A 144,179-nucleotide genomic window follows, 5' to 3' on the forward strand; every position below is an offset into this window, starting at 1 on the left:
AGCCAACGCCGTGAACCTCGATAGTTGCGATAAAATACAACGTCGCCTGGAGCAAAAGCAGGAGTCTGCCGCTGCACAGGAACCTGATGCGGCGGATGCAGCAAAGACATCAAGGTGCGATGAGGACGACCGTGGAGCAACTCCGCCGGCGAGCGACCATCTCGGGGCTGAGAGCGATACGAAGACAAAAAGAGCAACAATGCGTCCTCCCGAGAATGCGACTCTTTCAACTTCAACATCTGTGACTTAAAAGTCCGGACCAATCGTTCAGCGGCACCGTTTGACTGAGGCGAAAACGGCGCGGATGTCAGATGTTGAATACCATTGGCCTGGCAGAATGACTGAAATTCTGCGGACACGAATTGTGGGCCATTGTCGGAAACAATAGTCTGCGGAAGGCCTTCAATGCAAAAGATAGCAGACAACGCTTGGATGGTGGCGGAGGACGTCGTGGAAGACATCCGGACAACAAAAGGAAAATTACTGAAGGCGTCGACCAGAACCAACCATCGAGCATTCCAGAATGGACCAGCAAAATCAATGTGCAAGCGTTGCCAAGGGGAAGTGGCTTTTGGCCATGCAAAGACTTTCCGCGGCGGTGCGGATTGTTGTTCGGCACACGCCATGCAAGAAGAACACATAGTCGTAATTGCAGCATCGATTCCGAACCAAGTACAGTGCTGACGAGCAAGTTGTTTCGTTCGCACTATACCCCAATGTCCTTGGTGAAGAAGCCGTAAAACAGAGGACTGTAACGACCGTGGGACCACGACTCTGGACTGATCATTATCAGAACGCAACAACAAAACACCACGTCGAACAAAAAGTCTCTCCTTGTGAGCAAAAAATCGGCGAACCAACGGATCATCGATCCGAGACTTTGACAAAGGCCATTGCGTAGCAACAAAACGCAAAACGGTAGCAAGGACAGGGTCAGCAGCTGTGGCTGTAGCTACCCGACGAAAATCAATCGGAAACGATTCGACCACTTCATCCGTTTCCGAATCAATGAACATGCAAGCAAGTTCGGAAGAATCGAATGCTTTATCCTCAGCCACAGGCAAACGGGACAACGCATCGGCGTTTCCGTGCTTAGCAGTGGACCGATACAAGATATCGTAGCGGTACTGCGAGAGAAAAATAGACCAGCGAATGAATTTCTGCGCTGTATGCGGAGGTACAGGCTTGTTCGGATGAAAAAGCGATGTCAAAGGTTTGTGGTCTGTGATGATAGTAAAGTGACGACCATACAAGAAATCATGGAACTTAGTAACACCAAACACGAGAGCCAAAGCTTCTTTCTCTATCTGGAAATAATGTCTTTGCGCAGATGAGAGCAATTTGGACGCAAAGGCAATAGGGCGATCATGCGAGCCAACTTTGTGCGCAAGCACAGCACCGATCCCGAAATCCGATGCATCTACCATCAACAAAAGGGGTTCTGGGGATCGATAGGCGTGAGGCAAGTATTAGAAAGCAACGCCGATTTCAACTGGCGAACAGCGCGTTCGCATTCCGTCGTCCAGAGAAACGGAACACCGGTACGGCGTAAGCGATGAAGCGGAGCTGAAATCGAAAAGGCATTGCGCACATTCACTCACACCTCGCGATTCTAAATCGTGCAATGTTCGTGCGACCTCATCACGCAATGCGTGAGGAACATTGCGCGCTCTGAAAACTTTCGGTTGCGCGTTTACTTTCAGTTCCAAATGTGCTTCATAGTTTTTAGCGCAACCTAAGCCCGGTGCAATAATGTCTGCAAATTCGTCACACAGACGAGAAACACTGTCTGAAGGCACAGTCTGATTCACTGATAGGACCTGATTTACAATAGACATATTAAACAACTGAAATAAATCCAAACCAAACAAGTTCACTGCAGAAGAAGAACGAAGAACGTAAAACGACACAAGTTTTGATTGTCCCTTATATGTTGCAAGAAGAGTGCACTGTCCTAACACAGGAATTGTCTGTCCGGAATATGTAGTTAGCTTAACATTTGTGGCACGCAACGGAGGTGCGCCCAGTTGTTTGTACGTGTCGTGATTGAGCAATGAAACTGCAGCTCCGGTATCGAGCTGGAATGGTATGACCTTTCCATTAAAGTCCAAATCTACAAAAAGTTTATTGTCCTGCTGACGACAAGAGCGACTGTTTTGTGCAATTTGAATAGACACTGGTACAGAATCACTTGCTAATTGACGTGATTTCCGGCGACGTCGACGCACAGTTTTTGTGGGACGAACACAGTCACTGTTAGAGAAAGTGGCACTGGACGAATCGGAATTAACGACATGAATGTCCATGGGCGAAGGTCCACGATCCTGAGTGTCCTTGGTTCGATTCCGGCGCGAAGCAAAGGGCCTGGAATGATTGTGATTGTCTGATCGGAGCTTTTTCTGGCAAACACTTTGAACATGTCCTTTCCTATTACAGAAAAAGCAAATAGCTTGGCGTGACGGGCAATGTTCACGCGAATGTCTAGTAGCACACCGCGGGCATGATTTCACTGCATTTGTTGGCTGGCGCGGCACACCTGGTGTAGAGCGCGGCGGCAGCTGTGTCGAAGTGCGCGAGGCCCGGTTACCGGGCCGCGCAGCGCGTCCAGCGGGCCGGTTAATGTTACACACGGCTGGCGAAGTTTCAAAAGATTCCTGAGCACAGTCAAGTGTGTCTTGTCTATCCAATATGTCTATCACTTGTTGAAGGGAGGGATTAACTAGTTTCAAAATTTGCTCCCGTATGCGAACATCAGAAACGTTCTGTGCAATTGCATCACGCACCATTGTATCTGAATAAGAAAGGCCACAGTCACTGTCAAAGGCACAGTCCCTAGTAAGTCCTTGCAATTTTGCTACCCACTCCCTATTAGTTTGACCGGCCGTACGTTTTGTACGAAAAAACGTATACCGTTTTGCAACCACATTAACTGTTTCTTTGAAATAGGCATCTAAAGCAGACAAAATTTCCTCGTAGGACAGAGTTGCTACGTCGCGTCGGGGAAACAATTTCACTATCACACGGTAGGTGGACACACCGACACAAGAAAGCAAAAACGGCTGCCGCTCATTACCTTGAATTCTGTAGGCGGCGAGATGGAAGGCAAACTGGCGGGACCACTCGGTCCACGACTCGTGCTCCGGGTCGTAGTTCCTAAAAGGCGGTGCAACTGCGAGTTGTGGCTGCGGTAGCGGTGAAGCGGCGGCCGCCGCATCGGTTTGAATGGCACGTTGACCCTGGACGAGCTGTCCAAGGGCATCCAATAACGCCTGCGTCTGCTGATTCTGCAAGCGATAAAATTCGGACAGTACATCTGGAGAATGTGGCGAAGCCATGACACAAATAAATGTAAGCAATCAGAAAGAATCCCATCCTCGTCGCCAATCTGTAGTGACGTAACAAGACTGTTACGCCACTTGAAGTAGCCGGAAGAAAGGCACGCGTACACACACGCCGACGGGCGTCAAGTCTGGAACAGGATAACTATTGAATGGTAGCAAGAAAAGTACGTAGCTGCTTTATACTTAACTTTAAAATCTGAGACTTGTGATACATCTCTCTTGACTATGCAAATGCGACTCGTAAGATACATGCACTGTTACAATTGGCGCCTTGCTAGGTCGTAGCCATGGACTTAGCAGAAGGCTATTCTAACTGTCTCTCGGCAAATGAGAGGAAGGCTTCGTCCGTATTGTCGCTAGCAATGTCGTCGTACAACTGGGGCGAGTGCTCGTTCGTATCTCGAGACCTGCCTTGTGGTGGCGCTAGGTCTGCGATCACACAGTGGCGACACGTGGGTCCGACATGCACTAAATGGACCGCGGCCGATTTAAGCTACCACCTGGCGGTGACACCACACTTCTCTTGAAACGTGGTTTCGCCATCAGTAGTTTGCCATTTTTTTGTTTTTAGGTTTAGTCCAATGTTGTACGTGCTGCCTCCTCATCCAGCTTATATCTTACCAACACGTTAGTTATAGATAAGACACGTTGCAGTCCAACAAATGGAGTCGTTGTCCCTGACCTGGCTAGACTAGTAATACCTAAGGGACTAGCGACCCACAGCATGTTTACTCTGTTGCTTTCGCATAGCCTCACAAGGCTTTCATAGTATTCTCCAACGATCCTAGATCTCGTTGCAGGGGTTCACACAAGATTTCAGAGCTGCTTTGGTGTATTAACGAATGCAGATGCTACGATCCTTGTAACATCTACGTAAATTCTCCTTTCGCGCAGTCTCTCATAGCGAATATCTCTGGCTGGAATACAGTAGCCAGCGTTTCTAGAGACACTGCGCTCCCTGGTCTATGTTGTACCACGTATACCCCATCCCCAGTATCTTGCTCTGTTTTCGACCGCTCAGTAAACCAGTCTATGTCACATCATAGGAATCGTGAATCTTTCTTCCACTGCTTCCTACCTCACATTGTCACATAGAAAGGTACCGTAGCAAGCTGCAGCATTATTCGCTACAGCATCACTCAGGCACACATTTATCGCAACAAGGATGTAGTGCTCGGGAACCCGAACGAATCTACAGAGAAAAGTTTTGCATAGGGCTTCATCCTAATTGGAACAAATTTATCTCCGTCGATAGAAGACAAATTGAAGCGGTGAAGTCTCGGAGAGGCCAAGGGTTTCGGTAAGGTTTTGATCGCACGGTAGAACTTAAGGAGAGGGTGTTGAATCAACTTGCAGTTCATCTATTCGTGAAACTTCCTGGCCGATTACTCTTAAAGCTGTGTGCCGGGTCACAACTTGACCCCCGACCTTTGGCTTTCGCGGGCAAGGGCAATATCCCTTCTTCCAGAAGTGCTAGTCCCTCAAGTTACGCGGAAGAACTTCTATGAAGTTTGGAAGTTAGGAGACGAGATACTGGGGGAAGTAAAGCTGTAAGGTGGTAACGTGAGTAGTGCTCCAGTAGCTCAGATAGTAGAGCACTTGCCTGCGAAATACAAAGGTGCTGGGTTCGTGTCCCATTCCGGCACACAGTCTTAATGAGCCAGAAAATTACACATCAACGCTCACTCCATTGCAGAGTGAAAATTCATTGTGTTATCTATACATATTACTAAGTTAAAGTCCCCCGTCGCGTTTTTCTTTCGGTATGTGAAAGCTAATATCAGGAACTGCTGTGGCGAATTTGATACGGTTTTCACTGACAGACAGGCTGATTCATAAGGAAGGTTTCTGTATACGATTTATTAACATTACACCAGACAAATAGTCGTAGATAGTGCTAGGTCTATCCGTGTGGGACAGGACGCTAGTTCATCACTGAGCACTTCAAAGAACGCTATACGAAGACTGCTATTGGAGCAGCAATTACAATCGTTCAGAAATGATGTGGGCAAGCAATGGAGCTAAACGATTTCTTGCACCCGATGTGATGTTTACCACTGAATCCGTCCTCAGCGATTTTCTTAGAACGCATTTTCCGCGAAACAGCTGAAATGCGCCGTTTTCGAGAAAAAACTACGTGTGTGGTTAATCTGGGATTCCTGGATACTTCTAAAGAACTGTAATTGGAGTCTGAAATAAAAGTGAAGGAAAAAGTTGTACAACAGCGTTCACAGGTCATATGAAGGAAGGTTAGAGTTTTACGTTCTCCCGACAACTAGGTCATCACAGATGAAACATTACCTAGATTGAACAAAGACACGGAAGGGAACTGGGCATGGCCGTATCAATGAAAGCAGCCTAAAGTGACTTAAGAAAAGACTGGGAAATTTAAATCACTATGGCCGGGCAGGATTAGAAACTTGTTTCTGTCGAACACGAAGGCTATATCTCAGCAGTTGCGTCACCCCTATCGTTAGACAGATCGGGCTAAAAGCGCTCTTGGCGTGACGCTTACACGCAATCTCCCTTATGGGCGACGTGTAGGGTGTACTTTTTCCATTTTAAGCTTTACAGTTCGTTAGTAAGCATAATTTCTGTGGCCATGGGAGTGTGTAAGGCAGATAACTGCCCTTTAAAATCAGTTTTATTCCTTACGTGTACTTTGTTGGGCAGATTAGCCATGTTCGCAAAGGCGAACTGCCGAGAGCCAAGCATTTATAGAAAGGCTCCGAGCCTACCGTAGGTATAAATGTAGTTCGTAATATGTACATTCTTCGTACGTGTGATTTCTTGTGTAGTCTCCTAGTATATGACGGTTCTTATTAGCGCAAATATCCGCAGCAGTGTCAGGTTCTCTTATAGACAAAAGCAATTAGTCTTAGGCATCATAAAGTACAAGAGGATATAATTGATGGAATATAACGTCTTCATTAAACGATGTTAGTGAGCGTATCATTAATACTGTGGAAAACAGCCATAGTTTCGTAGGTTGTAAAAATCCTGTAAGGTTAACTTCCAGCTTCCTACCAAGTCTTTAACGCGAATTTCGGTACCCACACAGTCTTAAAACGTTTCCAGCACAGACTGTATTACCAACGAAGCTATCCAGCTGTAATAACCCCGACGTTGACTTGACGTTAAACTCTAACATTCGTTCGTTTCTTTTGATGGGCCATATTTCAACTTTTGTCAACAAAAATTTTGTAAAATTACTCGAAAACCGAAACAGTGCACGTAGGATCCGTCACACCAGATTCGTGGCTGTTCAGCCTCTAATGACACCGTTATCGGCAATATGTTACGCCCTGCTCTCCTCTCCTTTTTTCCCCCCATCAAACTCGATTTTTATTTAGGCTTCCTGCCGTCGGTTCGAGTATTGCAGAGGCTGGCGCGCAGGCTGGGGTGTCTTGCTACTTGTCTCAAATGCTCGATACGAAATCAAAGAAACACGAAAGCCACTGAACACGGAGCACACATAACATTCGCAGGAGACGTACAATGCTCCCTCCTCCAATTCCGTCCCTCATCAGCACGATCAATAAACATGATTTTACGGTGCTCTCTTTGAAGAGCATTCAGTCACAAAAATCACCGCCCAGACTATGACGAGTAAACCAGCGCACCTACACGAATACGAAAGACTAAAACGCCCCGAGAAAAAATTAAATTACTTTATTTCACTGAGAAATCAACAAATAACTTCATCAGTATTTGGATAACGGAACACTGCACCGAGTGCAAATTTTGTTTTACAATGTCCCCGTTTCAGTACGCGTATCACGAAAATACAACGGAGCGTCTGCAAAGAAACAACTGTAACTTCCTGCTAATGTTTTTCGGAAATTTTAGCACTCTTGCATGTGTTCGTAGTATCTTTCATCACGAGCGGTGTTTCGTGGGCTGTTGGTGTAAATTCTTGTCTGTCCCGTATTTCGTAGGAGTTCCTTACCATCTCCTCCTCGACCTTGCTCTTTATTGCAGTTTTCTTGATTTTGAATTTAGCTGTTATCTGTCCATCGTAACATAATCTCTTCTTGTCACATGTACCAGTTTCGTCTACTACCTATCGGTTGCCGGCCGGAGTGGCCATGCGGTTCTAGGCGCTACAGTCTGGAACCGCGCGTCCACTACGGTCGCAGGTTCGAATCCTGCCTCGGGCATGGATGTGTGTGACGTCCTTAGGTTAGTTAGGTTTAAGTAGTTCTAAGTTCTAGGGGACTGATGACCTAAGAAGTTAAGTCCCATATTGCTCAGAGCCATTTGAACCATTTGAACCTATCATTTTAACTAAGACACTTTTTGAACTAGTCTGGTACCATCTCACGTGATCTTGGTGACATTACGGATCATCTTACCTCTCTTTTTTTCAAGGTGGAATATTAATTCAGCAGTTACTTGTTATTCAAAACGTAACACGAAGAAAAGAAGTCCAAAATTTGAGCTAGCTAGACGTAATTCCCTATAAAAGACTATTACATACTCACGGTATGAGGTAATGATTCGAACTGTATGTATTAGTGGAAGCAACAGTGTTCAAGCATAGCTAGGAATCTTTAGGCATACAAGTACTTTCTTGGATTTTAGCTCTTATAACTACTTACAATATATTACCCAAGCAGTATGTAACGGAGAAAAGATTGTGTAACTTCTTGCGGCAGATTACTTATGTGTTCTCAAACAGAGAGAGTTGTCTACCTTTGGTACCCTTCTGTCAGAGATAACCGAGCCATAGCTTAAAAAACGGACACCCACGATGAGTTAAGGAAATCAAATCGTCAGAGTAACGCTATGCTAATAACGAATGGCAAGCTGAATCGTCCTGTGATATCGATGTAACAAATGTTTGCAGCTGCTTTCTGGGTGCCTTCCTCTCGCATGAGTGTTCAGTCAGAAAACCGTGTTGCTTCGAGAAGGTCTGAAACACGCACCTGAATTAAAACTGATAGATCAGAAGCTAAATGTTCATTCTCTTGTTGCTTCTCCTGTTATTTCGTTCTATTTTGCCACTAGGCAAGTTGCTTGCGTTATCGTCTTCCACGCAACCTGTTATAGACATCGTATTATCAACAGATGCGAAAGTTAGTCTCTCCCGAGATCAAAGCTGTAGTTTGCCAATTGCTTAAATGTACTTAATTGTACATAAATACTACGTAATGCAGCGTCGTACGTGAGGATATTCTTACACCAGCGTGTGGGAGAAATCACAGAGGAGACAACTGTGAGTCTGGTCTCATTTAGTCAACTTGTGAAGGAAGTCATCATTTTGACAGCGAAACGTGTTTGGTCGAAAAAATATTTATTGCTGTTGCAAACGATGTCATAACCGCTATCCTATTCATTAAACTGATCCTACTCGTGTATGCATTGCCCTGCACTATCTGTCTGGGAATCATGTACTCTGTATTGTGTGTGCTTTAGTACTGTAAGCGTGAAACCACTGGGTATTCGAGGGAGATTGCGAAGCCAAGTCGTCAACATAAATACTGTGGAAAACCATCTGACTACCACAACGAGAATGGCTAGTGACTTACACCAACAGTAAACTAGGTTAAAGAAGAGTGCTTATTTGGTCCTTGCATCTCTTCATTTGCTACAGAGAATTAAGCATCGACCAAATGACTGAGACTTTCGTGGCCACTTGTTGACGTACTGCTTTCGACCGACGTTTGTTTAATGATTTTTCTGATGTTTCGTCAGCAAGACTGGATGACATTAACAGTGAGAAAACACTTCGTAACAAATAAATAAACAATAAGTGAAATATGAGCTGCCCGCCATATGCTACAGTCTTTTCAATATAGACACTATGATTAAGCGGCTGTTACACGTGTAAATATTCATAGCGTCCTTCCAGCATCACTGCCTCTCCTTTGGATCTGCCACTAATACCATTTACACTACAGGCCATTAAAATTGCTACACCGAGAACAAATGCAGATGATAAACGGGAATTCATTGGACAAATATATTATACTAGAACTGACATGCGATTACATTTTCAGGCAGTTTGGGTGCATAGATCCTGAGAAATCAGTACCCAGAATAACCTCCTCTGGCCGTAATGATGGCTTTGATACGCCTGGGCATTGAGTCAAACGGAGCTTGGATGTCGTGTACAGGTACTGCTGCCCATGCAGCTTCAACACGATACCACAGTTCATTAAGAGTAGTGACTGGCGTATTGTGACGAACCAGTTGCTCGGCCACCATTGGCCAGACGTCTTCAATTTGCGAGACATCTGGAGAATGTGCTGGCCTGGGCAGCAGTCGAACATTTTCTGTATCCGTAAAGGCCCGTACAGGACCTGCAACATGCGGTCGTGCATTATCCTCCTGAAATGTAGGGTTTTGCAGGGATCGAATTAAAGGTAGAGCCAAGGGTCGTAACACATCTGAAATGTAACGTCCAGCTGTTCAAAGCGCCGTCAGTGCGAGACCAATGGCACCCCATACCATCACGCCGGGTGATACGCCAGTAGGGCGATGACGAATACACGCTTCCATTGTGCGTTCACCGTGATGTCGCCAAACACGGATGCGACCATCATGATGCTGTAAACAGAACCTGGATTCACCCGAAAAAATGACGTTTTGCCATTCGTGCACCCAGGTTCGTCGTTGAGTACAACATCGCAGGCGCTCCTGTCTGTGATGCAGCGTCGAGGGTAACCGCAGCCACGGTCTCCTAGCTGATAGTCCATGCTGCTGCAAACGTCGTCGAACTGTTCGTGCAGATGGTTGTTGTCTTGCAAACGTCCCCATCTGTTGACTCAGGGATCGAGACGTCGCTGCACGATGTTACAGCCATGCGGATAAGATAACTGTCGTCTTGACTGCTAGTGATACGAGGCCGTTGGGATCCAGCACGGCGTTCCGTATTACCCTCCTGAACCCACCGATTCAATATTCTGCTAACAGTCATTGGATCTCGACTAGCGCGAGCAGCAATGTCGCGATACGATAAACCGCAATCGCGATAGGCTACAATCCGACCTTTATCAAAGTCGGAAACGTGATGGTACGCATTTCTCCTCCTTACACGAGGCATCACAACAACGTTTCACCAGGCAACGCCGGTCAACTGCTGTTTGTGTGTGAGAAATCGGTTGGAAACGTTCCTCATGTCAGCACGTTGTAGGTGTCGCCACCGGCGTCAACCTTGTGTGAATACTCTGAAAAGGTAATCATTTGCATATCACAGCATATTCTTCCTGTCGGTTAAATTTCGCGTCTGTAGCACATCATCTTCGTGGTGTAGCAATTTTAATGGCCAGTAGTGTACATTGCTCTTCTTCTTGCTACACTCCTCTAAACTAATTTTTTTCTTCATTGTCTGTAACTTATTGTAAGTTTTCCCTCATTTCCTTTTCTGCCTATGTAGTCGACCCATAATTAATTGGTATTAATATTTAGATCATATGGAAAAAACCTATTAAATCTTACACTGTAAATTTTGGAACTGAAGGAACTAAACTGCATTGCCAAACTGTTTATCCAGTTTCTTCGTGTTTCGAACTATTTGCGTCCAAAAGCTTTATTTAGGTTGTAACTGTTACTTTCCCCTACAATAAATGAAAATGCTTTCAAAACTGTTTGTTTTGCCCAAAACTCGTGGTCGTTGCATGTAGCAAAGCACACCTTTTCGATGTCCGACCATAGATGTTTTTCCTTTACGTACTACGGACATACTAAACAGGCACTGGCGATTTATACACTTTTTCCCAACAAATAAAGCATTTATATGTTAAGTCATTCGCTGTGCTGTGACCTTCCACTTTGTACAGCAGGAACTCCGACGGTACTGCCGACAAGGCAGTACTCAGCTGTGCTGGTTGTGAAGGTCTCGTGCCGCAGTTGTCTTGGTACAACCACTGTGCCTCCACGTCCTCCCCCCTCGCGACTCGCAGCAGACGACGATTGGCAGTTTAACAGTAGAGAAACAGTGATCGCTTGCTTTGTTTATTAACTGACTTAGCAAATAGTTAAGTAGAGAGTGGAGTGTGATGTAGTGGTCGAACTTTGGTTTGGATCGCGGGTCTAAATCTGTACGTCCTGTGCTTGTTAGAAATATTTTTCATTTGCCACACACAGATTACTTTTATCTATTAGCTTCGAACAATTATCCTGTGGGCGAAGGTGATTTCGTCACCCGTCTTATCATTGTGTTAAAAGTAAATATTTGTACAGTCATTTGAAATTACAGAGGGATCATTGGTTTAATGTGAAAACGCTTTCTCACTGTGACATGACGTACTTTCATTAGTCTATCCTGCGAATGTTACAAAATCTTACAATGTATGACGGAGGAAGTCCATGACAGGAAATCAGTGTAGGAAAATATGAGCTGGAATGGCAAATGTAGACAAGAAATTGAAATTTTCGGTAGATACATTTTTCACCCTAAAGAAGTTTTTAATCGAGATGATCCTTGCGTGAATGCAGTTGAAGAGGTAAATTAGGATAAGCCTTGGGTATGTGAAGGTGTACCTTCAACGCCACAGTGGATGTTGTGTGCCAGCTCACTAATGAGTGCGAATGTTCCGTCTCTGTTTAGCAACTGCACATCTCATACTCAAATTAGAAATTATTTAGCTGATTCAGATCCCGCAGATTACGCCGACAAAGTAGTTGATTATGTTAGGACAACCTTAGTCAAAAGACGATTATTACGATACCTCAGTGCCTCCGTTGTTCAGAAGTATGATGCAACGTGGTAGGTATCGTTATCTGTTCAATGACCTGCGTGTAGATGTCTCAAAGTCATCTCCTGCAATGTATGATCCAGCTGCGGGCAGATTGTGGAAGTTCCAAAGGTATTGACTGTACTTAGGGTTCTACACAATAGCACTCTGACGATCGCTGAAATAGTTCCAAAAATCCGTGAGACCTATGATACCACCTCCAAACGAATAGTGAAGCACGTGACCTCTGATCCACGTGACGGCGTAGTGTTTCGTCTTTGGGTAATGAACAGCGTCCCGTAGTGAAGAGTGCGTTAATTGACAGAAGCGGGCGACACCTGTAAAAAGAGAGCCAAAATTTGACGCACAAAATACCAGATCTCTTCCGCCGGCCTACAATGTAGCCGGTATTCGTGTGTATCCTGAACGTTGCAGTTCACGTATAAAGGCGAATCGGCAAGTGAAGCCTATGGAGTGTAAATCTACATCGTACTCAGCAAGCCACCTTGTGGTGTATGGCGGAGGATACTTTTGTACTACTAACTGAGCACTGCAACCGTGTTCCACTCGCGAACAGCGCGTGGGAATAATGATTGTCAGCAAGCCTCTGTACTGGCTCTAATTTCTTGAATTTTCTCCTCGTGGTCATTACGCGAGACGTATGTGGGGGAAGTAGTATGTTGTTCGGCTGTTGACGGAAAGCGTTCTCTTGAAATTTCAATAGTAAAATCTCCCCTGTCTTGTAACGTCTGCCGATGGAGTTTGTTGAGCATTTGTGCAACGCTCTCGCTCCGGTTAAACAATCCCGTGACGAAACCCGCCGCTCTTTGTTGGATCTTCTTTATCTCTTCTATCAGTCCTACCTGGTAGGGATCCCAGACGGATAAACAATGCTCAAGAATCGTTAGAACAAATGCCTTATAAGCCACTTCCTTCGTGGATGAGTTACATTTCCTTAAGGTTCTTCCTATGAGTCTGAGTCTAGCATCTGCTTTCTCCACTATCACTTTTATGTGGTCATTTCTCTTAACGTCGCTCTGGATAGTTACTCCGAAATATTTTACGGTAGATACTATTTCCAGCGGTTTGTTGCCAACAGTGTAACTGTACAGCAGATTTGTTTTCACCTGTACGCGAGATATGCTAAATTTATTTACTTTCAGGGTCAACTGCCAGAGCCTGCACCATTCATCTTACTATCTTCTAGCGTTGCTGTTTTGTTGTAGAAAACCACATTATCTGCGAACAGCCTTAAAGAGCATCCGACGCTTTTTAGTAGATCATTTATATATATATATTGTAAACAATAACGGTCCTCCCACACTTCCTTGGGGTGCTTCGGAAATCACCTTTACATCTGTCGATTTTGTTCCGTTAAAAACGACGTATTGAGTTCTATGTGCAAGGAAGTGTTGAATCCAGTCGCACATCTGCTCCGATACTCGGTAAGCTGGTATTATTTTCACTATACGGTGGGACGGTGTCAAATGCCCTCCTGAAGTCAAGGAACAGGGCATCGACCTGAGCCCCGTTGTCTACAGCGCTGTGGATCTCATAGAGGAACACAGCTATCTCAGTTTCGCAGGATCTCTGTTTGCGGAATCCGTGTTGATTTTTATAGAGGAGATCTGATTTCTCCAAAAACGTCATAATTCTTCAGCATAGAACATATTCCATGATTCTACAACAGATTGACGTCAACGATATAGATCTACAACCGTCTGCATCTGTGCTACGGCTCTTCTTAAAAACAGGAATGACCTGCGCTTTCTTTCAGTCGCTAGATACCCTTCGTTGCTCAAGAGATCTACTATAAATTACTGCTAGAAGGGAAGAAAATTCTTTCACATAATCTTTGTAGAATCTTATCCGGTCACGGCACCTTTCCGCTACTCTCTCGTGAGTAATGTTTTTCGTTCACCGTCACGTACCAGGTCGAACATACGTCTGAATCGAGCGTTACCCCGTTGACAGTACGCCAAACTACCTTCCAGTGCATGTTAGGATACGTCAGTTCGATGAAATTTGGCACCCGGCGGCGAAGTAGGGTGCGACAGATGTCACTGACCGTTGGGAAGGGACAAAACGTTCTGTAGGCACCGATGATCCCGATAAAACCTCCAAAAATAATTAAATGGCACCGGTATGTCGGTAAGCACCATTGAAGAGTCAAGGGAAGACGGTGCCAGAGCCTCCAACAGTAAGCCCGTGAGACTGATCGGTTGCTGCCGCCAAAGTTTGATGGGCATACGAATGTATAGAGACACCGCTCGATCACGAAGGCCTAGTCCGCCGCGTACCTTAGTAAGAGAGAAGGAGTCGTGTCATACCTTAAATATCATCCCAGCGCTGACAAATGTACCGAATGCCGCCATGAGGCTACTGGCTGTGAGTTTAGGTATTAATAGCGTCTGCGCTACACGCAGACTTCGTGATGCCTAATAAACATTAATAAATTCTGTCCTTTGATGAAGATCCAAAGCACGGAGACGATGATCCAGAAATCCAGCACGGATAAGTTGCAAGGGGCTCCGATGATTAACGGACGTCGTGCGTGAGATGTTGTCCATAAAGTCGATACCAGGACAGTAGATTGTATCGCCCAGTCTGAGTGGGACGAGGCTTAGAAGTGCCAATTAAGTACCATTATTCGAGGCCCCTAATTTATGTACACTTTATGTACACTCCCCGAAGCTTCACCATAAGTGGCTATCCATCCGTGGCTCTACGAACATCATGTTTGCCACGAAGAGTTAACATCAGATCATCTGTATACGCGGGTGCGCCTGAAAACAATGCCACCGAGAGACAATCCTGTGAGGTGATGTCGCAGACCGCACAACTACGGTTCCAATGCTAAGGCGTACAGTATTGTCGATTAGGGGCACCCTCATCTAACGGAGCGCTAAATCTACAGGGTGTTCGACGGTCTGGTGTTCACAAGCACTTTTTTTTTTTTTAGATATTGCGCCACATACGAGACAGAGAACCACTTACAGGAAAGCGCCCGGGTAGCGCATATTCTGAAGGACAACGGTTAAGTACGTACGACTAACGTGATTAAATGCTTGACAAAAGTCTATTACCGCCAGCGTTCCCGGTACGTGACGCACCATAGCGAGGGCAGACCGTCCCCGTAGCGACGCAGGGTGGCGCGGATGTTATCGTCCCACCCATCGTCTCCTGAATCATTGATAGCACAGGAGACACCTTACCCCGAATTCGAGCTGCCAATAGGCTTGTGAAAATTTTCTTATCACAGTTCAACAAGATTAGCGGTCGGTAGTCTATAATACGAGATCCTCCGCGACGCGAGGTTTACGGATTGGAATAATGACACCTTCCGCAAAGGCAGTCGGAAGTTGCATCTATGGCATCGTGAGCTCCTGACATATAATCATCCAATATGGTACCAATAGCCTCTGGAACTGCCCATAAAATTCGAGAGTAACGCATTTGATCCCGGTGGCTTATTGGATGCCCATTTTCCTATGGCATCCAACACTTCTTCAGTATCCGGTTTTAGCAGTTCCTGCTGGAGTTCCGTAGTAATCCTGGCGCGCGGCAAATCAGCGACAGCAGCAATGAAATCTGGATCGATCTTCTCTACGCGTACAGCTGAGAGTAGTGAGTAAAATATGTACCGCTTATGTGTGTTTGCGTGGCGAGGCGTACATTATCTTCAGCCGTGACCTCACGGATCGATGTCCTGTGCCTACGCCTTCGATCTATTTTTATATGGTTCATAGAAAGCCGTTCGTTGGAGATTCCAACCGTTTGACGAGTACGAATGATCGTCCCTTCCAAGCGTTGACACGTCAACGCCACAGTCTTCGCTTTCGCTCTGTTGATCACATGGCGGTCCGGATCGTTGCTTGAGGATGGCGCAGTAGAGCTCGGTACAGCTTCGGAGCTTCCCTGCTAAACGTCTTCGAAGGCTCGGCACGGCACAGCCCAGTCACCACTGTGTAGCTGACGTATACACCCTCGTCGTTGTAGGCACAGTCTCAGAGCGTCGCCCACCGACACCTCACGTACCTGTGAAGCCTGCTGAGCGGTTTTAACCCTTTCGGTCACGAATTATTTTTTTGTGAAAAGAAACTTGGCCTTGCTATCCAGTTCTTTTAATTAAATTATGATTTTTCAGATGTATAAAATATTCCGCGGTACCCCCCAAGGGGGGATACAAAGTGTCGCCAAATTAGGCCATTGTGTTCAAGTGTGTGCAGTATAAGTCAAGTCAGAGTATTTTATTTCAATTTTATTTCACTAACATACATAAATTACACAAAGCTTACTTAATGATTATATACATAAACTATGGTTTCACACTTGCGAAGAATGATAATCAAAGAAACATTTTTTTTTCTATACAGACGTAAGTGAATGTTACATTTTACATAATAAAGTTTGGTTTTGCCTGTGCAACCCGGTATCCTGCAACTGTCAAATGATTTTTCGTCACTGGCCACTGGAAGATGCTCAGCGTTGTCCAAACGAACTTCAGCTTCTGAACGAACTTCCATATTGGCTCGTTTTGAAGTACTTGGACTCTCACTAGTGGGACGCCCCCTTTTCTGGCAGCTGGCTCATCTATTTTTGTCAAAACTTTGGCCACACTTGCCCTAAAGTGAAGCAAATCAAGGGTCTTATTTTTAGGAGCACTTAATTCTGATGCGTTTTTCTAGTACTCAATCCACGCATTTACACATGAAATATCAATTGCATGAGGGAACATGCGTCCACTTTCTGATTACACAACCGGCTATAAACCGTCGAAAATGGCTGTCGAAAATCGTGTTCGGTTTCAAAACCAGCTAACTGCATGTTGTCTTCGGGTGCAAAGCCTGATAAATGCCCAATAGGCGTGGCTGTCACCCTGCCGTGTCCAGATACAAAGCACGTGAACAGACTTCAGACTTGCCAATCTGGACATTCAAAGATACCTTTCAGTCTGTTACGATTATAATGGATATTTTTTCTTATTCAGCTTTAGGTTAGCTGCGTTGTAACAAATTCTTACGCAACAATAACATTCTTGCTGTCAATGCATTGTCGTTTGGATGGGACGAGTGTTTCGTGATTATCTCAGTGTCACATATCATGCAGTTAGCGGGCTCAGCGTCTAGGCTACTCAGCTTACAACATACCGTATAATATAAAACGTCTAACATTACCTCCATCATTGTCCTCTTCCAGAATGAGATTTTCACTCTGCAGTGGAGTATGCGCTGATATGAAACTTCCTGGCGGATTAAAACTGTGTGTCGGATCGAGACTCGAACTTAGGACCTTTGCCTTTTGCGTGGAAGTGCTCTACCATCTGAGCTACCCGAGCACGATTCATGACTCGTCCTCACAGCTTCAATCCTGCCAGTACCTCGTCTCCTACCTTCCAAACTTCACAGGAGCTTTTCTGCAAACCGCACTAGAACAATACTTTACAATTGATAGCGCAGTTGATGTACGTAAAATGCTTCGAACTCCATCTGTCTAAATCTCCATCATGCTTAAAACCCACCCTTTTCTTGTTATTCTTAACCCTCTGCTATTACATCACAACACTTTCAAATCTACACCAATAAGGGGTGCTAACTTCCTTGACATGTGTGCGTCTGAATTTGTGCACTTAGATGGGTGCGGTAAGCTCCATTCATTCACGACACGTGGAATGTCAGCTGCAGATTAAATCGGTAACGGTGATGCAGGGCGGGTTGGTCAAAGACAGTGATAGGGGATCTTTCTGTCTCTAACTTTATTCTAAGAATGCCCTCTGACTACTATCCGCATAGAGAAAGATCGTAAATTACACGCTATGCTCAAGGCGCTAGAAATACGTAGATTGCTGTCTGGTATATTTTGATTTGTATATGTTCGAGAATTAACAATGAATGGACATACTGCCCAGTCATCTATCTGCATTTGCAATGGTACTCGCAATGTAGAGGAGAGGCGGTTTAGCGATGACACTGAAATTGGGAAGCATGCTGTCGCATCATTGCTCGGTGTTGAAATTACTGTAAAATTGCTAAAATTGTTCGCACTGTCAAATGTGGTGCTTATTATTACAGCACATTGATGGGTCTTTTCCATCCCATCCATTGTGGTACGCTTTTGATTACCATATAATAAATGACTGACATCACTTGTTTGAGATGGAGAAAGTGTCTTGGTGGAGGGGCAACACCTTCTGGGGATGGCTAGCACCGAAACAGTGATCGTGTACATGACTGCAATATGAGGAATCAATCGAAATGGAACACTGAGCAATGAGCTAATTCTGTCACTGTAACAGATGAGTTTAAGTGTAGTTTAAGTATCAATAACCTTCGGACAGCAGTTTGGAAACGCTTCTCAATGCCACAAAACTCTTTCAGTTTTCTTATGTTGTGACTGTCTTTTATTTAAAGTCATCCAGTGTGTGTGTGTGTGTGTGTGTGTGTGTGTGTGTGTGTGTGTGTGTGTGTTATGGTAGCAGCAGCAACAACATGATTTATACCGTGCGACGTCTAGTTTTCTGTGAGAGTGCCAGAAATATGATTCGCTAGTGGCTGTAATTATTAAAAGACTTCTCCATAGGATCCAACGTAGGTATGTGGTTGAATGGAAAGACTTGATTCCAAATCGCAGACAGCATTTCTGCCAGAAAGCGTAGCACTAGAGATCTGAAAAGCTAGTTTATATTTCTTACGACCTCAATCAGCACACCGTCTACTGTATGTCATCATTCTCAGTCAGCTATCACGTATAACCTAGTGGATATATCGCAGAACCTCTGGCGTGTCATCGAGACAGAATGCGTTACAAGTATTGGAGAAATATCAAGCAGCGGTATGAGGGAGTTGCAAATACCAGCTTCATACCACGTTCCTTAGCCGAATCACTTTCTAAATTTGGTGATTTCATGGCGAGCTTACAGCGCGCCAACGTGTAACCGCATCGTTGGTCTGTTAATACACACTCCGGCGATCACCATCTAGATTCACTGTCGCAGTATTTGTCTGGAAAAACCACTTCATTCGGAGATGGCGCCATACCTCCATTGACATGGATATCATTAGCAATACTTGTGAGCATCTGTAGAACCAAGACCGTTTGTGACAATAATACAGTCATTTCGATCGTGTTTTTAATATCTGGCAGCTTATAAGACGGTTACATTTCTCTTTCTAAGACACTGTGGTACCACTTGCAAGAAAAACTTATGAGACATGTCCATCCATTGCTGATTTTCGGTCAGTATTGTTTCGTATCGCCAGCAATCAGTTATTGGCAAAGTATTATACTTAGTAGTAGGGGATGCACGATAGGTTCGCCTTGAGCATCAGGCTCATAAATTATGTGTGTGTATGTTCTGACATGTGCAAAGAAAATGACTATCTTCAGTCGTAAGGAATGTATGGATTTGACATGGAATACTGCGTTAGCAAAGGGAATGGAAGATTTTTTTTTTTTTACTTGGAAAAGTATGTTCAGTCATAAGAATGGTACAGATATTTCTATTTCTGCCGTGAGCAGGGGGTATTTCCTATACCTTGTTCATTGTCGAATGTCGTCCAATTGAGATCGCAATCGTAATATTTAACTGTAAGTACTGTGATAAAATATACATGTAGCCGGTTTCCTAGGATGATTCTGTCTGAAAGTGTGTGGCGCGCGGTGGTGATGGCCTGTAGCGAGAATGACTCATGTTTCCGGCTAACGGCAGAAGCTGTCCAAATAGAATGTAGTCGACTTAACTGTGTCGCCATCTACACGGATGAATAGTGAACTAATACTCAAAAAAATGGTTCAAATGGCTCTGAGCACTATGGGACTTAACATCTTAGGTCATCAGTCCCCTAGAACTTAGAACTACTTAAACCTAACTAACCTAAGGACATCACACACATCCATGCCCGAGGCAGGATTCGAACCTGCGACCGTAGCAGTCCCGCGGTTCCGGACTGCAGCGCCTAGAACCGCAAAACCACAGTATGTGTTGGACAGCCTTCGTGATCGCGTGTGTTCTCTGTGGAAACTTGAGAAGATTCAATATGGATGTGTGTTTGCGCTGGGCCATTATTCCCTCCTATGCAAATTGTCTGGTTGACTGCTTCTGCACATTTCCCGCCTTCATTTGGTTGAGAGAACATCGATTGTTGTGTGTGCATCTAGCAGGTGAAAGATGGGTGGAAGACACATTTGCTGGTTCACTAGACATGAGAAGCACCTTAACTGACTTTGTAAATTGTAGGGATGATTTAGAATCATTTATATCACCAACATCGGTATTCGTGAGTGGAAACATCGGTTTCCTCTATTTTTTTCGAGTTTTCATGTAAAGATCTTCGCAGAAAGGATAAATTTCTAATTACTCTGTGGTTTACAGCACGCTACACTTCGCTAAAGTTTTGGGTTTCTAGAGAAATAATTTCCAGTCTGTATCTTCGGAATAATACTTGCAAGCGATCGGTAGCATACTGCTATGTGCTTGAAATCGAGAAGTACCTCTTAAATGGTATGATATTCTGACAAACTATGTGAAAATATGTATGTTCTTGTAATCCCAGAGTCTGGAGATGGGTGTAGAAAGCAAGCAAGCAAGACGGGACCCAAAACAGTAAGACCTTTGTGCAGAGGGGAACCGACCCAGTCTTTGTACAACAGTTCGGAGAGTGACCTCGGCCAGTTGAGGGTGCTCTGGTCACACGTCGGGCCAGTGTGAGTGTGCGGAGGCAGATGACTGGTGACCGTCGGCTGTGATGGATGACTTACCGACCTCGCGGAAAATATCTAATGCTGCGACGACTATATACGGTCCATGTGCTTATCGTATCTGTCTTCGCGGTATGTGTACGAGTGTCTGGTGGTCGTTAGCTATATGCAGGATTGTGTTTACTACATCGATACGGTATGTGGTGATATATAGCCGGGTTGGAGATCGGTTTCACGCTGAAATATTCAATCTTCCGTCGTCAGTGGCAGAACAGTGTAATTGATGAAGTGTCTTCTCATATTTAACGATATGTAGACCACTTTTGCAGGTTTTAATGCACTATGGCGATCTGTAAAAAATAGTTTTTCCTCTGAAAGTCTCGTCTGCAGAAAAAACAGGCGGACAGTGCTTCCACACCGGCAGCATCAGTAATTTGGCGGGTAAATTCAGTAAGAGCCAATCAGGATGCTCCACTCGTTCACAAGAAATCCTTGGTACTGGGACATACGAACCACTACAGACTGGTTGAAACAAGATGGGGCAAGGTATCTATGGAAAGTTCTGAGAGCGTTCAAGTGTTTGAAGACAAGTTGAAGCAGACCATCCACCTCTGGTGGGATGCTGTCCCTCATCCACCAATGGAGCATTAGGACATCTCCATACCAACTGCTGTAGGACACCGAAAATTCCAGCCTTTTTCTCTTGTTTAGGACAGTGCTTTGAATTTTGATTGTGTAATTGTTCTGATTTTCCCATCTGTCCTTAGACAGTGCTCTCTTCCCAAACAACAAGAATGCTTTTATGATTAATGGTGTTTCATATGATGAAGGCTTTTAGGAAACGTTTACCGTTTGTGAGACGTATGTTGAAAGCAGGATGTCATGATTTCCAGGAAGGGTAGCATGCGATGCCTCATTAGGACCATGAAAAAGAATGCATTCGGTGTTATTCTGGACTATTTTCATAAACAGGTCCTGTTAGGACAAGAATTTCCATGCAGACAAGCTGAGACATCACGACAGCTCCTACAACAACAAAAGCGACCGTTAACTATTTCTGCGACACTCTACGATTTGCAGGAGGGAGACTTGGCTCTTATTTACATAGATATGTGACGTCAGTATAACAATGGCAATCTTTTAGCTGAACCTGCGAGGGTGAGCCATTATCCAAACATCTCCATAGGCGCTGGACTCGTAGCCCTGAAAGCTATGTGTCAGCTAAGGTGGCTAGCTAAATATGTACACAGCTAGAGGCATCTCGCATATGGAATGGGCTGTCCTGTCAGGATCGATAGGGAAAATGCATCCAGTCATCATTCTACCCGCGAACTCTGTAGGGAACACTTAGCTGACACGTTGTGGTCCACCGAGCGAGGTGGCGCAGTGGTTAGCACACTGGACTCGCATTCGGGAGGACGACGGTTCAATCCCGCGTCCGGCCATCCTGATTTAGGTTTTCCGTGATTTCCCTAAATCGCTTCAGGCAAATGCCGGGATGGTTCCTTAGAAAGGGCACGGCCGATTTCCTTCCCCATCCTTCCCTAATCCGAGCTTGTGCTCCGTCTCTAATGACCTCGTTGTCGACGGGACGTTAAACGGTAATATCCTCCTCCTCCGTTGTGGTCCAGTTTCTTAACAATAGTTCAAAAGCATTTTTAAGTGCAGTGAGTGTGCAGTGCATTATTTCCGCTGTTTAAGAGTTGTGAGAGTGTTTCCAGAGTGTAATACATGAATTACGTTTGACAATTTTATGCCTAGTGAACATGTCTGTTGCATTATCTTGTGAACAGGTCTGCAGGCTGTGCAATGCATTACTTTGACAATTTATAATTAGTGAGCGTGTTTGCAGAACGTTTTACATGCATTATTTTGACAGTTTACAAGTACATCAGTGTACTGTATTATTTCGGTAATTTACGAGTAGTTTCCAAGTCTGTAGGCTGTGCAGTGCATTATTTCGACAATTTACGATCAGCAAGCACGTTTGCAGGGCGTTATACATCCATTATTTTGACAATTTACGAGTTGTTTTCGTGTCTGTACTCAGCGCACTGCACTATTTGCGTAATTTACGAGCAGTTTGCAGGTCTGTATTCTATTTACTGTGAACCCAAGCACGCCATGGCGAGTGGTTTATATCAGCGTAATAAATAAACTATGTGTAAACCGTCCCTAAATAAATTGTTCCAACTTCTCACTGAAAATAAATGAAGCACACTCCTTCTTCTCTCCAGCAGCTGGACACAGACTGAATCCTTTTTTCGCAATTTTTCCCCCAGACAGCCACAGGATGACAGCGCCCTCTTATTGCAGTGCTGTGTGCTAGGTTAGTCGGTCTCCAGACCTCACGGTGAGCCCACTGGATGGAGCTACTGCCTATCACAACTCAGATTGTTTAAATAAACACTGCATGCAAAAAAAAGATTTACGTCCATACTATCCAGCAACCCAGCACACGCTGAGTCCTTTTCCCGCCAATTCCAAGGAAGAGATGGTGGTTGGCTGATTTAGGTTAGTGGAGGTAGCCCAATTGACATATTTTCCCGCCAAAATTTTCCCGCCACTTTCTTCGGTTAGTGGAGGTAGCCCAAGTGAGCTTTTTCTCGCCAAAATTTGAACTTCTAGCCATTTCGGGGTGAAGGGAGGGGAGGGGGTAAGTTTACTGGAGGTAGCCCAATTGGCCTATTTTCCCACCAAAATTTGATCTTCCCACCATTCCCATCTCTAATTAATTCCGCAAGAATGCAACATGGGGTGACACGGACTTCGTCCCACTACTAACGACGCAGCCCTCGTTCAATGAGTGAAGGCCGTCGGCCACTGTATTGTCCACGGTGATAGGTAAGGCCTAAAATTTGGTAATCTGTGCGCAGTCTTGACGCTGTGATTTCGGAATACTGAGTTCCGCAACGATTTCTGAAATGGAATGTCCCAAGCATCTAGCTCTAACTACCATTCCGCGTTCAAAGTCTGGGCCCACAATCACGTAGGGAACGTTTTCACATAAATCACGTGAGTACAAATGACAGCTCCTCCAGTGCACTGCCCCTTTTATACCTTGTATAGGCGATATTACTGCATATAGCTACCCCATGACTTTTGCCACCTCTGTGTACTATGGTCTGTTTACATTTTCTTGTTCCCTGAGAACCACAGTTCTGCTCGGAATTCGTTGACTTACTTCGGAACGTTTCGTGCGTTTTGAAAAGTCTGCCAACGTATACAATCTACCACTGTTCAACATGGCAGTAACAGTCGTTCAGTGTGAAGTAAAGAAGTTTGCATTTTCGTTTCTTTGTCTTTGTGGTGTGCTATGAATAAGAACTGCATGTGAAGACAAACGTCTATGTAAATAAACGCTTTCTGGAAACCTGTCTCTCCTGGGTGTCATTTACTCCAGAGCAAGCAATCGGCATGGAGCGCTAATCGGGAGCGTTGGAAGTAGTCCGAGACTTGCATGTGCTCGCAGCTTGTTTCTCCCCCCACGTCGGTCACGGTACTTATCCCTCGGCACCGAACGCTCCCCTCCGGTCAGGGAACGAGAAACATTGACAAGATTTTAGTTACATTCTATGAGAGCGACATCACTTAATTTTGGAGTTATTACTCAAAATGTATTGCACTGCAAACGTTCACTTCGGTTTCACAGACTGGTGCCCATATCTGTCTCGATTCACGCCAAAAAGACATATGAGTAAATGTGATATGTGAAAAGAAGACGGCATGGACGTATGACATTGTAAGAACGGGTGACTATGTCTGAAAGAGTAATGACCCAGAAACAGCCAAATATTATAAAAACTACTGTGCTACATTAAGAAAGGTTATTAAAAAGTCCAGAAGCATGTGCATCATGTCTGAGCTTAATACCTCTGATAACAAAATTAAAACAATTTGGAATATTATTACAAGGGAGACAGGACAACCAAGAGTACAGGATGACGGCATCACCTTCAAAGCGAATGGAAACTTGATAAACAACAAGCCGGAAGTCGAAAACATTTTGAATAATCTTTTTTTAAATGTTGTAGAGAAATTCATTAGAAGATGCAAGGCAGTTAATGGAAGAGGCCTTACCCACACCATTTGGTTCAATTGAAATTCCACCCACCTCTCCATCTGAAATTAGGAAGATGATAAACTCTCTCAAGAATAAAAGCTCACATGGGATTGATGGCATTTCCAGCACGATATTAAAAGCTTGTTCCCAAGAGATAAGTGGGATTCTTAGCCACATATGTAATAGCTCTCTGAAGCAGGGTATTTTCCCAGATAGACTGAAGTATGCCATTGTTAAACCACTGCATAAAAAGGGGATACGTCTGATGTCAACAACTACCGCCCAATCTCTCTTCTGACAGCCTTATCCAAAATTCTTGAAAAAGTAATGTATTGTAGAGTAGCTTCACATCTTTGTAAAAATAAAGTTTTAACAAAATGTCAGTTTGGTTTCCAGAAGGGTTTTTCAACGGAAAATGCTATATATACTTTCACTAATGAAATATTAAATGCTCTGAGTAACCGGAAGTCACCCGTTGGGATTTTTTGTGATCTATCAAAGGCTTTTGATTGTGTAAATCGTGGAATACTTCTAGGTAAGCTCAAGTATTGTGGTATGAATGGGACAGTGCTCAAATGGTTTAATTCATACCTAACTTGAAGAGTGCAGAAAGTTTAAATAAACAGTTCACATAATATGCAAAAACTGGTGATCTCTCAGACTGGGGAACAATCAAGAATGGGGTGCCGCAAGGTTCGGTCTTGGGTCCTCTGCTGTTCTTAATATATATTAATGACTTGCCATTCTATATTCACGAAGGTGCAAAGCTGGTACTTTTTGCCGATGATACAAGTATAGCTATGACACCCGACAGACAAGAATTAACTGGTGAAATTGTAAACAATGTTTTTCAGAAAATCATTAAGTGGTTCTCTGCAAATGGGCTCTCATTAAACTTTGACAAAACACAGTATATACAGTTCCACACAGTTAATGAAATGACCCCATTAATAAATATAGACTTCGATCAGAAATCGGTAGCTAAGGTAGAATATTCAAAATTTCTAGGTGTATGCATTGATGAGGGGTTGAACTGGAAAAAACCCACTGAGGATCTGCTGAAACGTTTGAGTTCAGCTACTTATGCTATTAGGGTCATTGCAAATTTTGGCGATATACATCTGAGTAAATTAGCTTACCACGCCTATTTTCATTCTCTGCTTTCGTATGGCATCACATTCTGCGGTAACTCATCATTGAGTAAAAAGAGTGTTCATTGCACAAAAGCGTGTAATCAGAATAATTGCTGGAGCTCTTCCAAGATCATCCTACAGACACTTATTTAAAGAGCTAGAAATCTTCACTGTAGCCTCACAATATATATGTTCACTTATGAAATTTGTTATTAACAATCCGAACGAATTCAATAGTAATAGCAGTGTACATGGCTACAACACTAGGAGAAAGGATGATCTTCACTACTTAAGGTTAAATCTAACTTTGGCTCAGAAGTCTTTGGTCACTTACCTAATAGCATCAAAAGTCTGACAGGTAGCCATATAGCATTTACAAGGAAATTAAAAGAATTTCTTAATGGCAACTCCTTCTACACATTAAATGAATTTTTGGATATAGTAAGTGGGTAATTTCCCAACGTCAAAAAAAAGAGTGTCATGTAATATCTTGTCTAATGTAATATCTTGTATAGACACCTTTTATTAACCTGACACGTTCCACATCATTACGAAGTGTCGTATTCATGATCTATGGAACAAGTACTAATCTAATCTGAAAATTCAAAGATGGGGAGGAGAGGGGCATTTAAAATTTCGCACGGGAGCCTGCCTTGCCCTTGTGTCGGCCGCTGCAGCATTCAAACTGCAGTAGTCAATAACGTTGTATTGATGAAGCTGTAATTACAGTACGGACGGTTGAAAACCCGAAACGGGTCTTAGCATAAACAAAGCTGTATAAGAAGAGGCTGGATACTGTATTTCTTCTAGCAATAAAATCTCGATAAGATTTCAAAGTGGTGCAATGATCGTCACCGTTCTTTAAATTTTCTGAAATGTAAGATTGTGCACGTTATTAAAACGAAAACACGTAATTTTCTACGCCTACACCGTCAATGAGTCACAAATGTAATCAATCAACTCATAAAATTATCTGGGTGTAACAACATCTAGGGATATGAAACGAAATAATTACGTAGGCTACGTAGTAGGTAAAGCAGGTTTCGAGCTTCATTCCATTGATGCGATACTGGGGAAATGCAATCATTATACATACAGATTGCTTACAGAACGCTCGAGCAACGAATCCTAGAATAATGCTCAAGTTTGGGGGATCTACAGCAAACAGTACTAATAGGAGAAAGGCAGAACAAATGGCCACAGATTTGTTTCACTGATGGGAGAGCGCCACGGAAATGCTGAAAAACCGAAATTGGCAGAGGCTTGAACATAAGTGCCAAATGTACTGTGAAAGCACGCTTACAAAGTTTTAAGAACCAGCATTAACTCTTTGAGCACCAGTTGTTTCTTGCTGAAACCGCCATTTTATTATTATTATTATTATTATTATTATTATCAGTATTATTATTATTTTGACGTACCAGTGCCTTTCGCGTGAACAGTATAGTGCATTGCAGCGTTCAAAGCGACAGTCGGCGCAGAGATTGTGCTACATGATTGTAGGAGATTGTAACACACGATTTTCTTTATAGTGATCATACTGAGGAGTCATAGACAGTATAAATATATGTTAAGTTACTATAACATAAATTTGAGTTTGTACTACTGATGTTAAAGAGTGGCTTCGCAATGAAACTAATGGAGCAGTATGTGCTTTTGTTAGAAATTCATTAAATTTTAGAATCATTTTTGTTTGTTATGTAGAACTATTATTTGTTTTAGGCATCATGGGTTCATGGAATTTTCGAGAGGTGGTACTGTGTCTAGGAAAAATGCGAAACTTTCAAATATACCTCATGAAATGATGGCTTGTTGAAAACTGTATACCCCAGTGGCTCCAAAGTGAAACCACAGCTTGAAAGCGATTGATGGTTTACATTTTGCCAGTTTGTACTTGTATTCATTACTTTCTATGGTAATAAAGATTAATTTTGTGAAAGATTTTTAAATTATATTCGAAATTAAAACAACCTCCTTAAAATAAGTGGTTGTTTACTTTTGGCCAATTTCCTCTTGTATTCGTTGCTTACTATGATGACAAAGGTCAGTTTTGTGAAAAAAATTTAAATTTTTTTTGTATTGCTGGGACCAAAGGTTTAAGTGAAGAAACTAGAACTATAACATAAACCCTGACTTATCGCTCCTGTAGGAACCGCGAATGCAGGATTAGATCTATTACAAGTCTTACAGAAGCGTTTAAGCAATCATTCTTCTCGCGTTCCTTGGGCGAATACGAAGAAGCGTTAATAAGCAGTACAACTCAACACATCAGCCATGCATTTCACAGTGGTTTCAGAGTATAGATATTGATGTGGATGTACAGGGAACGTTCAATAAGTAATGCAACATTTTTTTCTGAAGGCAATTTGGTTTTATGCACGATTCCAATACACCATATAATTTCCCACTCTTTTGGCCACAATACTCTATTTTTCACGGTAATCTCCATTCAATGCGACGGTCTTAAAAGCGCCATCTTACTGGGAGGACCTGAATGCCCGCGTGGTACCACTCCACTGATTGACGTCGGAGCCAACGTCATCATCCAAGTACTGCTTCTACATCTACATGGTTACTCTGCAATTCACACTTAAGTGATTGGCAGAGAGCTCATCGAACCATTTTCATACTACTTCTCAACCATTCCACTGTCGAATATCACGTGGGAAAAGGAACACCTGAATCTTTCCGTTCGAGCTCTGATTTCTCTTATTTTATTATGATGATCATTTCTCCCTACGTAGGTGGGAGTCAACAAAATATTTTCGCATTCGGAAGAGAAAGTTGATAATTGAAATTTCGTAAATAGATCTCGCCGCAAAGAAAAACGCCTTGTTCAGTGACTGCCACCCCAGCTCGCGTATCATATCAGTGAGACTCTCACCCCTATTACGCGATAACACGAAACGGGCTGCCCTTCTTTGCACTTTTTCGATGTCCTCCGTCAATCCTACCTGGTACGGATCCCACACCGCGCAGCAATATTCCAGCAGAGGACGGACAAGTGTAATGTACGTTGTCTCTTTAGTGGGTTTGTCGTATCTTCTAAGTGTTCTGCCAACAAAGCGCAGTCTTTGTTTCGCCTTCCCCACAATATTATCTATGTGGTCTTTCCAATTTAAGTTGCTCGTAATTGTAATTCCTAGGTATTTAGTCGAATTGACGGCCCTTAGATTTGTGCGATTTATCGTATACCCAAAATTTATCGGATTTCTTTTAGTATGCATGTGGATGACCTCGCACTTTTCTTTGTTTAGTGCCAATTGCCACTTTTCGCACCATACAGAAATTCTCTCTAGATCATCTTGTAATTGGCATTGATCGTCTGATGATTTTACTAGCCGGTAAATTCCAGCGTCATCTGCAAATAATCTAAGGGGGCTGCTCAGATTATTACCTAGATCATTTACGTAAATCAGGAACAGAGCGCCTATGACACTACCTTGCGGAATGCCAGACATCACTTCTGTTCTACTCGATGATTTACCGTCTGTCACTACGAACTGTGACTTCTCTGAGAGGAAATCACGAATCCAGTCACACAACTGAGACGATACTCATTATGCACTCAATTTGATTAACAGTGGCTTGTGAGGAACGGTATCAAAAGCCTTCTGGAAATCTAGGAATATGGAATCGATCTGGGATCCCCTGTCGACAGCACTCATTACTTCATGGGAATAAAGAGGTAGCTGTGTTGCACAAGAACGATATTTTCTGAATCCGTGTTGGTTATGTATCAATAAGTGATTTTCTTGAAGGTGATTCATAATGTTCGAGTACAGTATATGCTCCAAAATCCTACTGCAAATTGAGGTCAGTGATATGGGTCAGTATTTCAATGGGTTACTACTACTTCCTTTCTTGAATATTGGTGTGACCTGTACTACTTTCCAGTCTTTAGGAACAGACCTTTCGTCAAGTGAGCGGTTGTATATGATTGCTGAGAAAGGCGCTATAGTGTCTGCATACTCTGAAAGGAACCTGATTGGTATACCATCTGGACCGGAAGACTTGCCTTTCTTAAGTGATTTGTGTTGTTTCCCAACACCTAAGATATCTACTTTTATGTCACTCATGCTAACAGCTGTTCTGGTTTCGAACTCTGGAATATTTACTTCATCCTCTTCCGTGTAGGAATTACGGAAAACTGTATTTAGTAACTCCGCTTTAGTGGCACCATCATCGGTGACATTTCCATCGCTATCGCGCTTCCCGCGGAGGTGCGAGATCCGGTCTGTGTGGCGGATGCGAAAGAACAATTCAATCAAGTTTTGTGAGCTCCTCTTATGTGGGCCCTTGCGTTGTCCTGCAGAAGGAGAAGTTCGTTTGCATTTTTGTGGCAACGAACATGTCGAAGTCATTTCTTCAATTTCCTGAGGGTAGCACAGTACACTTCAGCGTTGACCGTTGCACCGTGAAGGAGGACATCAAACAGAACAAACAGTTTTAGAGTCCCAGAAGGCCGTCCCATGACTTTACCAGCTGAGGGCGAGGCTTTGAACTTTTTCTTAGGAGAAGTGGTGTGGCGCCAATCCACGGATTGCCGTTTTGTTTCCGGCTCCAAGTGATAAACCCAATGTTTCATCGCCTGTGGTGATGTTCGATCAAAAATTGTCACTATAAGCCTCGTGACGCGCTAGCAACTCCCCACTGATTGTCCTTCGTCGCTCTTCACGGTCTACCGGGCACACACCTTCGAGTACCCCAACTGATGGACGAGTGTGTCAGCATTACGAAAAACTGCCAGCACTACCAATAAAGCGACGTGCTTGATTGTGATCCGCCGATCACCTCGAATGAGAGCGTCCGTTCGTCCTGGATTGCTGGAGTCAACAGCTGTGTGCTGCCGGGCGGCATGTGGAAGTTCGGAGACGTTTACGCACCTTGTTGGGATAATGACAGACGCTTCGCCCAACGACACGCCGTGCTTCTGTTCGCTACCAGATATTCGTAGACATTCTGCAGGTACCTGGAATAACTGCGAAGCTATGGTTTCCCGCATAAAAAATACACCCCCAACGACAGCTCCCTGCTTGGACTACACCTCCGTTACTGTCACCATTTTGAAGGCTAAGTACAGCACCGGCTCCTGTCGTAACTTCGTGAACCTGTAAGGGCTGAACCAGGAATATTCCGCGATGTCCCACAGCAAATTCCGTACTTTTTCAACCGAAATTGGTCGAGAAAAAAAAAAGTGTTGCGTTACTTATTGAACGCCCCTCATACACTTAAGAACAATATCATATTCTTCCCTCTAGCAATCCGTTCCCAGCTGAGTCACTTCTATTGGGAAGCAGATTGATCACGGAGAGAGTTGGTCTGGGCGGGGCAATGGTTATCCTGTCCCGCGCAGGTGCGGTAGCGGCGACTGGTTACGTCATCGCCAGGGAGAAAGCGCTGCAACACGACACGTGACTCTCATCTGGCGCTGCCCCGCCGGCACGCAACTCTACTCGCGCACGCCAGCCATAGCTTGCATGCATTCTGTGGACTCGAATATAACTGCTGGCAATAAAGCAGTTCTTACCAGGCAACGCAAACTGTACTTACCGCCGAAGCAGCATCATCACTCTGTTAATACTCGACAAAGAGTTAGACGGGAGGAAAATTCTCGCAATGTAACACGGCATGCCATTTATAACGTACAGAAATCTTCAGATTTAAAAGTAACTTTCGGGTGTACCCCAAAAGAGCGTTATTGACCATTAATTTTCACAATATACAGTATATAAATCACCTCACGGGCGCTGGCTTTTGAAAATCGATGTGGGTGCTCTAATTCACACTTCACAAATGTTAAAAACTAGCCCTCCTGAAAATCCACTTTCAGATATTTTCAATGAGCAACACCCGATAAAGGTAAACAAACTATTGTTTATTGGGTTCTTTTTCCATACTAATTAGGTAATACAAAATGTAATCCAGTATCCACGTAGAATTCTTTTATTTATTTTTTTCTGATCTTTGTCTAATTACTAATTCCCATTCATAAAGAATTTGTTCCCACGAACAGTGGATTGTCTGGTAAAAATGTTCGCCCCAGTGTCAAGGTTCAATTTCTTTTAGTTCTCGTTTACGGACGTGCGTGATAGCATTGTCGTTCAATTTCTCTTGCGTCATGGCGTTTCCCCATTAAGTTTTTGAAGTTCTAAGGGCGGAGAAACAAAGTTCTGCTGATATACAGAAACTGGTAAAAGCGATCTTTATCAGTTTCATCACCTCTGGAATCAATTCGCTAACGTGCATATTTGAGGAAAATAACTGCAGTAAGTCTTCCGCACTTCCAGCGAAATGAGTTTTAGATTTACACACATCTAACATCATATTTCTATTCAAAGTTTATCTTTATGCGTCCAAGTCATCCTTCTAAAATTGTATTAATAACTACAATCTTTAATTTTCGAAAGAATAATTTTTCCTGTTTCGTTAAGGTGAGTCATAACAGCTTTAGAAAATCGATCCTCAAAACACAGACTCACAATATATGAAACCTCAAAATAAATTATCGGGGAATAATCATGAGGGCTGGCAGAAGCATAGGGCACAGCGCCGTCATCAAGTTTTCGAGAAAGCTTCCGAACTTTTGGAAGTTTCGGATCTTCTACATCAAATTTTTTGGTCAGTTCCAAGCAACAGTTCCTTATTTCATCGAAACTTTTGTCAGTTAGAGACAGCTTCACAACATATCGTACTTTTAATACTGTCCACGAGTTTTTGGAGCTATAGAGAGGAATTTTGTAGAAAAGCGTTCAAATTGTCTACTGGCTCTAAAATTTTAATGAGAAGTGTAGTGACTGAGATAAATTCAAACGAGTACAGAAAATTTACGAAACCTTTAGCTGCAGCACCGGCATCGGGTTTTTGGAGCTCGAGTTCCTCTAGAAACAAAATTAACTGTACATAACTCTGGAGCATAGCTTTCAACGAACCTATTCTGTAACATCACCTGACCCAGTTTAGAAATCGAGTTGAACTTACGAGGGCTTAAGTCAGGGGAGTGCAGTAGGTGGTATTAGCATTTCGCAGCCCCATCAGTCAAACAAATCAGTAACAGCTCGCACTGCACGTGCTTGAGCATTGTCCTGCAAAATGATGGTCAGGTCCCGCAGAAAGTGTCATCACTTCTGTCTCTATGCTGTTCGTTTTTGGAACAAAACCTACGACCATCTTATCGACAGGAGTGATGACACTTTCTGCGGGACCTGACCATCATTTTGCAGGACAATGCTCAAGCACGTACGGTGCAAGCTGGTAAGAATTTATTTGACTGATGGGGCTGCTAAGTGCTAACCACCGACTGCACACCCCTCACTTAAGTCCTCGTAAGTTCAACTCGATTTCTAAACTCAAGGTAACACTTCACGGCATTCGCTTCAGAACTGCTACAAATTCGTCGGGGAATACACCGCGCCGCTCAAACTGTCAACACAACTGGCACTGCTAAGAGTATCCTACGACTTCCATGTCGCTGGCAACGGGTTATTCACAATGCTGGTGACTACTTTGAAGGTCAGTAAAACTTTGAAACACATATCCGTTTTGTACGAGTTGTAAATAAATAGTTGTCACTATTAAAGTTCCAACCCTCGTACAAATACGGATCATGTGACTGGACCCTCGAGTTTATTTGAAGGCAATCATAGGGCGCAAATCAATGACATAACAGAAGTATCTAATTAACGTTGCATTTTGGATCGAATCGAACTGTCATTTCCAAAACAACTTAATTAGCATAGTATTTTACAGATAAGTAGTTTCCCTACCAACCGTCGCGCAGTGTAATCGTATACAACGGTCGTCGCCTGAACGACGTACACACAGCAGCGGAAGCACCTAAGATTTCACGGTGAGAAGAAGGGAAAGAAAATTATCAGAGCTGAAGCAATACAAAGGAAAATGTTCATAATGTAATAAGAAAATAATCCTGTACCGTCCACAATCTATACTATTTTTAGGCACATCTTCCCATCTTCATACACGCTCCTTTGGCAGAACTTTTCATTTAATTTTTCCGTCCAGTTAATCTATTACTTCCGGTCCCACTCCATGTGAGACAGAATAATTTATCCTTTTACAGAACCTATTTGCTTAACCGCTTTTGGCTGAAGTTCCTCTTGCGCTGATACCGTTTTGCAATGACCTGTATTTGTGTTTAAGATTGAACTTTATAGTTTCACTACAATTAAACGAGAGACCAACAATGTGGAGAGGTTGGGAATACTACGATAATGTCACCCCTCTTCAAATGTAGCGGTTTCAATCCAAGTTCCTGCCTCAGTACTCGGATTACTGTTGTTTGTGGCCAAGAAGTATGCTTTTACCTTTATTGTGCTTTCAGTCATATCAAATAGCTCTTTCTGAATCACTTATATTATTGTAGCCAGTTATTACAGCAAACAGCACCTTTAGTTAGCGCGGCAGACTTTAGAAAATCGCTTTCAGTCGTTGATTACATATGCACTTCATCATTATTACTAGTTTCGGCGTCAGCCATTTTCAGATCTGTTACAACAAATAAAGAAAGAAAACTACAATTAACGACAGCATCATAAGACGGCGTTCACGTTGCAGACCGACGAAGAAAATAAAACTAAATTGTTACTAATACATTTAAAAAAGAAAATTTCTTTAACTGTATATGCGTAAATTAATTCTGAACCACAGAGATTGTTCTGCTGGTGTTTCCATTACTTGAACAGGTACAAGTTAGGATGCATGCTTGTCACTATTTTACTTGGCTTTGACCTTTATTACGTTTATGCTTGTAAAACCTAAGTCAGTATTTATGTCAATTTTTGATGTAAACTTATTTGTTTTATAAACAATTGGTTATTTTAAAAATTTCAGATATTACAAAGCAAGTCTCCTAACGTGTTTATGTATGATCATATGAAGATGCCAATATCATCCATTTGCAGCACTTTTAAATTGTAACGTGGAAAAGCTGTACAGAAAACATTTACAACCGAACATATTTTATACTGAGCTGTGGGATACATCCCCCCCCATGAACCATGGACCTTGCCGTTGGTGGGGAGGCTTGCGTGCCTCAACGACACAGATAGCCGTACCGTAGGTGCAACCACAACGGAGGGGTATCTGTTGAGCGGCCAGACAAATGTGTGGTTCCTGAAGAGGAGCAGCAACCTTTTCAGTAGTTGCAGGGGCAACAGTCTGGATGATTGGCTGATCTGGCCCTGTAACACTAACCAAAACGGCCTTGCTGTTGAGGTACTGCGAACGGCTGAAAGCAAGGGGAAACTACAGCCGTAATTTTCCCAAGGGCATGCAGCTTTATTGTATGATTAAATGATGATGGCGTCCTCTTGGGTAATATATTCCGGAGGTAAAATAGTCCCCCATTCGGATCGCCGGGCGGGGACTACTCAGGAGGACGTCGTTATCAGGAGAAAGAAAACTGGCGTTCTACGGATCGGAGCGTGGAATGTCAAATCCCTTAATCGGGCAGGTAGGTTAGAAAATTTAAAAAGGGAAATGGACGGGTTAAAGTTAGATATAGTGGAATTAGTGAAGTTCGGTGGCAGGAGGAACAAGACTTTTGGTCAGGCGAATACAGGGTTATAAATACAAAATCAAATAGGAGTAATGCAGGAATAGGTTTAATAGTGAATAAAAAATAGGAGTGAGGGTAAGCTACTACAAACAGCATAGTGAACGCATTATTGTGGTCAAGATAGACATGAAGCCCACGCCTACTACAGTAGTACAAGTTCATATGCCAACTAGCTCTGCAGATGAATAAATTGATGAAATGTATGATGAGATAAAAGAAATTATTCGTCTGAAAATTTAATAGCCATGAGCGACTGGAATTCGACACTAGGAAAAGGAAGAGAAGGAAACGTAGTAGGTGAATATGGATTGGGGCTAAGAAATGAAAGAGGAAGCCGTCTGGTAGAATTTTGCACAGAGCTTAACTTAATCATAGCTAACACTTGGTTCAAGAATCATGAAAGAGGGTTGTATACATGGAAGAACCCTGGAGATAGTAGAAGGTTTCAGATAGATTATATAATGGTAAGACTGAGATTTAGGAACCAGGTTTTAAATTGTAAGACATTTCCAGGGGCAGATGTGGATTCTGACCACAATCTATTGGTTATGAACTGTAGATTAAAACTGAAGAAAATGCAAAAAAGTGGGAATTTACGGAGATGGGACCTGGATAAACTGAAAGAACCAGAGGTTGTACAGAGTTTCAGGGAGAGCATAAGGGAACAATTGACAGGAATGGGGGAAAGAAATATAATAGAAGCAGAATGGGTAGCTTTGAGGAATGAAATAGTGAAGGCAGCAGAGGATCAAGTAGGTAAAAAGACAATGGCTAGTAGAAATCTTTGGGTAACAGAAGAGATACTGAATTTAATTGATGAAAGGAGAAAATACAAAAATGCAGTAAGTGAAGCAGGCAAAAAGGAATACAAACGTCTCAAAAATGAGATCGACAGGAAGTGCAAAATAGCTAAGCAGGGATGGCTAGAGGACAAATGTAAGGATGTAGAGGTTTATCTCACGAGGTGTAAGATAGATACTGCCTACAGGAAAATTAAAGAGACAGTTGGAGAAAAGAGAACCACTTGCATGAATATCAAGAGCTGAGATGGAAACCAAGTTCTAAGCAAAGAAGGGATAGCAGAAAGGTGGAAGGAGTATATAGAGGGTCTATACAGGGGCGATGTACTTGAGGACAATATTATGGAAATGGAAGAGGATGTAGATGAAGATGAAATGGGAGATATGATACTGCGTGAAGAGTTTGACAGAGCACTGATGGACCTAAGTCGAAACAAGACCCTGGGAGTAGACAACATTCCATTAGAACTACTAACAGCCTCGGGAGAGCCAGTCCTGACAAAACTCTACCATCTGGTCAGCAAGATGTATGAGACAGGCGAAATACCCTCAGACTTCAAGACGAATATAACAATTCCAATACCAAAGAAAGCAGGTGTTGACAGATGTGAAAATTACCGAATTATCAGTTTCATAAGTCACAGCTGCAAAATACTAACTCGAATTCTTTACAGACGAATGGAAAAACTGGTAGAAGCCGACCTCGGGGAAGATCGGTTTGGATTCCGTAGAAATATTGGAACACGTGAGGCAATACTGACCCTACGACTTATCTTAGAAGAAAGATTAAGGAAAGGCAAACCTACGTTTCTAGCATTTGTAGACTTAGAGAAAGCTTTTGACAATGTAGACTGGAATACTCTCTTTCAAATTCTGAAGGTGGTAAGGGTAAAATACAGGGAGCGAAAGGCTATTTACAATTTGTACAGATACCAGATGGCAGTTATAAGAGCCGAGGGACATGAAAGGGAAGCAATGGTTGGGAAGGGAGTGAGACAGGGTTGTAGCCTCTCCCCGATGCTATTCAATCTGTATATTGAGCAAGCAGTAAAGGAAACAAAACAAAAGTTCGGAGTAGGTATTAAAATCCATCGAGAAGAAATAAAAACTTTGAGGTTCGCCGATGACGTTGTAATTCTGTCAGAGACAGCAAAGAACTTGGAAGAGCAGTTGAACGGAGTGGACAGTGTCTTGAACGGAGGATATAAGATGAACATCAACAAAAACAGAACGAGGATAACGGAATGTAGTCGAATTATGTCGGGTGATGGTGAGGGAATTAGATTAGGAAATGAGACACTTAAAGTAGAAAAGGAGTTTTGCTATTTGGGGAGCAAAATAACTGATGATGGTCGAAGTAGAGAGGATATAAAATGTAGACTGGCCATGGCAAGGAAATCGTTTCTGAAGAAGAGAAATTTGTTAACATCGAGTATTGATTTAAGTGTCAGGAAGTCGTTTTTGAAAGTATTTGTATGGAGTGTAGCCATGTATGGAAGTGAAACATAGACGATAAATAGTTTGGACAAGAAGAGAATAGAAGCTTTCGAAATGTGGTGCTACAGAAGAATGCTGAAGATGAAATGGGTAGATCACATAACTAATGAGGAGGTACTTTAAACATAGCTGCGCTACAGCAACGGTTCCACGTAAATCAGACTAAGAGCAGCCGACCAGTTGCAAAGGATAAAGTGATCTTTACCTAGGTTTCAATAGATATAAATCTATCTTCTTCAGAAGACGGCCTGGGGACAATGAACATCGTAACATATATTAAGGTATGAAACATGAGTCAAGAATGAAGTTTAACATATATTAGGAAAATATTGTATTACAAGATGTGAGAAAGCTTCTTAGTACTTACAATATTATAACACCTGCCCTGGCCGCTGTGCTACTACGCTGGCCGATTTTACTCAGTCGCTTAGGCGCTCTGCAACTTCCATGTACCTATTTTATTTGTTCGACAAACCCTGTTTTCAGGGCTATATTTTATATGATTAATGTAACTATGCAGATGTTTGCCTAAACGATAAGGACATATCACTTCATGTTGTACCCAGGATTTTGCGTTATGTGTGATGACTAGGGCTTGTACTGAGTTAGCACTTTTCCCCTTGTTAGCAAAGATTTTTTATTTTCTCCACCAGCTGGATTCGAAGCGGCTCTCTTCGTATCGACTGTCACAGCACTAAAGTTGCGTCAATGACCTCAGTTAAAATTAACAAGGAGTACGAAAGAAAATACAAAAAAAATCGAATCGTGCAAACCTGCAACGGTAATCTTATCAAATTACAGCCTCCCTTAGACATAAGTCTATTATGTGAACACAAACCACATTCACGTCGGTAAAAATCACTTTATCTACGAGTAACAGTTGCACTTCCTGCAATAGGAATAGCTCGGAGTCCACAGTCTATTTTATGGACGTATACAGAGTGAACTTTAGGAATCGACGTACAGATATCGCAGACGTCAGTTTGTTGGTAGGATACTCAGAAAATGCGATCAGTCTACAAAGGATATTGCTTGTTAAACACTGATGCAAACCATCCTACAATATTGCTCAAGTGTGCTGTATCCATACCAAATGTGACTATCACACACATCCATGCCCGAGGCAGGATTCGAACCTGCGACCGTAGCGGTCTCGCGGTTCCAGACTGAAGCGCCTAGAACCGCACGGCCACACCGGCCGGCGGTTAGACTGTGCATTCATTCTTCCTGCACTCCATACATAAATGTAACAGAAGGAAATCCTAATACGTTCTTAGTATAATGCCACCTGCAACGCATTTCGGAGTGATTTGCGAAGTATGGATGTAGATGGTGAAAGGAATCCAAAAGTTACGTACTATTTTTTCAAGCAAATCGTATTTACAGGGCTCTCGTTACTTTTCTACTGCTCACGAAGAACAGGACGAAAGAACATGTAACTACGTATCTACCTTGCACATAAAATGATCACATTATAAAGATTTCATGGAGCTGCTTCGTCTATACAAAGCACGTTGCGAACGGCAAGAAGAGTTTCAGCCGTCAGCAAAGCGAAAGCGAGTAGCAACTGTGAAGATATTGTAGTCCCTCCAGGCTAGGGAGAGAACTGAGAAGCGCTACTTTGTGAATGAAGTCGAGCCAATGCGTCATACGAATGCGTCACGCAATCCCCTTTTGTGGGCTTCGCCCTTGCCTCCCCTGAAGTCCGCGAGCCAGCCCTGTTCGAACCACAAGATATTTCCGAAGGCCGTTTCTATAAATATAAACTTTTATTTTACTTGTTGACTAAATCGTTGAGCGAACAAAAAAATGGAAGATGAATTTCCGTCACCAAACTGCCTACACTTCCCGCAGGTGACTTTTCCGTACTCATTATAAAGCCATCCAGTACGTGTGTAGCCGTGTGTGTTTCTGTAGTTACGGATGTCGAACTGGGCGACTGACGATTCTATTCTCCTGCATTGTACTTCCAAATACTGCACAGAAGATAGACACTTCACACTCCGTTGATCTCTAAAAATGTTTATTTTAACCGTCAACGAGCACTTGACGACAGTGTTGCCTCCTAAATTTCGTTAATGAAAACTATAGAATGGACGAATGTAAGGAGAAAATATTACTGATCAACTGCATATTGCTGGTTTAATTCTAGTTAATGACAATGACTTTCAGTTAATGGGTGCTTTATCATTGTATCAGTCTAATAAAACACTAGCGACCTGGCACTACCGAGACGACTTGCATAGCTTCACGTATTTTGTTTGCGGGCCACTGCATACAATTAAGAATAAATTCAAGAGAACTACGTTAAATGGCTGCATATCGTCATTCTCATATAACTTACTCGATGTAAGCAGCTCACCGCAGGAAAGTTGTCTGGAAAGCAGAACATTGTGTGTTCCGTATTGAACTGGCGTTTGGAGCTGCGCCTCATGGCAATGATGGAAGCACATCGTGATGTAAGTATTATGTTTACGATCATGTAAATATTGCATACGAACCACTGGTGTACGTGTGTGATAGTTACTCAATATCCAATGCACAGCTAGGTTTGATTCACTTAAACAGCGCTTATTGTGGATTCGCATGTTTTTTCGCTATGGAACTGTCGTCAAACGATTGCACGGAAACTATTAGTTAAAATATTTGATTATTTCTAGTTGTAAGTCTCACATCACACCCTGATGATGAGACGGTTATCTTTTCGATATCGCAGCACCGAGAAGGAGTTGTGCGACATAAACGAAACTTGGTAGGCGAGTCTCCACATCCGAAAGATGGTGTCTGTTCAAACTTCGCGTCAGTCGCATAAGAGTGGCTCCAACAGCGCCTCTATGACGTTGCAAATCAGGTTTGGTTTAAATACACTCTGTAACGGTCGTGAGCGTTAGTTACCGTTGAGATTGGACGTGATGAGTTGGTGATAGTCAGGAGTGCCTTTAAGGCGACAAAGACGCCACTACCAGCACCTCACTCATTTTGAGCGAGGTTATGTAATAGGGCTGCGAGAAGCTGAACGTTCCTTCTGCGATACTGCAGAAAGACTTGGCAGAAATGTAGCAACTGTACATGGTTGCTGGCAGAGGCGGTCACGAAAATGCACGGCCACAAGAAACCGGACTCCAGACAGCGACGTGGCACTACCGAGACGGAAGACCAACGTATTCGGTCTGTCGCATCGTACTGCATCTGCAGCAGCAGTGACACAACGAACTGTTACAAATCGGGTAATTCAAGGACAACTCCGAGCCAGACACCTGTAGTGTGCTTTCCACTGACCCCAAAACGACACCATTTGCAATTCCAGTGGGGTCAAGGGAGAGCTCGTTGGAGGGCAGTGTGGAGGTCTGTTGTGTCTTCTGATGGTAGTGTCTCGGTGTCAGTGATGGTCGTGTGTGGGTTACAAGAAGGCCAGCTGAGCACGTGCACACAACCTGTCTGCGTGCTAGACACACTGGATCTACTCCTGGAGTTATGGTCTGGGGTACGATTTTTTATCTCATGTTATTACAAAAAACTAGTGGGCAATGGAACATTTCTGAGTTAATTTTTTGATTTGGCAGATGCAAATACATAAGAATGACCTAAAATTATTTGTTCGCGGTTTCCACTTTTGAGCAGTGTAATCATATTAAAACCTTGTAAGATTTCTGCTTAGTTTTGAAAATAAATTACTGGTGAGAATAACCTCAGATCTGCCCTAAATTAACAGGTATGCCGCCCCATATACAACATCTAGACCCATGACTCAAAGTAGTAATGCAATTTACAATTTAACTACAAAGAGTTTGCAGAAAATTGCATAGGCAGAGAACACTCACTTCTTTGCGTAACTGTTTTTAATGGGCGTAGCAAAAGGAAATTGAGTTTACGTGAGCCAGAATAATTATAACCAGCATCTCACTATGTGTGAAAAATACGTAATGTAATGTTACTTGTAGCCGTGTGCAGTGCTATGACATGTGTACCTAGTCTGTTAACATAGCCCACAATTACAAAATATCAGATAATCACGCTTTATAGATAATGAAGGACCGTGGCTCTGACACATACATTTTCTGCTGAAAGTTTGTGCAAGGAACGTGCAGTATGATAGTAGTTTTGATACTGATGGCAGTAAAAAATCCATTAAGATTCTAGTAATCGCGGGCAGTGTCAAATGATAGTGTGGTCACTGCTAAGAGCAAGTCGTCATAAACGCGTCTAAAAAGGGAAGTCACTGGCAAGAAAAAACTGATTTGCGGGAATATTTGAATGTAAATCCATATAACTCACTTGTAAATGGAATTAAATTACAATAGCATGTCTAACATCAATGCTCTGAAAACACGTGGTACACAGAGTTCCAACACGTAAGGAAACTAAACAAGGCAATGTCACTACAATTAACAAAAAATTGACAAATGTTCAGCGGTAGGGAATGTGACGAAATTAACTGTTCTAAGTTCAGATGAAATACTATCAAACAGATTAGGTACCGAGCATCAAAACATTCTCTTTTCATAAAGACCAGAGACACGTAAGACACGTGTATGAATCATCAAATTTTTAGTAACTTCGCGATAAAAATCTAGAAAATAATTACACATGAACAAACATTCTCTATTGATGATTAACAAAATCGTATTGCAAGTGTGTCTTTCTGCTCATAAAGTAACTACATTTGACCATCACACTGCACAACAAATATCAACCCACACCATCAGATTGTTAGGACACTGAAGTGGTTATTCAAACTCGTGACCCAGCATTCCCAGCAAGGCAGGCCATGACTTAACTGGTCAGCTCAGCAGGAACTCAAAGAATGCATTCTGAACACCCTACAGATTAACCCAAACATGAATAACTTGTTCGCAATCGATAACTAGGCACAGAACTGCATATTTTCAGAAGACCTGTGTTAACGAATATGCGAAATAACTGAATAGTGAAAGTAGCAAATTAAATACTGAAAGTTGTAAGTGTAATATCCAACTTTCAAACTGTATCAGAGAGATGCTCATGTGACTGATACACAGCAGGTAAATGTTTAACACTAAATAGATATTACCTGTTTCACATTACCTGTAGTAGCAAATCTACAAAGGAGTTAAGAGAAGATAATAATTGCTTAAAAGTTTCGATACGTAACCCAGCTTCTATAATATTACTATTTTGGAATTTACACGAAACATATTATAGAATTGAAAAACAAGTTTTTGGATTCCGTTTAGAAATATTATTCAGGAATTTCTTCAGCTGCAGAGGACATCATTGTGTGAACTAAAATTGAGTAATCGATATTTTTAAATAGTATTCCTTGAGGACAACAGTAGATAATAGCTGACAAATTTTATAAAGTGTCACTGTGCTAATAATATCTAAATTACAAAGACTTAGTACACATGTTTTAGATGGACAACAAATGTGAACATTTATAAATAGGCAAAATATTCTTACTAGGCAGACTGGCAAAGCAGAGTGTCAATAAAAGAAGCTCAAGGAGTTATGTAGTTCCAAAAGTACACTTACGGAAAAAAAACCTCAACACCAAGAAGGAGTTGTGTGACATAAACGAGAGTTGGTAGGGGTGTTTCTACACTGAAAGACGACGCCTATTAAAATTTTGCACCAGTCGCATAAGAGTGGAGCTAGCAGCGCCACTTTGAGAATTCAAATCAGGTCTGCTTCAAATGTACGCTGTAGCGGTCTTGAGGGTTAGTTACCTTTGAGGGTGGTGAGTTGATGTTAGTCAAGAATGCCTTTAAGGCGACAAAGATGCCGTTATCAACACCTCACTGAATTTGAACGAGTGAGCTTCAAGAAACTGGATGTTCCTTCTGCGTTATTGCATAAAGATATGGCAGAAATCTAGCTATTGCACTTATTGCTGGTAGCGGAGCTCACGAGAACGTACGGTCGCAAGAAGACAACCACGTGTTACTACCGAGAGTAAATACCATCGGGTCCGTCATGTAGCTCTGTCGCATCGTACTCCATCTACAGCAGGGATCTGAGCAACATTTGGCGCCACAGTGACACAACGAACTGTTACAAATCGGTTGCTTCAGGGACAGCTCCGAGTCAGACGCCCTGTACCGTTCATTCTACTGACACCAAACCACTGTCATTTGTGACTTCAGTGGCGTCAGGCGAGAGCTAATTGGAGGGCACGGTACAGGTCTGTTGTCTTTGCTGATGAAAGCTGGTTCTGTCTCGGCCGTGTGTTGGTTACAAGTAGGCCAGTTGAGGACCTGCACCCAACCTATCTGCGTGCAGGATACACTAGACCTACTCCTGGAGCTATGGTCAGGAATGCGATTTTATATAATAGCAGGCGCACTCTCGTGGTTATCCCACGCACCCTGACTGGAAGTTTGTACGTTAGTCTGGTGATTCGACCTGTTGTGCTGCCAATCATGAACAGCACTCCAGGGGGCGTTTTCCAACAGAATAACGCTGGCCCACATACCGATTTAGTAATCCAACGTGCTTCTCCTGCTCGATCACTAGATCTATCTCCAATCGACGACATGCGGGACATAATCGGAAGACAACTCCAGTATCATCCACAACCATCTAATCGTCCCTGTATTGAGCAACCATGTGCAACAGGCATGGAAATTCATCCCAAAAACTGATAGCCGGCATCTGTACAACACAATTTATGCACTTTGATTTCTTTCATTCAACATTCTGGCGGTTACACCGGTTATTAATGTACCAGCACTTCACATTTGCAATGGCTTATCTCGTACTTACATCAGTCTGTGATCTTGAAACTTTGATCATTTAGATAAGTTACCTAGGCAGAGGTATTCACGAAATTTCATTACCCTACATTATTTACTTTTTGGTGTTGCGATTTTTTCCGCCAGTATATAATATACTGGCTGAGTACTCGGTGTTGCCTGGGTGTATATTTAATCCAATCTTCTCTTAGTCCATCTTCTCTTCCCCCCTCTCGCTTCCCATCACCTCCTTCACCCCCTTTCTCCCCATATTCTCCGCCCCTTCCCTCTATCCCCCACTCTGTCCATCTGCTGCTGTCCTCCATCTGTTCATCTCCTCCTGCCCCTATTTGTGCCGACCCCTTCCATCCTCTTCGTTGCCTAACCATATCTTCCTCACACCTTTTCTTTCCACGTTATCACGCTCACCCCGACAGGAATCTGGTGGTTCTTAACCCCAACGTATTTGCTTTCAGATTGTAATTAATATGTGTACGATATTTGGTTGAATTCGTTCCAGAGTTTTAGGATGAGCTTTTTACCAGTGCCTCTGCCTCCAAACGCACATGTCAAATATATTTCACGGATATTTAACAAATTTCAGACGTCCTTGTACACATATCTCTCATTTACTTCTAGCGAATTTCGCCACTAAATCCCATTTTCACGACGATCGATATTTATGACGTCGTATCTCCTTAACTATGTGTTGTTCAATGAAATATATTGTAGGTACATCCAGTGGTTTATGTGGCTACTGTCTAAGAAATATGTTGTGAATAGATTTGGTAATAAAGAAGTAATAAATTAAAACGTTATGCATGTCGCCGAATTTTTTCACGTATCTCAGCATTGATGACGTCCATATCATCTGAACTCTGTGTCATAGAATGATATATTTTTCTAGGTACATTCATCAGCCGGCGAAATGTGCTGCAAGCAGAATTAGTAGTAAAGAAGTAATAAATTAAAACGTCATACATGTCGTTTTTCACGCATTTCAGTATTTGATGCCGTATCTCCTAAACTATGTGTTGTACAACGATATATTACTGTAGGCACATTCAGTGTTACATGTGGATACTGTCTGCGAAATGTGTTGCGAATAGAATTTGTAGTAAAGAAGTAATAAATTAAAACGTCATGTACGATAAGGCAGTTTTTCATGGATCTCAATATTTAACGTCATATCTCCTGAACTAGTATCGTACAATGATATGTTATTGTAGGTAGATCCAGCGGAAGATGTGGCTACAGTCTGCAAAAATGGTTGCGAATAGAGTTGGTAGCAACGGAGGAATAAATTTAAACGACTTGCCTGATATAGAAGGTTTTTACGCCTCCCAGTGTTCATGACATCTTATCTCCTGAATCCTGAGTCTAACAATGACATAATTTTTTTGGTACATTCAGTGGTGTATTTGAATACTGCTTGCAAAAGTGTCAAGAATACAGTTTGTAGTAAAGGAGTAATAAATTAAAACGTCATGCTTTATGCGGCAGTTTTACTGCACGAAAAGCGAAAATGTGGTAAGCAAGAAAATTTTTTCCTTTCATAATATTGTGTGGGTCGTCAACAAGGAAAAGTTTTATAAGGATTTGAAATTATGTGTGAAGTTTGTTGCCAGTCTCTAAGTGCTCTCGTTTTCAAGTACTGGGTGACTAAAGTATGAGTATTCGTGTGTCATGGACTACTCTGCTTTTTCATCTCCTCGCCTTTGACAGGTAGATGCTTCTTAACTGCAAAGTGGTTATTTACAGACAGTAAGTGATATGTGCACCAAAATATAGGAGAAGATGTGGAACATACATACCTTCATACATGCCCATTTTTTACTTATATTATGTATGGATTTTAATCTTTGTAATTGGCAACATTTAGTAGTACAGTCAAACTTTTTTGGAAAATTCTGGAAACATACGATAATGCTGCACAAAAACCAAAGGCACACTTTTTCCAATTACTGAATATGAATTTTAATTATTACCTCTTTCTTCAAAAAACTACAGTGAACAATTAGACTTGGAGATTTCAAATCAGAGATTATAATTATTATCATCTCGCAAAATAGTGAAGGATTTTTATGATAATACCAATAGTTACATAAAAAAGTGAATCAATAAAAAGTACAGTTTATAGGGCCAAGAAAGAATAGATATTAAGTTCCTGAATAACAGTCGCATTCTCGTGTTTAAGATAAATGTGTATTTTTTAATTTTTAATTCTTACTATCAGAAGTAATAAGCATCTGATAAGGTATCAACATACTCGATTTGAAAATTTTTCCACTGTTCAAGTAGTCAAACATTGACCATGAAATCCTAAAGTACACATGTGAAATTAACCTTTTATTCAGCTCCAGTCACATTGGTGCTGAATGAAATATGTCCACTGAGTTATTTATTGAAACATTCATTGTTGATGAAGGTGTAACCATGTTAACTTTAACTTGGAAACTTTTCATTTCTGAATGTATAAAATTATGTAGCTTCAAATCACACTAATGTGAGCATTTGCTTTCTATATACCAGCTATTTTAAAAAATTCATTAACAAAACAGACAAAAGGGAAATAAGGAGACAACTGCCCAAGATTTTATAATACTGAGACATACATATCTAACAGCATCAAACACCATTTATAGACTATTAAAATGTTTTCACAGGAACCATTCAGTTTTGTTGGTTTTTGTAGTATAGTTACTGCCAGTTATTTAAAAATAGCACAGAACAATCAGGTAACGAAATATGTAAAAACATAAAATATGTAAACACTCTAGAACAGTTCATTAGTTATATACACTAAAGGACTGTTTTGGTTTTCGTAAAAAAGGTCGTCGTATTAGAAATTAATGATTCATTGCCCTTTTGCAGCCAAAATCATAGCAGATAAACAATTAATATTATTTTTCTTTTGTGTGGAATGGTATAAAATTTTTACAATGTTTATATTAAAATAATTTATAAGTATAGTGTTTATTAGTTATAACTTGTTTAATACTACATTTAGGTTTTGGACCCAAATGTAGTTAGCACATTGTAGTACAAAATTTAGTAGTGTGTATGAATTTCATCTATGGTTGAAATTTACTTTCATTGGCATTTTAATTAACGAGAAATCCTGTACAAAGATTTGTGCAAACAGCACTGATTGTGAGTGTAAGATGTTCTAGATACATTCATAAAGGGCTGGTGAGAGCCACAAATCACAGATTTCATTCTCTATGTTTGGTATTTTCAGTTCACAAAAGATAGATACTATTTCAGAATTGGATATCTATAACTCATATAGTCATAAGTACTTACTAAATTGCCATATTCCGTATTCTGTGTAAATTAATGATAACTTGGAGCTAAACATGTAGTACACCTTCCAAACAAGATCATGTGTGAGAATGACAAAATTTTATGTTAAGGAACTCTCATAAAATGGGATGTAGCTGTTAAGCCACTGTATGAAACGAAATCAGATAACATTCATTAATGGATACAGCTAGTATATCAGTAGTTTAGATGTCACAGATGTGAAGTTCAAATGGTTCAAATAGCTCTGAGCACTATGGGACTTAACATCTATGGTCATCAGTCCCCTAGAACTTAGAACTACTTAAACCTAACTAACCTAAGGACATCACACAACACCCAGTCATCTCGAGGCAGAGAAAATCCCTGACCCCGCCGGGAATCGAACCCGGGAACCCGGGCGCGGGAAGCAAGAACGCTACCGCACGACCACGAGCTGCGGACGGTGTGAAGTCTATCAACTTATAAAATATATATATATATATATATATATATATATATATATATATATATATATATATATATATATATATCTGTGTGTGTGTGTGTGTGTGTGTGGACCAATACCATATGTGATCAAAAGTCATATCCTTCACTTTCTCACAATATTATTCCAAAAACAACACAGTGAGATGAATGTTCAACCAATCATTGGCTCCAAAATTCTCGCACTTGATATCTATTTGCGACAATTCTGAACTATGGTATATGATGTGACGTAGCACTTCAGCAGCTCAACTGTCAATTCTCAGAACGCACCGAGGTGTAGTCAAGTACAAAGTCAACCCGTAGGTCAGGCAATTAACCTGTAGCCAGTCAGTTACAAGATGTCGATTAATGGTCCACTAGATGTTTTAAAGAGCACCATATCGGTGTCCAGACACTAAATGCAGAAAAATTATTTACTTATTCACAATTCGACAATCCTCTGTTGCTGAGGTAAGACTTCAGCGATAAGAAATTTGAAAAACATCTGAGTATTCTAACGTTTACAGTGTTTCTAATATAGGACTGCCACGACATTAAAAGTACCTATGTGACACATACCCCTATAATTCAGCCAAACAACTTCTTCACATTCGCATTACGATCCTTTTTAAACTGTATAAACTGTATGACCCTCACACCTTTAGTGCATCAATACATCTCGTTTACCCCACTGGAAACCACAGAGACTCTGCTGCATAATTTACTTATTCACAATTCGACAATCCTCTGTTGCTGAGGTAAGACTTCAGCGATAAGATATTTGAAAAACATCTGAGTATTCTAACGTTTACAGTGTTTCTAATATAGGACTGCCACGACATTAGAAGTACCTATGTGACACATACCCCTATAATTCAGCCAAACAACTTCTTCACATTCGCATTACGATCCTTTTTAAACTGTATAAACTGTATGACCCTCACACCTTTAGTGCATCAATACATCTCGTTTACCCCACTGGAAACCACAGAGACTCTGCTGCATAATTTGCTAGGTTACAGGCATGGATGTATTACTAACGGGATTATCAATATCAAGAATATACATTTTATCTTTGTAAATATTGCAACATGTACCTTCTATGATTTTTTAATTTTTTTTTAACAAGCTTGATTACCAGGAATATTTAAATAAACGTTCTGGATCATGTTCATGGTAACCTATGACAGTGGGCGAAAGTTGAGGTACAAAATGTTGTGTACGACTTTGTACACAATTTTAAGGATAGGTGCGCTAGCGAGTAGTATGGTAACTGTCACCAGAGGAAAGCTGGACAGGAGCAGAAACTATTAGCAAACACGGTAACGTTGTAAACGGAAGATTTGCTTAGCTTGTATTTTTTTAAATGTGTTATGACTCATTACAGATAACAGAGTAAGAAACAGAGTCCATCCGGCTGGTCCCGGCGGAGGTTCGAGTCCTCCCTCGGGCATGGGTGTGTGTATTTGTCCTTAGGATAATTTAGGTTAAGTAGTGTGTAGGCTTAGGGGCTGATGACCTTAGCAGTTAAGTCCCATAAGATTTCACACACATTTGAACATTTTTTGACAGAGTCCATCTACCACAATGTCAACAAGGATGAGGCCCCCAGTACTTCAGCGCGAACGATGGAGTCATATCCATGACTAGGCAGCGTCTGGGTAGCACCACGTAGCAAATAGGTTCCCAGTGCGAGTGGGCTGTCGGTGCAGCCGGTTCGTCGTCTATTCAGCAGCAGAGGGAGCTCGTGGTACAGAGCCACTGGAGATGTGGCTCAGCAGGCGAGCACCATGGGGTCTGCCAGGTACCACGTGACTGTCAGTGGTGTCTGACGGAAACTCGCAATTCCATTGCCAAATGTGGCACCTGTATGGCGGTATCGATACGTGATATCACACGAAAAACACCACCAAAACGTCATAGAACCTTCACTAGCCTGGCCTACATCCTAGCACATATGCCTCATTGGTCTCCGGTGCACTCAGTGACCTATTTGAAAAACAGGCAAAATCGTGACTCATTGAACCACACCACACTTCTGCATCTAGCTACTGCCCAGTTTCTCTGTTGCTTGGCCCAATGAAGACGTTCTGCTTTATGTGAGAAATGACCTTTTTCACGGTACCAAACTCCAAACTTCTATAAACACAGTTCCTTTCACGTTTGTTCAGAAACTAAGATGGACCTTCCTGACAACCACAGTTCCTGTCGTGTTTGAAACCGGTCGTCATTGGCAATGGAATACATTCTTCTCTGGTCCGTGTAGATTATGATTTTTTTGACGACCACTGTTCTTACACCGTGTTATATGATTGCGAAAAGTACACTATTCCTTATAGATATGATGAACAGTCCACAAAGATCAGAACTCCCAATAATAAGATTCCTTTTCGTAATTTAGTTATTCACTTTCAGCGGAGTGCAGCTTGCTCTAAATATGGAAAAATGTAATTTAATGGAGCTGGGAAGAAAAATCAATCCTGTTCGAATATAGTATTAGTGGTGTGTTGCTTGACACGGTCTTCTTCTGGTTCCTATACGATCCGGATGTTGGCAACCATCTTGGCAGTGCTTTCCCTGTCACTTGCAGCTCTAAATAGCTCTGTAGAGGTTTTAAAAGTCCACGTTCTGATGTTCTTAAGCCAGGATATTCTTCTCCGGCCAACGCTTCTCTTCTCTGGTATTTTTCCTTGCAGGATGGTCTGGAGGAGATGGTATCTGCTGTAGTTTCGCTGATTGTGTCCCAGGTACTGGATCTTCCTTGCTTTCACGGTGACCAGTATTTCTTTCTCTTTGTTCATTCTTCGTAGAAGCTTGACATTTGTGACCTGCGCTGTCCACGGTATTCTTAACATTCTCCTGTACAGCCACATCTCAAAAGCCTCCAGCCGCTTACCCAACGATTCTGTCTGAGTTCAGGTCCCAACACCATAGAAGAGGGTGGAAAATACGTAGCAGCGTAGAAGTCTGATCTTGTCGTCATTGCTAAGCCATGATCCTTGAAAAGGCTAGTCATCTTACTCAAGACAACCCTGGCTTTTCCAATTCGAGTTCTCACCTCATCAGCAAGATCCCACTGGTCACTTATTGTAGTGCCAAGGTACGTGTATTTATGTACTTGCTCTATGTGATTTTGGCCGATCTTAATGTGACATACAGGGATTCTGTTTTTACTGATTATCATTGTTTTCGTTTTTTGAGGGTTGACATCTAGACCATATTCAGAGCTTTTTTGTGCAAACTATCCTCACTATCGGAAAATGTTACTGTGTCGTCAGCATGTCGGATGTTGTTGATATATTTTCCGTTTAACAGCACTCCCATCTCTACTTCACGACGAGCTTCCTTAAAGATGTGTTCTGAATAGATGTTGAAAATCAGTGAGGATAATATACAACCCTACCTTACACCTCGAAGAATGCCTATGTCTTCTATATTTTCTTTGTCCAGCCTCACAGAAGCCGACTGGTTCCAATATACGTTCACAATTATGCGTTGGTCTTTATCATCCAAACCAATGCTTCTTAAAATGTCAACAATCTTCTGGTGTTTTACTCTGTCGAAAACCTTGTGATAATCAATAAAGCAGGCATAAATGTCGCAATTCACGTCTCTGCACTTCTGAAATAGTACCTGGATACTAAATAATGCTTCACGCGTGTCAAATGCATTTCTGAAACCAAGCTGTGTAGAAGAAATTTTTTCTTCACAAATCTTGTAAATTCTCTGGTGAATGACCCTCAGAAAGATCTTTAGCAGGTGACTCATGAGGCTGATGGTCCTGTATTCACCACAAGTCATAGTTCCGGGCTTCTCGGGCAATGTAATAAATTCGGATTTAAGCCATTCCCGTGGAATGTTACCAGAGTCGTAGATGTCATTGAATATTGCAATCAACCGTTTTAAATTATCCTCAGAGAGCAGCTTGAGAATTTCGGCATTCACATTGTCGGGACCAGGGTGATTTACCAGCTGCCATTCCATTTATCGCAGCTTATACTTCTTCCAGTAGAATTCTAGGTCCTGTTTCGAATATATTTGAGGAAGTTCTGGCCGGTTGTTATAAAAGAGTTGTTCTATGTATGTTTTCCGTGTTTCTTTAAGCTCATCTTGTCCAACTATTATTTTTCCTTCATTATTCACCAACATGTTTCCTGTCCTTTTTCTCTAAATTCCTGTCACTTCCCTGACTTTTTTTTATGAATACTGAAACTATCATGCTTCAATTGTAATTTCTCTATTTCACTGCACTGTTCCTGTACGTCTCTTTCCTCGGCTTCTCGTATCCGTGCCCTGATCTCCTTGTTGATATGCATGCATGCATGCATGTCTGAAGGACGTTGCATAGAGCACCGTAAAACGCAGACATCGCAGATAGTACCATTGAAAAATTTACTGTACCGGCCTTTCCGACAGACTGCAAAATCATTCTACTGCCATCAACATGCATCTCACGTAAGGACCGCGAAGACAAGATAATAGAACTCAGGGCTCTTATGGAAGCACAGACAGGAGCGCATCCGTCGCTCTTTCCCTCGCTCCTTTTGCGAGTGGAACAGGAAAGGAAATGACTTGCATTGGTCCAAATGGCTCTGAGCACTACGGGACTTAACATCTGAGGTCATCAGTCCCCTAGACTTACAACTACTTAAACCTAACTATCCTAACGACATCACACACATCCATGCTCGAGGCAGGATTCGAACCTGCGACAGTAGCAGCAGCGCGGTACCGGACTGAAGCGCCGAGAACCGCTCGGCCACAGCGGCTGACACTTGCATTGGTACAAGGCACATTGTTCCTGTGTACAAATCTTTGAAAGCAATAGACATTGGTGTTGCTGGACAATTCAATAAGCAGCAGCTTATTGGTGGTCCAAATGTCTTTCGCGGATTCAGAATGCAGTTCACCTGTGATGTTACTGGCCGCGTGGTCTAGGGGCGCCTTGTCACGGTCCGGGCAGCTCCCCCCGTCGGAGGTTCGAGTCCTCCCTCAGGCATGGGTATGTGTGTGTTGTCCATAATGCAAGGTAGTTTAAGTTAGATTAAGTAGTGTGTACGCTTAGGGACTGATGACCTCTGCAGTTTGACCCTGTAAGATCTTACCACAAATTTCCAATTTTTGGGATGTTACTGCTGTTTTTGGAGGCAGTACGTGGTTGACCTTGGCTTTTGGATGGGGGAATCATGCAGATTACGGTGCTCTTGAAGCTTTCCCTGATGCAAATATTCTTTCGTGGAAGAGCTGTACTATATCAGATTCTTCAAGATTACTAGCTAAGGTCCCATACGCTATTTTGGTTCCAGATAAGCCCTTTGTTTTGTCAACTAGAAGAAAGAAGGAGCTGAATGCTGAGGAGTACTTGTTTATTTGGGTCATGTAGGCAAAAACAATTGTGAAAAAAAGATTGTTGGAGACTATGCTGTATTATAGACAAAGCTACCAGTGAGCTCTTTTGAGAAGGATGACATATATTTTTCACCGGTGAGCTTATTTCTCCTAATGTGTAACATGAATGGTCTCTATACACCGAGCTGAAACTGAAAAAATAATCGGGTGCTTTGATGTTGTTGTTTTTGTGGTCTTCACTCCGAAGACTAGTTGATGCTGCTCTACACGCTACATTGTTCTGTGCAAGCCTCTTCATATCCGAATAACCACTGCAACCCACATCCATTTGAACCTTCTTACTGGGCTCGTCTCTCGGGCACCCTCTGCAATTTTTATCCCACTCACTTCCCTCCAATACTAACAAAAAACGTACGTAGCTGCTGGAATACTTAACTTTAATCCATAATTGGTGAACATCGCTCTTGACGGTACATGTTTTACAGCATCAATAGTAACTGGTAATGGCGCCTTGCTAGGTCGTAGCAAATGACGTAGCTGAAGGTTATGCCAACTATCGTCTCGGCAAATGAGAGCGTAATTTGTCAGTGAACCATCGCTAGCAAAGTCGGCTGTACAACTGGGGCGAGTGCTAGGAAGTCTCTCTAGACCTGCCGTGTGGCGGCGCTCGGTCTGCAATCACTGATAGTGGCGACACGCGGGTCCGACGTATACTAACGGACCGCGGCCGATTTAAAGGCTACCACCTAGCAAGTGTGGTGTCTGGCGGTGACACCACATTTCCCTCAGCATAGCTTGATTTAATTCGACTGCATATCGTTACCCTTGTTTTGCATTTGTTGATGTTCATCTATACCCTCCGTTCAAGACACTTCCGTTCTATTCAGCTGCACTACCAAGTCCTTTTCTGTCTCTACCACAGTTACAATGTCACCGGATAACCTCAAAGTTGTTATTTATTGTTTTGATAGGATATAAAATACAAGCAAAAATTCTTATCATGGTGAAGTACATATTTTTTTATGTATTCGCTTCGTTGTGACTATAAAGTCACTGTAAACGTGGCAGAAGATGGGACAGGATAGTAATCAACGAAATATTCTGCTAGAATCGTCCGCAAGCAGCCGTCTTGTGCCTGATGTGCATAAGACTGTAGAACGGTCCGCTGCTGCGCGAGTATGGGACTTACCGCGTGCGAATGGAGCCAGCACACCTTGACTGAAGAGGCGCTGTGTTTACATTTGCCGTTTTATGGAGTGGCAGCCACTATTTGACACTGCACGGCTTCGAAGACAGGCCTTCCGTAGGCTTAGTGAAGAGCAAGTAGCGTGCCAGTTAGAGCTGTTAGGAAGTGACGACTAAAATTGAGGCACGTGTATTCGTTACACTCTAGTCTCCTCGTAGTAGCGAAGTATTCACTGAGCGGTCAGCGCGCAGGTTTTTGATGACATAAGAGGGTCATTATCTGGTGAAGGCAGAGGATAGATGTGTGTGTGTGTATAGTGTGTGTATAGTATATGCAGTGGGCAGGGTATGATACACCGGGGGAATTATCCGCTTATGAATCTCTAGAGCCAACGTGTCGCTTACCAACAACTGTTAACTGATCACTTCACAATTTCTGCTGCAAATAATAATCCTATGTGGAACTGTAGTCCTAGTATGCCATATCGAGTCTTGCAATACATACGCTCTAGGCGCCTCCTGATGTTATCCATGACGTCTGACATTGTTTGCACATCGCGCTTATTACATGACGAAAATATAGATAAATAAAGATTCTTTGTTAGGCAATGTTACGTCACGGATTCTGTGTCAACACTGTTGTTATCTACAAATAATAAATAATATGCAGGCCTCGAACAATTATTTGGCATAACAAATCCACAAATTAAGTAATATTACGCCTTACGTCGGTGGCCGGTCAAGAACACACGAGAAAGAAAGAATTCACTGAACTAAATGAAACGCGAAGGAGAGTGAAGAATTCAGTTTAAGAAACTGTTGATACTGTCCCACCCATGCACATACTGGTAACAGCCAAATGCCTCACTGAGCTCCCAACCTGTACTTCCCTCGATGGAGAATATCCCCACTGCGCTTGGTGAACAATGGTACAAGAACTCAGCCGGTAATCTTTCGGAGGAACTGTTTCGACATACGCCTTAGTCTTAAATGATCTGTGTAAATCAAGAAAAACCAATATCAAAATAGCTTGACAGTGGTTTCGTCCTTGGTTGAAGATGTGTTACACACACGATTAGAATGTGTATGGGTGTTTTAATTAGTATCCTTATTCAGTTCCATGCGTAATACCAGGATTTAAAAAAAAAATTCCATCTCATGTATACAATCGTCATCCAAACGCAGCTCATAAAACAAAATTCAGTGTCAGTGACTTAATTCGACTGAATTCCATTACCTTTGTTTTATTTTTATTGATATTCAAGTTATAAACTCTTTTCTAGACACAATCCATTCCGTTAAACTGATCTTTGAAGCCTTTTGTCATCGTTGATTGAATTACATCAACAACCCACCTCACAGTTTTTATTTATTTTTCCCTGTGCTTTGAAACCTTTTCCAAATTACGCCTTGTTCGGCTGAAACCCTGTCTGATTTAACGAGTTCCTTTTATTTTTACAAACTGCAGTCTGGTTTTTGAACAAGCTGTAGACAATTTTTTGCTCCCTGTGTTTCATGACTGATAATTTCAGAATTTAGAAAAAGTTAAGTCCAATCAATATCGTCAAAATGCTTTTTGTAATGGTACAAACACTATAAATTATAGGTTTTTCTTTCTTCAGTCTGTCTTCTAAGGCAAGTCATAGGGTCACTATTGCCTCTCGTTTTCGTACATTTCTCCTGGACCCAAACTGATGCAGAACGGCTCCTATCAGCCTATCACATTACGAAAAGCAGGCTCGAGGAGCCCAAAGCAGTGACGAGTACTTTCCAACTGGCGGGTGAGCGCAGGAAAGCGCGTGCTTGAGTCAAGGCGGCTAAGATGGACGAAATGAAAGGTGAATATTATATTGTCAATGAAACTAAGTTACCGACCGTACAAATATGATACAGTGGAACCAAGTACAGCAGAAAAATCACTCCGATGGAACCAGCATGAATCTAGGTTAAATGAAAAACTTAGAGTGGCTTTCACTACGACAGATTGTAAAATTAATAAGAGCTGAAGCACTGCTGCGTCCTGATCATATGTAGTGTAGTGTAAAATGACATCATACGAAGCTACTTTTCAAATGACGCATGTGTAAAGAAAATTACAGATGAGGCTATTAAAAATTAATATGCAGATGTGCTGATACTATAAATCCTCCACAGTTACATGTAGTATGAAGGCAGTAAGAGTTTCCGAGACCCTTGCCTAATTTTCATAGTGGATAAGCACCCAGTTAATTAGATTAGGTAGTGAGACACTTAAAGTAATATATGAGTTTTGCTATTTGGGGAGCAAAACAACTGAAGATGGCCGAAGTAGAGAGAACATAAAATGTAGACTGGCGATAGCAAGGAAAGAGTTTCTGAAGAAGAGAAGTTTGTTAACATCGAGTATAGATTTAAGAGTCACGAAATCTTTTCTGAAAGTGTTTGTATGGGGTGCAGCCATGTACGGAAGTGAAACATGACTGATAAACAGTTTAGACAAGAAGAGAATAGAAGCTTTCGAAATGATGTGGTACAGAAGAATGATGAATGCTAGATGGGTAGATCACGTAACTAATGAGAAGCAACTGAACAGAACTGGGGAGAAGAGGAATTTGTGGCACAACTTGACTAGGAGAAGGGATCGATTGGTATGACACGTTCTGAGGCAGCAAGGGATCTCCAATTTAGTACTGGAGGGAAGAGTGGAGGGTAAAAATCGTAGAGGGAGACCAAGAGATGAATACGCTAAGCAGATTCGGAAGGATACAGGTTGCAGTAGTTACTCGGAGACGAAGAGACTTGCACAGGATAGAGTAGCACGGTAGCACGGAGAACTGCATCAAACCAGTCTCTGGGCTGAAGACCACAAGTGAGTACCCAGCGTTATCCCGTTATGTATTTATTCCAGTCTTCCTCCTTCCCCCTGTCTCTGTCCATCACCTCCTCCTCTTGTCAATCTGCTCCACCCCCTCTGACCACCTGCACCTTCTCCCTCTGTCCTCTCTAAATCCATCTGCTCCCCTCCCTCTGTCTCCTCCTAACCCCCTCTAGGCCCATTCCTCCTCCCCTCTCTCTGTCCATCTCCTTTTCCCCTCACTCTCTGTTCATCACATCCTCTTTACACTTTCTCTGTCCATCTCCTCCTCTGTCCTCTCTCTGTCTATCTCCCCCTATTCCCTTTCTGTCCATTTCTCCCTCACCCCCCTCTGTACATATCCTCCTATGCTTTCTGTGTCGATCTATTCCTAACTTCTCTCTGTCTGTCCATCACCTCCTCCAACTTCCTCTCTCCACATTAATACTCTTACCCCAGTAGTGGTTTCTCGACTGTAAGTAATATGTCTACCAACTTTGTTTGAAATCGATCCACGGAATTACGCACGGCTTTGCAGGGGTACGCACATGTCACATATACACGAAGGTGACAAAAGTCATTCTATACCTTCTAATATCACGTCGGACCTTCTTTTGCCCGGCGTATTGCAGCAGCTCGACGTGGAATGGACTTAACAAGTCGGTGGAAGTCCCCTGCAGAAATACAGAGCCATGCTGCCTCTATAGCGAAAGAGTTGCCGGTGCAGCGTTGTGTGCACCAACTTGCCTCTCGATTACGCCTCGTGAATGTTCGTTGAGATTCATGTCGGGCGATGTGGGTAGCCAAATCATCCGCTCGAATTGTCCAGAGTGTTCTTCAAACTGGTGACATGGCTCTCTGTTTGGGAAATGCAGACTACGAATGGCTGCAAATGATCTCCAAGTAGCTAAATTCCACGCAAAGATCGGTTCAGTTTGACCAGAGGTCTAGTCCAATCGATGTAAACACAGCCCACATCACTATGGAGCCACCAACAGTTTCCATAGTATATTGTTGGGTCCACGGCTTCGAGGGCTCTGTGCCACACTCGAACCCTACCAGCAGCTCTTACCAACTGAGATAGGGACCCATCTGACCAGGCCTCGATTTTCCAGTACTCCAGGATGTAACAGATACGGTCACGTGCAGGTGAGAGGTGCTGCAGGCGATGTGCCGTTAGCGACGGCATTCGTGTCGACCGTCTGCTGCCATAACCAAATAAGGCCAAATTTCGCCGCACTGTACTAACGGATACGTTTGTCGTACGTCCCAAATTTATTTCTGCAGCTATTTCACGCAGTGTTGCTCGTCTGTTAGCACTGATAACTCTACACAAACGGCGCTGCTCTCCATCGTTTAGTGAATGCCGTCGCCACTGCATTGCCCACGGTGACGGGTAATACCTGAACTTGGGTATTCTCGACACACTGTTGACACTGTCGATTTAGGAATATTGAATTTCCTAAAGTTTTCCGAAATAGATGTCCCATGCGTCTAGCTCCAACTACCATTTTGCGTTCAAAGCCTTTAATTCCCTTCTCGCGGCCGTAATCACGTCGGAAACCTTCTCACATCAATCACCTGAGTACAAATGACAGCTCCGCCAACGCACTGCCCTTTTATACCTTGTGCACGCGATACTACCGCCGTCTGTATATGTGCATATAGCTATCGCATGACTTTTGTCACTGTAGTTCACCTGTCTTTAACATATTTCACACGTATACATACACATATTTTACCTGTACTTCCAGTCAATTTCGCCCTTCAGTTTCGTTTCTCCCCAGTGTTATGACGTTACATCTCCTGAACTATGTGTCGTACAATGGTATAATTTTACACGTACATTCATCGGCAATGTAGTACGCTGGCTGTGAAACATATGGTGAATAGAGTTAGTAGCAAAGAAGTAATAAATTCAAACGTCTTCCCTGATGCGATTTTTTTATTGTAATGAACAGCGAAAATGCAGTAAGCGATAAACTTTCTTCCTTTCATCATTTAGTGTTGTTCGTAAAAGTTTGAAATTATGTGTAAAGTGTGTGCTCTCATTCTCAAATACTGGGTTAATAAAGTCTCGGTATTCGCGTGTCGTTGGCTAAGTTGCTTTTTGATTGCCACCGCCATCCCTTTGATAGGTAGGTGCTTCTAACCCCGCCGTGATTCTTTCCGGGCAGTAAGTGATACGTGTACCAAGTTTCGTTGAAATCGGTCCAGTGGTTTAGGAAGAGACGTAACCTTTCATCAGTTATGTGAATTGTCATTAATAAAATTGTGTAAAATCATCATGGACAAGCGTATTGCAATGAATAAAACATGAATATAAAAAAAAATCCAATTAAAGAACGTAACTCTCGTTCTTCAAACTGGCCATATGTATTTATAATTTTACGTAAATTTTGTCACATTGCAAAACCGAGAGAAGGCCTGTTTTGTGGATTTTGTTAATAACTTGTTTAATAGTGCTTTATTATTTTAATAAGAGGTGGAAAATTACCGCTATACTTCTAACTGTATTCCAGTATCATATATGCAAGTGCAGTCAGATATCGGTTTGAATGGTGGCCATTATTTACGTACCTAATATAGATTTAGTAATGTGCGACATCACAAGGTATTTAAGGGAGAGCAGTAGGGCACGAGGGGTGTTTTTCTTTTGTCTTTTGACGATTAGCTATCGTTGGGGAGTTGGTCAAGAGGACTGTGTGGCCGTACAGGTGAGTGAGTTATATCGTTTAACTTTTAGTTGGACTCGGAATAATTTTTCAAAGTAGGAGTTACACTCTTTAACTTTTCACTGGACTGACACTACATGACTTTGTTTTCGGTGACTGATTTTGCGTGTATATAACAACTTTAACTTTGATTATGGGATTTGAGACAGATGTGCAGTTTAATATTTTCTGCAGTTGAAACTGATATTCGAGTATGATGGACTTGATGCATGATTTTGTTGTAGTTATTTAGTATAGATGAACTTTAGTTTATGTCGTTATTGACAGAGAAACTGTTCTTTCGGACTTTGAGTGTTTGTTGTTGATTTTTGTGGATTAATGTGCAGTTAAATCAAATATGGGCCTGGGAGATTACCTGGGGGAGTCGCTGCTACAACCTTGCGACTCTGGATAAAAAAAAGGGGGGGGGGGGGGTAAGATGCGAATACAAGAACTCAACAAGAGAGTTCTCTTAGCCTGTTTCACCTCAGTTCTTCACAATCCTACCTACACGTGGTTCCCCCGTTAAGATGAGATACCCAGTTGAAGGTTGGGTAACTAACCCCAGCGGGAAACTATGTCAGCGAACCGACAGGATGGGGAGGACAGTGGAAGGCAACAGGAAACCACCAATGGAACTACTTCCCTAGACTTTCATGGGATAGACCTCTTTGTACAATATTCCGGAGGTAAAGCTTCCCCTCAATCGGATCTCTGGGAGTGGAATGCAACGAGGACTCCAGAGATTAGGGCAAATGGAAAAGGAAGGAAGGAGAAGAAAAAGGAAGACTTATTGAGGATTTGGATTTGGAATGTTTTGACCATTCTCCAGTAAGGGAAATTAGAAAACGCCAAACACGAAATGACAAGAAACAAATTGGATGTACTCGGAATATGTGAGGTGAGATGGGGTGGTTGTGGAGAACTAGAAAGTGACGACTTCCGATTATACTATTCAGGTGGCGATAAAAATGGAATTAGGGGGTTTGAATTTTGATAGGTAAAGGACTGAAGGACAAGGTTATCAAGGTTGAATATGTTAGTGGAAGAATAATGATGATGAGACTGAAACGGAAAAAGAAAGACTTAGTTATCATCCAGGTCTATATGCCAACAAGTAATCATTCAGATGAAGAGGTAGAAGAATGTTATGAAACGATAGAAAATTTAGCAGAGAGAGAAAAGAAATGCATCTATTGTTATAATGGGTGATTGGAATGCTGTAGTTGGCGAAGGACCAGAAGGAAAAGCTCTGGGAAAATTTGGACTGGTAGAAAGATATGAGAGAGGGCAAAGATTGTTGGAATATTGCAATGAAAATTTCATGGTAGTAGGAAATACCCTATTTGATAACCACGAAAGACGACGGTATTCTTGGATATCTCGATTTTACAACAAAAGATATCAAATTGATTACATAATGATACAAGAAAGATACCAAAATTGCCTAAATAGTGTCGAAGCTATCCAGGGGCAGATATTTATTCAGATCATATATTAGTAATAGCTGAGGTTCTAGTTAAATTGAAAAGAACCTGAAAAGGACAGAAGAGAGAGCACATTAACTTTGAGAAACTGAAACACAAAGGCAATTGTGAAAAATTAGAGAATGCATATTGTCAAATCATGATGAAAGGACAGGAGACGGAATGCTCAGAAGGAAGATGGTATCGTTTTAAAAATGGGATCAAAAAGGCATCTAAGGAAACGCGTGGAGTCAAGGACAGGAAAAAAGTAAAGAAAGAATGGGTAACACCAGATATGATAACCAAGATGGATGATCGCAGGAAATGGAAAACTGTAAACACAGAAGAAGGGAAGCGCAACTAAGGGAGGTTAAATAATGAATTAAGAAGGGAGACAGAAAAAGCAAAGGAGAAATAGCTGACAGAAAAGTGCGACAAGATGGAGAAATTACAGAAAGAAGGAAAATATGATTTGATGTACAAAGAAGAAACGGATTTGACATTCATGAAAAAGGAAAACAACAGTGGACTCAAGGAAGTAGAGGCAGCAGACGGTAAAATGGTGAGTGAACCCCAAGAAATAATGAGAAGATGGGAAGAATGTATAGGATGGCTATACGCAGCAGACAGCCGACCAAGTGAAGAAGATCTTGGGATAGAAGAAGAAGATAAAGTTGCAGATGATGACAAAGGAAATGCAATACTAACTAGAGAGATTGAAGAATCTATGAAGGAGATGAAAAATGGAAAGGCAATGGGAATTGATGAGATTCCTGCGGAATTGTTAAAGTCATTGGAGAAAGAAGGGAAAATGGAGTTGATTGAATTGTGTAATCAAATATACATGAGAGGAAAATGGCCGCAGGACTTTACAGAAGGTATCTTAATAAAAAGATAAAGAACAGCAAAAAGTGTGAGGAACATAGAACAGTGAGCCTGGTATCGCATGCAGCCAAAGTCGTGCTGAAGACGCTCAACAGAAGGCTCTATGGAAAGCTGAATTGCCTAATAGGAGATGAAAAATTCGGTTTCAGGCGAAGAGTGGGAACTAGAGATGCCATTGGGCTACTTAGAGTGATAGGGGAGAGGTACGTGGAGAAGAAAATGAAGGAGTATGTTGTGTTCATTGATTTTGAGAAGGCTTTTGGCTGAGTCAGATGGGACAAACTGATGGAAATCCTAAGGAAATATAGAGTTGACTGGAGGGATAGACGGCTAATTAGAAATTTATATTTGAACCAGAGAGCAGGAGTAAGTATAGGAGGTGTGATGAGTGAATAAATTGAACTGGGAAAAGGTGTAAGACAAGGTTGTTGTTTATCACCCATACTGTTCAATATATACACTACTGGCCATTAAAATTGCTACACCACGATGATGACGTGCTAGAGACGCGAAATTTAACCGACAGGAAGAAGATGCTGTGATATGCAACTGATTAGCTTTACAGAGCATTACACAAGGTTGGCGCCGGTGGCGACACCTACAAAGTGCTGACATGAGGAACGTTTCCAACCGATTACTCATACACAAACAGCAGTTGAGCGGCATTGCCTGGTGAAACGTTGTTGTGATGCCTCGTGTAAGGAGCAGAAATGCGTACCATCACGTTTCCGACTTTGATAAAGGTCGGATTGTAGCCTATCGCAATTGCGGTTTATCGTATCGCGACATTGCTGCTCGCGTTGGTCGAGATCCAATGACTGTTAGCAGAATATGGAATCGGTGGGTTCAGGAGGGTAATACGGAACGCCGTACTGGATCCCAACGGCCTCGTATCACTAGCAGTCGAGGTGACAGGCATCTTATCCGCATGTCTGTAACGGATCGTGCAGCCACGTCTTGATCCCTGAGTCAACAGATGGGGACGTTTGCAAGACAACAACCATCTGCACGAACAGTTCGACGACGTTTGCAGCAGCATGGACTATCAGCTCGGAGACCATGGCTGCGGTTACCCTTGACTCTGCATCACAGACAGGAGCGCCTGCGATGGCGTACTCAACAACGAACCTGGGTGCATGAATGGCATAACGTCATTTTTTCGGATGAATCCCGGTTCTGTTTACAGCATCATGATAGTCGCATCCGTGTTTGGCGACATCGCTGTGAACGCACATTGGAAGCGTGTATTCGTCATCGCCATACTGGCGTATCACCCGGCTTGGTCCTATGGGGTGCCATTGGTTACACGTCTCGGTCACCTCTTGTTCGCATTGACGTCACTTTGAACAGTGGACGTTACATTTCAGATGTGTTACGACCCGTGGCTCTACCCTTCATTCGATCCCTGGGAAACCCTACATTTCAGCAGGATAATGCACGACCGCATGTTGCAGGTCCTGTACGGGCCTTTCTGGATACAGAAAATGTTCGACTGCTGCCCTGGCCAGCACATTCTCCACATCTCTCACCAATTGGAAACGTCTGGTCAATAGTGGCCGAGCAACTGGCTCGTCACAGTACGCCAGTCACTACTCTTGATGAACTGTGGTATCGTGTTGAAGCTGCATGGGCAGCTGTACCTGTACTCGCCATCCAAGCTTTGTTTGACTCAATGCCCAGGCGTATCAATGCCGTTATTACGGCCAGAGGTAGTTGTTCTGGGTACTGATTTCTCAGGATCTGTGCACCAAAATTGCGTGACAATGTAATCACATGTCAGTTCTAGTATAATATATTTGTCCAATGAATACCCGTTTATCATCTGCATTTCTTCTTGGTGTAGCAATTTTAATGGCCAGTAGTGTATCTGGAGGAAGTTATTAGTGAACGTTTTGATGGAAGGAGAGGAGTTTGTATAGGGGGTCAGAGAGTGGAGTGTACAAGATTTGAAGACGACATGGTTGTGATGGCAGAGAGTGCAAGAGAGATGGAACAAATGTTAGATGATCTAAACACAAAATTAGAAGAATATGGCATGAAGATTAACAAGAAGAAAACGAAAAGCATGGCAATTGGAGGAAAGGGGAGAAAATGCTATATGAAAATAGGAGGAGAGGAAATAGAGCAAGTGAATAACTTCAGTTGCTTGGGAAGTGTATTGCCCAACGAAAATTAGGAAAAGAACTGCAATGGCAAAAGAGGGATTCAGGAGGAAACAGAAATTGCTTTGTGGACCACTAAACAAAGATCTGAGGAAAAGACCTGCCAAATGTTACATCTGGAGCGTTGCACTATATGGTGCGGAGACCTAGACATTGAGGAAGGAAGATGAAAGAAGATTGGAGGCGCTAGAGATGTTGATATGGAGAAGAATGGTAGATGTGAAATGGGAAGACCGAGTAAGGAATAAAGAAGTATTAAGAAGAATTGGAGAATAAAGAAACATGCTGAAAGTCATTAGAAAGTGAAAACAGAACTGGATTGGACATTGTTTGAGGAGGGACTGTTTATTGAAGGAAGGAATAGAAGGAATGGTGGAGGGAGAAGGGGGAAGAGGAAAAAGAAAATATCAAATGCTGGACAGTATCAAAGGGGGCAAATATTCATAAATGAAAAGACTGGCTATAGACAGACAAAAGTGGAAGAGGCTTAACCCATGACAAGGCCTGCTGTAAGGCAGAATACCATACATACAAATGAAATATGCGTGCACGTGTATTTACACTCGATGTTCTGCTCGCAATATATACATTAACTAGCTGAGGACACGGCGTTGTCTTTCTTCCAATCTTCTGTTAGTCCATTTCCTCCTTCCCCCTCCTCTCTCTCTCTCTCCATCTCCTGCATCCCCTCACTCTGTCCACCTTCTCCACCCCCTATTCTCTGTCCATCTCCTTCTGCTCCTCTTTCTATCCACAGCGTCCTAACCCTCTCTGCCCATCAATCCTCCACATTTCTCTGCCGATCTGCTCCATCCCTTTGTGACCATCTCCTGCTCCCCCCTCTAATTCCATTTCCTCCTTTCCCTCTCTTTGTCCATCTCCTACTCCCCATCTACCGGTATACCTCCTCCTTTCCCCTCTCTCTGCCCATCTCTCACTCCTCCTGTCTCTGTCCCTTTCTCTGTCCATCTCCCTCTCCTCACTTTCTGTCCGTCTCCTGCTCCCTCCTATCTGTGTCCATCTACTTGTACCCCCTCTCTGTCTGTATGAGTCCACCTTCCCACTTCTCTCTCCACGTTATCACTCCCACCTCAATAGGAGGCCGGTAGTTCTTATCCCCTCAGTGTTTCTTTCCAGATCGTAACTAATATGTGTACTAAATTTGCTGAAATCATTCCACGATTTTAGAATGAGCTTTTTTCCCGCGGATCTGCTCGCATATATATTTCACACGTATTTAACATGTTTCACACATATTTGTATACATAGTTCACCTACATCTCTAGCGAATTTCACCGTGCTGTTTCATTTTCACACAGCACAATGCTTATGATGACGTATCTCCTGAATTATGTGTCATACAGTGATATATTCAGCGACATACCGAACGTGTATGCTGTCTGCGAAATGTGTTACTAGTAGAGTTAGTAGCAAATAAGTAATAAAATTCAACGTCATACATGATGCAGCGGTTTTTCGTGCACAAGTGTTTATGGCGTCAAATACCCTGAACTATGCGTCGTACAACAGTAGAATTTTGTTATTACATTCAGTGGTATATGTGAATACTATGCACAAAATGTGCCGCAAATAATGTTAGTAGTAAAGAAGTAATACATTAAAACGCCATGCTTCAATGCGGCAGTTTTACTGCATGAACAGCGAAAACGTAGTAAGCAACAAACATTTTTCTTTCATCATAACAAGTTTCTGGTAAGTCACTAAGTGCTCTCAGTCTCAAATACTGGATGAATAAAGTACGGGTATTCGCGCGTCGTGCGCTACACAGTTTTTTCACCCCCACCCCTTCCCTTTGATACGTCGGTACCTGAAACCTCACAGCGATTCTTTCCACAAAGTAAGTGACATGTGTATCAAGTCTGGTCGACATCGGTCCAGTGGTGTAGGAGGAGATGTGGATCATACATACATATCTGCACACATATATGCATCCATTTTTGTAATACGTATGGATTATTGTTTAAAAGCTTTTTTTTTACATCCACAATTTACGTGAGGCCTTCGTTCACACATTTATGAATATTATTCACTAAAAATTTATTTGGTTTGAACTATAATCCGCTGCACGTTGTGGCACGGACTCGACTAATATCTGAAGTAGTGCTGGAGGGAACTGAAACCATGAATACTTCAGGGCTCTCCATAAATCCGTAAGAGTACGACGGGGTGGAGATCACTTATGAACAGCACGTTGCAAGGCATCCTAGATATGCTCAATCATGTTCATGTCTGGTGAATTTAGTGGCCTGCGGAAGTGTTTAAACTCAGAAGAGTGTTCGCGGAGCCACTCTGTAGCAATTCTGGACGTGTGGGGTGTCGCGTTGTCCTGCTGGAATGCCCACGTCCGTGGGACTGCACAATGGACATGAACGGCTGCAGGTGATCAGACAGGATGCTTACGTACGTGTCACCTGTCAAAGTCGTATCCAGACGTATCAGAGGGGTCCCATATGCTCCAACAGCACACGTCCAACACCATTACAGAGCCTCCACCAGCTTGAACAGTCCCCTGCTGACATACAGGATCCATGAATTCATGAGGTTGTCTCCATACCCGTACACCATACCCGTACACATCCATCCTCTCGATACAATCTGAAACGAGACTCGTCCGACCTGGCAATATGTTTCCAGTCATCAACAGTCCGATGTCGGTGTTGACGGACCCGGGCGAGGGGTAAGGCTTTGAGTCGTGCGGTCTACAAGGGCACACGAGTGGGCCTGCGGTTCCGAAAGCACAAATCGATGATGTTTCGTTGAATGGTTCGCCCGCTGATACTTGTTGATGACCCAGTATTGAAATCTGCAGCAATCTGCAGGAGGGTTGCATTTCTGTCACGTTGAACGATTCTCCTCAGTCGTCGTTGGTCCCGATCTTGCAGGATCTTTTTCCGGCCACAGCGATGACTGAGATTTGATGATTTACCGGATTCCTGATATTCACAGTACATACGTGAAATGATTGTACGGGAAAATCCCCATTTCATCGCTCCCTCGGAGATGTTATGTCCCATCACTCGTGCGCCGACTAAAACACCACGTTCAAACTCACTTAAATCTTGATAACCTGCCATTGTAGCAGCAGTAACCGATCTAACAAATGCGCCAGGCACTTATTGTCTTATACAGGGTGGTCCATTGATAGTGACCGGGCCAAATATCTCACGAAGTAAGCATCAAACGAAAAAACTACAAAGAACAAAACTCGTCTAGCTTGAAGGGGGAAACCAGATGGCGCTATGGTTGGCCCGCTAGATGGCGGTGCCATAGGTCAAACGGATATCAAATACGTTTTTTAAAATAGGAACCCCCATTTTTTATTACATATTCGTGTAGTACGTAAAGAAATATGAAAGTTTTAGTTAGACCACTTTTCTCGCTTTCTGATAAATGGCGCTGTAATAGTCACAAACGTATAAGTATGTGGTATCACGTAACATTCCACCAGTGCGGACGGTATTTGCTTCGTGATACATTACCCGTGTTAAAATGGACCGTTTACAAATTGCGGAAAAGGCCGATATCGTGTTGATGTATGGTTATTGTGATCAAAATGCCCAACGGGCGTGTGCTATGTATGCTGTTCGGTATCCTGGACGACATCATCCAAGTAGGTGTTTCAGCTGCTGTCGCGGCTAATCCGCACATCAGTAGCAGACGAATTACGCGAGAATCGGGAATCTCAAAAACGTCGGTGTTGAGAATGCTACATCAACATCGATTTCACCCGTACCATATTTCTATGCACCAGGAATTGCATGGCGACGACTTTGAACGTCGTGTACAGTTCTGTCACTGGGCACAAGAGAAATTACGGGACGATGACAGATTTTTTGCACGCGTTCTATTTAGCGACGAAGCGTCATTCACCAACAGCGGTAACGTAAACCGGCATAACATGCACTATTGGGCAACGGAAAATCCACGATGGCTGCGACAAGTGGAACATCAGCGACCTTGGCGGCATTATGGGAGAAAGGATAATTGGGCCCCATTTTATCGATGGCAATCTAAATGGTGAAATGTATGCTGATTTCCTACGTAATGTTCCACTGATGTTACTACAATATGTTTCACTGCATGACAGAATGGCGATGTACTTCCAACATGATGGTTTCCCCCTTCAAGCTAGACAAGTTTAGCTCTTTGTAGTTTTTTCGTTGGACGCTTATTTCGTGAGATATTTGGCCCGTTCACGATCAGTGGACCACCCTGTATAGGCGTTGCCAACTGCAGTGCCGTATTCTGCCTGTTTACATAACTCTGTATTTGAATTCGCATGCCTGTACCAGTTTCTTTGGCACGTCAGTGTGTATGACCATATATTTTGACTGCATGGACTTAGAAGGTTCAATTTTTTACACCGCTACGGGACCATAGACCTCAGTATGGGACATAAATTTTAACTTGATGCGTCTACCCGTTCCATTTTTAACAGTCGGACAGTCAACAATGCGATTCTATATGGCACCGTACTCTAAAAGGATCACTAACACTACTACCACCAGCACCCAGATTTTTATTTTTTTTTTCAACAAATTATGTAACTGTTACTAACAGTAATGTTAATATTTCAATATACCTACTATGATAACATATGATCACTATTTGTTTTTATTGCAGTCTTAGATGGACACACATACACACTTACAATTTAGTACTGTCCAAAAGTATGTAGTTCTCTGTACGTTCCGTACGATATGGGCCACCCCGTCTTGTCCAACAATATTTTGCTGCCACCAGACAGAATGGCGCCGGATCAGAGCTTATCACTGATTCGTGTCAGTCTTCTTGGTACGCTTCTGAGCACCTTCCTTCACTCATTGCGTTACAGATCCATGTCTTCGTAGAGCTACTGGGCTTCGTTCACGTTGCCTAGGATCGTATACAGGCCTTAATAGTCTCGCCGCGCGGGATTAGCCGAGCGGTCTATGGCGCTGCAGTAATGGCCTGTGCGGCTGGTCCCGGCGGAGGTTCGAGTCCTCTCTCGGGCATGGGTGTGTATGTTTGTCTTTAGGATAATTTAGGTTAGGTAGTGTGTAAGCTTAGGGACTGATGACCTTAGCAGTTAAGTCCCATAAGATTCCCTCCCCCCCGCTCCATTTAATAGTCTCTGCTGTGATGGCTGTTGTCTACAGTTACGCCTTGCTTTTCCTGAGACAGTATCAGCTACAAGATGCAAAGTACCCAAATGCTATTTTACTTTAATTATGTTATAAACAGTTTTACCCCTTAAAGCCTGCCTACCAGTCCTTGCTGTTTACTCAAATAGAGGACATTCCAATAGGACATGGTTTGGTGTATCGATATGCCGACAGTCACAGTTGATCCTTGAACTTTTACCAATTCTGTTCAGCTATGTAGGATGTTGCCCATGTCCGGGAAGGTACTGGACCAGTCCGATACTTGGCTCAAAATGCGTCACCTGAAGCCTTTGAATTACATCGAAAGAAGTTGAAACGTTCCCATTCTAGCTCTGACATCTCTGCTGCCATTCTGCAAATATTAAATTCTTTATTAGTATCGGATCTTTTGCCCGTTCTCAGAGAATTTCATGTATTTTTTCATATTGTTTCGTCTTCAGTCAATAAATGAAATCCTTTTTTCTTATTTGTAGGTCCATGTTGCGTGCGCCAATTAATATAGTTGGGACTTCTGTAGATGCGGTGGTGAAGGCTCCGCATCATCCTAGAATCCCTGGCTGTATTTTTCTCACTGCAGTGGATGGATGACCAGTGCGCCCAAACACTAGCACCATAGCCCACAAATGCTGTTAATATAGATTCGTTGTACAGTCTAATTACATTCACGGGCAAGCTAAACCTCCTTTGACCCATATTAATATTTTTATTCGTTCTACAATTCCCTTTCCATGCTACAGTTTCCATGTGGGCATTAAATGTCTACTGTTCGTCCAGGTTTGCACCTAAGTATCGGTTGACGGTATGCCTTCGAATTATCTTGTGATTGATTTTAATCGGTGAATCCCATATAAGTCTTCCTTTAAGTAACATACTTGGTCTGTCCAGAAACTTCCGGAACATTAGTAATTTCGTACCAATGGTATGTTGGAGCGAAATGCGACTGGCATCCCTGCACACGCCTGTGTTTAATGTGTAACTACCGGTTGTTTCATTGTTGTATGTCTGTTAGTTATTGTTCAGTGCTGTATTGAGTAGAACTATGTGTCGCACAGTTTGCGAATTTCGAGATGGAAGAGTTAGAGGAGCAACACGTCTAAATTAAATTTTTCGTAAAACTCTAGAAAAACTTTACAGAGACACACCAAAAGATGCAGAAAGCCTACGGTGATGAGTAGTTAAGCCATACTCGGTGCTAAGAATGGTTCACACTCTTTAAAAATGGCCGGACGGAAGTGAAAGATGAGCCTCGTTCAGGACGCCCTTCGACGTCTACCGACGACGCTCATGTGAGGAACGTCAATGAAATTGTGAGTGCCAATCGAAGACTGATTGCCCAGGAGAATGTAACATTTCAGTTGGATTATGTCATGAATCCTGACACAGCATCTTGGAACGCAACGTGTTGACGCCATGTTCATCCCACGGCTCATGAGTAAAGACTAGAAAGACCTTCGTCTAGCAATCTGCGAATAATTTTTAGATCGCACAAATGAGAACGAGATGTTCCTGAAGAGAATCATAACGGGTGTTGTGGTCAAAGTTCAGTCTTCACAGTGGGTCGGGAAAGGATTTCCAAGACCAAAAAAGTTCGTCAGGTCTAGTGTCAGAACCATGCTGATAGTTTTCCTTGACTCTGAAGGATTATTTCATCAGAAATTCGTGTCACAGGGACAAACTGTTAATCGATGGTACTGTGGGGACGTGTTGCAATGCCTGCGAGAAAATGTGAGAAGGGAACGGCCTGAAATGTGGCGAGACAATTCGTGGCTCTTGCATCACGATAATGCACCCGCATATTCTTCTCTGTTGGTGCGTAACTGTTGCACAAAAAACGAAATCACTGTGCGCCTTCATGCTCCGTACTCTTCAGACATGGCTCCTATGGACTTTTTTTCAGTTCAAAAGTTGAAAACCCCGTCCAAAGAACGAAGATTTGCAGTGATAGACGACATATAAGAAAATTCGTAGACGGCGCTTCTCGCGATCCAGCAAGAGGTGTACCAAAACTGCTTCCGGAAGTGGAGACTGGTTGGGAGGAGAATGTTTCGAAGGACACCGTGCACAATAAGTAAAGCGTAAGTGTAGAAAAATTTTGTGCACAAAGTTCCGGAATTTTTTGAACAGACCTCCTATATATCGATTTTTGTGGAGCTACACTGAGTCGCACCTGCGAGCACCACTCGTGCAAGATTCCAAGTTGTTTGCCACATTTATTTTCTAGAGGATCTCGGCTGTTGGCGTGCACTAGAAGTAGCAAATCATCAGCATATGCAACAACTCCTAACAGTTCCTGACTGCTCTGTGATCTATCGAGTGATTCGGTAGGCAACAGCATAACATTCTTGGGCAGCCCGTTCCCCCTAGTTTCCGTGGCCGCGCTTGCTGGTAGGATGCTAATTGCCTGTCTGATTATACGATACACAGGGCTATTCAAAAAGAAGGAAGACATTTTAGACAATTATTGCTCCCAAACTACAAAAGATAGAAACACGATACCAATGTTCCTGGAAAGAGGAAAGTTCAAATTTTTATGCATTCAACGTGAGCACCATGCGTTACACCAGGGCCTAACAACTAGCCGGTTTTGAGCGCGAGTACTCGCGTCTGCTCAGGCACGTGCTCGCGAGCAGGTGCAAGGTCGCGGAGTAAGGAGGGAGGGGAGGGAGGGGAAATGCGCGCGCACTTATGAATAGGACCGCAGCGTGCCTATTGAATTCGCGCCGACTGTGTAACGTTAAAAGTACTACGATCAGCTCTAACAGTCACTTCGCTGGTTAAGAATCATGTCAAGTCGCCGTTGTGTAACCCCAACCATGCTTTCGCAGTTCAACCCCCATTGGGAGGAATTGTATCTGTTTACAGAAAAAGATGATGTTGCAAAATGTTTAGTGTGTCACAAAACGCTGAATTCTTTTAGGAAATTTAATTTGCAGCGACATTATATGTCGTACCACGTGAAAGACTACGGAAGTGGAAAATGTGATGGACCAGATCGTGCACAGGAAGTTATTAAACTTAAAAGGAAGCTATCCGAAGAAGATCTGGGCGACGAAGAAAAATCAACTGAGGCAACTCTCAGAATGAGTTACAAAATTGCTTTGCTTTTAGCAAAATCCCTGCTCCCCATCACTGATGGCGATTTAGTAAAAGAATGTTTGGTAGTTGCCGCAGAACATTTGTGTCCATCTCAAGTTAAACAGTTTCGGATTGCGCCATTATCTAACATGTCCATTATGCATGGCAGACGACGTCCAGAGACAGCTTGCAAATATCTATAAAGATTTTATGGCGTATTCTCTGTCTCTGGACGAAAGTGTTGATATCACAGGAACAGCGCAGCTTACCATATTTATTAGAGGTGTTAATAGAGATCTTCAGGTGAGGGAGGAGCTCTTCGATGTAGTAGCCATGAAGAACACTACAACCGGAAGTGATATTTTAAGTAGTGTTGAAGAAAGTGTTGAAAATATAGGATTGTCGTGGAATTCTTTAATTTCGGTGTCTACAGACTGTGCAGCAGCGATGACAGGGAAAAAATCAGGTTTCGTCGCGCTGTTGAAGGAGAAAATGCAAAAACTGACCGTGCCGAATGAAACAAGGGGCATTCACTGGCTGATCCACCAGGAAAACTTATGTGCAAAGAGTATCACTCCAAAAAATGTGATGAGTGTTGTTTTTCGTACAACCAATTATATAAGGAAGCATGGGCTACAACACAGGCAATTTAAAAGCTTTCTTCAGTATGCAGAAAGCCAGTATGGTAGCCTGCCTTATTACAGCGAGGTCCGCTCACTTAGTCGAGGCGAATTATTAAATCGATTTTTTTGCCTATTAGATGAAATAAATATGTTCATGGAAATAAATAATACGCGTGTTCCTGAACTGAAAGAGCCTTCATGGAAATGTGATCTCGCGTTCTTAGCAGATTTAATTAGCCATTTGAATGCTTTGAACATTTCACTACAAGGTAAAGATCTGCTAATTACTCATTTCATAGATCGAATACGAGCTTTTAAAATGAAATTGACACTTCGGGTGAGTCAGCTGGAAACAGGAAATCTAGCTCATTTTCCTACATTATCATCCATGCAAGATGTTCACAAAGACTGTGAACCACATGCCCTTAAGGAAGAATTTGATCAACACTTTCAAGATCTGACAGCATTAGACAGTGATTTTGATCTGTTCTCCTCTCCATATTCAGCGAATATTGAAGAGATTCGTCCTGAGCTGCAACTAGAAATTATTGACCTGCAGTGTGACAGAGAATACAGAGACAAATTTCAGAACAAGAAAAACATTTTGGAATTCTACAGAGGCTTCCCTCAGGATAGATTTCCTCGTTTGCACAAACTGGCGGCTACAATAACATCAGTGATCGGTTCCACGCATGTTTGTGAACAACTGTTCTCTGCAATGAAATGTAACAAGACGCGCCTGAGAAACGCATTGTCTGATCGAAATTTAAACTGCATGCTGCGCCTACAATGCACAAGAACAATTATTCCGAACATAGACGCAATTGTAAAGGGCAAAAAGTACAAGATAACCGAGAACCCCACACTTCAGTGACACCTTTTATTGTGTAACAGTTCACAAATTAATACGAATGTAGAGGCATACACTAAGCTAATAAAATTATGTGGCACGTGTACATTCTCCTTTATTTGTTTCATTTGTCACAGTAATAATTCGTGATATCCCAGCAGGTGACGCGGATTTACATTGACTGGCGGCAGCTGTTGTGTGCCCCACGTGACTCTCCCCACTCTCCGCTCTGGTCCGGTAGTGGGGGTAGCGTGCTCGCGCTGCTCCGTGCTCGTGCCTTGCTGCTCACAGCTTGCTCCGCGAGCACGTATATTGTGAAGCCCTGCGCTACACGATAAATACCAGAACGGTGACTCATTTCCTGCCACACACGTAGCAGCTGGTCTCTCGTTTTCGGCTTCACGTCACGCAGACTTTCAAGAGTGTCAGGCTTAGCGGGGATAGAAACGCGGTCTTTTACGTAACCCCACAGATAAAAGTCACAAGGTGTGAGACTATCTCTGCTCCTCTTCCAATCCAACGTCCTAGAATGGTGTCATTCAGCTAACGTCGGACGTGCTTAGAGAAATGAGGCGGGGAACCATCTCGCATGAAGTCATATGAATTATCTTCAAGTTGAGGAAATAACCAGTTTTGAAGCGTGTCTTGATAGGTAAGTCCCGTGACAGTTTTCTACGCGAAGAAGAAAGCAACAGCGCCAATGTGGCCGTGATTGGAACGTCTACCTGGACTATTCAAATTTTAAACTGTTTTCTGTCCAGGAACGTCGGAATTATGGTAATTTTGTAATTTGGAAGATATAAATGTCTGAAATCTGTTCCCTCTTTTTGAATGGCCCTGTACATCGGAGATATCTGAGAGACAGCGGCTAAACGATTTGCTCTAATATAATGCATACACTGAGGTGCGATCGTCATTTGTAGCAGCTGCTATCAGATCAACGTGTAAGTTACTCATGTTGATAAAAAATTAAATCATCATTTCCGACCATTAGTCCCTTACTTCATAGTTCTCAGTTTATGGTTCAGTATTGTTTATAACTTTGATGCTAATGATTTGCGACAGCTCGTTGTTTCGCTGCAGTTCTTGCTTATACATTAGCTGCTGAGCAGTATTCGGACAACCATATGTAATGCGGAAATGATCGCCAGATGTCACGACAGGCGGTTCCAGACTGTAGCGCCTAGAACCGCTCGGCGACTCCGGCCGGCCACGAAGAAGGAAGGAGAAGATAATAGTAAATAGGAACAGAAGATATAGAGAATAAAAAAAGAATAAAAATACCTATGGCTGAAAAGAGCTAAGCTCTAGATGCAGCCCGCCCTCAGCAGAGGGGATGGGGAGAAAAAAAAAAAAAAACGTGCCTGGTACCAGAGCTCAGTGGCTTCGAACGTGAACTAGTCATTGGGTACCACCTGGGTAACAAATACATCAGTGACATTTTAACACTTTTAAAGCTAGCGAAGTTGACTGTCGATCACTGTGGCAAAGGAACAACCGCAGCCGAACCGAGACCAGGCGACCGGCGATCACAGCGGAAGATGCTTATAAAAATCGCACGAAATCAGCGGAAGGCTTACAAAGAGCTACAAATAGTCCAGCTAGCACAATGACTGTGCGTAGTATGTAAAAAATAATGGGGTACAATGGTCCTAACAAGCCACACATTTCTGTAATCAGTGGTAAGCGGCGCCGAAGATGATGTAAAGAGCGTCCAGTGGATGACAGGACACGAGTGATAAATGACGCTATACTCCGTGGCAATCCGAGGGAAGGGTGAATGCCTCGAGGACGTTACCTGTCACCACGCATGGCGCCGCCAGCTAGTGCTACGGAATAGGAGTGTTTATCGTGACTGGGGTGTGGTCCTCTCAGTGCGCTTAAGAAAACGCTGAATGCGCAAGGATATGAACACGTTGTGCACTGCATACAACAGAGGAACAGCTCGAAGACGATGACTGTATCACCACGATACAAGCAACATCTTCGGTTTGTAGGCGAAGCATTCCTGAAATGGACTGGACTGCCCGAAGTCACGACCTGAACCGAATGGATCACCTTTTGGATGAGTGACAACGTCCTAGACCCCGGCGTACAACATTACTTCCTTCTCTGCTTTTGACCCTCGAGTAGAAATGGGCAGCTATTCCTCCACAGACATTCAAATACCTGATTTAAAGTGTCCCCAGCAGAGTTAAAACCGTGGACACACCCCATATTAATGTTCACCAATAGGTGTCCGGATACATTTGGGCAAACGAAAATTTGAATCCGAAAGGACACAGTAGATTTCCTTCCGCAGTCAGAACTTGTGCATCGTCTCTAATCACGACATCGTCGATGGGGCGTTGAACCTTGTCTTTTCTTCCTTCTTAATAAGTTCCATGCTTTCAGAACTGAAAAACTTTCCTTCGAGTACGACACTGTCTTTTCCAAAATAATTACAACTGTTATTGAGAGCATAGTTTGTCGCCAGTATCGAAAAGTCAATGACTTTTTCAGTTTTCTACATCGCGTATGCAGCGCACGACGGTGCCACCGGCAATAAAAAAAGTTTAGCACTCTCGTCGACGCTGTCTGGAGTTAGCAAGTTCTTCGGAAAGGGTATAGCGGTGTGTCTGCTACGCACGAGAAACTAGAAGACGTAAGGAAAGCTATATCTTAAGGGGCGATCTCTTATGAAACGGGAAGCAGATCTTTTACACTCACAGTATTAGCACACATCTGAATTTCCGTGATTCGCTATTAAGGTTCTAGAAGTCCAATAAGAGGGAAAATAGCACAAAATGCGACGACTTACTGCTACGACGAAATTCGCGCTGTTGATCTCGCGAATTCCGAGTATCATAATGCAGCATATGCAGTCCGATTTAATCTCGACAATTCGACGTAATTTTGTCGTCGTCTTTCACGGTACAGAATGGGCATCCACGATGACAACTCTGAAAAAAATGCCAGTTAAATTATTACTTTCGATCACGAAATATCACTCGTCTGTTTTATATTTTCGCGGAACCACAGGCGGTGCGAAGTTTAATTTCTGCCGCGGGCTGCAGAATATTTGCCGTGCGCATTGTACCGTACGGGTGTATAATGGGTAGGCAATATATGGGCGCAGAGCAATGTTTTTTAAAATGCAGATGGGCTGTAGTGGATTGCAAACAGGCGCAGGTGGGGCGTCGCGGCTAGCGGTCACTGGTTCCGCAATGCACCTCCACCTCGCGCCTCGCTCACGATCGATGGTCGCCGGTCAAAGAATAGGTCCCTGCCGCGGCCGAGCTGCACCAGCCGACGCAGTACACACTCCCCATTGCCGATAACCCGCAGATTCCTATTTGTATAACACGGCGTGTAGCCTCGTTTTCGACAGCAAAATGTGTTTTCGGCGTGAAATTTACCATCTGACGTACGATGCTTTATTGTCTGAATCGTGGACAGCATAGGAGCAATAAACAGCGTCGGACAAACGCGCATTTAAAATGCTTCCGTTGATACAAACTGCAAGTATTTACTAACGTAAAGTACTAACATAATAAAATTCGTATTTTTTGATTCTCCCGTCACTTCTTTGTAGAAAAATTTTATATTTAAGATTGAAAAACAAACTGCATTTTTGTTCTGTTGATATTTATTTTGAACTGAAACACTCAAACGCACGTGAAATGGTAGGAGAGAAACTGGTTCCTATTTATGTTTGCAGACACAACTGGCAATATTTAAAACTGGCGAATCGAGCTGACGTACAGTAGAAGCATTAGCACAGCACAACAATCAAAAATTATTCGTGATGCGACAGATTCTGTCATAAAATTAACCTACGCAGCAATGTGTAAATGTTACATTACTGAAAAAATAAAAAAAAATAGACAGAACACTGGCAATTGGTGAGGACGGGGAAGAAAACTGCAGTGCCCTTTTGTAGAAACCGTCTCGGCATTTTGCTAATGTAAGTTAGGGAAATCGGCAAAAGATAAGTCTTTAGAGCCAGACAGGATTCAACCCGCTGTCCTCAAGAATACGAGCCCAATCTCTTCACTCTGCTTCCATCGCTCGGTCTGAAAAAACAGTTTCCGAGCATTCTTCCTGATATAAATATTGTCATTGCAGCAACCTGTAAAACTCCTTCGGAAGCACTAGAAAGGTTGTGGGACATCGACATAAAACCCAATGTTAAGAGTAGGGAGAGGAGAAATCAAACTGGTGCATTACTGATTAGTGGAAGAGCATTGTGCAATAAAGAAAATGGGCAGCGCTTCATATCCATTGTCACTTCTGGGCAGAGGGGAATTGTGATAACGAACACTGGCACCCGCTACTTTTTATTGTCTTCTGAATAAGTTATGTACTGCCAGATCTGAAACCCAACACGAAAACCGTACACTATTATTATTATCACTGCTGTTACTAGTACTACAGCAATTTTATTTTCAAGGAGTCTTGCACCGTTCTCTTGGTTGGTTGGTTAGTTAATTGGATTCGGGGGGGGGGGGGGGGTGAGGAACTAACAGCGAGGTCATGAGGTCATCATTCTCATCGGATTAGGGAAGGAAACCGGCCGTGCCCTTTCAAAGGAACCATCCTTGGATTTGCTGAAGTGATTTAGGGAAATCGCGGAAAACCTAAATCAGGATGCCCGAACGCGACACAGTTCTCTCAGAGAGAAGGGAGAACATTAGTAAAACTGATAAACTGTGGGGTCGAATTCCCGGCTGCAAATGGAGGAAAAAAGGTCCTTTCCTATGAACATGTGTCCAAGCAGCGTAGCCACGGTAGATGGCGCCGACTAATGACATTTCCTCTGACCGCGTGCTGTGTGTTCCTTGTGTGTTGCAGGCAGAGTGGTCCGGCATTCATGTCGGGAACAAGCCGAGATGGTGTTTGTGTACGGCAAAGCAGATGGAAACGGTCGAGACACGCCAGAGTACGATTATGTGTGTCCGGCATGACAACCGCTATTATCCCTATCACATGCAATCCCATGGAGGTCGCCTTGAACGTCTCTTGTGATGTGGATGCGATGCATCACTGTACTGTGTTCCCGGATGCTTTGTTGACGTTGCACGCACACCGTCCATTTCTTGACGCATGTCCACATTCACAGGACCTTTCCTCTTCCATTTCCAGTCAGGAATCCGTCCCTGAAGTTTGTCTGTTTTATTATGTTCACATTGTATACGAACGTTTCTTACAATCGACGATGACAAGAAACAAATGTGGCTACAGACATTGTAAAAATAAGCTGCAGAACAGCAACTTAACCATCCGGCTGGGAGATGGGTGTGCTGACCACGCGGCCCTCCTGCCCGATCCAGTGACATCTATCAGCTGAGGACGGCACGGTGGTCGGTCGGTCCGTTTGGCCTTTCCAGGCCCGTTCGGACGGAGTCTAGTCTAGTAACTTAACGATACTGTCTTAATTGATAACCTAATGCAAAGGAAAGGGAACAGGTGATCAAACTGTTTTTTGCATTTATGTATGCACGATTCGTAGCATTGTATGTACTATTTTGTTCATTATTTTTATGCCGTTTGTCGATTTCTGTAAAACCCTCCCATAAATCTTCCAAATAACATTACCTACCACTGTTTGGTTATAACTGTCCGCTGCAGTCACGACTTGTTCTGAATAAACTTTATATGTTATGAAACTATGCGTTATTAATGGTTCAAATGGCTCTGAGCACTATGGGACTTAACATCTGAGGTCATCAGTCCCCTATAACTTAGAACTACTTAAACCTAACTAACCTAAGGACATCACACACATCCATGCCCGAGGCAGGATTCGAACCTGCGACCGTAGCAGTCCCGCGGTTCCGGACTGCAGCGCTAGAACCGCACGACCACCGCGGCCGGCTATGCGTTATTAGCGTCTAATGTAATAAAAATTCTGGTTCATCACTGATAAAGTAGGTGTATTATAAATTGTGGGAGCTACTCTCAGATATAAGCTAATATTCAGCTAAACTTAAGTTAAAGTAAGCACTGTGCTTCAGCGAGTGTGGAAACAATGCTATCCCATAGCTCATTTACCCGATCCATTATTCAGTTACACAACTTGTACAAATTTCACCAATAGTCTGTCCACAAATTATCATTGAAATTATTTCATTATCGCTCTGCAAGTCCAAACTGCATACCACCAACACATCACAAATATTACGCGTGAGATTAGGCTGACAAGTGAATAAGCGGACCCAGCTAATGTTCACACCATTACAGCATCTGTTTTTTACACCTTCGCTATTCAAATAGCCCTTAGGATTCCTAGTGGTAATTCCCCAGATTAATTCCAGTACTCATAGTTTCAGGAATCGTGAGACGTAGTTAGAATGTCTGCTCAAAGTGCTGGTGTAATTCGAGCCACACATACTGTTCAAAGTGACAATATTAATTCATTCATTTGTTTCGTCTGGCATCTAGCTGTACACAGAGATTACTGTTCCCTGCTGGTACTGTACTGCCGGCCAAGGTGGCCGAGCGGTTCTAGGCGCTACAGTCTGGAACCGCGCGACCGCTACGGTCACAGGTTCGAATCCTGCCTCGGTCATGGATGTGTGTGAAGTCCTTAGGTTAGTTAGGTTTAAGTAGTTGTAAGTTTAGGGGACTGATGACCTCAGATGTTAAGTCCCATAGTACTTAGAGCCATTTGAACCATTTTTTCTTGCATACAATTCTAGTGGTCCGCTTAAAATTTCTCCGGATTGTTCCTTTAACGACATATGGTGAGGCTCTCAAACACTCAAGCAGCAACTAAGTGTAGGTCCCCCGAGAGCACTGTACGCGCTCTACAACACAGATAGCTACTCTCTGACTTCTCCCAGTAAATCTAAGTAGGTACACTTCCCAGTTAGTGGTTTCCGAAATAAAAAAAAAATCTGAAAATTGTCGCCAACTGGATGGTCTGTTTGGACACCACAGTGCTTCACTGGGCGTGGTAATATTGGAGGTTGTACCCTCTTGCCTTCCTCCGACCACTGATCTTACTTAGTCAGCTAGCAGTTTGGGGAAAGTTTCAATTAAAAACGAGACTCCGGACGAGTGTACAACTAGACTTTTTCACATACGCATATCATTGCCTAGGCAATAAGTGACAAAAAATTATCCTTGCACTGAATGAAGACTGAATTCAGCACATTCGCATATATTGTCTGACACCCATCTAGCCGCGGGGGCACGTTTCTTTTACAGAATCTTTTATTTGTGCATCCTCAGCTGAATAATGTGACCGTCGTCGGCGAGAATGATGACGACCAGGCGAGAGGTCTTACTGTTCCATTGTTGTGGAGAGTACAGGGGTGTTACTCCTAGCCTGATGGGAGTCGGGTACGACTTCTGGTCGTGATCGAGGGAACTCTGATGGCACAACGGTACATCACGGACGTCCTGGGTTGCCTCCCTTGCGACCATGTTGTGATGGCGTTTTTCAACAGGACAATGTTCGTCCACATACGACATGTATCTTTATGAACTGCCTGCATGATGCCTTGGCACTCCTGTAGTTATGAAGATCCACAGATTTGTCCCTGGTAGAACATGTGTGTGACCAGCCTAGACGTTAACTCCGTCCCAGTGCCAGTATGCAGAACATCGAGGACTAGTTACAACAGTTGTGAGCCAGCCTGGCTCCTCTGAGGATACGACGGCTTTATGACACCCTTCCCAACTGCATCAGTGCATACGTCCAGCCCAAAGGCGATGTAACATCACACTGATAAGTTGGCTCATAATGCCAAGTTATTTGTAAATTTAACTCGATTTTGTAATCCCTCGAGTAACATCACATACCTCCCCTTTTGGGTGTTGCACTTTTTATAACAGGCAGTGTATTTGAAAGAGCTGATCGCTAGCAGTCACGAAATGTAGACGCTTTCAGGTGTGTTTCGCTACAACACAGACGAAATTGCAGCTATCTCGAGATTATGTTCAGTTTAATCTGTCATGCTGCCTTTACACTCCAGTGTGAAGAAATTCATAATATCTTGGGGCCTGCGGGATTTTTTTCTCCTTTTTTTAGAAAAACGTATGAAACAATAAACAACACATTTTTCGTATTATGATCCGCTACAAAAGGAACACACAATATTATTTGGTTAAATCATTAACGCGAATGAATTGTTACGATTAGCCAGTTAAGTAATCATATTGTACACGCATCAAAAAAGCTTTGCATCATCTCGGTTCCGAGAGTTCCGGAACCTGTACAGCCAAATGGAATAGAAATCAACATAAACATCATTTCAGCCCTTTTTATTGCTCATGAAAACCGCACATTGCATGTTGTACCAACATGGCAGTCTAATAGCCAGTAGCACATTCTCTTGCACTGATGCATGCCTGTATTCGTCATGGCATACTATCCACAAGTTCGTCAAGGCACTGTTGGCCCAGATTGTCCCACTCCTCAACGGCGATTCGGCGTAGATCCCTCCGACTGGTTGGTGGGTCACATCCTCCATAAACAGCCATTTTCAATCTATCCCAGGCATGTACGATAGGGTTTATGTCTGGAGAACATGCTGGCCACTCTAGTCGAGCGAAGTCGATATCCTGAAGGAAGTCATTGACAAGATGTGCACGATGGGGGCGCAAATTGTCGTCCATGATAACGAATGCCTCGCCAATATGCTGCCCATTTGGTTGCACTATCGGTCGGAGGATGGGATTCTCGTATCGTACAGCCGTTATGGCCCCTTCCATGACCACCAGCGGCGTACGTCGGCCCCACATAATGCTACCCCAAAACAGCAGGCTGCACTCGCTAAGCAGTGTGTCTAAGGCGTTCAGCCTGACCGGGTTGCCTCCAAACACGTCTCCGACGATTGTTTGGTTCAAGATATATGCGACACTTATCGGTGAAGAGAACGTGATGCCAATCCTGAACGGTCCATTCGGCATGTTGTTGGACCCATCTGTAACGCGCTATATGCTATCGTGGCTGTACTGCGCACAGTTTGAGACGTAACACGACGCCCTGTGGCTGCACGAAAAGCATTATTCAACTTGGTGGCGTTGCTGTCAGGGTTCCTCCGAGCCATAATCCGTGGGTAGCGGTCATCCACTGCAGTTGTAGCCCTTGGACGGACTGAGTGAGGCATGTCATCGACAGTTCCTGTCTCTCTGTATCTCCTCCATGTCCGAACAACATCGCTTTGGTTCACTCCGGGACACCTGGACACCTTCCTTGTTGAGAGCTCTTCCTGACACAAAGTAACAATGCGGACGCGATCGAACCGCGGTATTGACCGTCTAGGCATGGTTGAACTACAGACAACACAAGCCGTGTACCTCCTTCCTGGTGGAATGACTGGAACTGTTCGCTGTTGGAACCCCTCTGTCTAATAGACGCTGCTGATGCATTGTTGTTTACATCTTTGGGCGGGTTTAGTGACATCTCTGAACAGTCAAAGGGACTGTGTCTGTGATACTATATCCACAGTCAACGTCTGTCTTCAGGAGTTCTGGGAACCGGGGCTATTAAAAACTTTTTTTGAAGTGTGTATAATGTAGGCTTCCACGGCCTGTGTTTACATCAGTTGAAACTGCCGGGCTGAGACACCATGGTTGGTATATAGAATTATTCCCTGACGTTTTGTTTCGGGCCGCAGGAAACATCGTAGGAAATAAAACGGAAAATGTAGCATAGGTTCGAGGGCGTTCCTAATTTATAGGTCAGCATAGAGAGCGCCACCATTTGTCACGTGAAGATGATTGTGCGATTATCCCTGAGTGGCGCTAACCGTTCTGGATTAATGTAATCGCTCGTCATTCTGTTGGTGCAAATCGACATTCATATTTTGTCTGTCTTAATATCATCTTCTTCTCTGTGAAAATTATTACCTCGTTTGTAAATATCTGCGCCCTCTCTACATGTGTGCAGCGATAATACGTCGTGTTAGCTGAAACACTCGTCTTAGTGAATTTTATTTCGAGGTTTCCACCTCGGGAGACATGTTCTGCTATGGCCTGTATGTGGCAGTTCCTTTTGTGTTCGGCTAAGCGAGTATTAATATTTCCTTTTGTGGCGCCAGTATATACAGCCCCACAAGTACACTGCTTCAAATGGTTCAAATGGCTCTGAGCACTATGGGACTTTACATCTGAGGTCATCAGTCCTCTAGACTTAGAACTACTTAAATCTAACTAACCTAATGACATCACACACATCCATGCCCGAGGCAGGGTTCGAACCTGTGACCGCAGCAGCAGCGTGGATCTGGACTGAAGCACCTAGAACCGCTCGGCCACAGCGGACGGCAGTACACTGCTATGCAAAACTTAAGGACGAGATAGATAAAGTAACATAACCTGCTAACAACGAATTAAACTGCACGAGCGTGCGGCCAGAGGTCTCCCAATCGAGCACAAAAAGCTGGACGTCACATGAAGTGATGTCTGCGTGATTATAGAGCCACATGGGACTGATCCGCAACACGAGGCAGTTGAAGGAGGGAAAAGGCAGTTTGTGGCAATCAGCTAGTTACGGTGCGCTGTGGTGGTGTTCTTCGTTAAACATGGCCCGGAGACAACATTTGGATGACTTCACACTAGGAAGAATCATTGGGAAACCGGAAGGAGAACTATGTGTAGGGAGTGTAGCCCAGGAGTGTGGTACTGTATTGCTCACAGCATTGTTTCACGTGCCTGGGAGAGTGTTTCGAACCAGAGGCACTGCAGCCTGATGGAGAGAAGGCGGTCGACCACGCTCAACTGCAGCAGCAGATGACCGCTGCATTGTGCAAGAGACAAGAAGGGACGCACGTCAAACAGCGGGTGCAATTGCAACTACGACTGCAATGACGGAACCTCACACTCCACAGTGGCACGGCGAATACATGTGGTTTTTTCTTTATCCGACGACTAGTTCGTTGGGATCCGTTGACACTCGCACATCGGCGGTACCGTTTGCGATGGTGCCAAGAGCATACGGACAGAACGAACGACGAGTAGTCATTCTGGGCGTACTTTCATATAGTGAGAGCTGGAAACACGTAATGCACCCAGGAACATTAGCGAACACGAGCGTTTTGGTGGTAAAAGTGTTACAGTGTGGGAAGACATAATGTTGCACGACCTACAGATCTTTGAACTCTGTACTCTCACCGCCCTACATTAAGTGACACTCTACTCCTTCCCCATGTGCGTCTTTTGGAACGAGAAGATATTCGGCGAATGGGCTGAACTGCGCGTTCCCTCGACTTAAATACCATCGAGTATGTGTGGGATGCTTTGGGAAACGTACCGCAGTACGTGGTGTTACAGTCGGCGCACGAGCGATGGAATACAGTATCTCTGAGTTAGCGATGAACTGAGGATTCTCCCGTGCGACCACTTTACGAGTGTACCGTGAATATCAGGAATCCGGTAAAACATCAAATCTCCGACATTGCTGCTGCCGGAAAAAGATCCTGCAAGGACGGGACCAACGACGACTGAAGAGAATCGTTCAACGTGACGGAAGTGCAACCATTCCTCAAATTGCTGGAGATTTCCGTGCTGGTCCATCAACAAGTGTCAGCGTGCAAACCATTCAACGAAACATCATCGATATGGGCTTTCGAAACCGAAGGCCCACTCGTGTACCCTTGATGACTGCACCACACAAAGCATTACACCTCGCCTGGTCCTGTCTACACCGACATTGGACTGTTGATGACTGGAAACATGATGCCTGATCGGACGAGTCTTGTTTCAAAAGTGTATCGAGCGGATGGAGGCGTACATGTATGGAGAGAACCTCACGAATCCATGGACCTTGCAGCAGAAGACTATTCAAGCTGGTGGAGGCTCTGTAATGGTGTGGGAGGTGTGCAGTTGTAGTGATATGGGACCGCTGATACGTCTAGATATGACTCTGAAAGATGACACGTACGTAAGCATCATTTCTGATCAGCTGCATCCATTCATGCCTAGTGTGCATTCCAGAATTGCTAAAGAGTGGCTCCAGGAACACTCTTCTGAGTTTATACACATCCGCTGGCCACAAAAATCCACAGAAATGAACATTATTGAGCATATCTGGGATGCCTTGCAACGTTGTGTGCTGTCCTTAGGTTAGTTAGGTTTAAGTAGTTCTAAGTTCTAGGGGACTGATGACCACAGATGTTAAGTCCCATAGTGCTCAGAGCCATTTGAACCATTCTGAACCTTGCAACGTGCTGTTCAGAAGACATCACCACCCCCCTCGTACTCTTACGGATTTATGGATAGCCCTGCAAGATTCGTGGTGTCAGTTCCCTCCAGCACTACTTCAGACATTAGTCGAGCCCACGCCACGTCCTGTAGCGGCACATCTGCGTGCTCGCGAGGGCCCTACACGATATTAGGCAGATGTACCAGTTTCTTTGGCTCTTCAGTTTAATTACAACCAACAAAGAAACACATGACGTTGCACAATACAACCCAAAACGTAAGTACAGAACGAAACGTGTTATTTCGATTACTCTTCAGACGACATCGCGTCAAGGCATAAAAGGTGTATATGCAGCCCAACCTGCAGAATCCCATCTTTCAGAATAATGTAGTTTTTAAGTGAGAAGTCACAACAAAATAAAATGTACATGTGTATAATAGAAAAACCGACCAAAAATTTTGTATAATACTTTAAAGAAATAAACGAGCCGCATTGAAGATGACACATAGGTTTCGAAACATATTGGGTAGGTCACAAAAACAAAAACACTGTGTTTTGCATAAGACGGAATTTAAAAAAAAAATATTACGAAACAGATACCACTAGCAAATAATATCTGAATTAATTCCGATACCAAAGACTGTGGAGCTTAGGAAAGTGTGTAGGATTGCAGCCTAACAAGCGACTTTTAACGCAGTCGATGCGTCTGGGTCTCGTCTTTATCGTTCCTGCTAATGAATTCACCGAGTGAGCCGCCCGCATAGCTGAAGCAAGGCGCGCAGGATTGTGGATGCCGACATCGGCAGGTGTGCCACACCCGCATCCAATGCGGGAGACGGACTGCCGACCTCGGCTTGGCACTTGTTCAAAATGACAGACTACATCCCACCTCTGCCTAACAACTTCAACAAATACAGGGAATGAAAACAATATGGAAGCGCCATAAACACAACACATTACCACGCCTAATCGCCTAATAGGGTGGCGTTCGTAGCCGGCCGGTGTGGCCGTGCGGTTCTAGGCGCTTCAGTTTGGAACCGCGTGACCGCTACGGTCGCAGGTTCGAATCCTGCCTCGGGCATGGATGTGTGTGATGTCCTTAGGTTAGTTAGGTTTAAGTAGTTCTAAGTTCTAGGGGACTGATGACCACAGATGTTAAGTCCCATAGTGCTCAGAGCCATTTGAACCATATGGCGTTCGAAGCTTCAGTAGTTTCTGAAAGGATAAATACAGGTCGTAAATGGTTTTCGAGGGAATATTATTCCATTCTTCCTGCAAAATATGGGACAAGTTCAGATAACGATGACGGAGGTGTATAACTATCACGCACCTTTCTCCCAAAAGTAACCCACAAAGCCTCTGTGATAGCTAGAGGGGATGCAACAAGTTCAAATGGTTCAAATGGCTCTGAGCACTATGGGACTTAACTTCTGAGGTCATCAGTCCCCTAGAACGTGGAACTACTTAAACCTAACTAACCTAAGGACATCACACTCATCCATGCCTGAGGCAGGATTCGAACCTGCGACCATAGCGGTCACGCGGTACCAAACTGTAGCGGCTAGAACCGCTCTGCAACCCCGGCCGGCGATGCGACAAGTCATCCTAGTACTCGCAGAAACGAGACCTGGATGATGTGAGCTCTCTGTCGTTTTGGAACACAGCATCACCATTTGGGAACAAACATTGTACCATGGGATGGACCTAATCAGCTAAAATGGTCACACTATCCCTGGCAGTAGTGCGCCCTTGCAGAGTAACAATGGGGCCCAGTCACGACATCAGATCATCACCCAACACCCCCTTCCCCACTCCCGCCTCCCTACACACACAATGTTTCACTCTTTGGATGTAAGCTCGGCGAGAAGCTGGAAACAGCGTGAAACGAGACTCATCCGATGAAATGACTTTCTTCTATTGCTCCACAGTCCAGCTTTTATGGCGTCAGGATCATGTTTCCATGCCACGGGCATTTGAGTAACTCATGAATGGTTTTGGAACTCCGGCTCGTCGTGCAGTTCCCTGTTTCTGGAGCTCCCTTCGTGTGGTTTTGGTGCTCACAGGATTTGCAATCGCGACATTCAGTTCTGCAGAGAACTTTGCACCTGTTGTCCTTTTATTTTCCATTACAATTCTCTTCCACGACCGTTTGTCACTATCGCTGGACAAACACGTTCGTCCGCGTTTTCCGGTATCCCTGTGTGCCGTATAGAACTTAGTTACGTTGCCTCTTGAAACACCAAACCCTTCGGCTACCTTGATTACGGAAGCACCCACCATACGAACACCAACAATGTTGTGGTTGACAAGAGAGCCAACACCGTTTTACTAAAGGAGACCGAAATGCACGCGTTTTAGCTCACGCAGGATGGCGTGAGGTCTGGAACATGACAAGGAAATTAGAATTTAGAAAAATGGACGTTTGTTGTTGTTGTGGTCTTCAGTCCTGAGACTGGTTTGATGCAGCTCTCCATGCTACTCTATCCTGTGCAAGCTTTTTCATCTCCCAGTACCTACTGCAACCTACATCCTTCTGAATCTGCTTAGTGTATTCATCTCTTGGTCTCCCTCTACGATTTTTACCCTCCACGCTGCCCTCCAATACTAAATTGGTGATCCCTTGATGCCTCAGAACATGTCCTACCAACCGATCCCTTCTTCTGGTCAAGTTGTGCCACAAACTTCTCTTCTCCCCAATCCTATTCAATACTTCCTCATTAGTTATGTGATCTACCCATCTAATCTTCAGCATTCTTCTGTAGCACCACATTTCGAAAGCTTCTATTTTCTTCTTGTCCAGACTATTTATCGTCCATGTTTCACTTCCATACATGGCTACACTCCATACGAATACTTTCAGAAATGACTTCCTGACACTTAAATCAATACTGGATGTTAACAAATTCCTCTTCTTCAGAAACGCTTTCCTTGCCATTGCCAGCCTACATTTTATATCCTCTCTACTTCGACCATCATCAGTTATTTTGCTCCCCAAATAGCAAAACTCCTTTACTACTTTAAGTGCCTCATTTCCTAATCTAATTCCCTCAGCATCACCCGACTTAATTAGACTACATTCCATTATCCTTGTTTTGCTTTTGTTGATGTTCATCTTATATCCTCCTTTCAAGACACTGTCCATTCCATTCAACTGCTCTTCCAAGTCCTTTGCTGTCTCTGACAGAATTACAATGTCATCGGCGAACCTCAAAGTTTTTATTTCTTCTCCATGAATTTTAATACCTACTCCGAATTTTTCTTTTGTTTCCTTTACTGCTTGCTCAATATACACATTGAACAACATCGGGGAGAGGCTACAACCCTGTCTCACTCCTTTCCCAACCACTGCTTCCCTTTCATGTCCCTCGACTCTTATAACTGCCATCTGGTTTCTGTACAAATTGTAAATAGCCTTTCGCTCCCTGTATTTTACCCCTGCCACCTTTAGAATTTGAAAGAGAGTATTCCAGTCAACATTGTCAAAAGCTTTCTCTAAGTCTACAAATGCTAGAAACGTAGGTTTGCCTTTCCTTAATGTTTCTTCTAAGATAAGTCGTAAGGTCAGTATTGCCTCACGTGTTCCAGTGTTTCTACGGAATCCAAACTGATCTTCCCCGAGGTTGGCTTCTACTAGTTTTTCCATTCGTCTGTAAAGAATTCGTGTTAGTATTTTGCAGCTGTGACTTATTAAGCTGATAGTTCGGTAATTTTCACATCTGTCAACACCTGCTTTCTTTGGGATAGGAATTATTATATTCTTCTTGAAGTCTGAGGGTATTTCGCCTGTTTCATACATCTTGCTCACCAGATGGTAGAGTTTTGTCAGGACTGGCTCTCCCACTGCCGTCAGTAGTTCCAATGGAATATTGTCTACTCCGGGGGCCTTGTTTCGACTCAGGTCTTTCAGTGCTCTGTCAAACTCTTCACGCAGTATCATATCTCCCATTTCATCTTCATCTACATCCTCTTCCATTTCCATAATATTGTCCTCAAGTACATCGCCCTTGTATAGACCCTCTATATACTCCTTCCACCTTTCTGCTTTCCCTTCTTTGCTTAGAACTGGGTTTCCATCTGAGCTCTTGATATTCATACAAGTCGTTCTCTTATCTCCAAAGGTCTCTTTAATTTTCCTGTAGGCGGTATCTATCTTACCCCTAGTGAGATAGGCCTCTACATCCTTACATTTGTCCTCTAGCCATCTCTGCTTAGCCATTTTGCACTTCCTGTCAATCTCATTTTTGAGACGTTTGTATTCCTTTTTGCCTGCTTCACTTACTGCATTTTTATATTTTCTCCTTTCATCAATTAAATTCAATATTTCTTCTGTTATCCAAGGATTTCTACTAGCCCTCGTCTTTTTACCTACTTGTTCCTGTGCTGCCTTCACTACTTCATCCCTCAAAGCTACCCATTCTTCTTCTACTGTATTTATTTCCCCCATTCCTGTCAATTGCTCCCTTATGCTCTCCCTGAATCTCTGTACAACCTCTGGTTCTTTTAGTTTATCCAGGTCCCATCTCCTTAAATTCCCACCTTTTTGCAGTTTCTTCAGTTTTAATCTACAGGTCATAACCAATAGATTGTGGTCAGAGTCCACATCTGCCCCTGGAAATGTCTTACAATTTAAAACCTGGTTCCTAAATCTCTGTCTTACCATTATATAATCTATCTGATACCTTTTAGTATCTCCAGGGTTCTTCCATGTATATAACCTTCTTTCATGATTCTTAAACCAAGTGTTAGTTATGATTATGTTGTGCTCTGTGCAAAATTCTACCAGGCGGCTTCCTCTTTCATTTCTGTCCCCCAATCCATATTCACCTACTATGTAGCTAGTGGAATACTTAACTTTAATCCATTAATGATGAACGTCGGATTTGAAAGTACGTGATTCATAATATCAATAGTAACTGATAATGGCGCCTTGCTAGGTCGTAGAAAATGACGTAGCTGAAGGCAATGCTAAACTATCGTCTCGGCAAATGAGAGCGTCTGTAGTCAGTGAACCATCGATAGCAAAGTCGGCTGTACAACTGGGGCGAGTCCTAGGAAGTCTCTCTAGACCTGCCGTGTGGCGGCGCTCGGTCTACAATCACGGATAGTGGCGACACGCGGGTCCGACGTATACTAACGGACCGCGGCCACCTAGCAAGTGTGGTGTCTGGCGGTCACACCACGTTCTTCCCCCGCAAATCGGCGTACGGTGGTAGCATTAGGCTTCCGCCCGCCGTGGGGAGGACCCCATTTTGACGTATGCGACGAGGTGGGGAGCCTAACAACAGGCGAGGCTGTGCCACCCGCACGCTGCCATTCGGACCGCGGGGAGCTAGGAAACGCCTGAAAACCTGCTCCAGGGTGCACGCCAACATGCGGTGTATGCGCCTGCAGAGAGACAGGAGGGACCGAAGGGTCGACCTCCATCGGGCCGGGGCACCCGACGGGCGAAGACGACATCTGGTCCGGAGTGGGCAAGAGTTCCATGTCGGAGGACAACTGGTCACGGGAAGAAATCGGCGGCGCGTGACCCAGCGAGGCGCCCGGCGTTTGCAGCGACGCGTCCACTGCGGGCGTCGCCGGCTGGAGAACAGGCGGCGGCGGCGGTGGCGGCGGCGCGTCGCTATTGGGCAAAATGGAAGACAGCGTCGGTAACACCCGGGGCTGATGCGAGCCAGTAGATGGGTCCCCAGGGCGCTGACCGGACGGCACCGTCGCTGAAAACGGAAGGCGAGTGGCAGATCCCGTGTGACGACAGAGGCGCGCCTGGTTGAGATGCCGTCGCACCTCACCAGAGGCCCCCAAAACCAGATACATAGCGCGTCCGAGGCAGCGAAGAATGCGCCCTTCGAGCCAACACCGCGAACCGCGGTAGTGGCGGTAGTAGACAACGTCGCCTGGGGCAAAAGCAAGTGTCTGCCGCTGCACAGGAACCTGATGCGGCGGATGCAGCAAAGACATCAAGGTTCGATGAGAGCGACCGTGGAGCAACTCAGCCGGCGAGCGACCATCTCGGGGCTGAGAGCACTACGAGGACAAAAAGAGCAATAACGCGTCCTCCCGAGAATGCGACTCTTTTAACTTCAACGTCTGTGACATGAAACTCCTGACCAATCGTTCAGTGGCACCATTTCACTGTGGCGAAAACGGCGCGGACGTCAGATGTTGAATACCATTGGCCTTGCAGAATGACTGAAATTCTGCGGACATGAAATGTGGGCCATTGTCGGAAACAATAGTCTGTGGATGACCTTCAATGCAAAAGATAGCAGACAACGCTTGGATGGCGGCAGATGACGTCGTGGAAGACATCCAGACAAGAAAAGGAAAATTACTGAATGAATCTGCCACAACCAACCATCGGGAATTCCTGAATGGACCAGCAAAATCGATGTGTAACCAATGCTAAGAGGAAGTGGCTTTTGGCCATGCAAAGAATTTCCGCGGTGGTGCTGATTGTTGTTCGGCACACACCATGCAAGAAGAGCACATATTGGTAATCGCGGCATCGATTCCGAACCAAGTACAGTGCTGACGAGCAAGTTGTTTCGTTCTCACTATACCCCAATGTCCTTGGTGGAGAAGCTGTAAGACAGAGGACTGTAACGAACGTGGGACCACGGCCCTGGACTGATCATTATCAGAACGCAACAGCAAAACACCACATCGAACAAAAAGTCCCTCCTTGTGAGCAAAAAATCGGCGAACCAACAGGTCCCCGATCCGTGACTTTGACAAGGGCCATTGCGTAACAACAAAACGCAGAACGGTTGCAAGGACAGGGGCGGCAGCTGTGGCTGTAGCTACACGACGAAAATCAATCGGAAACGATTCGACCACATCATCGGTTACCGCATCAATGAACATGCAAGCAAATTCGGAGGAATCGAATGCCCTATCCTCAGCAACAGGCAAACGGGACAACGCATCGGCGTTTCCGTGCTTAGCAGTGGACTGATACAAGATATCGTAGCGGTACTGCGAGAGGAAAATAGACCAGCGAATGAATTTCTGCGCTGTACGTGGAGGTACAGGCTTGTTCGGATGAAAAAACGATGTCAAAGGTTTGTTGTCTGTGATGATGGTAAAGTGACGACCATACAAGAAATCATGAAACTTCGTAACACCAAATACGAGAGCCAATGCTTCTGTCTCGATCTGTGAATAATTTCTTTGCGCAGACGAGAGCAATTTGGATGTAAAGGCAATAGGGCGATCGTGCGAACCATCTTTGTGCGCAAGCACAGCACCGATCCCGAAATCTGATGCATCCACCATCAACAAAAGGGGATTCTGGGGATCGAATGGCGTAAGGCAAGTATTGGAAAGCAACGCCGATTTCAACTGGCGAAAGGCGCGTTCGCATTCCGTCGTCCAGACGAACGGAACACCTTTACGGCGCAAGCGATGAAGCGGAGCTGAAATGGAAGAGGCATGTGGCACATATCTGTTATAGTAATTTATTTTTCCCAGCACACTCTGTAGCTGCTTCAAATTCTGCGGCGAAGGCAAGTCTTGTATGGCATGGAGGTGCTCGGGACTGGGTATATGCCTTGGGCATTGAGTACATGTCCCAGATAGGGCAAGTCACGAGCAAATAACACACATTTGTCCTTCCGCAAGCGAAGACCATTTTGTCGCAAGACCTGAAATAATGTTCTGAGATTGGCTAAATGTTCTTCTTCCGTCTTTCTGGAGATCACAATATCGTCCAGATAGTTTGCTGCAGTAGGGACCGACGCACAAACAGTTTGTAGATATTGCTGAAACAATGCAGGGGCGGATGCACACCCGAATGGCAGTCGTTTGAATCGATACAAACCAAGATGCGTGTTAACCACCAAAATGCGCTGGGATTCTTCGTCCACCGGTATTTACAAGTACGCATCTGCTAGGTCCAACTTCGAAAAATATTTACCCGGGCACAGTTTGTCAAAAAGATCTTCTGGACGGGGTAAAGGAAAACTTGCAGTCACTAGTTGTGGATTCACTGTTGCCTTGAAGTCCACACAAAGTCTCAATTTTCTGGAAGGTTTTGGCAAAATTACTAAGGGTGATGCCCAGCGAGAAGCCTGCACACGTTCAATTACACCTTGTGATTCCAAATCGTGTAAGGTTCTTGCGACCTCATCCCGCAATGCGTGGGGAACATTGCGCGCTCTGAAAAATTCGGTTGCGCGTTTACTTTCAGTTCCAAATGTGCTTTATAGTTCTTAGCGCAACCGAGGCCCGGTGCAAAAATGTCTGAAAATTCTTCACATAGACGAGAAACACTGTCGGAATGCACAGTCTGGTTCACTGATAGGACCTGATTTACTATAGACAAGTTAAACAACTGAAATAAATCGAAACCAAACAAGTTCACTGCAGAAGAAGAACGAAGGACGTAAAATGACACAAGTTTTGTTTGTCCCTTGTATGTTGCTAGAAGGCTGCACTGTCCTAACACAGGGATCTCTTGACCTGAATAGCTAGTTAACTTAACAGTTGCGGCACGCAACAGAGGTGTAACCAGCAGTTTGTAAGTGTCTTGATTGATCAGTGAAACTGCAGCCCCGGTATCGAGCTGGAATGGTATCACTTTGCCGTTAATGTCCTAGTCCACAATAAGTTAATTGTCCTGCTGACGACAAGAGCGACTGTCTCATGCAATGTGAACTGACACTGATACAAAATCACTTGCGACTTGACGGGATTTCCGGCGAAGTCGACGCACATTATTTGTGGGACGAACACAGTCACTGTTAGAGAGAGTGGCACTGGGTGGAGTGGAATGAACTACATGAATATCCATGCGCGAAGTTTCGCGAACCTGAGTATCCTTCGTTCGATTCCGATTCCGGTTCGAAGCAAAGGGCCTGGAATGGTTGTGAGTTTCCGATCACACGGGTGGCGAAGTTTCAAATGATTCCTGAGCAAAGTCAAGTGTGTCCTGCCGATCCAATATGTCCATCACTTGCTGAAGGGAGGGATTGATTAGTTTCAAAATCTGTTCCCTTATACGAACATCAGAAACGTTCTGTGCAATTGCATCACGTACCATAGTATCTGAATAAGGGAGTCCACATTGACACTCAGAAGCACAATCGCTAGTAAGGCCTTGCAAGGTTACAACCCACTCCCGATTAGTCTGACCTGCCGTACGTTCTGTACGAAAGAAGGTATACCTTTTCGCAAACTACATTGACTGATTCTTTGAAATATGCATCTAATGCAGACAAAATTTCTTCGTAGGACAGAGTTGCTACGTCGCGTCGGGGAAATAATTTGACTATCACACGGTACGTTTGTACGCCGACCGAAGACAACAAAAATGGCTTCCGCTCGTTACCTTGAATTCTGTAGGCGGCGAGATGGAATCCAAATTGGCGTGACCACTCCGTCCAGCTTTCCAGTGCAGCATCAAAAGGTCGAAAAGTTGGTGCAACAGCGTGTTGTGGCTGCGTTAGCGGTGGAGCGGCTGCTGCCGCATCGGTTTGAATGGCACGTTGACCCTGGACGAGCTGTCCAAGGGCATCCAGTAAGGCCTGCGTCTGCTGACTCTGTAAGCGATAAAATTCGGACAGTACATCTGGAGATTGTGTCGAAGCCGTTACGCAAGTAAATCATGGCAATATCGATAAGAACGCGGTTTTGCCTCGTCGCCAATGTTGTGGTTGACAAGAGAGCCAACACCGTTTTACTAAAGGAGGCCGAAATGCACGCGTTTCAGCTCACGCAGGCTGGCGTGACGTCTGGGACATGACAAGGAAATTAGAATTTAGAAAAATGGATGTAGCTGGTAGAATACTTAATTTTAATCCGTTAATGATGAACGTCGGTTTTGACGGTACATGATTCACAATATCAATAGTAACTGATAATGGCGCCTTGCTAGGTCGTAGCAAATGACGTAGCTGAAGGCTATGCTAAACTATCGTCTCGGCAAATGAGAACGTAAGTAGGCAATGAACCATCGCTAGCAAAGTCGGCTGTACAACTGGGGCGAGTCCTAGGAAGTCTCTCTAGACCTGCCGTGTGGCGGCGCTCGGTCTGCAATGAGGATCCGACGTATACTAACGGACCGCGGCCGATTTAAAGGCTACCACCTAGCAAGTGTGGTGTCTGGCGGTGACACCACAAACAATGTACCCACATTTGAAATCACGTAGCTCCGACATAAGGCGCTCATAAATACACGGAATAGTGTTCTTACCACGACTGACACTTGCAACGTCTTGAGTACATTGCACGGCTGCCGTTTGTGGTCAAATGCAACAGTGCAGCCTGCAGATTTGTTTAGAATCTGCATTTGTCACAGTGTTTCCAACTTCTGTCCAACCCCTGTAAATAATTGGAACATATGTACACACACAGCAAAGTTTCCACTGTTCAGACAGACTTCCACTTAGGATATGACGTTTGTGGCGACAGTAAGGAGCCGCCGGATAAGGAATTAAAAATAGCTTCCAAATCTTGGGTGGATGATGCCCTAGCATTGGAGGATGCTATATCTATTCAGGATTTTCTCTCATAAGAAAACGTACAGTACAGACATGCATTAGTATTCAGAAGTGAACTGGAACAATTGAGAAATATTGTAACTCCGCCTGTACAGGATCATCCTTATTATAGTTTAAAAACCCTGAAGCGACGTAGATGACGAAGAAATAGACAATTAAATATAAGTCAGACGGGGCCGCAGCTGTCGGGAAATATCCCAAAAGTGGATGACAAATGTTTAACACGTGAAGTCACAAGGTGATGTACTTCACTGCACATGCTGCAGTTTGGCATGTCGTGAAGGGACAACTGAGCGATGTAATACTCGCATTAAGTAAACGCTGCGATTTTCGAACCGTTTTTGTAAGTGTGACCAGTTGTAAACGTAAAAGTCACAAAATTAATGTCCTCGCTGCAACCAAACAGAAGCTTTCCTTATTTTGTGTTTCTTTCCTTTTTGTACCTTCTATTTGTGTTTACGGACTTCATTTAGTAAAAAAAAAACGTAGGTCATTTACCGGTAGCGACGCCATTCGGAAGCTGTTGTGGATTGGCAGGAGAACCAACACCGTGTTACTAGAGGAAGCCGAAAGGCACGCGTTTTAACTCACGCAGGCCGGCCTGAGGTCTGGAACAGGACAAGGAAATTCGACTTTAGAAAAAACGGACGTAGCTAGTGGAATACTTAACTTTAATCCATTAATGGTGAACGTCGCTCTGGACGGTACATTATTTACAATATCAATAATAACTGGTAATGGCGCCTTGCTAGGTCGTAGCAAATGACGTAGCTGAAGGCTATGCTAACTATCGTCTCGGCAAATGAGAGCGTATTTTGTCAGTGAACCATCGCTAGCAAAGTCGGTTGTACAACTGGGGCGAGTGCTAGGAAGTCTCTCTAGACCTGCCGTGTGGCGGCGCTCGGTCTGCAATCACTGATAGTGGCGACACGCGGGTCCGACGTATACTAACGAACCGCGGCCGATTTAAAGGCTACCACCTAGCAAGTGTGGTGTCTGGCGGTGACACCACATTCCTCCCACGCTAATCGGCGTACGGTTGTGGCATAAGGCTCCCGCCCGCCATGGGGAGGACCCCATGTTGACTTATGCGACGAGGTGGGGAGCCCAACAACAGGTGAGGCTGTGCCACCCGCACCCTGCCATTCGGACCGCGGGGAGCCAGGAAACGCCTGAAAACCTGCTCCAGGGTGCACGCCAACATGCGGTGTATGCGCCCGCATAGAGACAGGAGGGGCCGAAGCGTCACCTCCATCGGGCGGGGCACCCGACGGGCGAAGACGACATAAGGTCCGGAGTGGGCAAGAGTTCCACGTCGGAGGACAACTGGTCACGGGAAGCGATCGGCGGCGCGTGACCCACGGAGGCGCCCGGTGGTTGCAGCGATGCGTCCACTGTGGGCGTCGCCAGCGGGAGAACAGGCAGCGGCGGCGGCGGCGGCGGAGCGTCGCCATGGGGCAAAATGGAAGGCAGCGTCGGTAACACCTGGGGCCGAGGCGAGCCAGTATATGGGTTCCCAGGGCGCTGACCGGACGACACCGTCGCTGAAAGCAGACGGGGAGTGGCAGATCCCGTGCGACGACAGAGGCGCAGCTGATTGAGATGCCGACACACCTCACCAGAGGCCCCCAAAACCAGATACATAGCGCGGCCGAGGCAGCGAAGAATGCGCCCTTCGAGCCAATGCCGTGAACCTCGATAGTGGCGGTAGTAGACAACGTCGCCTGGGGCAAAAGCAGGTGTCTGCCACTGCACAGGAACCTGATGCGGCGTATGTAGCAAAGACATCAAGGTTCGATGAGGGCGACCGTGGAGCAACTCAGTTGGCGAGCGACCATCTCGGGGCTGAGAGCGATACGAGGACAAAAAGAGCAATAACGCGTCCTCCCGAGAATGCGACTCTTTTAACTTCAACATCTGTGACTTGAAAGTCCTGAACAATCGTTCAGCGGCACCATTTGACTGTGGCGAAAACGGCGCGGACGTCAGATGTTGAATACCATTGGCCTTGCAGAATGACTGAAATTCTGCGGACATGAATTGTGGGCCATTGTCGGAAACAATAGCCTGTGGAAGACCTTCAATGCAAAAGATAGCAGACAACGCTTGGATGGCGGCAGATGACGTCGTGGAAGACATCCGGACAAGAAAAGGAAAATTACTGAATGAATCTACCACAACCAACCATCGGGAATTCCTGAATGGACCAGCAAAATCGATGTGTAAGCATTGCCAAGAGGAAGCGGCTTTTGGCCATGCAAAGAATTTCGGTACACTATTCACAGTATCAATAGTAACAGGTAATGGCGCCTTGCTAGGTCGTAGCAAATGACGTAGCTGAAGGCTATGCTAACTATCGTCTCGGCAAATGAGAGCGTATTTGTCAGTGAACCATCGCTAGCAAAGGCGGTTGTACAACTGAGGCGAGTGCTACGAAGTCTCTCTAGACCTTCCATGTGGCGGTGCTCGGTCTGCAATCACTGATAGTGGCGACACGCAGGTCCGACGTATACTAATGGACTGCGGCCGATTTAAAGGCTACCTCCTAGCAAGTGTGGTGTCTGGCGCTGACACCACAGAATCGTATACTCATTTGTTTGTGACGCAATACAGTAGGTTTTTGCTGTACTGTACTCTGCAATATACCAGCAGAGAACGCGAGGCAGGTAAATAAAGTATTACCTCAAAGTACACATTACTGTCTAACGCAGCGAATAAAATACTACCTCGCAGAGGTAAGGCCTGAACCGCGAGCCCCATGCGCTAAAGTCGCGCACATAGACCAAGAGTCATACCAACTGAATATGTGAAGTGGGATGATTAGGTGTGACAGACCGATAGGCTCGAAAAATTGGTTCAAATGGTTCTGAGCACTATGGGACTTAACATCTGAGGTCATCAGTAGCCTAGAACTTAGAACTACTTAAACCTAACTAACCTAAGGACATCACACACATCCATGCCCGAGGCAGGATTCGAACCTGCGACTGTAGCGGTCGCGCGGTTCCAGACTGAAGCGCCTAGAACCACTCGGCCACTGCGGCCGGACGATAGGCTCAACCGCTGCATGTGCAACGAGGTACGTCACCTTGTGACGTCACACTTTCAACATTTGTCCACTTTTGGGGTATTTCCCAACATTTGTGTCCCCATGTGTCTTATTGGCCAGAAGGCTTAAAATCCAAATCGGAAGTAATTGCTATAAAAAGTTTTATTGTTTTAATGGCTTCATTTGTGGCCTAAGATGATTTTCCTAGGTTTTCTCCCCTGGCAGAATCTTGCTTAAGTGGTGCGGGTAAAAATATACTCCGAAAAGTCGTACTTTTACGGTTTTATGGTTATATCTCGTGAAGGACTCACAATATTGGAAATGTGGTCCAGCTAAAACTTGTAAGGCATTAAATTCTGCATTGAATGAGATCAGGCACATATTTTTTCGACCACCCATTCCCCTACTAGTGCTCATCAAAGATGGCCAAGTCTTACGTATTTATGATAAATTTTCGTTTTAACTCACTAATTCACTAACTCACAAAAACTTACCCAGAATATACACTAATCGTCTACTATAGTCCAATTTTTTAGGTCTAACTCACTTAGTTGCATTAACAAAACGTCTATTTTCTAATAAATTACTTAGACAATTATGAAAAATGTATATCATTTGTTACCACATTTAGTTATTATAAAATAAAATTTCCACAAAAGGTGAACATAAGAAAATAAATTTAATATCCTTTTTTATAAAAGGTGCATGTTAGAATGAAAATCAATTCATTCTCACAATGAATAATTAATATTAAAATTATGCTGGCTCAGAAGTTCAGAGTATCTTTTTATAAAAAGTGAAAGTAAGAAAAAATTAATTCAGTAAAACTGTAGAACAATCCTCACATTGTCCTTAATAAAGACTAAGTTCTTCATTTATTCGGCTCACTTAGGTGAGGGTGTTGATTGTTTTAGGCAAATGGCTTGCTCTCTTCACACACTTGCATTTTAATGACCTCAGGTAGTGTGCTCTCCTGATGGTCAACATTTGTGTGATAGGATAAAACAGTGTAGCCTAGGTCTAATTGGTTTATCCTAGTTAGGATAAACTGGTACGTCCTAGTCTGAACTAATTTTGCCTAGTCGGAACACATGTCGCTGGCTGCACGAACGGGGAATCTCCAAATCATCTCTGGCTTGCCCCTCGTACCCTCAACCGCACTTCGCTAGCACTGTTCTCTGTTTTGAATGGTATTTTGCATCGACGAGTGTGCATGTTAGGTTGCTCGTTGCATTTAAAGGATTTTATTATAATACTAGTATAATTATTGTGAGGCATTTCATCATGGATGAGCCTTTGTGTAGTAGACAAGTCAACCAAAAGCTGTGGAGAGAAAAGTTTCTGGAGGAAATTACACTCCTGGAAATTGAAATAAGAACACCGTGAATTCATTGTCCCAGGAAGGGGAAACTTTATTGACACATTCCTGGGGTCAGATACATCACATGATCACAGTGACAGAACCACAGGCACATAGACACAGGCATCAGAGCATGCACAATGTCGGCACTAGTACAGTGTATATCCACCTTTCGCAGCAATGCAGGCTGCTATTCTCCCATGGAGACGATCGTAGAGATGCTGGATGTAGTCCTGTGGAACGGCTTGCCATGCCATTTCCACCTGGCGCCTCAGTTGGACCAGCGTTCGTGCTGGACGTGCAGACCGCGTGAGACGACGCTTCATCCAGTCCCAAACATGCTCAATGGGGGACAGATCCGGAGATCTTGCTGGCCAGGGTAGTTGACTTACACCTTCTAGAGCACGTTGGGTGGCACGGGATACATGCGGACGTGCATTGTCCTGTTGGAACAGCAAGTTCCCTTGCCGGTCTAGGAATGGTAGAACGATGGGTTCGATGACGGTTTGGATGTACCGTGCACTATTCAGTGTCCCCTCGACGATCACCAGTGGTGTACGGCCAGTGTAGGAGATCGCTCCCCACACCATGATGCCGGGTGTTGGCCCTGTGTGCCTCGGTCGTATGCAGTCCTGGTTGTGGCGCTCACCTGCACGGCGCCAAACACGCATACGACCATCATTGGCACCAAGGCAGAAGCGACTCTCATCGCTGAAGACGACACGTCTCCATTCGTCCCTCCATTCACGCCTGTCGCGACACCACTGGAGGCGGGCTGCACGATGTTGGGGCGTGAGCGGAAGACGGCCTAACGGTGTGCGGGACCGTAGCCCAGCTTCATGGAGACGGTTGCGAATGGTCCTCGCCGATACCCCAGGAGCAACAGTGTCCCTAATTTGCTGGGAAGTGGCGGTGCGGTCCCCTACGGCACTGCGTAGGATCCTACGGTCTTGGCGTGCATCCGTGCGTCGCTGCGGTCCGGTCCCAGGTCGACGGGCACGTGCACCTTCCGCCGACCACTGGCGACAACATCGATGTGCTGTGGAGACCTCACGCCCCACGTGTTGAGCAATTCGGCGGTACGTCCACCCGGCCTCCCGCATGCCCACTATACGCCCTCGCTCAAAGTCCGTCAACTGCACATACGGTTCACGTCCACGCTGTCGCGGCATGCCACCAGTGTTAAAGACTGCGATGGAGCTCCGTATGCCACGGCAAACTGGCTGACACTGACGGCGGCGGTGCACAAATGCTGCGCAGCTAGCGCCATTCGACGGCCAACACCGCGGTTCCTGGTGTGTCCGCTGTGCCGTGCGTGTGATCATTGCTTGTACAGCCCTCTCGCAGTGTCCGGAGCAAGTATGGTGGGTCTGACACACCGGTGTCAATGTGTTCTTTTTTCCATTTCCAGGAGTGTATAATGTGTTATCAGTAGACGAACATGGTGATTGGGTTAAATGAGTAGAAGATGCGGAAAACTGGAAAAAAAGAACGCCATAAAGAAGAAGACTGAAACGTTTTGCTGTTTTGAAAAATAGTTATGTGAAAAACTCATTGCATGGTGTGAAGGGAATATAAAATACTTTGTTCCAGCTAATGAACTTTATGATGTGACTGACACAGCTCATGTAGCTGTGGGTCATGGTGGTCGCAATAGGATGTTAGCTGAGACATCAGAAAAACATGCCAACATCACAAAGGAAATGATACGCCTCTATTTATAAATGTTTGTCAACAAAAGAAGACAAAAAAGAAAAGATGGCTGGTTTCAAAGCCATTCCTCCATTCGGAAATGAATAGCAGATGCCACATCGATTTCATTGATTTCCAAACACAGCCAGATGGGAATTCAAAATTCATTCTAGTTTACCATCTCACAAAATTTGTTCGTCTTCATATGTTAACAACAAAGAGGGGTGAAGAAGTGCCGTATCATTTGAATGACATATTCCTAACTGTAGGGGTACCATGCATTCTTCAATCTGCTAACGGCAGAGAATTTGTCAATAATGTTATAAGTGAACTTGCAAATCTTTGGTCAGAATGGAATTGTGCATGGAAAACCAGGGCACAGCCGAAGTCAGGGTCCTGTTGAACGCACCAACCAAGACATTGTAAATATGATAAGTTCTTGCTTAAAGGACAACAATTTGACAAAGTAATCACAAGTATTAAGGTATGTCCAATTCATGAAAAATCGAGCTTACCACTCTGACATAAAACAATCACCTTACAAAATGCATTATTGAGAATCGAACCTAGAGTAGGACTTTCCAATTTGGCATTGCCTCAAGAAATCATAAATGATATTCAGGATGAAAATGAACTAAAGAGGGCAAATGAAGATGACAGCAATACTGAACAGTACAAATACAGTGATGACAATAACATTGTGAAAATTGACACGAACAGCATTCAAAATGATAGAAAAATTGTGACAAAAAATTTAAAAAAACAAGCTAAAAGAATGAAAGCTTCCGCTGACAAATCCCATCCACCAGCTGACATTGGAGACAATGTAACTATACATATTCAAGATGTAGATTAAGGTGACCTTCGAAACATAATTGGAGTAATACTTCAGAAGACTGATGAGGGCCTCTACAAAGTTGCTTTAAGGACTGTAGCCATCAAACATTCTGCTGGGTTAGGGCAAGGCTTCGTGAAATGCTGTTGCATGAAAAACTGTACAACAAACAAATGTAATTGTAACAAAAACAAAGTACTATGCAATTCTAAGTGCCACCATAGTAAACCTTGCAAAAATATGCAAATAAGCAAATTGCATCTAGTGATAGAGGTGAAACTACTGATTAGTTAATAAATAACTTTAATGAATCATATTGACTATTTTATTTCTATTCTTTTATACATTTTACTTTGAAAGGTTTGTGATAGATACAAACTAGGTGCAATTATTTCAGATTAGGATGTAACAGATTATCCTGAAGCACATAAATTCTAATTAGGATAATCCAATTTGACCAAGGATAAACTGTTTCATCCTATCGGTAACAGTATGAACGGGTTTGACCTAGACGAAACTAGTTCATCCTAAAATCGGATTTGGCTGGTAACATGTATAGTTGGTATCTGTGAAACAAAGTTGATTCAAATTTAGTCATCTTTGTCTGTTTATTTTGAATGTAAATAAATTATTTTTTCACATTTTTGTATTTTATTTGGTGAGATAAGATGTAAATAACATATAATGATAATTACAGTACTCAAATCAACATTAGAAAAAATTATTCAAATTTGAAGTGAAAATTGTTCCCCTGTTAATTTGGAACAAACAACAGTGCCATCTGTTGACAGATTTTCTGACTCATGTACCATCTGACACATGTAAAATTAATTAACTGTACAGTTTCAAACTTGTAATACTCAGCAGTTGTAAGTTAACACAAGTAAAACGCATCTACTATATTAGTTTTTGTTATAACAATTCTATTTTTAGAGATAACAATTGTGATTGCATTTTTGGATAGGCCAATTGCCCATGAAAAAAGACTACCCAGAATACATAGAAGTAAGTTGGGTTGCATAACGCATAGGCACAAGAAAAAAAATATTTTTTGTTAATTTCTCAGTCAAAAATTAACCAATTTTGAAAATTAAATATGCTTAACATAATCTACATAACAAGAGCGATCTGTAAAAAATATAATGTAAAAATTAGATACCATCTTCTAATCAATAGACTAAAATTTTCAGATTATATTTATTCTACTTTTTTAAAAATATTTAAAAAACGTGTATATATATATATAAGTTTGAAGTTAACACTTCTGTAATGTTTTCTCATTTTTTATTCATTAATCTCCTAAAAATTTTCTATTGGTATTGTGTGTTACGCATGATAAGCTAAATTTTTCTTACCATACATTGTAACATACACTAAAGTGTCTGAAGAAATTTTTTCCTTAAAAGTAGCACAAATTTTTGTAGTCGTTTTCTGTTAAATTAAAATGTTCTTTCTACAAGTAATATTAATGACACAGATCACATTACTTGAAATGAAATTAAATGGACTAATATCTACATCTACTTTAGGTAGTGTGACTCATTTAAAATAGAGAAATGCATTGTATGGTTTCAGAAAATTATTTGGAGGATTAATATTCCACATCTCCTGTGGGAAAATTTCGTTTCTTCCATTTTCAAGTATATATTCTGTAGTTTAATGTGAGTGAATAATGGAGAATCAAGTAACTGATTATTTTTATGATTTGTATGAGATGTAATAAATACTAAATTTGGCATATCAAATTCTGCAGTGGTATAGTAATGTGTGATATCAATTTAGAAATTTTTCTTACCACTCAATTCTGCAACTTCTACAGTTTGTGTTTATAAAAAGATATCGGAATTTTGTGTTTTTCAGAATATTTTATCGTTGTTCAAATTCGTAATTTGGTGCATATTTAACATTTGGTACACGAATTTCTGTAGATTCTAACACAGTATTTCCTTCCTAAGAATGTGTTTCCTTAATTTCAATGCCAACTTCATTATAATCAGACCATCTAAGAATTGCTTCTCCAGAACTAGAAAACCTTGTAAAAATTACAGTTACATCACCTTCACACTCAATTTCAATATAATCTCTAAAAAATTCACCAGTGGGTAAAGCACTTCATTTTTCTTACAATTTATTTTTCCATTATTAAGTATATGACAGTCCACACTTATTTTATCACTAAATATGAAAATGTAACTTAAATGCTGATGAAATAAAAGGATTTTCCACTCTAGGTAAAATATTATTTCCTTTCTTTATGGTCACAAAATCAAGCAGTTTTGCTACATAATCACTGATTATTTTTTTATTGGATTTTCCATCATATGTTGGATAATCTGAGTCTCATCTAACAGGATTAGCTATAACAATTCTAAAGTTCATGTGTAATTGCATATGATTTGGATGAAGCCATCCATCAACAATATTTATTTCAATTTTTTTTCTCATTCTTGGTGCATTTAAATTTATTTTTACTCTTCTCATTCATAGGAGTAGAACTGATAACTCTCGATTTTATTAATGATTTATTAAGGATGACATTTATGAAGACACTTCTAAAACAACTATTGCACAGTCACCATTGAAGTCAATCAAATTGTCATTTTCATCAGTTTCCAAGTCTTGAATTTTATCATAAAATCGAACATATACAAGATAATATGGTTCATAAATTACTGGTCTTCCAAATTAAGCATTTCATTAAAATGAAGCAATAGTATTAGTTTCTCTATGAAAATGATCAGTATGTTTAAACAGTCCATCAGCTAGATTGAAATTTACATTTATTAATTCAAATGGAATAATAATATGAACATTATTAGTGACAGCCATTAGCTTCAATAATTTGATTATTAAATCCCAGCACATTTACAATATTACCTTTTTTTATCCATATACAACTTAACACCATTCTCAATAATAACTGTATTAAAAATTTCCTCCGCTTTTATATGAACATTTGAATTTTTTGAGTGAATAAAATTTTCAAAATTTTTAAAACTATACTGTCCTACAGTATACCTGGAATGATCAGTTTGGATTTCTTACGACAGACATGACTAGAGAACCAGATCAGGGTAAGTTTTGTTGTTTCACCATTGCAATATAGTTTATAATTTTTTGATGTAATATTTGGAGTTATAAAAGTTGTATAAAAACCAATTAATGTAACATTTTTATAAGTTTCTATCACTGGAACAGTTAATCTTTTTTTTAAGGAAAGCTGATTTATCACTCAACTGAAATAGATGAACCATTTATAGAAATAAAAATTTATTTAAGTAAATGACAGAATGGGAACGAAAAATAAGAGTCCCAGAAAAGAAATGAAAAAACGAAAATGGTTAACTTTTACCAACCTCTATTCGATGAGCAATCATTGGATCAACTGTTCATGGTAATACTACATCAATAATTCATAATTATATTCTAGCATCAGGATAATTAAATTGGAATAAAATTAATCATTTATATATTTATTCTAAATGTTTAGATCAACCAAAATAATCAGAATTTATAAAAAAGGGTGTAAAAAATTGAAGATAAGCATACAAAAAATTGCTGCTTTTATTGAAAATAACGATGAAATTGTACCACTAGATTAATGCTCAAAAAATCCACTAGTACTATTTGAAAGTTTTATTCTTGAAAATCTGGATATAGTTAGAGAATATTTTATTACAGGAAGACATAAAGGAATAGATTGTTTTTATTTAGTTTAAAACGTACTCAAAAATTCCAAAACAATTAGTTAGAGATAACGTAAATTTTTTAAATGTTTTCAGGCAAGATGACACAGATTTAAATCATAATTAACATGAGTTCGTTGGAGGAGATTTAAAATTTGATGATTTTAAAGAAGAGTGTAGCACATGTTTGAATGATCGGCTTGGATTTCTTATGACAGACATGACTAGGAAACGAAAATGAAGGTAAGTTCAGAAAGTCAATACAATATTTCATAAACGTTAAACAAGAAGGTAACAATAAAACGTTAAAAATATTTAATTAACGTTTTTTCTTCTGTACCAAATGTTTGCAAAATACGAATGAGAAGTTCTTAAGAAATCTAAGAAGAACGAAAGAACAATTCAAGCTTCAGAAAAAACAACCATGAACAGAATATGAAAGATATGAAAAAGAAGATCAACCAGTTATCGACACTACTGAACAAGTGAAACCATGAGTCAAAGGATTAGGTGATGGTGTATTAAAAGCTACTGAAGAAAGTAGAGAAGTTGAAAAACAAATGATTCAATATCACCGTCATACAATAGAGTTTGGAGATTTATCACCAATTAGATGACTACACGATTGGTCTAAAGATGGTATTCGTAAATACGACTATACACTAAGTGAATCAGAAATACAACATGCATTGAATTAATATGAAGAAGAGAAAAAAGGTGCTGTTAAAAAAATAAAAAGGATGAAGTTAAAAAAAAAACAAATACAACTTAAAGAATGTTGAAGGATATCAACAACTTTTGGATTAAGACCTGCTGGTCAATTTAAATACATTGGTAGTTTACCAGTTAATTTCAGTTGTGAAGAAATAACTATTGGTCATAAGCAGTATGAAGCTACAGATGAATTATTGAATCGCTCAACTAAAAAGTATATTTCTATAGATGATATCAGCAAAAAATGTGATGGTGTTGATTTATCTAATCATGTAGATGTACGAGGATGATTTGAAAAGTTCTCAGAATGGAATAGAAAAAAGTACTTAAATCACTGACGTATTTTTTTTTATTTTTCAATGTAGTAGTCTCTTTATAGATTAATGCACTTTGTCCAACAACGTTCCAATGCCTTGATCCCATCTCGAAAATGAGTCTCCTCCAGGCCTGCAAAATAGTTGTAAAATACAGGTATCAGTTCTGCGTTTGAACTGAATCTTGATCCACCAAGACAAATTTTCAATTTTGGGAAGATATGGAAGTCTGACGGAGCCATACCAAGTGAATGAGGCAAGTGTGGCAACAATACATACCTTACTTTGTGTAATTTTGCCATGGCAATGGCACGTTTGTGTGGGCGGGCATTCTTTTGAAGGAAGATGACTTTCTTCCTTGCTAAACTTGGCCTTTTTCATCATGGTCATTTAACTGGAAAATCTATAAATTTATTATATAATAATTGTAATTTACCTTTAAAACATGCTCATTTTGTAAAAGTTTATTTTCGTAATTTATCTGGATGTGATTCACATCTGTTTGTAATAGAACTTAGTTACTATAAAAAAGAGATAGATTTGATACCAAGTAATGAGGTTTTGGTAAGACAGAAAAATTGAAGATGATGTTTATTGATACCTTTAAATGTATGGCTGTTTCACTTAACAAACTTCCACCAAATCTGAAAAATGATCAAAAGAAAAACATTAGAAAATATTTCTCAGAAGACTTATTGAATCTAGTGGTCAGAAAAGGTGTATATCCATATGATTACATGGATTCTTGAAAGAAATTTGTAGAGACACAATTATCTCCAAAAAAAGAGTTTTACAATTAACTGAATGACTACAAAATAAGTGATGAAGATCATAAATATGGGGAATTAATTTGGGAAAGATTTAATTTGAAAAATGTTGGTGAATTCATGATCTTTATCTTAAAACTGATATATTGTTACTGACTGATGTGTTTCAAAATTGTAGTAAAACTTGTATAAATGCTTATGATTTAGATCCATCTTGGTATTTTACAGAACTTGGTTTACCTTGGGATGCAATATTGAAAATGACTAAATAACCACTAGACTTATTACATGATTATGATATCATTTTTATGGAATAAGAGATGGTATACCTAAGTGTTGTAAAAGATATGTCGAAGCAAATAATAAACATATGAAACATTTTGATGATAAAAAGGTATAAAATTATTTAGCAGAATTAGATGCAAACAATTTATATAATTATGCTATGAGTCAACATTTACCGCATTTTGGATTTGAATAGGATGAACCAAACAATTTTGATTATTCAAAAATAAGTGAAATATTAGATAGTGGTAAAATTTTTTATGTATTTGATTGTATTACTGATTGGGATTTTCAATTAGTTGAAAGAGAACAGATGAAACAAATACAAAGGAATGTAGAAACTTAAAAATAGAAATAATGAGGTTTTGACCTGCACTCACTCTGTGAAAAATTTTTAAAAATTTTATTTTTTCGCTATTAAATTTTATAACCTTAAATGTACAATACCAAACAGCTAAAGCAGTGTGGTGACTGTTTCAATAAAGAGAATACTAATGAATTTCATAAAGATAAGTATCAAAAATATGAATATTGTTGGATTTGCAAAGAGTGTGTATCTTATTACCAGAAAATTAACATTAAATGTGAGTGCGGTAGAAACTTGGACCAACCTTGTCTCAAAAAACATTAACTTTCATAAATAACAGTTCATAAAAATCTTATGGCTGTTCAAGAAGAAAGAATCAGAGAAGTTTTAGGTAAGCAAACAGGTTCCTTATATTCACCACAATTCAATTTATTTTTTTCCCTTACCTTTTATAAAAAAAATTGTAATTTGTTTTCTTACACTCACCCTTTGTGAGAAAAATAAATGAATGTGATTAGAAAAAAATATTCGTTTTCTTAATTTTTCTATGTAATTTATTATAAAACACTCTTCTTTAAGTGAAAGTAAAGAGTTAACCCTGTAAATTGGACTATAGTAGATAAGTATAGGTTCTATGTAACATTTTTTAACGAGATAATGAACTTTTGGCTCACAAAGCGAGTCAAAAAGTGAGCTAGCTTGGAAAAATGTGAGATAGAACCTACACTTATCATCTACTTCAGTGGTGGCAGCATGTTCTCCATGGAAAAAGGAATTTACATAAGTAAGATTATTTGTAACAATCAATAAGTTCATCCAGCTGCTCGAGAATTCTGAGACGGCCATGAGAGTCATTGAGACTCGCTGAAGAGGCAGCATGTGTGGCAAGCTTACAGAATATATCTGAGTGATGACTGAGACGTCTCGCAGCACAGACTGCAGGCACGCCTGGTCATGGTACCTGTGATAATACACTACATCTTCTCGCGATGCGACTGCATTTGTGCTGTGATTTAAACTTTGCACTTCTGACTCCAAAGTGATCGAGGTCTCAGGTAATTTCGTACTGTAAGTTAAGATTGTGGCAGACTTCCCCGTCAGTCTTCAGAACCGATTAACATCAAGTGGACGAGACGACAATCTGCATGATGGTGGGCTGGAGAGCGCGTTTCGACCGTTAATGGAAACACGCGCCGCCACTCTTACCTGGGAAGTTGGGCTGGTCTCTCACGCTCTGTGTGTATGTGGGGGAGGGGGAGGGGAGAGAGGGGGTGGAAGCGCAGGTGGTTTACAAGCACTTAAGGCCAGGTTCTCATTCAAATGAGCGAAAAATAGGCAAAGTGCGGATTTTTTTTTAGACAAATGAAAACATGTAAAAATGATCTGTTTGGGGACTGTGATTAATCAGACTTTGAACTTTATCTTAGATTTTCAATACAAAAAAACAAAATGGTGCCTGTAAGTATTGTTTGATCAAGGGCCAGGGAGTTTGAAGTATGCAGACTATGTGGGGTGCAGCACCCCAGCAGTTGTCTGAAATAAAAAATGGATAATATCGGTCGATACGATATTAAATTTATGGGAACTTATACCTAACCACAATGAAATAACTTTAAATTTAATGATATGATGCTAATTCGAATTCGGTATTTGGGCGTTATTGGCACTCTTTATGACTTTACAAAAAATAGTTAATATGGACAAATCCGATATATTATAGGATAAGCTCCCAAGAAAAGTGTTTGATTTTCGGGGGTCAGAGGTACAAGTTAATAGGTTGAACTGTTTCTGTTTTCTGCTACACTCAGTTTTGAAAAATCGTTTCTCGAGAAAAACCTGTTTACAGTATAAGGAAAACTTTTATATTTATTATTAGTTCTGTTTGCATAAAACCTAAGTTATTACACATTTTTCATACCTCTGAATACGAATCTGATGTTAGAGTTTCAAAATTCAAAATGGCTAATCGAAAATGATGGACCAAAAATTATGTTTTGATCGGATTTTATCAAAATTTTACCAAAAAACGTGTTTCCGTTATTTACGTTTAGTCTGCAATTTCAGGACACTATATCAACCCCACCCCTAAATCTAATTGTTCCTGGTGAGCAATTCCCTCCTGTCATTCTTGTTGGCGAGACTGCTTCGAGCAATGGGTTGCAGAAACTTTTGTAAAACGCGGATTGATAAATCTTTTCATCACAACGTTCTAGACAAATACAACTTTAAAAATGCAATAAAAAATCGAATTTTTGGCCATTTTGAAGGAGAACCTGGCCTTAAGTTGGTTATCCCATTGTGGTCCCCATGGGGCATCGAAGGAAAAAAACTATTCTTTCGTGACACCAAGACCACGAAACAAATTTGAACTAAACGGCTTTTCTTTCAACGATACATACCATCTTAAACTTCTTTAATAACATACTTTCCACGTATGAAAAATCTATTCTGACCTTATTACCCGATGGTCCTATACTTTCGCAAGACATCTGTTGCATAATGTAGCATGTTTAACATCGCTGATTGAACTGGACAAATTTCCATACTAAGGTTTTTCATTTCAGGTAATATGTACACAGTTGACCTGTGATTTTTGTCCCTGAACTCATAAGTTACCCTTCTATCTGAATCTGCGATTTGATTTCAAATTAATTTATTAAATCTGTTCTTTCTCTTTGTGTGTGGATGACGTAAGGGCTACTAGTACCTCTCCACGTGCGTAGGATGTACCCTGGGAAAATGTATGGTTTATGATATCATATACAAGTTTTATAATTGAAGTGGTATAAGGCTGTACGTGTGTCCAACAAGTTCTGTCAATCAGAACTGAGGCACAGTGACAGGTCCTTAGCGCTTCGCAGCAGTATGGGTGGTGGACAGCTTCGCAAGGTGTAAACAATCAGTAGTTTCTCCCTACGAAGTTTCCCTATTTATTTTACCTGACAGCAAATTGTGTTCCAACTGCATTTACTGACTTATGTACTTGCACGGGAAACTTTCGCTGGCTGTAGTAGAAGAAGTGAGCTAGTATGGCTGCCCTGGAAAACAACAGATGACAGACTACATTTTTTGGATAATAGTCACTTGGCTGATCTTGTAAATGATTATTTTAACGACCGGTTTTTTAGCTTAGAAGTCAAATTATCGGGTTAGATATGTTAAATCATGACATTAAACTTGCGATATGGGCGGGACCGAATATTCCTTGTCTATGAATGAAAGACGCAATTAACAATTCGTCAGGTAAGCAAAAAGCGTGGCTCCACGATTCCTCGAGCGTACCACGAATCCGGAAAGAACGACAGTAGGTCGCACATGATTGGTTAACCATTAGGCGCGACTATATTTCATTTGGACAGCACGCCGACAGCGATTCCCCCTCATGTACGACCTGCACCTGACATCCCAGGCGTAACTGAGTGGAGACTGTCGTTTCACTATAATCTCCAACAACCAGCAATCAGCTGGCACTGAATACGAAGATACGCTGTCTCAGTCCAGTAATAAAATCAAACTACCTACAGTGATCTTTATGATCAAAAAGGCCCACATAACGATGGGATATTACGACCGTGGATTCCCTGTTCTCCCTGCTAATATTGTTGTTCAAATTTGAAAACGATACCTCGCAAGAGGTTAGGTTGTCTCTAACCCAATGAAAAAAAAGCTGAACTGGAGACTTCCGCCTACTTAGGAGCAAGAAGGGCTAATTACGCGAAAAGCTAGTTTTGAATTCATTGTATTTCAGCTCATCAGATCGTAAACTTGACCATGCTTCCGATCTTGTATCATTCTGACCAGTATATGTTCCAGTTTGCTAAGTTGAGTTCTCGTAAGATATTACACGAGCATTCGTCCTCTTAAACATGGCTGTCAAGGCGCGCTCGGTGTGGAGTTATCCATATCGAAGAAACCGGTGTGGAAGAAATTTTCGTCTCCATTGATCAGCAAGAGAAATAAAGAAAGTATCTTAAATACTCGTATCTTCCTGTCTGTACATTATAAAACTGCTGACTGGCCGATCTTGGGGATTGCACCCCCTCCACTCTCCTCCACACTTGCAAAAAATTAATCTGACGCACCCTTTGTTACACAAATGTTACATAGATATCCCCCCTACCCTCCTGTGTTTTGTAGATCCCTCCAGATCCTTGGACGCCATGTACTCCGCATCAAGTTCCGCATCTGTTTACCTACCCCCACAAAGATCATTTGCCATCTCATCAAATTCTCACCGTTCCTCATTCACACTGAACACCTCCGAACAACCTACACGATCCACTAACTTGGCTCCAATAATCTTAGTTTCCCCTCTACTTTCCAACCCTAGTACAATGCCTGCCCTCAACCGACGCTTCCCATCAACCCTACACCCACATCCTCCACATACTCTCCCAAACAAGTGTCAACTGACTCCCTGTCCCACACCATGAACTCCGTCCCGACATTTACCCATCCTACCTACTATAAAGCCACCCTATCCTTTCCACCTCCTGAGGCACCCTCTCTTTCCACTCCCCATATTGCCCCTACTCCTCATTCCCTTTCTCCCTTCTTTCCCTTTCAACTGTTTTTAGCCTCACCGATACCATCCATTGCTACTTTCTTGTCTCCCACCAGCCACTCCTACCCCATCGATACTATGTACCAGTCCCCCATACTTTTACCATCATCCTGCTACCTTGCTTAGTAACCAACTTTTTCCCTTTCATGAACAGATTACATATACCAGAGAAGGTCCTTCCAGTTTTAGTGAAAGTGAAGTGACTCTTTTTAAGATCATTGTTTTAAATCACGTTTCAAATGTGCTCTTCTTTTTCCATTTGTCTTCGTTTTTATCTCATTATCACTGTTTTAAATTACACATGAGGACCTTGTTTCTTATATATCTAAGTGCTCCCGTTTTTTCCTTAATATATCATTTAAATTACTTGTAAATATGTTGCCCTATGTTAGAGTTTTTTGTCTTCTCTCTAAATTTAACTTGTCACTTAGCTGAAGAGCGGGTTAACTGGGTTAACTATATTACTGACAGGCCCCCACCCCCGCCATATGGGACGAGGTGAATGAAATATAAATAAATAAATAGTGTATGTTGTACAAATGTCTGGCGTAAATTCCAAACCTCTCTCTAGTCTCACGGAGCGAGCACATGTCCCACTGTTGACGATGATCCCTTTGTCAGTTGTTGTAAGCTGGGCGGGTGCTTAGGTACTGCTTTTGAGGTGTAGGCTCCCTTTCGTCATCTCTGTGCCTGAATTGTCCCCAACAGCAATGCCTTGGGAACATGATGAAATCCCTTGGCAGACGACAGAGAAGTGGTGATAAACCTGTCATAACTAAACAATCTCTGTTTGTCCGCCCCAGGGTAACAGGCATACATCGGCAGCAAAGAGGGTAGATCAAGGTGACGCATCAGTGTCGTCGACTGTGCCTCGCCTAAAGTGCTGAGAGGAATCATACCAACATCAGCAGTAAAAACTGTCGTAGTGAAGTGGATTGACTTTTCATGGACCAGTATTATCTAGCCACACGAGAATATAAAAAACCAGACAAGTCCGAGTAGTTCCCGAATTCTAAGGACTCCATACAAGCTTAATTATAGATATTAATAATAATTTTACATGTTGGAATCGCTTGGTCAAGTCTTTCTACTGGACGCCACTTCGGCGATGTAGGTGTCCTTAATTTACCCCGGTTATCCAACTGGAGAAAAGGGACCTAGAGTTTAACGTGGAATCCGAACCAGGTTTTGTGTCTGGCAACCCCTCACATCGTTGAGAGGTGATGGCCAAGTAAAAGCAGAATCAAAATCCGTGATCCGAGCGAAACTGGAGCCCGCTACCTTTCGATTTCCAAACACACACTTCATTGTTCTTTTTTAATTCACATATCACATTATCTAAGTTTAATCTCCCAAAAAAATAAATAAAAAAATAAACGAAAATCAAATCTACCCCTACTTGGCACTACCACTTTTGCCCTACAAAAAAAAAAAGAACTATTCCTCTTCAGGCGTTGCCCCCATCTATTTCCAAAAATTCTCCCAAGGCGATGTGCTCCATGGGTCTTATTTTTTACATTTTCATTTATTTTTTATTATGTTAGAATAATCATTAAATGTGTAAAATGAAAATACTATAAAACAGAATGTTACAAAAAATGTGATTCAAAGGATAAACTAAAATAACTTCGTATATTATTTGCGTTACTTCAGCTAAAAGAATCTTTCTTCAAGAAATGGTGCAACTGAAGTTTTCTTGTCCACTGCCATTGACGATTTCTATCTTCAACAATGCCGTCTACAATATCTACAAGAGACTGATGCTGCATTACTAATTCCGCGGTTAAGGCAGATTTCCACGAATCAGTCAGTCTCTTTCCTTCTTCACTGCTTGCAGTTCAGGCAGGTCATGCTGTGCTCAATGTGATGTTGCACGGAACGTCACACTGAGGCTGGCACTCCCCAATTAGAGGGACAGATCATGAAAACACTGGGTAAATAATTTGCAAAAAGCGTACGGTACCTTAGTGTGCGTTGAAGAGCGTTTTGCAGATACCACTGGTAATGAAGCTCCACTTTCTCCTCTTCGCCAAAGGTGTAGTCGCGGTCATTCCCTCGAAACGTGTAACCGCATGACATTTTGCGAGGGGAAAGCAATAGTCATCCGAACACAGGAGGGTCCCAGGTTCAATCACGTCAGGTATGACACGGCGGTGAGAAGCTAAGATCTTGTGTGTGAGTGGAAAAACGCCGTATGATGACATGCACTGTAAGCTATGCTCATTGGTGTCCGTGAGGTGACAGCCAGGGCAAAGTGGGGAGGCACTCAGTCCGATAGCGATAGCGTAGAGTGTGACGTCTCACCCACACGTCGCTAATAGGTTGCCTACGGGATGCAGCCTTCTCAGAATGCTATACAACAAATCTAAGCGGCCGAGGCCTGCAGGAGCTGCGCACATATTCACTTGCGGCAGGGGGCGCGGTCCGATTCTGCCCACTACTGGCCGCCCATTCTTCACAGACTTCTCTCGGAACATCGTATATGGAGTGCGACCACGGCGGGGGATGCAGGAGGGTGGACGCTCTGATGGGCTGCAGGGGACGACCAGCTTCCGGCCTGCGTCCCCCGGAAAGGTACGCGGCCGGCCCTGCTGCCACGAACCAGATGAAGAAGGCGGTGACAGCTCCAGTGCGGGCGGCTCCATCTCCGCGGGTAGGACGGGAGCAGGAGCGAAGGCTCCGTCTCCATCGGTTCGTCCCGCGGTGTCGTGCTGACACCCTCCGGCGGCTGCTGCGGCCACGCTGTCCTCTGAACCCGTGAATCTGGGGAAGAGAGATTGTACGTAACAGAGGCGAAGTTCATTTTCATGGCGGCGCTGCAAACCGTATGGACCTGAAACGAAATACATGAAAGCCCCTAGACGACGGACGATCTCGCTTCGCGCCCACCGTGTGCTGCCGTTAAAAACCCTGTAAAGGACAATATCGTGCGGCGCGAAGTGATACTTGCGGCCTTCCTGCGGCACCGGATGCGGAGCAGGTGGAGCAGTGTCCGATGGCGGCGGCCGTGAAGCTATTCCACCGGCGATGGTCCATCTCGTGGATGCGAACGATACGAGGCGAGAAACAGTTGCAATGCTTGATTCCTGGTGTGAGCAGTACGAAGTTTGGCCATCTGCTGCTCGAATGGTCTGACAAAACGTTTCGCTTCGCCGTTTGACTGTGGATGGAACGGTGCACTAGTTACAAGCTGTATGCCATTGCGTTCACAGAATGAGTGAAATTCGTGTGACGTGAACTGAGGTCCGTTGTCTGACACTATTACCTCAGGTAAACCTTCTAGGCAAAATCTCGAAGACAACTCCTGAATTGTGCTACGTGACGTTGTCGAGTTCATTGGCACAGCAAAAGGAAACTTGCTATACGAGTCAACCACAATCAACCGACGAATGTTCCAAAAAGGGCCCGCAAAGTCTGTGTGCACACGTTGCCGTGGCGATTGCGACTTTGGCCAAGCACACAACTTTTGTGGCAGAGCTGCCTGATTTTCCGCACATGCGTGACACGCTGACGTCATCTGTGCTATTTGGGCGTCCGTGCCCTGCCAAGTACAATGTCGACGTGCTAAGCGTTTCGTAAGAAAAATCCCCCAGTGTCCTTGGCGAAGTAACTGCAACATTTCCTTTTGGAAAACTTTAGGGATCAATACACGTGACCGTCCCTTGTCATTTTTAACAATAATCACACCTTTTTGCACAGCGAGGCTATGCCGACGTGCAACGTATCGGCGCACTGCAGAATTCTTTATGCTGTTCAAGGAATATGTGCAAATATAATTGAGCAAAATGTTCAAATCTCGATCAGCTTCTGTGGCCTGTGCAATTTTCTTATAGTGCAGCGGAAACGCCTGAAGCAATTCAGAATCTTTAGCATCGATGTGATAACAAGATGCACCAGAAGCGTCAGAGTTTGTGTCAGCTGTCGGACACAATCTCGTACTGGTATTGAGACAACGACAAATCCCATATTTGCAATTTTTGGGCAGTTCGTACAGAAACCGGTTTCGTCGGATAAAAACAAAGTCTGCAAAGGCTTGTGATCCGTAACTAAGTAGAATTTTCTGCCATACAAATAATGGTGGAATTTTGTGACCCCATACAGAATAGCCAATGCCTCTTTTTCAACTTGTGAATAGTCACACTGACCTTTGAATAACACTTTTGATGCGAAAGCAATAGGTCTGTCTATATCACCTATTCTGTGCGAAAGCACTGCACCGATTCCGTAAGAGAAAGCGTCAGTTTGCAATACAATTGGTTTTTCAGAATCAAAGTGAACTAAGCTTCGATCAGTGAGCAATGCATCTTTAAGTTTTGGGAAAGCTTCTTGGCACTCATCTGGCCGAACAAAGGGGACTTTCTTGTGACGCAAGCGATGCAACGGAGCCACGATTTGCGCAGCGTTCGGTTTGTAATAGTTCATTTTTCCTAAAACTGACTGCAATTCTGTGATATTACGAGGAACTGGCAAGTCTCGTATGGCTAACAAATGCGACTGCAGTAGATGTAAACCTTGACTTTATGACAGGACCAAGATACTGCAACTCAAGTTTAAGAAAAATGACAATTCAGTTCTGCCTCATATAACACACGAAACAAAGCACGTAAATTTGCAATATGTTCTTCAGGTGTACGACCTGATACTACAATATCGTCCACATAGTTTGAACAGTTTGGCACTTGTGCAGTCACGTGTTCCAAATACCGTTGAAAAACGGCGGGTACGGAAGCACTGCCAAAAGGCAAACGCAAATATTTAAACGAGCCCAAGTGAGTATTAACTACACACACTTTTTGAGACTCCTTATCGAGCGGTATTTGAAGATATGCGTCGCGCAAATCAATTTTAGAAAAGTAGCGTCCAGCCCCTAATTTGTCCATAAGATCTTCTGGGCGTGGCAATGGATAAGTATGAATGACTGTTTGGGGGTTGATTGTAGACTTCAAGTCAACACAGAGGCGAAAACGACCTGAAGATTTGGGGAGCAAAACCAGGGGACTTGCCCACTGACTAACTGATATGGGCGCAATAATTCCGCTGTCTTGCAATTCTTTAAGTTCAGCCGCGACTTTGTCCCGTAATGCAATGCGAACAGTTCTGGCCCGGCAAAATTTCGGCTGAACATTGTCTATCAGCGTAATATGTGCAACAAAATTGTTAGCTTTGCCTAAACCTTCAGAAAAGAGTTCCGGGAAATCTTTTAGCAAGCTAGCTACATTGTCTTTTGCATTGAATGCAGACACATTGTCCTGAATGTTAAGTCAGTTCGTAGTAAAAGTATTTCTGTTACTGATAAATCAGATATATGTACAGTATTTAACAATCATTTTCTGAGCATTGCTGGTGAATTAAATAACAATTTAGTTTCTACAGAGAATCATATAACGTTCTTGGCAAATGCCTTTCCGAGATTGATGTCTGAAATACTCCTCTGTGATACAGACAACGGGGAGATTGAGTCAGTAATTAAATCACTGAAGATTAAGGACTCTCATGGTTATGATGGAGTGCCTAACAGAATATTAAAGTACTGTGTTGCACATGTTAGCCCTGTATTTAGCCACATTTGTAATTTTTTCTTTAGGAATGGTCAGTGTCCTGAATGATTAAAGTATTCAGTAGTAAAGCTGTTTTGCAAAAAGAGAGAATGGGATAATGTAGACAATTTTAGACCTATTTCTATGATATCTGTGTTTGCTAAGGTTATTGAAAAGGCTGTGTAGGTAAGGATAATTGATCATTTTGTAACACTTGATTTGCTGTCAAATGTACAATTCGGCTTTAGAAGTCGTTTAACAGCTGAAAATGCTATATTCTCTTCTCTCTGTGAGGTACTGGATGGGTTAAACAAAAGGTTTTGAACGCTAGGCATATTTTTTATTTAACTAAGGTGTTTGATCGTATTGATCATAAAATATTGCTCCAGAAGTGGGACCATTACGGAAATGGGGAGTAGCTCACAATTGGTTCACCTCTTACTTCAGCAACAGACAGCAAACGGTCATTATTCACAATGTTGAGAATGGCTGTGATGTGGGTCTGAGTGGGGTAAAACAAGTGGGGGGGGGGGGGGGGGGCGGGGTGCCCCAGGGATCAGTGTTGGGGCCACTCCTGTTCCTTATTTATATAAATGATATGCCCTCTAGTATTACAAACAACTCTAAACTATTTCTGTTTGTTGATTACACTAGCTCAGTTTCAAATAGTGTAGTTCATGACCTAAGTTCATGGCTTGTAGAAAATAAACTAACGCTAAATCACAGTAAGACTCAGTTTTTACAGTTTCTAACACACAATTCATGAAAACCTGACGTTTAATTTCACAGAATAGGCATATGATTAGTGAAACTGAAAATTTCAAATTTCTAGGTGTTCAGATAGATAGTAAGCTGTAGTGGAAAACCCACGTTCAGGATCTTGTTCAAAGACTTAATGCTGCCATTTTTACTATTCGAACGGTATAGTCTATTTTGCTTCTTTTAACTCGCTTATGTAGTATGGTATTATATTTTGGGGTAATTCTTCCCATTCTAAAAGGATATTTTTGGCTCAGAAAGGGCGGTTCGAGCAATAAGTGGTGTAAGTTCACGAACCTCTTGTCGATCCCTGTTCACGAGTCTGGGTATTTTGACATTGGCCTCTCGATATATATATATTCCTTACTGTCATTTCTTGTTAAAAATATCAGCTTATTCCCAAGAATAAGTAGCTTTCACTCAGTTAATACTCGGCAGAAAACAAACCTGCATTTGGATCGGACTTCCTTAACTCTTGTGCAGAAAGGTGTGTAGTATATTGCTGCACCCATTTTCAATAAGCTACCACTCGAATTCAAAAATCTTAGCAGTAATCCACCAGCTTTCAAATCGAAACTGAAGAGTTTCCTCAGTTTTAATCTGCCAGGAAGTTTCATATCAGCGCACACTCCGCTGCAGATTGAAAATCTCATTCTGGAAGTTTCCTCATGTGTTACTCCTTCTATTCTGTCGAGGAGCTCCTTGAAAAATTAAGCTGATTCTTGATGTATTGTTGATTGCATTTATTTAAACTTATGGCTTGACTTTTTTCGGGTTCATAAACATTTTATTTTTATCTGCTATTACTTTTACGTTGTAATTTCATATACTGACACTGACCTTGGAGATTTGCTCCTCAATTTGGTCCTACGGAACTTGACGTGTAAATAAATAGATATACTAAAATGTGAGAAAATCCGTGGAAAATATGTTTACATAAAAAATTCTGCAACAACAATCTTCCAATTTATTTAGTTCAAACCAACCATCAGGACTTGATGTTAGATTTTCAGCTTCAAGAATCAGATCCCTAGACAAGAACAACTGGAGCCATCTCAACATAACAAGCGAAGTAAACTTGAAACTTTATTGTAATCTGCGCTCCTCTCAAATCTTCATGAAAGACTTTTCTTATTAATTACTTGGACTGGGCATTGTTTTATGTGGACAATAGATGGAAGAAGGAAGGAAGAGGGAGATTACAAAGTGCCGATTGAAATCAATGGAGACGATCGCCGCTCTCAGGCGGCACGTTGAAGTGATCGCTATTAAGTCCCTGCAGTTGCCACAGGCCATATATACGTTGTCATCTCCACTCTGCCACGTCTGTTCTGGGACAAGGCTCATTGGCAAAGTCTTCTTAATGCGGTCTGCCAAAAGCCTAATGAAGATCTTGTGGTCGACATTCAAAACTGTAAGTGGCCAATAGTGATTGACCGTCTGCCTTCCCGCTGACTTGGGTATCGGTATGAGAAATCCATCGACTAAGATAGGTCGTACGGTGCAGTCCGGGGACATCAGTTCTCGGAAACATTGTAATCCAGCACGGCATCATGATGTCACCGAAGGTGCAGTAAAACTCGACTGGTAATCCATCGCCCCTGAGACTTATTCACCGCGCGTTTGTCCAAAGCATATCTCACCCCTTCAGATAGGACTCCCTCCCTTAATGCCATCGTTGTTGCCTTGTCGATAGTGCATAACACCTATTGGAAGGCTTCCACAGTTGGCTCACCATCTACGTTTCCTTCCTGGTGAAGATGGCGAAAATGATCCTCCACAGCTTCCGCTTCAGTTGCTTGGATCGTACAGAAGGGACAGTCTCAAGTCGTAAGGCCTGTGATTAGCTGCTGGCAGTGTCGGCTCGTGTCCACCATAATGTGATGCGTGGTGGGTACCTCTGTGGCTACTCGCTGGTGTCGTCACAAGCCGACTACGGCGCCTTCTAATAAGCGATTCAGTGTCGCTCTAGTTGTCTGTCCGGCGATGGGGGTAGTGTGTCGAGGTCCACGAGTGCTGCGTAGTTGAAGTGCAGGGTCTGCCCCAAACTGCATTAGTGTCTTGCGGATTGCCGATTTGGTGCAGAGAAGCCAGCACGCCAAAGTCGAGCCGTATCTGGAGTGACGTCGTTCACGTTGCGGCGACTTCCCGACGGCAGTCCGCGTTCAGGAGGTGTGTTACTTTCATCTTTAAAAGGCTGTTACTATGTCATACTTGTTGAGGACAGATATAGCCACAGTGATCATAGAAGGCCACCACTCCCAGTATAAGACCTTGTAACACATATATGCAACCTAGTCGGCTCGCCGAATGACTGGTAAGATGAGTGTGTCGAGAGGTGTTGCCGCGCATCTTTTCCCACGTGTCGCACAAGTGAAGATCCTCAATCACCATACCCAGTTTCGGACAAGGCGTGAAGTGCGAAATTTGTTCCTTGTGACGAAGGACGCATTTAGAATCGCTGGCGAAGACGCTGTGTTTGTACTGTCCTAGGAAATGGGGGACGATGTCAGTGGAGTACAACCTGGTCCGGTTACGTAGTTTGGTGGTGCACGACGGTGCACGAACATTTACGTGACCACTAATCCTCGGAAGATACGTGACGTCGGTGACTTCAGTACCGTCACTCACCAAAATCGCCACGCTGTGGGACCACCAGCCGTCGCGTACGTTACGTGATCATAAAAGTTAGCGAGTATGTTCTTTCGCACTTCTTGTAGGAACGCAAAGTCGGCTCCTGTGGCTCGAATTGGTTTTGGATCTTTGCAGGAGAGCTAACCATGTCGATGTTCATCGTAGCCAGATGGAAAGCCTGGTGGTGCGGTGGTTGTGCAGTGTGATCCACGGTGATGGTGGAGAGAAGCGGACGTCGCGAATAGCGTTGTACCACCGACTGCGGCGATCCCGGTGTCGTTCAGATCTCAGCGAACCCTGTATCGGGGTCCTTCCCGGTCTCGACGTGCTCGGCCCACGATGTGAGCGCCGAAGTCTGTTCGTATTCCATAAGATTGTGATGGTTGATAGGAAGGGACTGAGTGGCTGCGCAGCCAGCACTGGAATCGTCCGACCTGCAGACAGACTCCCCGCCGTCCGTTTTGCAAGGATGGATTCAGTGGCAATCGTGTCAGCCTCGTGGTTGGCGTTTCGGTGAACTTTGTTTCCGTGTGTGGCCTTCCGTGTCGGGTGACAGCACTGACTTACGCCTCGCCGGCACAAAGGCTTCTGTTGATACAGTAAGTGTATCGATTGCCATCCTGCTGTCGGCGGTGCCTGCTACGTTCGGTGGTGTCGACGACGTTGTACGGAGTTCTGCCACTGGCCAGGCGTCGGTCTGCCCAGGGTGATTCCGGTACTGCGACGTCGGTCTGTTGCATCTTGACCGACGGAGACGTATTGAGCGCCGCCGCTTAAGTTACTGGGAGAATTGTCGGTGTCGCTCGGGTGCCACGTCCTGCGATGAAAGTTGTGTGATCCGACGTCGGAGGCTCTCGGAACGGGTTGCTGTTCCTCGCCATAGCGCTGCTGGCAGTGGTTAACTCAGCGGTGAATGTTTTCCGGGACGAATATTAACTGCAGGTCAGATAACACAGAATGAACGAAATCTTACACGGATATCTCGGGAGTATTTAATAACAGCTATAACTTCGCTCTATGAGCCCAGCACGCAATGTAGATGATACCAACGGCCATTTCCTGAGAACTGGAATTATTTATATGAGAATGCAGGCTTTCTCGGCGAATTCCGATGATAAAATCATCTCGGGTTGACGAAGATGGCAAGTAAGAAGTTTCCTGAAACATTGCTGGAGAACAACGCTTTGACTCGGCTGTCAACCCGAGAAGATTTTATCAATTATTTATGTCTTTTCGACAATATTTCGCAAAGACATTGCTTCTAGAACATCGGACGTATAAAATAATGTAACAGGAAACGTGGCTGCTTATTTGAATCCCAATGTGTGCACGTTACGAAGTCCAAGTGAAGAGGTATGGAAGGACTGAGGCAAAAGGTCTCAATAGTGCTTAAACCTTTTGAGAAGACCTCTACGAACACTTTTGCATTGCCAGCAGAAGTTTTACTATTGCACGATAGAAGCAAACTGCAAGACGGACAATTTCTCACGTTTATATTAATTTCTTCTTTTTTTAACTTTACGTGAGATCCCACCGTATTGGATGGTGACGTTTGTCTGAAAGTAATTTTCTTGAAAGCAACCAGTCTCTGCTGTTTGAATATTCTTTTAGCTTAGAAAGTCGTGTGTTTGTTTGGTAACAACTACATCCACCTATTAGGAAAATATAATGCGCTTCAAGCACAAATACTCAGATTTCTATTATACGGGTGTGGCAATGAGAGCTTCGCAAGAAAATAAGTGTTATTTTTTTATGGTAGAATTTGACTGCGAATCTAAAGCATACATTCTTCTAGGATGTTTTCTGCTTGTTACCTAAATATAGTGAAAAGTCTCCTTGCCAAAATATCGATCATAAACAGTGTCCTACTCGAGATGAACTCCAGAAAAGAACGTTCGTGTGTAAAAATTTATTCGTCTTGTTGATATAACATTGACTGGTATACGCTCCATGGAATACTGATCTTGTAAGTGATAACACACAGGAAGGGAAGGGTTGTCTACAATTTGTCCAAAAACTAGATTGCTGGTCTATGAGTCGAAGGACAGTTACTGAGAAAGGGGTGAGGCACGACTGCAGTCTCTACCTCATGTTATTCAGTCTGTACACTAAATACGCGGAAAAGAAAAATATGGGAGAAATTCTGGAAATGCTGTTAAAGTACAGAGAGAATAAAAAAAATTTAAGATGAACATGAAAGTAAAATAAAAATAATGGAATGTAGACAAATCAAGTGAGGTAATGATGAGGGAATTAGATAAGTAAATGAGACGCTGGAAGTAGTAGATGATTTTTGCTATTTTGAGCAGCAAAGCAACTGAATAAGGAGGAAGAAGGATAATATTATAATGCAAGCTGGCAATAATAAAAAAAATCTTCCTTGAAAAGGGAAATATGTTATCATCGAATATGAATTGAAGTGTTATGAATATTTTTTGTGAATGTAGCCTTAAGCAAAAGTGAAACGTAGGCCGTAAACAGTACTGACAAGATTACAATGGAAGTATTTGGAAATATGCTGCTGTAGAAGAATGGTGAAGATTAGATGAGAACATCGAATAACTACACTACTTCAAGTAGCAAAGGGTACAGCAAAAAACGTTCGTTGCAAATCCAAATTTCGGTCACTGTGTGCCATCTTCAATGCTCAAAGACATATAGAAAAAAATTACAATTAGGTAACTACTTAACTTATTATGTGTACAGGTGCATGAACTTTAAATGTGAATCAGTGAGAAGATAATACCAGTAAATGTAAGTTACAACACTGAAACCACGTATATATACACATAGCCCCAACTGGACAATTCATGTCAAAGGTTAATTTCACACTGAGGCCGCTGTTTACAGTTACAACACAGCTGGTTTCAGTGTGCATCATACCAATCTACAGCGCCCTCTTAACATATGTGATGCGTTGACAACATGTATTAACTTTATTTTACAATTCATATGTTTTATTATTTTAAATTTTTAAAAACTTACGTAGATAAAACAAATGAGGTGGTTATAAGTGAAACAGTGTATAATGTTTTACAGTTGTACATATACAGTGGTAACTCTGTGAACTAATGGGAGGCAGCAGTTACTGCTGCGCTAACTATAACTATAGATAAAAAATACAAAATATATTTTTCATTGACCTATTGTAGTTGTGGTCTTCAGTCCATAGACTGGTTTGATGCACCACTCCATGCTACTCTGTCCTGTGCAAGCTTCTTCATCTCCCAGTACCTACTGGAACCTACATCCTTCTGAATCTGCTTAGTGTATTCATCTCTTGGTCTCCCTCTACGATATCTAACCTCCACGCTTCCCTCCAATACTAAATTCGTGATCCCTTGATGATTCAGAACATGTCCTACCAACCGATCCCTTCTTCTAGTCAAGTTGTGCCACAAATTTCTCTTCTCTCCAATTCTATTCAATACCTCATCATTAGTTGCGTGATCTACCCATCTAATCTCAGCATTCTTCGGTAGCACCACATTTCGAAAGCTTCAATTCTCTTCTTGTCCAAACTATTTATCGTCCATGTTTCACTTCCATACATGGCTACACTCCATACAAATACTTTCAGAAGCGACTTCCTGACCCCTAAATCTATACTCGATAGTAACAATTTTCTCTTCTTCAGAAACGCTTCCCTTGCCATTACCAGTCTACATTTTAAATCCTCTCTGCTTCGACCATCATCGGTTATTTTGCTCCCCAAATAACCAAACTCATTTACTACTTTAAGTGTCTCATTACCTAACCTAATTCCCTCAGCATCACCTGACTTAATTCGACTATATTCCATTATCCTCGTTTTGCTTTTGTTGATGTTCATCTTACATATAAATATGTTCATCTTACATCCTCCTTTCAAGACACAGTCCATTCCGTTCAACTGCTCTTGCAGGTTTTTTGCTGTCTCTGACAGAATTACAATGACATCGGCGAACCTCAAAGTTTTTATTTTTTCTTCGTGGATTTTAATCCCTACTCCGAATTTTTCTTTTGTTTCCTTTACTGCTTGCTCAATATACAGAGTGAATAACATAGGGGATAGGCTACAACCCTGTCTCACTCCCTTCCCAACCGCTGCTTCCCTTTCATGCCCATCGACTCTTATAACTGTCATCTGGCTTCTGTACAAATTGTAAATAGCCCTCGCTCCCTGAATTTTACCCTTACCACCTTCAAAAATTGAAAGAGAGTATTCCAGTCAACATTGCCAAAAGCTTTCTCTAAGTCTACAAATGTTAGAATCGTAGATTTGCCTTTACTTAATCTTTCTTCTAGGATAAGTCGTAGGGTCAGTATTGCCTCACGTGTTTCAACATTTCTACAGAATCCAAAGCGATCTTCCCCAAGGTTGGCTTCTACCAGTTTTTCCATTCGTCTGTAAAGAATTCGTGTTAGTATTTTGCAGTCGTGACTTATTAAACTGATAGTTCGGTAATTTTCACATCTGTCAATACCTGATTTCTTTGGGATTAGAATTATTATATTCTTCCCTAAGTCTGAAGGTATTTCGCCTGTCTCATACACTTTGCTCACCAGATGGTAGAGTTTTGTCAGGGCTGGCTCTCCCAATGCTGTCAGTAGTTCTAATGGAATGTTGTCTACTCCCAGGGCCTTGTTTCGACTTAGGTCTTTCAGCGCTCTGTCAAACTCTTCACGCAGTATCACATCTTCCATTTCATATTCATCTACATCCTCTTCCATTTCCATTATATTGTCCTCAAGAACATCGCCCTTGTATAGACCTTCTATATACTCCTTCCACTTTCCTGCTTTCCCTTCTTTGCTTGGATCTGGGTTCCGGTCTGAGCTCTTGATATTCATACAAGTGGTTCTCTTTTCTCCAAAGGTCTCTTTAATTTTCCTGTAGGCAGTATCTATCTTACGCCTAGAGATATATCCTTCTACATCCTTACATCTGTCCTCTAGCAATTCCTGCTTAGCCATTTTGCGCTTCATATCGATCTCATTTTTGGGACGTTTGTATAGCTTTTTGCCTACTTCATTTATTGCATTTTTATATTTTCTCCTTTCATCAATTAAATTCAAGATATCTTCTGTTACCCAAGGATTTCTACTAGCCCTCGTATTTTTATCTATTTGATCCTCTGCTGTCTTCACTATTTCATTACTCAAAGCTACCCATTCTTTATCTACTGTATTTCTTTCCCCCATTCCTGTCAATCGTTCCCTAATGCTCTCCCTGAAACTCTCTACAACCTTTGGTTCTGTCAGTTTATCCAGATCCCATCTCCTTAAATTCCCACATTATTGCATTTTCGTCATTTTGAATCTACAGTTCATAACCAATAGATTGTGTTCAGAGTCCACATCTGTCCCTGGAAATGTCTTACAATTTAAAACCTGGTTCCTAAATCTGTGTCGTACCACTATATAACTATCTGAAACCTTCCAGTATCCCCATACCTCTTACATGTATACAACCTTCTTTCATGATTCTTGAACCAAGTGTTAGCTATGATTAAGTTATGCTCTGTGCAAAATTCTACCAGGCGGCTTCCTCTTTCATTTATTACCCCCCACTCGGGAAAAATTACGACTGTAGTTTCCCCTTGCTCTCAGCCGTTCGCAATACCAGCACAGCAAGGCCGTTTTGGTTAGCGTTACAAGGCCAGATCATTCAATCATCCACACTGCTTCCCCTGCAACTACTGAAAAGGCTGCTGCCCCTCTTCTGGCCTCTCAACAGATACCCCTCCGTTGCGGTTGCACCTACGGTACGGCTATCTGTGTCGCTGAGGCATGCAAGCCTCCCCACCAACGGCAAGGTCCATGGTTCATCATTGACCTACCTCAGTAAAATTTTTATTAAAACAGTGTTGTATTCTAAGTACAGTTGAAGGAACTGGAACAGACAAGAATACTGTTATAAGTTACCAATAGTCAAGAATGGTGTTATCAATTATTGTACCTTCAGAGGTATGTCAAAAGGACCCGAAATCTTCCTGCATTATAATATTCTCTCTCATAGGTTTCCATTTACTGCTTGAAATTAATACAGTCGCTGGGAACATTGGCTTCCACATGGAATCAAATCTGTTGAAACTATGGGAAGACAGTTTGGCAAGCTATGGTAGCTGACTTACTATGCCCTGCCACTCTCTCGAGAACCCTTCTCTCTCCTTCAGAACGTGTGAAAATTCTTTCTTCTGATTGGCTGAAACATACTATTGCCAATCTGCTTCATAGTTCTTTTTGCCGAAAACATGGTAATTTCCCTCCTTCACCAATCCCACTCCAAAATTTTCTTACATTAGTTCCCACAAATTGAATTATTTCCGAAAAATAAATACGTTGTAAACAATCTCTGCTTGATTCTTTATGATCCTTAATCTGGCTGCTGTACATTAAACTCATCATACCGTCTACGTAATTCACTGCTTGATTACACATAATTCATCAGTTCATTCACCATAAATTGTAGCAAATTTCAAGATTCATACATATACACGCTGTATTCAGCCCCTCACTATCTCTAACAGCATAACAAACGGAAATAATTATATCTAACAACTGAAAAGAGTCATTGCTATTTGTGAACTGAAACATTATGCAAGTTTCTCTGTTCTGAACAATACATTGTTTAATTATCTGTTTGGGGATTAAGTATCGAGTCAATCATTCTGCAGTGCATTTACAAAAGCATATTAAAATGTCAAAATATTGATTGTAAAGGGAAACTATAAATTTCAGTTTTTGTGTGATTTTAAATATCACCAAAATTATTTTAAGTACGAAACTGAGACGCGTAAAACATTTAAGCACTGGTGTCCTGAAAGGCTCTATAAATTCTCATGTCGACTGTTGTGTGAAAAATGAGTTTATTAATTAACGGGTTGGTTCAAATGTGTGTGAAATTTTATGGGACTTAACTGCTAAGGTCATCAGTCCCTAAACTTACACATTACTTAACCTAAATTATCCTAAGGACAAACACACACATCCATGCCCGAGGGAGGACTCGAACCTCTGCCGGGACCAGCCGCACAGTCCATGATTGCAGCGCCTTAGACTCACTGGTTGGTATTAAATACAGACGATCCGCAAAGCAACTAGGCAAGCAAGACCGATACGACAGACAGCTCTTTCCCAGTTGGGATACGCTTGCGGCATTGCCTCATAGCCTCTGCGACGAAGCTCACGCCGACCTACGTGTGGATGCATATCGCTACGCCCCAAAGGGATACTTAATTTGGTAATGATGGTTAGTTCTCGGGGGGAGGGGCGAGGGAGGGGGCAATTGTTGAGGAAGACGGAGGCTTCAGATGTAACCTCCCCACAAAAATAAAAGAAAATATTCAATTAAATGTAAATGTAAATTGGTCATCGGTCTAAGTATAACCTCCGCGTAAAAATATGAAAATGAAACGAATTGAATAGAACCAAGTGTAGCCTCCCCACAAATATTTGAAATGACAATAATTAAATGTTAATGGGAATAGAGGCAAATGTTGTTAAGCTCCCACAAAACATCGTTAAATTGAAATAAAAGTGACTGTAACTTCGCTACAAAAATATTGAAAAATAATCGCCCAATGTAAACTCGACACAAAAATTGAGAAATGAAATTTAATCATTAAACCCACAATAATAGGGCAGCATCGCTGACCTTAGGCCCTGTGCAATAACTAATCTGATAAATTGATTCTGGGATGAAAAGCATAGGAAATATTGTTTCAATTGGAATGATTCTTTTCTTAAAAAAGATTGCTTTGAAAATAAAATTATTATTGGGGCATTTCTTGAACAAATTAATTACAATTAACATACATTACATTATCAGATGTGCACAATGCTGCTTCATTACCTTATTTAACAATATACCTCGTCCCGAACATTGACCAGAGACCCATGTCGACGCCCGCCGACTCCTCACACACAACTCCGACTCGCAACTGCGTCCAAGACGCAACAGCGTCCAACTCTGAACTGAACTACATGCTCTCGCGACTCGCTATGTACAACAACTTTCTCGCAACTGAACTCTCGCGCGGTCAAGCGCAGACTAGCAACGATAAACAACTCTCTGGTCAGAGATTCTGTCATGCCTCGCCATCGCTGGTACTGAGTACGTACACGTTTCATAACCCTCCAATGGGGGGGGCAAATATTTGGCAGCGATGGTGAGTCATTTGGACTTGCCATGAGCAACAAATTTTTTCAGAATTAATAAACTTTACAATTACAGCATATATACAGATATAGAACATGAAGTAAATATGGTGCACTTGCACCAAGTACAAAACATATTAGGCAATGACAAAATGTGAGTAGCAAATGACATAAGTGCACACGCACTGAAAAACTCTTTAGCATTTTCACAACAAATAAACATAATGGCAAAAAAAATCATGTTGACAAGTGACATAAGTGCACATGCACTGTAGTTCAGAATATATCAGCAAATCAAAATGTACATACAATGAGTAGGAATCATGTTAGAAAATAACAAAAGTGCACACGCACTGAAATTCACAATATATCAAAAAAAATGTATAGGCCATGAATACAAATGATGTTAGCAAAAAAATGATTTTCACTATGTTACAAGAATTAGGATAGGAAAGGGAAGGATTGCATCATGGTTGTTGCACTTTAGGTTGCACGCAGCTGCACTGAAACTCCATATCTTTCCACAGAAGTACAACACCAAGTGAGACAATCTGAAGTTCTTTTCCCAGAAGTGTCTACCAGCGTAGCCAAGACACTGAAATGTCGTAGTAATATTCCATGTTATCATTTTGTCAGTACATCAGGTACACCAAACAGAGGAAACCAAACAGTGGGACCATAATAATCTCCATCGCTCACGGTGGTGGACAGCATGTCGTGTCAACACCACGCTCTTACAAGGCACACCAACGTAGAATTAGTGCAAAAACCAAATATAGTGCTCCATGATCAAGAGGATATACAGGACAAATGGATATTGCAATAATTCAGGGTAGTTAGATCAGAAGGTGAAGGACATTTAAGTCACATATTAGTCTTCATTGGGAATTACATTAGTAGTTTGCGGCATTCATAGCCCAGTTATTGAACATTTCTGTACCATGTATGTAGTATTACAGAAAAATGTTCATTAATTGATTTACAGACAACACTGTCATTGGTCATTTCAATACCGTAATCAGTAGCATTCATTTCCCAGTTACAAAGCATAATCAGTAGCATTCATTTTCTTGTTACAAAGAATTATTAATTAACCATTGGTCATTTAAATACAGTAATCATCTCAATACAGTAATCAGTAGCATTCTTTTCCCAGTTACAAAGCATAATCTGTAGCATTCATTTCCCAGTTACAAAGCATAATCAGTAGCATTCATTTCCTTGTTACAAAGCATTATTAATTAACCATTGGTCATTTAAATACAGTAATCATCTCAATACAGTAATCAGTAGCATTCTTTTCCCAGTTACAAAGCATAATCAGTAGCATTCATTTCCCAGTTACAAAGCATAATCAGTAGCATTCATTTCCTTGTTACAAAGCATAATTAGAAGCATTCATTTCCTAGTTACAAAGCATTATTAATCATTGGTCATTTCAATACAGTAATCATCTCAATACAGTAATCAGTAGCATTCATTTCCCAGTTACAAAGCATAATCAGTAGCATGCATTTCCTAGTTACAGAGCATAATTAGTAGCATTCATTTCCTAGTTACAAAGCATTATTAATCATTGTGAAACGTCCCCTTTTTACAATTTATACATGACTGTGCTTAAACTGACACACAATATTTTGTTAGCGCAACGCAATCTGCCTTTCAAAATTCCCTACAAAAGAATGGCTCTGACTAACATTAAACTATACCTTTCAGAAATCACTTACCTCACAAAAATCTTCGCTGCTCAAGCTACTGCAATACAGCGAGCGCCACTACTGCCAGCTAAATAAAAGATTCAAACTATGGAAGGCACTAACTACTGATAGGGATAGTTAGCAAATCAAAGATATTAATAGAAAACAAACAATGTATTTACCTTGACATCATCATATATAAATATAGCAGTTCATGACAAATTTCAAAACTCCGCCATTTCTCTCCCCACGTCCACCACTGCTGGCGGCTCACCTCCAACTGCGCAACGCTACGCGCTGTTCACATCCAGCTGCCGCTGCCCAACACTACAATGGCGAGTATTACAACAATGCAAAGCAGCCACAGACTGCACACAGCACAGCCAGTGATTTTCATACAGAGGTGGCGTTACCAATAAAAAAACCTAAACAGCCTACTTACATAGCCCCCATGCTCCCCACAAAAAATTTTACAAATTGGATTGGGCAGTGGCCAATACAGATTTGAAAAAAATTTTTCATAATTACAATAACAAAGAAATCAAATGCACACACTTATTGATACAATGTTGGTCAAAAGCTAAAATTTTCTCACAGTCTATAAAGACAGTCCTGATTCATCACAGTAAAATTACAGTGTTTTTCTTTTTTTTTCAAAGTCTGAACAGCAAAAGAGAATGCACACAGAAGTAGTGGATTTCCATGCAGTCTTGAAGAAGTAGTGTCCTTCCATCAGAAAGACAGTGCTGACTCTTGACATGCTGACAGGTAATGGGCCACAACATAGCAAACCCACAGCAGAGTCATTCGACGTTTTGAAGAACATTGGTAGGTAGGTCATCACAGAGCAGACCCACTGTAGTCCTGGTAGAGATAATGGTATTGGTGAGTCAGCAAAGGTGTAGACCCACTGTAGTCCTTGTAGAAATAATGGTATTGGTGGGTCATCAAAGATGCAGACCCACTGTAGTCCTTGTAGAGACGGCCAGCAGCCATCTGTTGTGACTGTGCAGGTGCACAATCACCATCGAAGAGTCTTGCGGATAATATAGCAAGTCCATAACCACCACTTGTGCACTCACAAAAATTTTTTTTGAAATGTCTTTAGAACCAGCAATGCTGTTATCCAGTCCCTTGCTGAATTATTAACACACGTGCAAACACTATCAGTCACTACTTCTCACATATTGTCCATATACTATGACCAACAGAAACGTGTGCAGTGAAATGTAACTTACAAGTTAATAATAAGATGAATTGGTGTCAATTACAATTTTATAACATGAGAATACAATTACAAAGGTACAAAATACATCACTAAAAACATAATAATACAGAGAACATTTGTAGTACAAGCTTTACAAAAGAATCGAAATAAACATATACATCAGTGTTACAGGAATTATGACATGAGTACATAGATAAAAGACCAGAATAACTTTCGAAACATCAACTTCACACATGAGCATTAACACACAACAGAGTAAATAATGTCTAAACATCTTTACAAAGTAAATAACACATTCTTAATGCCAATTGTATTTGAGGATAACAGTATTCCTCATCATAGTGAATGTAACTTAGTATTAGAAGAGAAAAAAGTTCTATGAAACAGTACACAGAGACAGGAAGAAAACAAATACACAAGGGTACACAAACATATAGTGGGATAACACCAATAGGAAAGGACAGGGTTCGTTTTCAGTGTAACATGTGGTACTGCAGTCCAACCCAAAACTTCATATATCTTTCCTCTTATTTCATCCTTTGTTTCCACCAAAAAAATTCTATCTAAGCATGCTTTCTGTATTTATATGTTCACACATTTCTTACCTCAACATTTATTTCCAAGAAAATCCTACCTAAACCTGTTTTCTGTACTTTTTTTCGTATAACTTCTGAATGCATTTCTTGCAATTCATCGCAACTCATTCTCTTAGAGGCTACCCCCTCTTAAGCTAACTTAAATCTACTGAGCTCAGATGCTAAACTAAGGGACGAGGCAATGCAGCAGCACATAAAACAATTAATATAAACAGCAATGACCAAAAAAATGGAAAATTGCAAAGCAAGCTACAGTAAATCTAAATTACCAAGCAATTCAACATTACAACTAATATGAGGCAATGTGCAGCAAACAAAAAAATAAATCTGGCTTAGCAGAGTAACACAAATTAAAGTTCAGTAGCACTATGCCTGGCAAACAGCAGCTTATATCTAAACATGACATAGCTCAAGCAAAAAAAATAGTACACTAAAGATAACAATGCAGATAAGGGAAATGTATAATCACATCTTAATGTCTAAGTAATTAAAGTGGTGCACCACAACAACGTATTGTAAAAGAAATATTACCATGTACTTGAAAAGAAAATTATGTGTCCAGTTACTGTTACTAGTCCCTTCTTATTGTTCTTTCCTTTCCAAGTGCTCCTTTTTTATAAAGAATGTGGATTACAAAATTATCATTTAATAGATCTGTTGACAGAAAGTGTTCACATTAGTAAATGCATCTAAGTTTATTTTATAAAACTAATGCTGTAACACAGCTGGAAAACAGGTATCAAATGAAATAAGCAATTACGCAAACCAAAGCATACAAATATCATTCAATAGTCATGTGACATTTCATAAGTCAGTAGCTCTCAACTCTCGTAGAAAGACACTTGTCATTATCAGGTTTGCAGATGTAAGAATATTTCCCATCAGTTTATAAGCATTTCAGTAAGTAGCAGAAAGTAGGCACTCCACAATATAATCATATGTTTCCAAGTAATGAGCGTGTCTTATTTGCGATGCTTTCCACAAAGGAATGTCAATAGCGAGGTTAATGGTCTCTCTATTTTTTTCTCCACCTGCGCCTCTGAAAGGCACTAATGGCTTTTTTCCAGGTGTCTGTCGCGCAGCTGGGTGCCCACGACGCATTACGTGCAGGTGGTCGTCACTTAACTTTCTTACGGAAATATTTACGACAGCAGTTTCCGCTGTCTCACATAAAAATATTTCACAGGTCAAGAATTAGCGTTGCAAATCTGTAGAAAGAAAATCCTATAAATATAAGTGTCCAAATAAAATATTCGTCAGCATTGTGATACAGTCACGCATTTACGCACATTTCATAACTCTTAAAGTACGATTCTTGGTTTCCAACATACTTCTTATTCCTCATATACGGTAGCATCATCTTATTGATCATAAACATATCTCAACAGCATAGTACACATCGTCGTCGTAATAATATCATAGCATCTCAGTCAATTCTCAAAATCGTCGTAGCTTCCTCCAATAATTTCAAAACCTAAAAAAAATTCTCTGCTCATTTCAATAGTGTCATCTACCTCAAACGTACTTTAAAATCATGCTCCCTTACCAAATATATCATTCAAAGCTCTCATAGTATCACAATGGTTCCGAAAAAATATGAGCAGTTTACAAAGTACAGACAAAATACAGTTTCATAAGTGTGAAGTTATCCAACTGTGTAATTACGTAAACATCTGTCACTGATATAGTAAAATAAATGTTTGTCTCTCTCAGTTACATAATCAGATAGCTGTGTAATTTGTGTGTTAGAGAAATATGGTACCGATATGTAAAGTTGTATAAGCAAATACCATATTAGCTAGGGTTCCTTGTGGTTGCCACACACATGGTACACAAAGTAAACGTGTACCTCCCTGAGGATTAATGTAATTATACCCTCAGGTGTTACAGATTACAGCAATGGAATGAAATGTATCACGGAAAACTTTCTTTGTAATTCAAAAAATCTTTAAAAATAAACGTTTTAAGTACAAAATTAATCACTCAAATACGTGTACTGTAGCGCTAAATGTGCGTCTTGTTGCAACATAATCTGTGTGGAAGTGTCGTAGTTATCGTCCTCCGAAAGCTAAGTTCTGCAGAAGTCAATGTACTTACCTCATAATACACAAAAGTGAAATGCTTTGCGTATAAATGTCTTAGTTATTACGCTTATTGCCGTGATGAAGAAAGTACTGTACTGTAACGTATTGTTGTGCTACGGAAAAGGCTGTCTCATTGTTGCTATACCACAAAAGTTACTACTAAAACATGTTTTTCTTCCTAGAAGAATTCAGAAAACTGTATAGATATAAAACAGATACACTGCAAAAGCAACATTGCAAATTGTCATTCATTAGTAGCGTCGTGATAACATCGTGCAGCTGTCACATAAACTAACCACTGTGTCCTCTGGTATCTCACAGAAAGTACTTTAAACCCAGAATGTATTTTCAAGTAAACCAAAATGTTGCATTAAAATCTCATTAGCAGTACCAGTATGTGTCCTAAGTATGTAAGCCTTATAGTCGTTACGTAATCGTGCAACTAACAAGCAAGAATGTACAACTAACAACACTGTGTCGTCTGTTCATTATAACAATGCATTCGTAATTTCTGTTTAAATAAGTTCTCTTGGTTCTTGACTGGATATTTCACTTCAAACATTGTTACATGTTAACAGATTCTAAATCTGACAAAGCATACTAGAAATGTGAAGTGAAAAGTTTTATGGCAAAGACAAAGTTAAAAAGCAGATTATCTTTCAATAAACGGTTTTACATGTGAAATGTGGTGTAAACCTTTACTCTTCCTAGTACGCAGAGTTTCAACTTCAACGCAATTATCATGTGGTATACGTCGGATTCTGTAAGGTCCATTGTAAACTAGAAAGAATTTGTGACTCAAGTGTTTCTTCTTATGTGACAATGAATGAGCTTTAATGAGAACTTTCTGACCAATATATAATTTCTTTGCATTTGCTTTACCGTGTAGTTCTCTCCTTTTGTCTGCTGCAGATTTTATATTTTTAAGAGCCAAATCAATTATGTCTTTGTGTCGAAGTTTACGTGTATTCGGGAAAGGTACAAGCTCTCTGATTCTGTTCGGTGGTTCTTCATTCTTCAGTACAAGAGTAGGTGGTAAAGCAGTGGAATCATGAGGCATTTCATTCAGCACATTTTGAAATAATTGTAGATATCTGTCCCAATGGTGATGCTTTCTGTGACAATAAAGTCTGCAAAGCTTATTGATTTCTTTCATAATCCGTTCAGACGGGTTGCAATGTGGTGAGTGCAATGAAATAAAAACAGGTTTGATTTTATGATTCCGAAGCGTGCGTGACCAAACAGCAGATCTAAATTGCGGTCCGTTATCTGAAATGACTTTAGCAACGTGGCCAACTTCACGTAAGAAATTTTTAACAAAGGCGTTGGATACAGATCGTCCAGTGGCTTTACGTAACGGAGTGAAAGAAACAAATTTTGAAGTAAGTTCAACAGCGACTAGAACGTACGAAAATCCATTGGATGTTCTGACAAGCGGTCCCAAGAGATCAACAGCAGCAAATTCTTTTAATTTAGAAGGAATAATAGGAAACAACGGAGCACGATGTGAGACAGTAGATGGTTTCGCCTTTTGACAAAGTTTACAATTAGACAAGACTCTTCGAATTCTTTTTTCCATATTGTTAAAATAACAAGTCGTTCGAAGAATATGATAACATTTTCGTGGACCAAAATGTGCGTAGCTGAAATGAATGTACCAAATGAGCTTATTAACAAAATCGTCAGGAATGCAAAGTACCCATAGCTTGTCATCAACAGTGCAGCGTTTGAACAGTATGTTGTTTCTAACCAGATAATAACGCCGAATCTGTGTGTGTGTCTTTTCATGCCATTTGCTCTTGATGTCTTTCCAAATCGGATCTTTATCTTGTTCATGAGCAATGTCCTTTAAAGATGTGGTGATGAAGTTTTCAAAGGCGACTTTCTGAATGTAAAGAATACTGAAATTTTTCTCGAGGTTGCCTTCTGTGGTACTTTTCTCAAGCCCAGCCGGTGCGCGAGACAGTGCGTCCGCAACAATGTTCTCCTTGCCGGGAATGTAGACTATTGTGAAGCGGAATTCTTGCAGAAACAATGCCCAACGTTTTAACCTGTCATGATTTAATTTTGAAGACATAAGAAATTGTAATGCACGATGATCACTGTATACTTTTACGTGCTTACCAGAAAGAAAGAAACGGAATTTGTTAAATGCCCAAACGATAGCTAAAGCTTCTAATTCAGTAACGGAATAATTTTTTTCAGATTTTGTTAGCACTCGGCTAGCAAAAGCAATGGTTTTCTGAACGGTAGTGTCATTTTCTATGGCTTCTTGAAATAAATGGGCACCAAGACCGACTTTAGAAGAATCCGTGCTAAGGCAGAAATCTTGTGACAGATTTGGATGAGCTAAGATTGGCGCATGAAGTAACGCTTCTTTCAAAGAATTGAATTCCATTTGTGCTTGTTCGTCCCAGTTCCAAATAGTATTTTTTCCAGTGAGAGAACAAAGTTTTGGTGTAACAAGAATTTGCATATTCAGAAAACGACGGTAAAAATTTACGAGACCTAGAAAACTGCGGACTTGTCTTTTTGTGGATGGAACTGTAATGGCTCTGATTGCTTCTAACTTTTCAGGATCCGGCTGAATGCCTTCAGGAGAAATAATATGTCCCAAAAACTTAACCTTTGTCCTACCGAATTCAGACTTTTCCAAGTTAACTGTAATTCCAGATTCTGCAAAAATACGTAACAAACTGTTGAGGATGCGATTATGTAGTTCCCATGAAGCTTCTGCTATTAGAATATCGACCACATATAAGGTGACGTTTTAAGAACTCAGGTAATATGGAATTTAGCCCGCGAATGAATGCTGCTGAAGAAATGTTCAAACCAAAGGGAAGTTTCCGAAACTGATAACAAACGCCGAAACAAAGGAAAGCTGTGTATTTTCTACATTCTCGATGAAGTTCGATCTGATAAAAGCTGGATCTGAGATCAATAGAAGACAACACTTTTACACCATTAAAATTTTGAAGAAGTTCTTCCAACGTTTGCGGCCTGTCTGTTTCAGGAATAATGATCGTATTGATTTGTCTCGAATCTAAGACAAGCCTGATCGATCCATTTTTCTTCTCAACAACATGTAATGGATTGTTGTATGAGCTTACTGCAGGCTCAATAATGCCCTCGTCAAGCATAGATTGTATTTCTGTTCTAACACGGTGCCTATAATGTGCTGGAATTACATATGGTCTAACACAAAATTTAGTATGCTCACGAACACGAAATTGGTATTGAAATCCCTTGATTGTTCCTGTTTTATGAGTAAAAACTGTGGAATGTTCTTGTAAAATCTCAAAAAGGTCCTGCCTATCAGTGTCATTACAATTCTCAATTGTTTGAATTTTATTCTGAATTAACTCATTAGTATCAAATGCGCCGTCGATATCACCCCTGTCAGTACTTGCAGAGTGATTGTTAGTGTCAAGTTCCGTCGAAAATTCCGAACTGTTGTCTAACAGAAGGTAAAGCCGATTAATTTCCTCGTCATGGTTTGAGAGCCAATCTTCAAATTTCAAAGCTACTGACTTACCTTCTTTTTCTAAACTTATTTCAGCATCGTGAAAGCTTAAGATTGCTTTGTATTCATTTAAAAAGTCTACTCCCAGTATAATTTCCGTCGACAATAATGGAACAATAAGAAAGTTCATAGAGAAGCTGTGGCTTTGACAAAAGAAGTCTAAGTTGGTTTGTTGGCGTACATCTACACTTTTTCCAAAGATTGCACCTTGCAATTTAATCTTACGTAACGGAAGTGTGGGGCAATCGTTCGATTTGTTGCATTTGCTAAAGGCTGTTTCACTGATTACTGAAATGGGACTGCCAGAGTCAAGTACTGCCGTAAATTTTACGTCATTTACTGTAATGTGAATCACAGGATATGCAATGTTGTTATGTTTTACGTCGTGTTCTTGGAGTAAGATGTCCCTAATGTCTTCCATTTTTACGTAATTATTAGCTACGGCAGCTGCGTCGTTAGTTTCATAAGTACGTTTTGTTGCTGCCAGCGGTGTGAGTCATTGCCTATGGTCTCTTTGTTGGCGCGCGTCGTTATTGGGATTTGGAGACCTAACTTCTACAAATTCACCGTGACGAGAAGGCCCTGCTCTGTTTGAATCCCGCCAGTTCTGATGCAATTCAGGTCTGTCGTTACGATCACATCGTCTGTCGTCATGTCGGTAGTTCCTGTAGTTTCTTTCTTGTCGGTTAAGTGGTGGAGAATTTCTCCCTGAATCGTAACTGCGCGCTGGACCGTTGCGTCTAAAGTTATTCTGTCTGCCGTAATAATAATTATTTTCGTTCCCATATTGTCTGTTTCTCTGATTGTCTCTGTGATAGTCACTACCGCGGAGAGGTGATCTTTCCCTGTAATTATTACTACTCTGCCAACGGTTGTCGTACGGGTGGTGTCTGTTTTGGTCACGACTTGTGTTGTGAGAATAGACTTGTCGTGTCAAGTTATTACTTCTTTCATCGCAGAATTGCGACGGATGTGACCTGTAATTGTTGTGTTCCTGGTTTCGCGTTCCGCGATTGTCAGTGTCAATTTCTAATTCTTGTAAGAGTCCCTGAAATGCTTCAATGTCGTCTTTGCAACGTCCTGCCAAAATAATATGTCGTAAATGTTCAGGCAGTTTGATTAAGCAAATGCGGATGAGTTCTGAGGGGCTGTATGGGTTTGAAAGATACTGATTCTTATGCAACATGTCTTCAAAATATTTCATAAGACTGGAAAATTCAGATTGTTCGAAATGTTTCATCATTATGATGCTATGTTTTACTCGGTCTTGTGTGGCTTGAGACCAATATGCTGAGAGGAAGGCATGGTAAAACTCTTCTTCACTGTGGCAATCGTGAATTACCGATCGCATTCTTACAGCTGGTTCATTCTCCAAGTAGCCACACATAAATTCTAATCTGTGTTCTAACGACCAGTTGGGAGGAAAACAATGCGAGAATTGATGGAGCCATGCTTGTGGATGAATGTCGTTGCCAGAATTCTTAAATGTTTTGAATTTACGTGTAGTAATGAACAGCTTATAGTCAAAATCATCATGTCGGCGAGTCGCATATCGGTCATTGTTAGGTCGTGTCGGCCGTTCCATCTCAAAATTCGGTGCACATTGCCAATTTCTTTCATAACTTCCGAAATGCCCTGTGTTATTATTTTGTGGCTGTTCCGTATTTCTGTGTCCCTCTTCCCGTATTGGGGTGCGAGTATCCTCTGAAATACGTAATTCTTGTATTACCTGTGTCAGCTGATCTTGTACTTCCCGGATTTCTCTTTTGTACTGTGTATTGATTTGATTTTGATTCTGTTTGAATTTTCTAATTTGTTCATACTCTTCTGTGTCATTGAAGGCTACAGGTCCTGTGTCATTCAGATCATCATCTACCTTTGTAGATAAGTTAGTAACCTGATCCGAAAGTTCGGCTACTTTCTCCGATAGTGAACACATTTCCTCAGTGTGTTTTTCTGAACCAAGTTTCAGAGTGTCCATTTGTGTTGAAATCGAATCTACTGTGTCCTTTAAGTTTTCCTGAGTTTTTGCATGTTGCTTAACCGAATCGGTAGATGCAACTGAGTCAATTTTAGCCCACAAGGTCTCATGATTTTCATGAACAATGGTTTGCAGTTCTTTTATGGCTGCTTCGTGATTCTGTAATGCATTTTCATGCCGCAAAAAAATAGGTTGAAAATGCTCACAAATTTGTGTTTTTACGTCATTACAGACTTTTCGACATTTCGATTCAATGTTATGTAACTCAGTAGTTAAATCTTCACGTGTTTGTTCAAGTGTGGTGTCTAACTTTTGAAGATTTTGTTCCATTGTGTCTAACTGTTGCTGTGTTTGTCTCTGGTGTTGTTCCATTGTGTCTAACTGTTGCTGTGTTTGTCTCTGGTGTTGTTCCATTGTGTCTAACTTTTTAAGATTTTGTTCCACTGTGTCTAACTTTTGAAGCTTTTGCTGTGTTTGTCCCATTTGTTGTATTAATTGTAATAACAATGCATTGGTGTCTGAAACATGTTCCTCAGTGCTTTTCGGCAGTGAATTTACACCGGAAACATTCACATTTTGACAAGCAGAAAATGTGTCTTGACTTATTTGAGAAAACGGTGAGGATCCAAAACCTGAATCTACAGTATTTGCGAGATCGTGTCCTGTCATTTCGGCTTCCTGAGGCGAGCTATTGCCGACCGATCGATCGAAAATGCTTCCCTCTTCACTAATTGTTTCACTGTCCACGCCATTGTTTGACGCCCGCTCCATTTCCCTGTGCACAGTTACCAAATTACTACTTTGAACATCAGTAAATTCATTACTCTGCGGCGCTGATAAGCTACGCTCGTCGTCACTATTATTTCTCAGTTTAGTTTGGAGCCTAGTGTTACGTTTTTCACACGCCATAATTGTCACAATATTTCACACGATAACACAGAAAAGCACAATTTGAAGTGCAAAAATAGGAGAACACATTAACATAGCACTGAAAATACTATCTAGTTAATTGCAAGCGTAGCTGCAAAATACTTGGTGCAAATCTATATGCATGCCACAACTGTTTTACTGTACAACAATGAAAGGCTACAACTACAAAGGTGATTCTCTCTACAATTATGCGCTAGCAATAAACAAAAGCTACACTAAATACACAAACTACAAGAAAAAATCAGAAGATTCCAGGTTCGAATCCTGGCAGGGTCGCCATATGAAA

This window comes from Schistocerca piceifrons, chromosome X (genome assembly GCF_021461385.2).
Source record: "Schistocerca piceifrons isolate TAMUIC-IGC-003096 chromosome X, iqSchPice1.1, whole genome shotgun sequence".
Taxonomy (NCBI): Eukaryota; Metazoa; Arthropoda; class Insecta; order Orthoptera; family Acrididae; genus Schistocerca; species Schistocerca piceifrons.